At 46.6% G+C, this 123,783-nt stretch overlaps 5 protein-coding genes, 1 long non-coding RNA gene and 1 pseudogene across 7 annotated transcripts; 3 read left to right on the plus strand and 4 right to left on the minus strand.

The window, feature by feature from the left end:
- Positions 1-13,803: 13,803 nt before the first annotated feature.
- LOC123116588 (serine carboxypeptidase-like 15) lies at positions 13,804-17,912 on the plus strand (annotated as a pseudogene).
- A 5,252-nt stretch (positions 17,913-23,164) lies between these two features.
- On the minus strand, positions 23,165-52,117 carry LOC123114917 (2-methylpropanoate--CoA ligase CCL4-like). The gene is made up of 7 exons (XM_044536284.1): positions 51,567-52,117; positions 50,817-51,098; positions 50,532-50,725; positions 47,342-47,347; positions 24,201-24,415; positions 23,460-24,153; positions 23,165-23,354 (listed from the first exon to the last, which is right to left on the minus strand). Exons 1-7 carry the CDS (start codon positions 52,065-52,067, stop codon positions 23,165-23,167), a joined length of 2,082 nt encoding a protein of 693 aa, XP_044392219.1. The 5' UTR covers positions 52,068-52,117.
- Positions 43,239-45,753, minus strand: LOC123112747 (uncharacterized). Its single transcript, XR_006455665.1, has 5 exons — positions 45,310-45,753; positions 44,791-44,904; positions 44,562-44,621; positions 43,786-43,911; positions 43,239-43,518 (listed from the first exon to the last, which is right to left on the minus strand). It is a non-coding gene; the product is annotated as an uncharacterized lncRNA (long non-coding RNA).
- A 5,011-nt stretch (positions 52,118-57,128) lies between the features above and the next one.
- Positions 57,129-57,666, minus strand: LOC123116589 (eukaryotic translation initiation factor 3 subunit G-like). The gene has a single exon (XM_044537526.1). The coding sequence runs from the start codon at positions 57,604-57,606 to the stop codon at positions 57,133-57,135; it is 474 nt and encodes a 157-aa protein (XP_044393461.1). The 5' UTR covers positions 57,607-57,666; the 3' UTR covers positions 57,129-57,132.
- A 185-nt stretch (positions 57,667-57,851) lies between these two features.
- LOC123116590 (eukaryotic translation initiation factor 3 subunit G-like) lies at positions 57,852-59,030 on the plus strand. 2 transcript variants are annotated; one of them, XM_044537528.1, is made up of 3 exons: positions 57,852-58,089; positions 58,173-58,232; positions 58,398-59,030. In XM_044537528.1, exons 1-3 carry the CDS (start codon positions 57,876-57,878, stop codon positions 58,844-58,846), a joined length of 723 nt encoding a protein of 240 aa, XP_044393463.1. In that variant the 5' UTR covers positions 57,852-57,875; the 3' UTR covers positions 58,847-59,030. The 2 variants fall into 2 exon arrangements, with proteins under 2 accessions (XP_044393463.1, XP_044393464.1); XM_044537529.1 differs by having other exon boundaries at positions 57,853-57,990.
- Positions 59,031-63,133: 4,103 nt separating this feature from the next.
- Positions 63,134-64,776, minus strand: LOC123116591 (premnaspirodiene oxygenase-like). The gene is made up of 2 exons (XM_044537530.1): positions 63,880-64,776; positions 63,134-63,754 (listed from the first exon to the last, which is right to left on the minus strand). Exons 1-2 carry the CDS (start codon positions 64,774-64,776, stop codon positions 63,134-63,136), a joined length of 1,518 nt encoding a protein of 505 aa, XP_044393465.1.
- Positions 64,777-77,685: 12,909 nt separating this feature from the next.
- Positions 77,686-99,796, plus strand: LOC123116592 (cytochrome P450 87A3). The gene is made up of 9 exons (XM_044537531.1): positions 77,686-77,924; positions 78,057-78,381; positions 78,490-78,639; positions 78,791-79,045; positions 80,125-80,214; positions 81,692-81,770; positions 85,669-85,775; positions 95,618-95,751; positions 99,571-99,796. The coding sequence occupies exons 1-9, from the start codon at positions 77,713-77,715 to the stop codon at positions 99,659-99,661; spliced, it is 1,443 nt and encodes a 480-aa protein (XP_044393466.1). The 5' UTR covers positions 77,686-77,712; the 3' UTR covers positions 99,662-99,796.
- The last annotated feature ends 23,987 nt before the right edge of the window (positions 99,797-123,783 follow it).

Raw genomic sequence — 123,783 nt, forward strand, 5'->3', positions numbered from 1 at the left:
CTAAATTTTCAATTCACATCTAATCTATGGATTGTTTTGACTAGATAGAATTGTTTCAATCGTGGCAAGAATCATGATGAACACAATGTGCTAGGAATCAGACGGGGATAGCACTGTGATCGAGTCCATACCCTAGCTTGGTGATGAAGTTGCTACGGCGGCAATGGCGGGGTTGAATTCCGTTGACGGCGGCGGAGACCAGCGACTGGAGGCGGTTGGCGACAAAGTCGACGATCCGGAGACCTTGGTGGCAGAGTGAGCTATGCGCGGGTGAAAGGGTTTGGAGAAAGTTTCCAAATTTTTGTCCATGAGTATATATAGCCCGACCCTGTCGGTGTGACCGAGTGGAACAACTCGGTGGCACCGAGATGCATAATTGTTGACAGTTACAGCAACTCGGTGAGACCGGAAAGTTCAAATCGGTTGCACCGAGATTGAAATCCTAGATCGACTTAGTGATCTCGGTATGACCGAAATGGAAGAATCGGTCAGACCGAAACGCACAAAGAAGTTTTGGAAGCTTAAGTCTATGACGAATCGGGGACTCCGAGTGCTCCTCACACAGAGTGGTTCGAATCCGACTTGATCAAATTTTGTGATGTAGCATGAATAGAGTTTGAGACAAGAAAAGCATAGATAGCTAGAGAAGGTTCTTAGGCATTCTTGTTCATCCACTTGGAAAAAGAAAAAGAGGCCAATCAATCAAAGCAACAAGTGGATGTTCTCGAATGAGTTAAATATGCAACCAACATGCTCACACAATAAAATGGCAAATGAAATATGTGGCAAAGCATGCATACCCAATTCTAGCATCTATCAAGCAATTGGCGATGACTAGGTCATCTATATATGAGTATATTGACTTAGGAGTCAAATGAGAACATTTGATCATAGGTCATACTCATCGTTTAAGCTCAAGTGGGGTTACCACTTTTACATAATGCATTGATGTGTTCACACCATTAGAGTTGCTTTGACTCAATTCTTAGAGTTAAGCTCCCCCTAGATGTGAGATCCCCCCTTAGAGGGATGAACTAACCTTGGGTTTTGTCGATGATGACTTCATGTAGGTGTTGAAGATGTGGATGCTCAATGTTGATGAAGATCATTTGGAGCAATCCTTTGGAGTGAGTTGCACTTTCAATACCTACACGGGTTAGTCCCACAAGGAACAAACAAGTATATCCATAGACATAGAGTGATGCACACACAAGATGATGTCCATGAAAGCATTAGGTTACCTTGTCCCTTGCCTTACCAACAAGAGGGTTTGTGACTCCTTGAACTAGTGCAAGATGTGGAAGTTGATTGCACTTGTCCTTGCCATAATGATATGAGTGAAGAATGTTGGCGGAGTCACCCTCAAGAACTCTCTAGTTCTTCTTCTTCGGGATCCACATCATCTTGATGGGAATCCTTGGAGTTGTAGTCGTACTTGATGAAGTAGAACTTGACGTAGTCTTGGGAACCCACTTGACCAAGGCCTTAGGAGCTTCTTCAAATGCATAAATCTCCTCTTGAAGCTTGTCCTTGCCTTTTTGCTTATGGTCTTGTGGTGGAAGATCATCTTGAGCTTGTGTCCCCTTGAAGGAAGTAGGATCATACTTCTCTTGTTGAGGAACAAACTTCGTCTTGGGGTATTGATATTCTTCCCACTCAACTCCATTGGCATTGAACTTTCGTTCAAAACCAACACCTTGGTTCTTCCGGTGCCTTCCTTGCTTGCGTACAATTTCCTCGAATTGCTTACTCTGGGCAAGGCTCTTGTAAATACCTTTCTCTATAATTCCCTTCAATAAGCTATTTTCTTGCTCAAGTGTAACTTGGCTAAGAGAATAATTAGTGGAATTAAGAGAACTACTAGAAGCAACAATATTGAATTTAGCATGATCATTGTTACTACTAGAGGAAGAATCCTTTTTGTTTTTGTTACTAGACTTGACTTGAGGCATGTAAGTAGATAAGAGTAAACGCTTGGCAATGTAAGAAGAACTTTTCTTGTGAAGATCATCATTGATTGCCTTTAAGAACTCATGCTCTTGCTCAAGGTTGAGCTTTTCAAAGCGTAAATTCTCATGAGTCCTTAAAAGTTCTCGATGATCTTCTAAGATAGTTTCATGAGCTAACTTAAGAGTGTTTAGTTCTTTAGTAAGAAGCTCAATCTTCTCCTTATCATTGTCATTCGTTTTATCTTGATTAGCATGATTAGTTGATGTTTCATCATAGTATTCATCACTAGAGTTGTCAATAAGTAAATCATCATCACCTAACAAGTCATCTTCATCACTATTGAAATCAACATACTCGGGATGTGTTACCTTAGGGCCTTTAGCCATGAAGCATCTTCCAAGTCCTTCATTTGGTGAGTCAAATATGTCGTAGGAGTTGGTTGACACAAGTGCTAGACCGGCAACACCTTCATCTTGAGTATGTTTGGAGTCGGAGTGCTAGCTTCTCCCGGAGTGATGTTCAGAGTCGGAACCGGATACCCATTCACCAACATGAGCTTGATGTCTTTGTTTTGTGTAGCTCTTTGATGACTTGTCCTTCCTTTCCGAATCATTGCTTCTCCGGAATGTTCTTCGTTCATAACGATCATCTCTACTCCTCCTCTCTCTTGGCGGTGATTCTTCTTTTCTACCTCTTCTCTTGGGAGAATCTTCTGTTCTTTTGTAGGGTGATGTACACTCATTGGAATAGTGTCTGGGTCTCCCACAATTGTAGCAATTGCGCTCTCGACTGGAAGATCTTTTGTCATTGTAGGACCTTGACTTGGAGCTTCTCTCTTTGCTTCTACTCTTGTAGAATTTGTTGAAGTTCTTCACCATTAAGCTCAATTCTTCATTGAAGGTTTGTTTCTCACTTGATGATGTAGGGGCTTCACATGAGGCTTTGTAAGCACAACTTGACTTGTTGTGAAGTTCCTCCTTATCCTTGAGTGACATCTCATGAGCAACAATTCTTCCAATGACTTCCGTTGGCTTGAGATTCTTGTAATTGGGCATCATTTGGATCAATGTGCACACGGTATCATATTTTCCATACAATGCTCTTAGGATCTTCTTGATGATGAATTTGTCGGTCATCTCTTCACTTCCTAAGCCCGCAATCTCATTTGTGATAAGATCAAGCCTAGAGTACATTTCAGCGACACCTTCACCATCCTACATTTTGAACTTGTCAAGTTGACTTTGGAGCACATCCAATTTGGATTCCTTGACGGAGTCGGTACCTTCATGCATATCAATCAAAGTATCCCAAATTTCCTTTGCATTCTCAATACGGTTGATTTTGTTGAATTCTTCGGGGCACAATCCGTTGAAGAGGATATCACAAGCTTGAGCGTTGTATTGCAGCATCTTCAGTTCTTCAGCACTAGCTTCATGATTCGGTTCTCTCCCATCAAAGAATTCACCTTGCAAGCCAATACACACAATAGCCCAAACGACGAGGTTATGTCCGAGAATATGCATTTTCATCTTATGCTTCCAAATAGCAAAATTAGTACCATCAAAGTAAGGACCTCTACGGTGATAGTTTCCCTCGCTAGACGCCATACTCTCCTAGGTTGTGAAACCAAGGCTATGACCACCAAAAGCTATGGAAATCAAAGCAAATGGAGACCAAAGCTCTGATACCACTTGTAGGATCTTAAAGTATGTCTAGAGGGGGGTGATTAGACTACTTGACCAATTAAAAACTTAACCTTTTCCCAATTTTAGTCTTTGGTAGATTTTAGCAATATTAGTACAAGTCAAGAAATCTTCACACAATTCAAGCAAGCATGCACAGAGTATATGAGCAGCGGAAAGTAAAGCATGCAACTTGCAAGAATGTGAAGGGGAAGGGTTTGGAGAATTCAAACGCAATTGGAGACACGGATGTTTTTGTCGTGGTTCCGATAGGTGGTGCTATCGTACATCCACGTTGATGGAGACTTCAACCCATGAAGGGTAACAGTTGCGCGAGTCCACGGAGGGCTCCACCCACGAAGGGTCCACGAAGAAGAAACCTTGCCTATCCCACCATGGTCGTCGCCCACGAAGGACTCACCTCACTAGTGGTAGATCTTCGCGAAGTAGGCGATCTCATTGCCCTTACAAACTCCTTGGTTCAACTCCACAATCTTGTCGGAGGCTCCCAAGTGACACCTAGCCAATCTAGGAGACACCACTCTCCAAGAAGTAACAAATGGTGTGTTGATGATGAACTCCTTGCTATTGTGCTTCAAATGATTGTCTCCCCAACACTCAACTCTCTCTCACAGGATTTGGATCCGGTGGAAAGAAGACTTGAGTGGAAAGCAACTTGGGGAAGGCTAGAGATCAAGATTCATATGGTAGGAATGGAATATCTTGGCCTCAACACATGACTAGGTGGTTCTCTCTCAGAAATGGTAAGTTGGAAGCGTAGGTTTGTTTTGATGGCTCTCTCCACGAATGAAGAGGAGGTGGAGGGGTATATATAGCCTGCACACAAAATCTAACCGTTACACACAATCTACCAATCTTGGTGGGACCGAATCAACAAACTCGGTCAGGCCGATTTAGTAAACCTAGTGACCGTTAGGTTTTTCGGTGGGACCGACATGCAACTCGGTAGGACCGATATGGTTAGGGTTAGGGCATAACGTAATCTCGGTGAGACCGATTACACAAACTCGGTGAGACCGATTTTGGTAATAGGCTAACCAGAGAGTTGGTCAGGTAAACTCGGTGGGATCGGTTCGCTCATTTCGGTGAGACCGAAATGTTACGAAAAGGAAACAGGGAGTTTACATTGCAATCTCGGTGGGACCGATCGCTCACTTCGGTTAGACCGAAACATTAGAAAGGGAAACAGAGAGATTACAATCCCATCTCGGTGAGACCGAGATCCCTATCGGTGAGACCGATTTGCCTAGGGTTTGTGGCAGTGGCTATGACTTCTAAACTTGGTGGCGCCGGATAGAAAGAATCGGTGGGGCCGAGTTTGACTTTTGGTTTGGGTCATATGTGGATGTGAGAAAGTAGTTGAGGGTTTTGTGAGCATATCACTAAGCACTGTGGAGCAAGAAACTCATTAGGCAACACCTCATCCCTCCTTGATAGTATTGGCTTTTCCTATAGACTCAATGTGATCTTGGATCACTAAAATGTAAAATGTAGAGTCTTGAACTTTTGAGCTTGAGCCAATCCTTTTATCCTTAGTATTTTGAGGGATCCACTTTCCTCATCCATGCCATGCCAGTCATTGAGCTTTCCTTAATATTTGTCTTGGAATAATATTAGCCCAATGAACTATATGTTGTTAGGAATTACCAAAACCACCTAGGGATAGTTGCACTTTCAGCTCCTGTCGATGTACAAAAGTAGGGGCCTAGCTTTTGACCCCTTTACTTGTGCACGGGCAGTCAGAACCACCTGCCACGACCACACGAGAGCAAGGCAACAGAGGGAAGCCGGAGGAAAGCCAAAGCCACAAAGACAAGCAAGGCAAATAACGAAGGACCAAGACCGCAAAGGTCGCACGGGCAATGCAGGTTGCTCCGGCAAGGACCCTTGCCGGGGGCAGCCTCAGCAGCCCCGGCAAGATCCTTGCCGGGACAGCTCGCCCTCACCCGCCGAGCGAGCCACCCTCGAGCCCACCAACGCTGCAATCGCGTTGGGACAGGGTTCGGGAGGCACCTCCGTGGTGGCATGCAGATCTTTGTGAAGACAAAGAGCAATCAAGATCAAGAGAGGATAGGAAGGCAACCATCCTCACCAAAGAAACCCACAGGGCTCCCCGGGAAGATCCTTGCCGGGGGAGCTAGTGTGCCACGGCAAGACCCTTGCCGGGCCACCCGACAAGGTCATCACCAAGCGCACCGGCAAGGCCACTGCCAGGCCCGCGCCAGTCAAGTTCCTGCCGCCTTTCATACGCAGCCACCGGCCCAACCAGCTGGGCAGGCACCGGCATGGCAGCATGCAAGCCTTCGAGGAGACTCCACCACCGCGGCACCTCAGCTGCCTGCCTGCCTACATGGCACTACATGTGTTGCTATCCGGGGCGCGTGTCAAAGCCAGGAGGGGCAGCGACAGACGAGACGGGCCTCACCCCCGTTCCCCAATAAAGCGAAGGACACCTAAGCCCCGCATTTAATGCGCCTCATCCTGTAATGCTAGCGATAACCACGCGGCGTTGTAGCGCTTTCCACCTCCTGTGTGCTACTGTGGCAGCCCCTTTCACCTATAAAAGGAGGCCCATGGCATACTGAGAGGGGGATTCGGCTCTTTGGAACCTGGCAGCACCCAGAGCTAGTTCGAGAGCTCAAGAACACTAATACAACCACGAAAGCAGGATCATAGGGTTTTACGCATCTTTGCGGCCCGAACCTGGGAAAATCCCCTTTGTGCCATCCACTAGTCCCGCTCTTCTCACGATTCCGCGCCCCGCAACCGCAGAAGGGATTCTAGTGATCCCATAGGTGTCGTTTCCCACCGACACCTGCCTGTTTTCTTTTTCGGCATGCTCGAAGATAGGCTGATCAGGATTGTATTCCTCTCCGGCGCCATCTGGATTGTTTTCTTCTCCAATGCCGGTGTTGCTGTGGCGGGGCTTAGAGCGGCGCCGATGACGCCCATGCTTTGATTTCTTCCCTGAGGGGTTATCTCCTGTTGCCTCATCGCTATTGTTTTCTTTGGGAGTATCCACCATATATATATCATATGAAGAGGTGGCAGTCCAGCGCCTTGTGGGCGGTGGTTCCTATTCTTCTCCCGCATCATCGTCTATACCATCAATGTCTTCGGAGTCAAAGTTAAGCATGCCGGTCAAATCATCGACCGTGGCTATGAAGTGGGTGGTGGGTGGGTGACGAATTTCTTCGTCGCCTGCTTCCCACGCGAGCCAAACATAGTTCGGCCAGGAATCTCCTGACAGAGAGAGAGACTTTAATGAATTTAGTGCATCACCAAAGGGGGAGTGCTGGAAGATATCCGCGGCGGTGAATTCTATGACTGTAGCCCAATCAGATTCGATGGCAAGGATGCACGCGGTCCGGGACCTACGACCAAAGACAAGTCTGGGGGTCCCGAGACACAGATTTCCTTAGAAGCGGAGTCTGTGTTCGGCTCCAACGCCGATAGGTGTGCAGCCTCCGTGGAGGGGTCCATGCACCCATCCTCGGATGGCATGATCTACTCTGGATCAAAGTCCGGAGCCATGGCGGGGGCGATATCCCGAATACTGTCCGACGGCAGATCTAAGTCATGTGCATGGCGATCGTTCGGCGCTCCTGCCGTGGGCTCGAATCCGTCGAATATCAAGTCTCCATGGACATTGGCAATGTAGTTTAGGTTCCCGAACCTGACCTGATGGCCAGGGGCGTAGCTGTCGATCTGATCTAGATGTCCAAGCGAGTTGGCCCGCAGTGCGAAGCCGCCGAACACGAAGATCTATCCGGGAGAAAAGTCTCACCCTGGACGGCGTTGTTGAAGGTTGGAGAAGCCATCGAGCCTTACAGCGATGACACAGAGGAACTCTCAATGAAAGCACCAATGTCGGTGTCAAAACCGGTGGATCTCGGGTAGGGGGTCCCAAACTGTGCGTCTAAGGCTAATGGTAACAGGAGACTGGGGACACGATGTTTACCCAGGTTCGGGCCCTCTCGATGGAGGTAATACCCTACTTCCTGCTTGATTGATCTTGATGATATGAGTATTACAAGAGTTGATCTACCACGAGATCGTAGAGGCTAAACCCTAGAAGCTAGCCTATGGTATGATTGTTGTTGTGTCCTACGGACTAAACCCTCCGGTTTATATAGACACCGGAGGGGACTAGGGTTACATAGAGTCGGTTACAGAGAAGAAGATCTACATCCGAATCGCCAAGCTTGCCTTCCACGCCAAGGAGAGTCCCATCCGGACACGAGACGAAGTCTTCAATCTTGTATCTTCATAGTCCAACAGTCCGGCCAAAGTACATAGCCCAGCTGTCCGGATACCCCCTTATCCAGGACTCCCTCATACATCATGTCATCTTGCTTAATGCGTTACTCCATTCTTATGAACTTAATACTCTAGATGCATATTGGGTAGTGGTCGATGTGTGGATAATAGTAGTAGATGCAGGAAGGAGTCGGTCTACTTGACACGGACGTGATGCCTATGTTCATGATCATTGCCTTAGATGTCATCATAATTATGCGCTTTTCTATCAATTGCTCGACAGTAATTTGTTCACCCACCGTAATATATGCTATCTCGAGAGAAGCCACTAGTGAAACCTATGGCCCCCGGGTCTTTTTTTCATATTATTGAATCTCGTTTACATCTTGCTAGTTTCCGATCTACTATTTTGCAATCTTTACTTTCCAATCTATACACCCAAAAATACCAAAAATATTTACTTTACCGTTTACCTATCTCTATTAGATCTCACTTTTTTGAGTGACCGTGAAGGGATTGACAACCCTTTTATCGTGTTGCTTGCAAGTTCTTGATTGTTTGTGCAGGTATTCAGTGACTTGTGCGTTGTCTCCTACTGGTTTGATACCTTGGTTCTCAAAACTGAGGGAAATACTTACGCTACTTTGCTGCATCACCCTTTCCTCTTCAAGGGAAAACCAACACAAGCTCAAGAGGTAGCAGGCATCAAGGTCAGCGATCTTCTCTATAAGCCTACCGCACTCACGCTTTGAGTCACTGCCATGGTTGGCTCTCCACACACGTAGGAAGGCCCTCAAGACTGTAGCAGCAACCGACCAACATTCTGCCGGTCCCCTTTGGAGCCCCTGCTGGGCCAGAATCTGCTCCCAACATGCTTGCACCATGGGGATGAAGCCCTCTGCTTCAAACCAGGCCGACTCGAAGAAGAAACGTTTGCTACGCTGAGCTCTCTCTTCCCCTGAAGAGAAAATAAGCGGGACGTGGTCTGATCCAATACGGGTTTCTGCCACCAAGGTACATAGAGGAAAGAGGACCTCCCACTCTGGGGTCAAAAACACCCGATCCAGAATGCTACGAACTGGGGCCAGCTGTTTGTTAGTCCAAGTGAACATGGCCCCCGTTCGAGCCGCTTCATGCAGCGGTGCCGCCGTGATAGCGTTATTGAACATGGACACCCTTGTCCAGTCAATCCGGTCGTTGTTTTTATTCGCACCCGAGCGGATCAAATTAAAGTCGCCACCCACGACCAGAGGCAGGTTTGCGGTGCGCTTGGCCCCAACCAAGGCCGTTACTTCGTCCATCAATGTGGCAGAACGTGCGTGATAGACATGACCATATACACAAACCACCACCCAAATCAGCCCTGAGACACTATATCTAATCATAGCAGCGACAAAAAACGTGCCTTGCTCCCACGAAAGAACCCCACAAATGTCTCAGTTGCAGCCCATCAGGATACCACCCGAGTGACCTGATGAGGGTAACCAGTGCCAATCAAAACGATTAAGGGGATCAAAAGCCAACAAGTCACGCAAATAAAAATCGACTTTGATCGTTTCCTGGAGCGCAACTACATCGATTCGTTCCTTGGCCATGTATTCCCTAAGTTGTGTCCGACGTCCCTTGTGGCCACAACCTCTAATATTCCAAAATAGGTATCGCATTAGATCAGATTCCGCGTGCAGACCCCACAGGAGGTCACTGCCTTGGCCACATGCTTCCAAGCCGTAGCACGGCTCGAAGAAGGAAGCGTAGAAGTTGCCCTCGCTTCGGCTTCCTCATCGGGGCAAGAGGTGGCACGAGCCCCTACTGGTGCCAACTCCGACGAGCTCGCAAGCACACACCAAGCAGTGGTTTCGGCAAGCATCGCTTGGCACTCTTCACGCGCATGCACCAACGAGATAATCTCGCCATTACGGATAGCCAAAACTACGCCACTATCATCCAAAATTCGCGATAGATGCGCATCTGAGAAAGCGTTGAGAATTCTGTAAGAGGGGGGGAGGGTTACCTGTGACCTCCAGGTTCTTGTCTGCGGTACGGAGCTTGGCACTCTCTAGAGAGGATAGGTCTCCCAGCTTGGCCTTGGACCTCGTGCTTGGGGCATGTAGCTGCACAGGAGTCGCCTTGGACCGCTTGGCCTTTGCATCCACACCCACCGCGCTGAGATCACCTCGGTTCTGCTCCACCTCCATCACCGCATTCGCCTTTGCAGCCAGTTTCCTGACCGCTGACTTCTTGGGAGGTCTGCCCGAACCACCCGAGCCCCGATGCCCCGAGGATGGGGTGGGAGAAAAGTCTTCGTTGAGCACACATCCAGTGTCCACGCCACTAGTAGTCACTGGGGAGCGAGGCCCCCCCCCAAGTCACCAGGGAGCACCTTGACCTCCATGGGGGCCAGGGACGACGACCCAAGATGAGACCCATATTCATCAAAGGAAACAACAAGAGTCCGGCCCAGCGGAGGGAGACTGACAACAGTATGCTGCGTAGCCACGACCCTCGAGCCCCCATCCAGCGTCCCAAGCTTGTCCCATGTCTCTGTATCAATAGAGGTGTCATGAATACTTTCATCAAGCTCATCTTCTCGTCCACCCATCTCCACATTATGGGGCATCGCTGACCCGAGCGCCCCGCCCGTCGGCTGCTTTGCCAAATCCTTGCCACCACCACTTGGTTTGGGTCCAATTACCGCATCCCATGGGCGACCAGCATTATCAGAGGAGGGGGGCTGCTTATCGGACGTGCCAGCTCCACTGGAGCCACCCTCACCAGTTCGTTTCGGGAGCCGCTCCACCTCCACCTTAATTTGGTATCCTTCCCCATTGAACCACACCTCCACATAACCATTGAGCTTGTCCGACGATTTGCATGCCAGCTTCGTTCTCACCGGCCCCAACCGGATGAGAGATAGCTCGTCCACCATAATGGGGCGCCCTCGCATCTTTAGTCCTTCCATCAGATGATCCACACAACGATGTTTCCTAGGGATACCATGGAGCCAAACCCACGTCTCCGGCATGACCAATGGTACCACCTCCTCATGCAGGGACTCCCTCACCCACGCAGTTATGTCATTGATAGAGAGGAAGAGTTTGCCACTGGATTTGGCCATGTGAAGCAGGTCAGCCGAGGGAAAGATCACCGAGTAGTCATTGTCCCCCACCTAAGGTAACCCGTCTACACGATGCTATAGTGCAGTCTCGGCGGCGTCGGAAGGCATCCACTTGCCCTTGGTCAGCGACAGGGTCCTCGGCTTGGTCTTGCCGCTCTTCCCTGCGCCGGGGGCCTTTCCGCCCCTCATCGGACGGGGCTGGGCTGGTTTGGGGCCCATGCAACGTTTTGGGTACCGAGCGAAATTTCGTGATCTAGCGCGGTTACCGCGTTTACCGTTCCCCCTCGAGAAACACTCGTACCGAGCAAAATATCTCGAACATTTTAAAATTTTTGAATTCAAACGCTGACTCTCTAGTTAAATAGAAGCAATCTCTTCCTTTAGAACAATACAGGCAGTGGCTTAGTGGCAAAGGCATCCTTTCCTTACCAGCTAGTCGTGGGTTCGAGTCTGGCCTCTTGCATTTTTATTCTTTTTTACGAAGCAAAAGTTCAAAAATGCTGCTGCATCCAGGGGTCGAACTCGCGTCCAGGGGTAAAACATGTATCTATATCGACGTCAAAAATATTTGAATTCAAATTTTGATTTCAAATTTCGTCCGAATTTTTTTCGGAATTTCGCGGTTACCGTGGTAACCGCAAATTCCGGTGACCCACGAGAAAAAAGGTCTGCTTGGGATCCAAAACCTTGGGTCCATGGCGATCGAGGCACGGAGCATGTGGTGGAGTAGCAACAATGGAAGCAAAGGGGGAGAGGAACAAGATGACTACGCGAGGGGAAATGAGAAGAAGTGGTGTTCCCCTTGGCATCTCCTCCTTAAGTTTCCTAGATGGGAGGTGGAATGATGGCAACGAATCTCTACCACGCGGCAGCAAATCCCTTCGATTTCCCACTAACACCGTTAAAGGCATGCGAGAATCAAGGATGTGCTGTTAAGAGGCGCACACCTGCCTGGCTTGATTAAACGTGTCATAGGTGGGGCCTCAACCCACTGACCCGGTTGCCTTGAACAACGGTCATCATGACCATATGGTCTAGTTCGATCGACCGACTGGAGAAGCATCTGGTCCGGCCCGGTGGGACCATGATTGGATCAATTAAGACTCACAAAGTGTTGCGTGGGAATTTCGGGCCACAGAGGCCAGCTTGGTGGGAAGGCCTTCCACTAAAATCAACTTACTTCATCAACAATTCAAGACCGGACGAGGACTTTCTCTCGATAGGTCGGTCGACTTTAGGGAACATACGACCATATCTGGTCGGTGGCAGGACTTCACTTTCAGGAGAGCTTCGAAGAACCAGTTCCAACCTCACCGTGCGGATTGGGGATGACGTTCAAGACCGATATCGACCAGGAAGCAACCAAGCTCGGAGACCGGTTCAGGGGCTACTGACGATGTTACGGACCAGAGGTGCTCACCTTGCTGGTAGTCGACCCAAGTAGGACGCCCCGAGGACCCTTAGGTTGGTTTCTGCCCTAACCATCATGCCATCCATGGGCTCCGTATAAGGACAATTTTGGAAGCCTTGTTGTACAAGAAGGAAGCTGGATCTGTGGAGGACTACCCTCCACCAACATAGCCAATTAGGACCATGTAACCCTAGGGCTTCCAGCATCTTATATAAGCCGGGGCCAAGCTAGTCGGTAGACAGCTTACATTGAGATCAATCCCTCAATTGTACCTTGTACTCCGTACACCCCTCGCAATACAAACACGAGCAGGAGTAGGGTATTACCTCTATCGTGAGGGCCTGAACCTAGATAAATCCGGTGTCTTGTTTCCCCTTCAATCTATTCACCTAGTTGGGATACCATATCGATTGATCTATATGATTCTACTCTGAATGGGTAGATGTTGTGTATGTTGAAATCTGGAGGACGTGGGGATGAGAGATGTAGGATCATTACATAAATCTAATGGCTATTTTTTTTATATGGGCCATCGGATTAATGGTTAAATATTCCTGATTAAAGTAGAATTTTCTAGCTATTTTCTATTTTGATTGGTACTGTACTGCTAGTATTATTATATAATTGATAGAATGCAAAACAAAAATAAAATAAGATATCCGTTCATATATAGGTACATCCTAATATGGACCTTTACTCTTATTTATTCTCTTAAAGGCTCGGAAGAATTCCAAAATCCAATTTTATCATAAATTAGATTAATATAGTACATATTTTGTGTGACTTAAAAATCATATCATTAATAACTTCTTTTGAATACAAATTCTTTTTTTGCGGGTATTTTGAATACAAATTCAACGGTACGTTTAATCTTGTTCACATATAACCACCTTTAGTTGGTCTAATTTACGGTCAATAATTAATTTTGAAATGTATGCACACCTTATTTATTGAAATGGAGGGAGTATTGGCTAAGAATAGAAATAGCATACGCGAGGTTTCAAAATTTATTCCGATAAACATATGTTAATCTGGGAAGTAGGAACATACTGTATCATATAAAGTACTTGACGATAAATCTAGACTAAATTTCTACCGCCCGCCCGTATGTTTGAAAAGACAGCATCGATCATACGTAAACCAGCTGTAGAAATCCCGGCCATCAGCATGTACGTCCGTCTCTCCCGAGCAAAGCTACGTCTACGGACAGATTCTTACTTACCGGTTAAGCTGATGTGGCAGGATTTGATTGGAGAAGGAAAGGAAAGGGGCCCACTCAGTAAAAATCAGGCGTGGTTATTAGTTGAGGTTGGAGAGGCTCGGTAGGTGTAGCATTTTGGGTCTCTCTTTATCTTCGTCTAGTTTCTTGTTCTTTCTTCTTCCTTCCGGTTCCCTTGTGAGGCTGCGAAGCCTCCGCGGGACTAGATACAAAGGGCGAGGCAGCCGCGGAAGGATACTACAAAGAGCTAGCGCGCGAGAGGGAGAGACGACAGTAAGGATATTCACGATGACGACGAGGAAGAGGAGACGAGACGACAGACGCGGCGCCCTCGTTGCCTCCGTCCGCCTCTTCCTCCTCCTTCTCCTACCCTCTGCCGCTTCGTCGTCCTCCTCCTCCTCTAGCTCCCTTCGGCAGCAGAGCAAGATCATCACCCATCTCCCCGGCTTCGACGGCCCGCTCCCCTTCCAGCTCCAAACGGGGTACTACTACCTACCTCTGGCTTTCTGCACTTAACCAATTGATTTATGAATTTCTCGTCTGAGTGACGCATCATGCATGCATCGCATCCCGTCACATCACAGGTACTCCCTCCGTTCCAAATTACTTGTCTTGAATTTGTCTAGATACGAATGTATCTAGACCCATTTTAGTGCTAGATACCTCTGTATCTAGACAAATCTAAGACAAGTAATTCGGAACGGAGGGAGTACGTCGAAGTGGACGAGAGCAATGGCGTCCACCTCTTCTACTACTTCATCAGGTCGGAGAGGAACCCGGCGGAGGACCCCGTCATGATCTGGCTGACCGGCGGGCCAGGGTGCTCCGCCTTCTCCGGCCTTGTCTATGAGATTGGTAGGTAACCGAGCTCTTCAAGTCCAGAACCATCGTCTCGTCTCGATCCGTCTTCCTTTTTCTCTTCCATTTTTGGTGACCGTGCATCTATATCTGTCGCAATCAAACTTTTCCTATGTATCCACGAAAACTGCGACTTTTTTTGAGGGGGACGAAAACAGCAACTAGTACCGCTCGGTGTGGCTTTGTCCACATGCCTCCTGCGGGAAAAATATCAGGTGCTCCCACACTTTAACTGTTTTCATCATGCTTCAAACTTTAAAAAATAAATTAGGATGTTTGAAAAAATAAAATAATTTTTTCGCGGGTGAATAAAATATTGTTTTTGAATGTTCACAAGACATTTTTATATAATCCCTAAAAAGTTCAGACGCAAATTCGAAATACACAAGGAGAAACAAAGAAGACAAATCTGCATGAATAGTGTCACAGACAAAAGCAAAAAATGACACTATTCGCACCCATATTTCTCTTTTTTGTTTCTTCATTTGTATTTCAAATTTAGATTTGAAATTTTTAGGGAATGTGAACACATGTCTTATGAACATGCACAATGTTTTTATTTTTGGGGAAAATGCTAGCATGGGAACATTTGAGTTTTGGGAGCACTGGATATGCACTTACCTTCTAGGTGCCTCGAAGCAAATCCACTTCTACTACTGCTTGAATGGAGAGTTGAACATTTTGCAAAGACAATGCGCTCATGTAGCACTAGCCAAAAATGTGCAAGACATGCATACACCTTTTATATATTAAGGTCTCAACAATCAAGTATATATGTGCAGGCCCTCTGAGTTTTGATCGTCGCACCGACGTCAATGGCTTTCCCAAGTTGCTCTACAAACCAGACTCATGGACCAAGGCAGGTTTCAGTCTCAAACTCTTCTTCATTCTTACTATTTTCATGATTCTGAGTCGCACATGGATCCCTCCGTCTCCCAGGTGAGCAATATCATCTTCATCGATTCCCCCGTTTGAACCGGCTTCTCGTACTCCAAAACAGAGCAAGGATACAAATCAAGTGATACCCAAGTCGTCACCCAAATTGTCATCTTCATCAGAAAGGTCCCACTTCCTCCTCAATTCACCCAACCACCACTAGTACTAATTAATTGCAAATGCTTATTGTTCTTGCATGTACGCGTTGCAGTGGTTTGATGAGCACCCAGAGTTCATGTCGAATCCTTTCTACGTTGCCGGTGATTCCTACTGTGGTATTACTGTGCCAGGCATCACCCTTGGAATAGCTAAAGGTAACTTTTATACATGCACAAGTCTTCTCTCCTCTATAAATATTTCATTTTCTTGTCCGAATAACTGGCTGTATAACTTCTAGGGATAGAAGATGGCAGTGGATCAGCTCTCAATCTAAAGGTTTGAAGCCAAAAAAAAATCTGCATGAGTACCATGTTATGTATATGGATTTTTTTCCCGTCCCGCCTGTAGTACACAATTTTCAAATTTAGATTAGCTTGAACTTTTTCTCTCAATTTGGAGATGGTCCAGGGCGGCATTTGCCTGCCGTAGTTCCTAAAAAAGCTAGACTATTTTGAACTATTTTCCTCTCAATTTTGAAATGGCCCAGGCCAGCGTTTGCCCACCGTAGTTCCCTGCCGTAGTTTGAACTTTTTTCCTCTCAAATCGGAAATGGTTCTGGTGGCATTTGCCTGCCGTAGTTCCCTTGAAAAAAGTTTGATTAGTTTCTTACTTGCCTGCTAATTTGGCATGTTATGACCAGGGCTACCTTGTGGGGAATCCAGTCACAGCTTATTGGTACTACGATAATCCAGCTAAAATTCCATTTGCACACGGGAAGGGTCTCATATCTGACGAAATGTACCAGGTACCATTTTTTTTTTGAAAGGGAACTTGCTACTTGCATCCATGTGTGATCCCTCATCTATTAAGTCAGTTTTTTTTTATAGAAAATCTACCGCAAAAAAGTTGTAGCTTTATGTTTGTCTTTGCAGTTTACTTTATTACTATTTCACGTGTTGATTATTTCCAGGAGTACAAGGAGAGCTGCAGTGCATGGGAATTCAGCCCGGAGTGCACAAAAAGTCATGCTGCCATCGACGAGGTATCCAATTATTTTGCAAAGCAACGTTTTGCCTTTCATTTCTCCCAATTAGCGAGTCAGCATGAGTCAAGTTGTGTGTTTGTGAAGTGTGTCAAGGATATATGCCCAAACCACATCCTGGAGCGCCTGTGCGCTTTCGCGAGCCCGCACCCATACAATCTGAAACTGAATTCAAGCGCACGAGAGATGCTCCAGCTGCAGGAGGACTACACTGCCAGGGCCGGGCTTCAGCTGTCTGAGATTTCTACAGAGTGTAGAGTTAGTAACAAATCAAACAGTGCTTCCAAATTTGCAGCACAATGTTTTCTTATCTGAGAGTACTTCATATTTCATCGCAGACCGCGGAATATGCGATGTCCATGATATGGGCGAACAATGACACTGTCAGAGAGGCTCTTGGTGTCCACAAAGTAATTGACGTCTGAATACGCATTGCTACTTCCTGCTTGGTATGGTGGTATGGTTGATCATGATATTCTTAAGTACATTGCAGGGAACGGTTTCTTCATGGCTAAGATGCAACTTCGACATACGGTACACCAACGATATTTTCAGCTCGGTGGAGCACCATCTGGATGTGACCACCAGAGGCTACAGGAGCCTGATCTACAGCGGCGATCATGACATGATTGTACCTTCCATCGGCACGCAGGCCTGGATCAGGTCTCTGAACTTCTCCGTTGTGGATGAGTGGAGACCGTGGTATGTCGATGCACAAGTTGCAGGGTGAGGACTGGTTTGCTTGTCCGTCATATGGGTGTTGCAACTGAAAGGGTCTAGACTTGTTCTGATGGATTCTCACAAGCAACTTTTTCTCATGTGCAGATATACAAGGTCATACTCAAATAACCTCACCTTCGCAACTGTCAAGGTATGCCCTTGGTGTCTTCTCTTTGCTACGCCAAATAAATGTATAATAGTAATATTTTTGTTTGTGAAATAGGGCGGTGGACATACTGCTCCGGAGTACATGCCAAAGCAATGCCTTGCTATGTTTGCAAGGTGGCTTTCTGGTGAGCCTCTTTGATGGTGTACATGCAGCCTCCGGTGGTGGTTACTTTGTGTTTGTGCCTTGGAGCTACAACAATAGTTGTTAAAGCTTGATTCACAGATGCAAATGAATGTTATGTTCAATGTATAACAATGGGGGGATATGACTGTGTGCATCGCTTGATGCAGAGGCCGAGGATAATCCTCCTTTAAAAAAAATAACAATGGGGGGATGTTCACTGGTTGAAAGAAAAAAGCAGAAAAATGTTGGTGGGCGTGCTTCGGTACACCCCCTATATGATGATATTATATAGCAGTACATACATAAATCTATAGACCGGTATCTATCTGCCTCCGTAGATAAGACTCCATCCAACGACCGCAATCCATTTGCATCCCATTTATTAAGTAATAAAAGATACCATTGCATTAATAATAATATTCCTTTCACCCTGCAGTCATTATGAGGACAACAAGTTATCAATAATTTATCTTTGGTGAGGTAGATTCATCTAAGTTATCTCTCTCCTACAGATACAGTCATCGAAAGTATTTCACCAATAAGTATCTAGTAAATGGGCACTCTAGAGATCTCGACAAAGATATATAAGGATACTAAAATAGACACAACCATACACATATACCTAGATATCACAATTAAGACAAAATAATCTTTAAGTCATGTGATTTTTCTTTCTTTCATAATTTATAGGAAAATTTAGTTTTACCAAATTTCTTTGAGGTGTAGTGCCTTAAAATAAAAAACAACTGCCTTCACTTTGCATTAAAATATTATCTTAATTGTGTACAAGTCTTTTGTCATTATTAACATTAGCAACATTATTATGCAGTTAATTTTGCCAAGTGTAATACATACATGTACATTATTTAAGATCTTATATTAAAAGAATGAATTACATGACTGATATGTACTATATTAGAAATAAAATAATAATTACAATTCTCTAATTTAAAGAGTAAAGTTCTTGGGTTGGTTAATGTGATATATTACCCATCTAATAATATAATCTAATATCGGTTGGGAATCATGACTAACAAGGTTGTCGGTTCACTTTATAAGCTAAACTTGTTATACTCCGTGAAAAAACATGATCTTGGATCTTGAGTTGGGACAAGGTCCAAAGGGAAAAATGTTGGAGAGCGAGCACCACTGAAAAAGTGTGTTTTAAGTTGAAATATAGATTTTTTGTATAATGTGTCTTGCATTTTCTTTGTTTTTTCTAATATTTAATGTGATGCAATACATTTTGGAAATCTAATATTTGAATGAAATTTTAAACTGATAGCAGTTGCTCTTTGTTCGGTGATTATAATTTAAGACATCAAATTGCAGTTGTTTGTCATAGCACTTGGCCACATGCAAGTGCCAACACAATGTATGTTCAATGTCCATATTTCACTGATTTATGTGGAGAGTAGAACTGTTGTGTCATCTAATCCACGCACAAGGCTTTGGCCACATTGAACAAGTTGCTGCTCTGTTTTCAAAAAAAAAAAAAATCTCATGGATTGGCGGTCTTGCAAGTAATGGTTGTGCAGGCAAGGCCCTTGCACTTGTAGTCGAGATGTTGACACACCGGGTACTTTTGCGTTTTGTGCTTCATGCTTGCGCTACTTCAGCGTCTCGGAAATTGGAAGGGTGATTCATGGTTGTGAGTCCTACAAGTGTATGCCCAACACTTTAAATTTGATTACCTAATCGTCCGTGCGTTGCAGCAGGGGCATACATATTCTAGTGATCCTTCCGTTCAACTTGGATGATACTTTCAAAAATTAATGTGATCCTCCCGTCCAAGACTTGATCCTCCCCTCCAATGATACCCTTCATAATTAATGTGATCCTCTGGTCTAATGCTTGATTGCTCGATGATATTTTTCATAAATTATGTCATGACTTATTGACATGTGTAAGCAACTGCTTGACTAATTAATAGCATGCGGTTGTGATGAGGCAAAGTTGGTAAAAGATAACTGGGCTGATTTTTGCTTATTAATGACTGTGTCAACCGAACAAAATGACTATGAACTCTCCTTTAATAGTAGAGATGGATACGCATCTAAAGTGTGGTGACGTTACGGGCTTCTTCATAGTCTGAAGATGTTGGACCAATACTATGCGGTATTAGAGCACCTTAATAAGAGTATCTCTAACCGATTTATCAGAGGAGAATACGGCCGAGTATACTCTAGAAGAATACATTTTGAGAGAATATGCGGTGTTTGCAGGCCCTCCCCTCGCCTAGGGTTTCTGCGCCGCCGCCGGCGGCTCCCCCGCGCGGAGCCGCCGCTGCGGCCGAAGCCCGTCGTCGCCGCTCCCTTCTCCTGCTCCCCCGCTCCTCCCTCCTCCTCCTCCCGTCCCTGTACCCCCCGCGTCGCCTCCCCGGGCGAGGCGACCGGGGGGCCCCAACGCCGTTCCCCTCCCGCGCGCCCCCAAGCTCCTCCCCCTGCCGCCGCCAGCGCGCCGCCGGGCCTTGCTCGCGTGGTGCCGGCGTCGGCGGGCCTGCCTGTCCCCGCGCGCGGCTTCCTCTGCTCGGGCGATGGTGGTTGGCGGCGGTGTTCCTCGGCTGGCGATGGTGCGTCCTGGTGGCGGGGTCCGCGGGTCACGGGCGTGTCTGATGCGGTGGCGTGGCCGTTGGCCGCGGGGCGCGCGGCGGTGCGGCTAGCCGCCGGCCCTCGCTCCGCCCAGATCTGGGCTCTTCTGGGCTCCAGCTGGGTTGGGGCGGGCCGGCGTTCCGGCGTGCGGCAGCGTGGCTCCCTGGCGGTGGTGGCGCGGCGTCGAGGGATGCGGGTGGTGGCGGCTTCGTCGGCCGAGGTGCTGCAGCATGGCGGCAGGGGTTGCCCGGATCTCTGGGGTCCGGCCGGGCCTGTGCGGGCCTGGTAAGCTCCTGTCGTCACGTTCGGTCGGCTCCGCGTCGGCGGTGGTGGTAGTTCCCTCCCATCGGCTGAGTTGCGGCTTCCCCCGAGCCCGTTGGCCCCTCGTCCCTCCTCGAGGTCTCGTGTCGGTGGCTCAGCGAGACGGCATTGATGGTTCAGTGACTGTGGTAGCACATGTTGGTGGGCGACAGTTCTGGTGGAGCGCTTTCGATCGTCCGGGGTGGTGGTGGTTGTTTGGGTTGGGAGAAATCCCTGGTGGCTTGTCCATCACCGACATGGTGACGCCTGCGGGCGCCGCCGGACCTTCCTGAAGGGCGTCGGATCTGCCCCTTCCCCACTGCCCTCTACGTACCGGGGGAAACCCTTGGACTTGTCTGGGCAGCAGCGTCGTCGTCGTCGCATTCCTTCCTGAAGGTGCTGCTCGGTACGCGACGCCTCGGAGTGCTACAAGCGCGGTGGTACTTCTCCGGTGGGTGCAGCGGTCACTGGCCATCTTTGTTTCGTCAACCTGCCATTGTCGGCATTTGTTTCTTTTTTTTTTCTTTTCTTTTGGGCGTGCTTGTGCTGCTTCCGCCCCAGCACCTATCGTGGATTGTATCGGATGGTTGCTTTGTAATACAAAGCGGAGGGAAACCCTTTTTCTTCAGAAGAATACATTTTTTCTTTTAAAAATGATCGTTTCTAACCGATCCTCAATACTTAGCAGAGTAAAAAAAAGTAGTGACACATAAACACAAATTCAGTCCTAATTTGGTTCAAAGTACCACATAAAACTTACTAAAATGCAATTCGGTGCAAATTAATAATATTTTAGATAATTTAACCAATATATAGACTAGAACTTACTAAAACTACTTGTTATCCGACTGTTCGAGTCTCTTCCAATCCGATCTGCTCAACCCTTCGATCATAGGGTCAGTGTCGCTGGAGAGGTCGATGACCTTCGTCCTCCCTGCAGTGTACTCCTCCTACGGACGCTGCTCCGCCTCGATGCATGATGTAGGTCCCGCTGCCTTGCTCCGCCGCGAGGCGCTCGTCGGCCTCCCGGTATTCCCGCATCTCCCATGGGGTGGCCACCTGGAGGTTGGCCGACTCCAATGGCGGCAGGCCTTTGGAGAAGTTGTGCCGGTCGGCGGCAACATAGAGATGCACCGAGTTGATGATGTATGCACACACTTGTCATGTCGTCGTCGTATATCCACCCACGTCACCCACCAGTGCTGCTGCACGTCAATATAATTTGGCTCTGGCGGCTGCAGAGGCAGCAGGTCGGGGATGGGGGATGCGCCGACGCGGGAGGATGCAATCCGGTTTAGTGATCCCGTTTAGCAATCAAGTCTCAGTCAATGCTCCCTCGTCAATTTGATGAAATCTCAATCGATTTAGAGCATCTCCAACAGCTGCGCCAAAAGACGCGCGTGCGGGGTAAACCAAAATTTTAGCGCGCGCGGAACGTTTTCGCGTGCTCCAGCGGTGGTGGGAAACTAGCGCGGGGAAAAGCGGCAGCTCCCACGCTAGATTTGACGCACCGCGTCCGGCGCGTCTATAAAATTGTAGCGCCCTCTGCGCTCTCTCGTCGCTCCCTCCACAACTTTCTCTCCTCTCCACTGATCTATAAAATTGTAGCGCCCTCTGCGCTCTCTCGTCGCTCCCTCCACAACTTTCTCTCCTCTCCACTGACACCACCACCGCGCCACCATGCCGCCGCGCCGCCGGGGAGCTTCGGACTCCCGCGGCGTCCGCGTGCGTCCGTCCGGCACCTACTCTGCCGAGATTCGGTCGGGCGACGTGCGCCTCGGCTTCGGAACCTTTGACTCCGACCAGGAGGGCTCCCGCGCGTACGACGCTGCGGCGTGGCGCCTCCGGCGGTCCCGTTGGGACATGAACTTCCAGAACGTGGCGACGCAGGAGCGGGCGCAAGAGTTGGCGCCTCCCCCGCGGCTTTTCTCACCGACGAGGATCATCGTGAGAATCGGAGGCGGAAGCGCCGTCTCAGCCTGGCCGAGATGGACGAGGAAGCCATGGCGTTGTGGCGCCAACGCTTCCCGCAAGACGTCATCAACGAGCAACAGTTTTTCTCGGAGAGGAGGGCGGAGAGGGAGGAGAGGAGGCAGGAGCGAGCCGCCTATCGCGTGGACAAGCAAACGCGGAAGACGGTCGCCAAATTGAACATCGCGCTAGGAGATGCGTCGTCCTGGGACTCCAATGACGAGCGGTTTCTTGACGCCTATGCTCAGACGTCGGAGGAGGACATCACCGAGGCAGAGTCCGAGTCGGAGAATGACGAGTAGTAGTAGTTTTTCTATCTATTGTACAAGAAGACTATTTGCACTATTTTGTATCGTAGAAGAAATATATGTGTGCACATTTGTACTATCGGAGCCAAATGTGTGTCGAATCGTAGTTAAAAAAAGATGCAATATAGCGCGCCTGCTGGAGCGACTCGGACGCGCTTTATTTTACGGCGACCGCTGAAGCCAGCAAAAGCTGATGACTCCGGCGCTGCAAACTGATTTTTAACGCGCCGCGTGGTGAAGATGCTCTTAGATTTAGCAATCCCGTTTGTCTTATTTAAACGTAATCAACAAGGGCCGATCATCACGCACTAAGCGGAAATAGAATCTTCATTGAAGGAAGGCCATGCATGCCGGACTGTTTGATCCCGGGATGGATGCATGCATAGCCCCTACATCTTGCTGCTGACGCCCCTGCTGGTGGGCCCCAACTCCTTGGCGATGTTCCGGAGCACGTACTTCTGGATCTTGCCCGTGGACGTCTTGGGCAGCTCGTCCCGGAACACGACGGTCTTCGGCACCATGTAGCGCGGCATGCGCTCCCGGCACCATGCCACGAGCTCCGCCTCCGTCAGCTCGCCCCTACCGTTGTCCACCTTGAGGCTCACGAACGCGCAAGGCGTCTCGCCCCAGAACTCGTCCGGCCGGGCCACCACCGCCGCCTCGTTCACGGCCGGGTGGCCGTACAGCACGGACTCCACCTCCACGCTGCTGATGTTCTCCCCGCCGCTTATGATCACGTCCTTGGAGCGGTCGCGTATCTCCAGGTACCCGTCCGGGTGCATCACCCCGACGTCCCCCGTGTAGAACCAGCCGTCTGGCCTGATCGACGCCCGTGTCGCCGCCTCGTCGTTGAAGTAACCCAGCATGACGCACCCTCCTCGGATCACTACCTCGCCTGCCGTGGAGCCATCACGGGGCACGCTGCGGCCGCTCTTATCGTCGACGACGTCGACCTCGGCCGTAGCCGGCGTGCGCACGCCCTGCCTCGCCTTGAGCCGCGCGCGCTCCGAGGCGGGCAGCTTGTCCCACTCCGCGTTCCAGACGCACGACGTCGCCAGCCCCGCCGTCTCGCATAGCCCGTACCCGTGCCTGACTTTGAAGCCGATGGCCTCGGTGCGGTGCAGCACGGCAGCGGGCGGCGGTGCGCCGCCCGTGAGTATCTCCACCTTGCCGGGCAGCGTCTTCCGCACGGCCTCGGGTGCATTGGCCAGCATGTTCAGCACGACCGGCGCGCCGCAGAGGTGCGTCACCCCGTGGCGAGAGATGGCGGCGTAGACATCGGCGGCGTCTACGCGGCGAAGGCAGACGTTGCTGCCGCCCACCACGGCTACCCCCCACGGAAAGCTCCAGCCGTTGACGTGGAACATAAGATAAGCAGCTCATATTAGGTCAACTTATGTGAATTAACCTCCTGTAATCGCAAACTTGAGCACGTTAATCTTCTTACGACATCCCGGCGGGCGATCCCAATCGAGGCGAGGGCAGAGGCGAGGCGGAGGCAGCGGCGGAAGGTCTGGCTCCAGGTGTAGACGGTGTCGTGGTAGACGACGGAGGGGCAATCGCGGTACGCGGTGGCCGCACGTTCCAGGAATCCTAGCGGCGTCAGGGGGCAGGAGTTAGCCGGGTTCGGCCCGAGCTTAGTCATGGCCGTCGAGCCGCCGGATCTGGACGAGAAGAGGGTTTGGCTTTCCATTGTACGGGACGACTTCGCGAGTGAGCTCACCTTCTGTTGGTGGGGAAGATGAGGGCAACTACTGAGCAAGGAGAGCTGCGTTTCTCCGATGAACTGATGAGTACGACCTCTATATACTGCAGGCATGCAGCATATGCTAATTCACGGGCTGGAACAGGAAAAACGTGTTAGCCAACAATTTTCGATATAATCCGAAAAAGGCTTTCCCCCGCTTTAGATTATAAAGCAACCAACATCCACAACCAAGCCATCGATACAAACGCACACCACACACACCCAAGACGAGATACAAGGATGCCGGGCACCGACACACACCCTCAACGACTACCACGCCCCCACAGGATGCCCGATGAACCGGGAAGAAGTGTGACGGACCACGCCGGACCGAGGGCTCCAAGACAATGCCTCCAAGAAGGGGTACGACCACGGAATGTCGCCACCGTCCGATCCGAAGATCAAGCTTTCACCCGGAGCTAGAAGGAAGGAGAAGGAGCACCACGACGAAGCCTGCAGGGAGGAACACGACGTCCGCGGACGTCATCATCGTCGGCCAGAGCGCGTACTGGGCAAGTGATGTACTCCGGTGCTTCAACTCTTCCGTCGCCTCCCCGGTCCGACAGCCACCCGCAGCTATGCCACCCGAGCGGCCATAGATGCCCGCCCGCATCCGAGCCGCGCAGTCCGTCCACGACCGCCGCGTCTCCCACCGCCAGGGCCGCCGCCCTGCCACCAGACCACCGCGAGAACTCCCAAAGGACACGACTTTGACCAGATCCACGCCCCCAACCGCCTCCTGGAGTCGCCGGCGGGCGCTGCCTCGAGACGAACCGCGACATGACGCTGCCCGGGGGAAGGGGGAGGTGGGGAAACGGCCAATGGCCAAAGACGCTCATCCCCCAACCAGCCTCCCCCCCGAAACCACCTGTTTCGCCCCCGAAGCCGAAGGTCCGGACCCGCCGGAGAGCAGCCACCGCCACCCGAAGTCGAGGAAGACGGATGAGATGGCAGATCTGCCGCCGCCGGAGCCATGGGAGGCCATCAGGGAGGTCTTCCCGCGCCGAGCTCCGCCGTCCAGCCGCAAGGGCCCGACTGGACGGGGGCGCCCACCACCACCGCTGCCGCGCCGCCCCTCCACCAGAGAGCCGCGGTGAGAGGTGCCGCCCGCGACCCGGTCGCACACGACCCGCAGCGCCAGGGGGGGCTCGCCGGAGCTGCCGAGAAGCAACCGCCGCCTAAACCCGCCCGCCGGCCTGCACCACCCCGCGCCTTGCCGCCCATCACACAGCCGCCACGCCACCGTCGTCGGCCCCCGCCGGAGCGCCGCTGCGCCGCCGCGCCCGACAACCAGCGCCGCGTCCCGGCACACGAGATCCGGCCCGCGCCGAGATCCCCGCGCGAGGAGATGAGGGGGACCCCGCCGCCGCCGGCGACGACCGGGCTTCGCCCGCTCGCGCCCCTCGGCGGCGGCGAGGGGGGGGGGAGAGGAGGAGGGGAGGAGAGGCGGCGGCGCTAGGGTTTCCTCCCGGACGCTCGCGGGAGCGTCGCGGGAGGAGGGGGAGGAAGTTCCGTCCTTTCGATATAAAAAAACAAAAAAAACAAAAAAAACGTGAATACATATATATTGCGTCTCGTCTCAGTTTTTCGACAGTTGTGTTGATCATATCATAACCTAACATTTGAGCGTAACGTGATCAATCAGCTGACAGAATGACAGATGATAGGAAGTGGGACTTCTGTATCTCCAGAAATCAACACAATAAAATGTAGTAGAGATTACTGTGAACCAACCCATAGTTAGATGGGTAGCATTGGTGAGTGTATGAGCGTATGCGTCTGTACTAAACCCGGGCATGGACAGCCTGGCACGACGACCCGGCTCAGGCCCGGCATGAAAAACCCGTGCCGGGCTCGGGCGTTGTTTTGCAGCCCGGAAGATAGATCGGGCTGGGCTCGGGCTTCCGTTTTTCTGTATTTCGAGTGGGGCTTTTGGGCTTTGGGCCGGGCTTGCCTGTATGTATACTAAAAAACAGCATTCGGGCTGGGCTTTCGCCGTTCGGGCTTGATTTCGGGTTGGGCTTGGGCTTAAAAACAGGGAGTATTTCAGGCTTTAGGCCGGGCTCGGGCTTGTAAAATGAAGCTCGGCCTTTTACAAGCCCGGTCCGACGTTTGCCCGGATTTAGTTTGTATTGTGTTCAAAACAAAAATGTAGACATTATTCATGAACTAAATTTAACTCTCTTTTAAAAAAGACAAAGCAAGTTTGCTCATGGTGTTGGACGATCTCTAATTTCCAATTTGTATTTTTGTTTGATTGACTTTCAGTGTTTGCTACTCTTTGTCATAGTCATAAGAGTTGGCAAGACCAGTGGCGGATTCAGCGGGGTGTCGTGGATGCCCCAACACCTTCTAAAAAATGCAAATGTCTTTTGTGGCGTGTTACGCATCCGTCGGCTAATCTTTTTATAATATCCGTTGGGCCGTGAGCCATCGGATCTGCGCCACCAAATGGTCGAGCGGCGCTCTCCACCTTTGCAAGAAGGTTTAAGTTGTAGAAACTTTTGCAACAGAGTCCGTGTTGCGAAAAACTTTGCAACGGGGGTTATGTTTCAAAAAACTTTTGCATGCTATGTTTCAATTTTTTTTGCAACATAGGTCATGTTGCAGAAAAATCGCCGCACTCACATTGCCACACCGTCGTATTTCCACTGTAATATTCCCCATGTTTCAGAAACATGGACGATGTTGCAATCCGAGTCTTGCATCGATCGGCTCTTTTGTAGCAGTGGAGCTCCTAGCATCTGTGTTGGAGGAGGCCACCGCCGTTGTTTCACCACCGCCATCCACCCCCCGAGCCCCCTGCAGTCAGCGACGAGCATGTTGGCCCTAAAACAACAGGCTTTGGTTTGTACGAGCGCGGTTTCCATATTTAGGCAACATATGGTTTCTCGCTGGAGGAGCAACCGTATGCTATGGCTGGGAGCTTGAGATGGATATCATGTGGTGGGGAAAAGGAGAAAGGCTAAGCAGTTGGGTCTTGTTAGGATAAGGATGCACTGTTGCTTGTGGATGTCTCCAGATAGAAAGAGAGGGTGTGGGACCGAGAGAGAAGGAGGCAACCATGTGATCGGATCTGATCTGACGGCAGCGCGTCTGGTGGATGTCCAGCACGGATCGGCCGGCTAAGGGGAAGGATTTATTACCATATATTTTTCTCTATAAGACCTATTACTAGTTTGTCTAATCTATGCGTATTATAGAATTAAAGTGCTAAACATGACATCTTTTTTATACTAGTAAGTATGTAAAGTTCATCTATTAAAAGCATGTTTAGTAATCCACTGGCTTGAGGAAATCCTACGCTCCGGCTCCTCCAAGCGAGCTCCAGCTCGCGATTTCCATCTACAGATCGCTCTGCTCCATTCTGTCGACTCCAGGGAGTTGCAGCGTTCGGGCCGGCTCCACCGGCTCCCAGAGCAGAGTTGTGGAGTGGAGTGGATCCGAATAGGCCCTAAGCCGGCATTTGCCTTTTTGATGACAGGTCACCACTGATGGTATTAGGAGTTCGTGTTACAATATGAGTTTGGTCTTGTGACCTCTTCTAAGATGGCTGTCCAAAATCACACGATGTAAGTGTTCACTGTTGTGCTCATCACTTTCATATTTCTACTTCTCACCGTATCATCATTCAATTCCTAGTCCACTAAAATGGTAAATAATTTTGTACTGAAGTGTGTCCTATGTTCCTGCCAAATATGTAGTACTCCAAATTACCGAAAATATAGTAATCAGAATTAATTGTAAAAGAATAGTCCTATATGCTTTTGCCAAGTATTAATCGGAATTAGTAGTCCACAAAGAACAATGGTGGCAATTCTGAGTGAAATATACATGCTCAAAATAGTCAAATGAAATATTCCTATCCATAAACCCCAATACAATCCACCTATGTGATTACAAAATTTTGATTAGACATTTTAATTTGATCAGATGAAAGATAAATAAACATGAATAATTAAATAGCTTTATGGTGTTTCAGCTGAAACACTACAGAGCAGTGCTATCCAGACGACATTATTTGGACGATTTGCAGCCGACGATTGAATCCAGCCGTGCAATCTTGTTCACGGCAGAGCAACGGCCGGTGGATTCTTTAATCGTGCACAGATCGTCCAAAAGTTTATCGTGTGTGAAGCAGTTTCGAACACCACACATGGTGGGCAGCCTGACCGGAACTGACACTCACTATACCAATGCCCAATTCCATTCACGTTCCGTTCCTGCTCTGTGCAGTGGTCTCCAACCCTAGCGAGCTTGCTGCCATAGTCATCGCTCTCCTGCGAGCAAATTACTGAAGATATGAGATTTCATGAAAATTTAGTTATTTCTGACTAAATGATAAAGTATTATTTCCACTGCTTCTATAGATCATAACAAACGCAGATGTCAAATACTCATGCATCTAGACATTCTATTGACAATCAATTGGCAATAACTACTCTTTAGAAGGCAAAATATATATGGAGAAATAAAGATGTGGGGTTTTGAGCTAGGTCCATCGATATTCTCACTGGCCGCCACAACTTTCTCTTGCTAGCGGGATATGTATTCCTTCTTTAGATATTCTACTTTCTTCTTATCAGATGGTCATGGCATATCAGTATATCATCCCAGGTCAAATTGCGTTTCTGTGAATTGATGGTTAGTAATTGCTCCGTTTGCGGCTCCAGATTTTAGCCTAGCAATGGAGGCAATGAAGTTAGTTATGAGTATTAGATGGTTGGGACAAATAGCAGCACTACAAGGTTAGACCCTGTAAATTGACTGACCTTCTACCCTGTGTTTATACATTTACATATCCTAGCTCTGGATAATACTAAAGAACTTGGGTTACTTTTATACTACCAAAATTACATAAACCCTTTCTAAAAAAATTTAGCACCAGGACATGTGTGCGGTCCCCTTTTAAGAAATTAATGTAAACCAATCTATTAACCAACAATGCTCATGTTTAAAAAATTATAGAACATATAGAAGTTTATTGGATTTTCAAATTGATTGGGATTAACAGTACACGGGAAGTTCAGAGATCATAAAAAATTACATGATATCTGAAGTGCAAATAATAAGTTCATTTATTATGATGGATAGTGTAAAACCCAAAAATCACAAACCACTTTATTGTATAATTTATCCAGTAAATCAAGATCAGTGCGAAAGACACGATTCAACCAAAAATAAATTTAACTACAACCATAGTAAATTAGAGCAGAAGTTCCTATCCAACCTATCTATCACCCTATACGTACTACAAACTTCGTTCAAAATACACACTCCTGAATCATAACCATCCAATACTCCTAGTCTTATACATACTGCATATACTATCACTTGATTTTGTGAGGGATAACTAACCAGATAACGATGAGAAAATCAAGTAATCTCCAATTATACATATAACTTACTAAAAGGGTCCACCCCCTAGCCCATTGAGCATTTTTCAATAGAAAGTAATGGAAGCACTAACAAAAAAAGTAAGATTGCGATCAGAAGACTGTATCTTACCAAGTTTAATCTTTTTTTCCGGCCTACAGTGGGGTCCTGAACTTCTGATTATCACGGCTGCAGTACAGACGGCAGAGAAGCTTACACTTAATTAGATTTAGAAATTAGAACCAATTGCCATTAGTCCCCCTGCGTTGTAGGTACCATGGTACCTTGAAGGTAATATGAACAAAATAAATGTCTTACTCTAAAGTCTCGATGAACATAATAAAGATATATGTAGGGAATATAGAGTAACCAAAGAAGGAGAACTGAACCAATTGAAAGGGGTCATGTGAGGAATGAAATAACTCCATTAACATGTCAGACTAAGATGAACCAATCTAACAACAGTCAAATAAATAGAGGAAAGGGTATACCTGAATTCCACTACAGAAACAACACGTGATTACTTTTCATTCTTATTCCCCAATAGTTATTTTTATCAGATGGATCAAATGAACTCCGTTTTATTAATCATTGCTCACTACTGGGGCAGTTTAGTTCTTAGTGTTTCAGGCCAAAAGATGAGCTCGAAAGAGTTTATTAAATCTGTCTAGCACTCTAGCTAGCTAGCATGGGATTACACCACCCATCATTCTTCACATGGTTTGTGGAACAGGATGGCACTGTCACACTACTGCAATTGACATGTGGTTAAAGCATGACCAGCAGCTGCATTCACCTCAAAAGACAAACAATAATTGGCAGAGACCTAGAGGAAATGGGGTGAGAAATAGCTCAGATTAAGCATCCATATTTGATTTTGCAATAATAATAACATAGTTAGAACATAAATTACCTAAGACTCTGTTGTATGGATTTTTTCTAACTCCATCGACGAATTGGATCTGGGGCAAGTGTCTCCTAATGCAGGAAGTCTGCCACAAGACTGAATACAATTAAGAAAAAAAGTAGTACACCAATTTTGCGTTTAAATAGAGAGTCCTGCAAGTGATGTTCCAATGGGTAGCCAATGGATCAATCTACACCCATGAGGGCACCTCGTGTGCCAGACTTACGTCAGAAAACGCAAACAATTTCAAAAATCGAGTGAAGGATAGACCAAGGGTGCAGCATCTGAAATAAAATGTGGGAAAAGAAAATTCGTTAGACGGCATAAGAACTGCAAAAACACGACACCATCATGTTTCTAATAGAATTTCAGATTCAAACAAAGGAGGTGCATGACAGCTGCATTTGGTCTTGATGCAATTATCAAATTCGGTTGTACTTTCTACAATACTAATAGGTGGCATGTAATGACTTGCAGAAGTGTGAGCCGTTGAGGCAGCAGACAAATTATATTGCTAGGGGCAGGACAGGTAGCAGTACAAGCAGACTTTGCACAACTGGAATCAGACATGTCATGTCTCACGTGTTCACCAGCTCGTCACGGATGGGACTTATGGTGGTAGCGTGGTGGAATGCCTACCATGCCTCCAGGAACAACATGTTCTTCTCCATTAGCACGAACCCTGCTTGGTTGGGGTCTGCAAACCACAAACCAACGAGAATTGAAGAGCAGGTCGGTCTGAACAATTTTTCGAGCGTTGGATAATTACATGGGGGCGGGGAGCAGCAATAGCCGGCGCTTACAGGGACATGCTGAGCGTCATCCGCACAATCGCGCGACGGCCGAGACTGGCAGCGTCCAGCGCCACCAGGCTGGCCCGCGCCACCGTCGAGACACGGTTGACCTGCCCGAATTGGAGCTCGGATTGGCCGCACCCATGGCAGTTCACCGTGGCTGCCGCCGCAGCTTGCCGGAATCCAAGGGAGGAGATGTGTGGGTGGACGACAAGGCAAGACCGGCCTGCCGGGCGCGTCGTGCTGGGCTACTGGCGCATCGGGTGGAACATGGGGGCGGCGGCAGAGCGATGGTGGGAGGGGGAGCAGGTCAGATGGCGAACGAAGGTACGGAGCAGTGCGGCGGCGCCCTAACCCTAACTTTCTTGCGCGTTCGGATTGTGTTTTCCTTCGAGAAGGAATGTTTTTTTTAGGTAAGGGAAGCGATGTATTGGATGGGTGCGGGCCGCGGGGTGCGGGACGTTTTGTCGGCAGAGTTTTCGTCCGTGAATATGTTTTCTTCTTTAATCTCTACTCCTAATGGACGAATTGGTTGAATAGTCCCCCCCACTTTCAACCGGTTTATTTTCAACCGATTTATTTTCAACCGGTTTTTCTTCGTCCCACCTCCCACCAGCCCCTCCCACCGATTTTTCTCTTTTCTCGTCTGACCGGCAATACCCAACGTATTTATGGTAATCAATCATAATTAATCCACGTATATTAATTATCAATCCAGGTATGGTAAGGTCATAACTCAGGAAATTTTGAATATGGCAATTATATGGTAATAAATTTAAATTACCCCAAAGGCTATCAATCCAGATATGGTAAGGCCATAACTCGGGAAATATCGAATATGGTAATAAATTTAAATTACCACCAGGTATGGTAAGGCTATCCACGTATAGTAATAAATCATATAGTAATAAATCATAATTAATCCACGTATAGTAATAAATCAATCCAGGTATGGTAAGGTCATAACTCAGGAAATTTTGAATATGGTAATAAATTTAAATTACCCCAAAGGCTATCAATCCAGGTATGGTAAGGCCAAAAATCGGGAAATATCGAATATGGTAATAAATTTAAATTACCCCAAAGGCTACCAATCCAGGTATGGTAAGGCCATAACTCGGGAAATATCGAATATGGTAATAAATTTAAATTACCACTAGGTATGGTAAGGCTATCCACGTATAGTAATAAATCATATAGTAATAAATCATAATTAATCCACGTATAGTAATAAATCAATCCAGGTATGGTAAGGCCATAACTCAGGAAATATCGAATATGGTAATAAATCAGCGATCCGTCCGCATTACTAGCTCATCCGATAAATCAGCGATCGAGTAATTAAACCGTGCAGTAATTAGTACTCCCTCCGTATATGGAAGGAACCACCGGAGTATTCCATAGATTAGCCACAGGATTTTGGCAATCTCGCTGTGGCATCTCGGATTTCGGAAATCACGCGCCCGCAGACGCCGCCGTGCCCCCCCCCTGCAACCACCGCCGGAGTCGGAGGCGAACGCGATCGCAATCGCGACGTGTATATATATACAAGGACGTACTACGTGCACAAGGGCCTGCAAGCAAACCCCAGTGCTCCTGATCACCATGCATTTCTTCCAGGTCGTCATGGCGTGGATGTTCCCGTGCGCCGTGTGGGCGGCGATGGCGCCGGCCGTGGCGACGGCAGCGACCACGGACGGCGCTTCGAGCGTTGAGCAGGGCAGCTCCTCGTCGCCGGCGTTCGGCCCTGGCGACGCTAAGGTGGCCTCCGACCCGGGCTCCTCCCCGGCGTCGAGGTCGTCCACCTCCTCCTCCTTGCTCGGCGCCCGAAGCAGCTCGTCGAACAGCGCGCGCTCACCGGTGAGGGAGGGCGGTGACACGGCCGCACGGAAGGGCCACGCGCTAAGGCGGTGCCTGCACAGGTTCGCCAGAAATCTGCAGCGCGCCGGTGCTGCGGACGAGCGGTCAGACGGGCGCGGGAGACGGAAGGGCCGGGCGACGAAGCCGGACGGGAGGGTCGCCGCCGGCGAGGACGGCACCGCCCGGGCGAGGGAGGAGGCCGTCGCGAGCGCGATCGCCTACTGCAAGGAGTCGAGCCGGCAGCGCTGCAGGCCGCCGTTGGCTCCCTCGCCCAGCTTGGACGGCTGGCTCCTCGTTCGTCCGGAGGAGGAGATCGGCACCAGCGCCACGAGCGCCGTCTCGCCCTGCGAATGCGAGGCGCAGGGCACCTCGAGCGCCGCCGCCCCCCACCACGGCCACGCGGCCTGCGACGGTACGTGTTGTCAACCGATCCGTCGGTCGATCTGCTCTGCTGCACCCGTGCACGTCTAAACCGTCGTTGATCTCCTTCGTGCAGCAGAATGCGGCGGCGGCAGGCCGTCGACGGTGGAAACTCGGCGAGGTCCAGCCGGGGAGATGGAAAAGGGTGACGCTGTCGACGGGCTTGACGGGGACGTCCTTAGGATAACGAGTTACTTCGCCGCCAAATATGTGCGCGCGGTGCGCCATTGAAGAATAGCTCGGGGTCCGTCTCACATGAGGCGAAGCAAACAGTTTTTCGTAATCTAGAGGACCTTGTCTTACGTACCTTCGATCTTGTATGATCTGTCCATATCAGTGTGCGAGTAGTAGTAATATGATTGTAGTAAGATCTGTCCATATCAATTGTCGATCTTATTCTTATATGATATGATGGCTTGCAGCGTTCCTAAGATCTAACGAGAATCTCCTGGAGTTAACGACACAATCGTTCGATTGTTTCTGAATCAGACTGCAATTTTGAAGCTTAATTGGCAAAGGAGTTAAGATATAGACAATCCTATTTATTCGAACTAGCTTTGCTGAATCGAAAGAAAAGAGACAACTTGGATTCAATCAAAAGAAATTAGAAGATTTTAGTACTGGCATGTATTCACCTCAATCACTATATGCTCTGTTTGTACTCTACACATGAGGAATATATTCACCTTTAACTTCTTTTTTTGCGGAAATAAGACTTTCATTCATCAACCACGGTCATTACACTCCAGATTTTACATAGAGCGTGAATTCCATCCGGTGCATGCCCATGCACGTTGAATTATCAAATGAGTATAAAGTTGGTCTTTTTTTAACTACTACACTCCAGATTCTCGAGCATGGAGATAGGCGAGTTGTAGACCAAGAGCTGGTACAGATATAGGCGAGTTGTAGACAAGAGCTGGTGGGCAGCAAGAAACGCATGCACACCAAAGAACAAATCTGAGTCACATGCCTACTTCTATTGGTTTCTACAAAGAGCGGCTAGCTTATATCTTAGACCAGTCGGTCACTGTCGAGGTCGCCAAGGTGATCTTACAGCACCGCCGTGGGGATTTCTCATATGATTTTATGTAGGCAAGCCGCAAGCGGTGGTGGTGATTGGCTGGGTGGTGTCGCTGCCTTGGGAAGAGACGAAGTGATGGTAAAAGTAAGCAGGATCCGATGATTCTTCCGTGGGGATAGCCAAAGTCAAGATGTCGACTACAGACTCGTCGCAGACTTGCAGTGAACCTGGATGCGGCGAGCCTGATTTGTGGATCGATGGCGGGTCTTGACTTTGTTAGGCTGGGATTGGATGGTTGCGGAGGGTGGTGTGCTTGGTTGGGTTCCCATGGAAGAATGTGGCCTCCTCGTGGATCTGGTCATGCCCATCCTAGAGAACATTGTGTCCCTAGCTCCCTCGAGGAGCAAGGACAGTGCAAGCGGCAGCAGGGGGTAGGGGTAGATGTGGGGAGGGATGTCGGCGGCTGCTCGAGGTCATCATGATGAAACCCTTGACGTCCCATCTTTATCAATGGAAGTGGAAGAGCACGAAGTCGAGATTGGATAGGAGTTTGAGTTCTTTTTGGCACCGATCGGTTCCCCACTTTAGAGATGTATTTTTTTTGCGTGCGAGCAAACAGTGGGTTGATTCTAAAAGGGATAGGCACTTTTCAACAGAAGTGCATGACGGACCAAAAATATGACCTCATTTTATTCGTTTGATAGATATCGTATTATTCGTTGTTGTTCGTTCGGTGAAATTTACTAATATTTGATTGTTGTGTTTCTAATTAGAGCACCCCATAATCACCCAATATGAGGGGATGATAAATGAAAAATATTGATTATAAATTTTGAAGAGCCTGTGGCAACGCACGTGCGTTATACTAGTAGTAGTATAGATATTTACCTTATAAAGCCTGAAGAAGAGCTAGGCAGGACGAAGGCCTCCACGTCGCCCCAATTCGCCATGAACAGTACTTGTGCCACCGCCTGTATATTCTGTGCCCCGCCAGGGGCATTTTAGTCTTTTCGCGTGCAGGGGTATAAATCACAGCCGCCCATGCTGAGAAACCCTCGCCGCCGCCTCCCGTCCCACTCGCCTCCCCCTCCTCGTCGTCCCCCTCCTTCTCCTCCCATCGCCGCCCCCTCCTCCTCCGCCCCTCCCCCCGCATCTCGTCCGCCCCGGGTGCGGAGGTGAGCTTCCCGGCGATGGTGGCGGCGCTCGTGGGCATCCCGGCGCTCGGAGATGCAGTAGATCCCCACCAGGGGTGGACTGGCACTTGGGGTACTCCCCGGCGATGACGGCCCAGCGGTGGATGGTGCGAGGGAGGCCGGCCACCGCGACGAGTTCCTCTTTCTCTAGGTCAGATCCCGTTTAACCCCCCCCCCCCTCGCCCGCCCTGATTGCTTCTGCCATGATTTGCTCTGTGTTTGGATGAGGAAGTAGACCAGCAGGAGGAAGAGAGGATCTCGGCCCACGCTCCTTATTGGACTATTGAAATATGAAGCAATAAGAGATTAAACGTGTTTAGAAGAGAGAGACACTTTCTAGCTGATAGTAGATAGAGAGAAAGCAAGACACAATCAGTTCTAGAGATGATAAACCATAAGTTGTAGCCTTGTACAGACAAGGAGAAGTACAAGAACATGAGATGATGCAGAGAAGAGAGTGATATAGTGAGAATACATAAGTAAAGAGCTAAAATAAAACATACTTACAGCTTCAAAGAAATAGCATAATAAGTAGAACTTGAGATCTATGAAATAGAAATTGTTTGCATTGATCTGTTTTATATAGATGTCTAATTAGTTGCGCAATCATACATGGTCTGGTTAGTAGTTTGTTTGTCTTGATCATCTTGATGTTGAGTTTTGGGTTTACCTGAGAATGTTTATATGTGTGTGCAGTTGTTTTTTAATAGACTATTATTTTGTTTTAGTGTTTTAGTTTACAAATCTCTCATGAGGATCTTGCTATCCAACTGTATTTTCCCTTGGGAATCTACATATCCAGTGAAGTTGGGATAGGCTATGTTTATTTAGCTCTAACCGGTTTATTTCTTTTTTGTTTCGTAGTTTCTATGATTTCCAAGGGTGCTGCTCGGGTCAATGGATAATGAAGAAGTATATGACCAACTTTCCCCAGCTCCTACATCGGCTACTAACAATCTACCTGAGCAGGTATTTCTCAAATCTATAACGATCCAGATCTGCAGTTGTTCTCCCTTCATTGGTAATAGTAAATGATTGATTTTGCTTTTAGATAGCCTACCACGGAGGTGACTCGTTAACCCATGAACCGTTGTTGATTTTTTCCTTTAATGCAACGCTCGTCGTTTCAATTTGATTCTACAGGCTGCAAAATAACTAATAAAGGGACCCCATGGTTGTTCGCTTATTTGGATTGCGAATTCTTTGAAAAGAAGAGGGTGAGTCTTTCCCTTGTTCGCTTAATGTCGTGTGCTTGTGTTGTTGCTTTGCGGGCTACGACTACCACTTATGCTGCTAGATGCCTAGATGTGTGTGCTGCTTGTTATACATGTGTTCAATCTTTAGTGCTCTTTTGTTCTGGTTCTGCTGCTGCTTGTGCTGCCGCGATGTGCTACTGGCTGTTGCTGTTGCTTGTGCTGCTGCCATGTGCTACTACCTGCTGCTGGTTGCTTCCTTATTCAGTTATTTTTGAAACTGAGTACTCTTTGTGAGAGGAGCCAATGAGATGAGCTTCATTTTTTATTTTTTATTTAAGAAGCGGTGAAAAGAGTTCGGATTTTAGTTCTGATCTGTTTGCAAATAGCGGATTTCTGGAAAGACGCACAGATCCTCGACTCATTTCACCAGCCAAATGTAGTTTCATTTTATGGTGTTGTTCGTGGTGATCCTAACAGTAAGAATTCATTTGGTTGTTGAAGACCGGAAATTCCCGGTGAGATCATCATATAGAGCAACAACCAAAGATCCTGTTGTTCGTGGTGATCCTGACAGTACAACAACAACCAAAGATAATCAAGCAATAGAAGATCTCCAGTAATTAGTGGATGTAGATTTGACTAAAGATAAGGAGACCTGTAGAGGAATTTATATGTTTGGGAATGGTTTTGATGGAAATCAGTGGATGGTAACCATGTCGTAGTGTGATGTAAGTGCCATTTGAATCTTGATGGTGGTGACCTGCTATTTTTTTCCTCTTTATTGCTGACATTTTGGTCTCTCGGAATATTTTAATGTCATTTGAATTTAGATAATTTTGTTACTCATGCATAGAGCCTTTGCATCTGAAAGGTGGTTTGCGCGATCGCAACCAATCTTACATGTGTTTGTATTTTTGTTTCAACAGGAACTTCTCATCAAAGGAACTGCAAGGGCCAACTCTCTTGTGACCGGTGACCTGACGGAGCCCTTTTTGGCGTGAACCGGTAACCTTATGGTGCTAACTAGGATGCATGCTTTGCTGCCTCTTTTACAGAGGTTGTTCATGTTATCTTATATGCCACCGAGATGTACCGTTGTGCTTTCATGAAAGAAAATGCAGATGGGAACGAGGGTGCGCGGTGGTGAGGCATCAGCACCGGAGACGCAGGTCCGCGGCGGAGCGGGATAGGTGACAAGGACGACCTGTGACTCCTCATGGCAAAGGTAGTTTCTCGCATCCCCTCCCTGGCTCCCTTCCTTTGCTTCGCTGCTGCCGTAACCCCACCATCCGGCTCATGGAGAAGTCTCGGTTGAGGAGAGAGTGGCGCTGCCGTATCCATTCTCCTCAGACGTTGTGTTTCCCTTTCCCCTTCCTCAATCTGCCTTTTCTCAGTTGTTCTCGCTTCTTTGAGCATGGGCTGATGTGTAGGCTTGATCTATTATTTTGCAGGTCTTGCTCGCTGTTGGTTGTAACATCATGGGCGGTGGTGAGGCATCAGCACCGGAGACGCAGGTCCGCGGCGGAGCGGGATAGGTGACAAGGACGACCTGTGACTCCTCATGGCAAAGGTAGTTTCTCACATCCCCTCCCTGGCTCCCTTCCTCTGCTTCGCTGCTGTCGTAACCCCACCATCCGGCTCATGGAGAAGTCTCAGTTGAGGAGAGGATGGCGCTCCCGTATCCATTCTCCTCAGACGTTGTGTTTCCCTTTCCCCTTCCTCAATCTGCCTTTTCCCAGTTGTTCTCGCTTCTTTGAGCATGGGCTGATGTGTAGGCTTGATCTATTATTTTGCAGGTCTTGCTCGCTGTTGGTTCTAACATCATCGTCTACCAGACAGGTTTGTCTGATTCAAGATTCAATTTTTTTTGCCCGCCCATGCATCTTTGGTTCTATCTGCTAGGCAGTTCTTTTCTTTGAATGGCTACATGTACTTCTATAGCTTGTTAATTCCTTCTCAGCTTGTTTTATTTTATATGCGTGTGTATGGACAAACTAATGTGTCTTTGTGTTGGTCGTTCCTTCCTTGCCGATATGGCAATTATTTTAGATGATGGCTAGTTAAGGTTTGTTGCAAATAATAGTGGATGTTGGGCTGCCTCCACACCGCAAGAGATGGAGATGGTTGACGTCGGAACCGGTGGTTGAGGTCGAGTACGCCTCGTTGTTGTCGCCGTCTACATCCGTTACGGTGCTGCTGCAGTGGCTTTTCCTCTTCCTGTTGCTTTTGTTCTCTCCTGTTATCCCTTGGTGTTCGTAATCTCAGGACGACACTTGATTTCAGTGTGAGGAACTTGCTGATGCCGGCACCAGATTCAGCAGGGAGGATATCTATGAGGCCTTTCATTCTTGTGGAATTCCCACACATCTTGCAAGTTCAAGGGGGTGAGCTCAGCTGAATGCGCGGCGACGTTTTTTTTTGTTTACTTTTGCATATTGCTGCTTTGATTAATATTCCACCCAAAGAATAATGTTTTTATATCTCTAATTTCTACTTTGGAGCAATGGATAGTTGTGCTTTAGTTCCTCTAGCTTTTTTTTTTGAAGATGTAGTTCCTCTAGCCTTTTGTAGAAACTAGGTACCTCCTGTACTTAGGTATATATAAGTCTTTTGTAGAAACTATTGTTAATATCTCAAAAATAAGAATGTTACCTTTTCCTTTACTTGTGTACTTGGAACCAAATTGTTCCTTACCAGTTGTATCGGGACACTATTTTATAAAAGATACAGCTTACTGTGCATTGAAACAATAGCCATGAAGTTTGGTCTTTGTATTATCTCTATATATTTGATTTGGATTTGTCCTGATTTAAGTAGAGAAGCCTCCATTAATATTGAACTGTTTTGTGTTCATTCTGTTGTTGTCTCTAGACATTTGTATTTTTGATAATCATTCTGAAACCAGGGTTCAAAGCGCTGAGAAAATATGGTTCTATTTCTCAATCTTGTGCTAATGCTTCAAAGGGAGATGTACAAAAAGAATCATAACTGTTGACGCATATCTACTAGCAGACTAAAAGGATTGGTTGCTACTCCATTCAATGACTATGTGATTAGCAAAGTGGCTCGCATCTTTCACTGGACATTTTGTTTATTAGTGTGTTTGCACAGGAACACTGGAATGCCCAGTAAGGTACTAAGGTGTTATGTAACTATCTGAACTCTTCTGCAGGCGTTGCTTCTCTATTGTTTTTTTAGATCTGAACCATACCCTATCATAGATAAGATATGTTGGAGATTATCTTGACGATACAACTTTACAATCATAGGACATTCTATAGGAAATAAATAAGTATTATTGAGGAGGACGATGGTATGGAACGCATTTGTGCTTTGGGCAATGACAGTCCACCAAACAAACCCACCATTAAGTGCTGCTTAGATGATAAAGTCATCTTCAATGTACATTCTTTCAATACATGGCTTGCTCTCGGCCTTTGCACCATCCATTTATGCTAATATAGCCTGTCTTTTAATGCCAATGTATGCTATTACCAAGTGATCTGATTATTTCTTTTAAGCATCAAGCTTTCATGTAATGGAATATAAGTATCCTTAAGTTGATTCAAAATCAATCTCATACACATGCTTTGAATGCTTGGCTCGCTCTTGCTTTTTACGCCATGGTCAAACGTGCAGCGATGACTCTGTCTAATGTTTATCACTTTAATATGTGCCGGAATAATATTAATATATACTCTTTCAATACATGACTTGCTCTCGGCCTTTGCGCCATTGGCGCAACTGGTCATCTAGTGCGCATAAAGGTTGGCGCCCCCATGGGTCAAGGTGTTGGTCCGCCACAGGGCAAGACCTCATGTACTACGCGTTATTGGAGTTGCACTATGTTAAACAAAAATTTCATATTTTGTCCGCAGGTTGTTTTGTTTATCTCAAAATTTTGCTAATTATTCGGTTGCATGTAGAGCTTGATCTTATTGTTTAGGTTGACCATGTTTTCAACACCATCAATAAGCAGGGGCGGACCTGCACCCAGGACAGCCTGGGCTTTAGTCCGTTGCTTCGGCCCAAAACTACAACATATGCTCTTTAAAATCTAGAAAAAATAAATAAAAGAAAGTAATAGCCCAAAACCCATTTACATGGCTCAGCACGGGGCCCTGCCAAATTCTGGGTCCGCCCCTGTCAATAATCATAACTGTCTATCGTATGTCTAAAAACAATTGTCTGTCGTTTTTCTCAACAACAAAAAAACGGCATTTCCTATTTGGCGCCGGTTATAGCTCTTTCCGCAAACCGGCGCCTGCAGCGGCGCCTCCTTTCAATCTTTTTATACCTTTTTTTCCTGCATTTGTTCCCTTTCTTTTCTTGTTTCCTTTTTTTCTTAAATGCGTGAAAAATGTTTACAAATAGACGATTTCTAATTTGTCAACTTTTTCTGTATACCGATGAGCTTCTTTCAATTTGATGAACTATTTTTCAAACTCGATTAACTTTTCTTGAAAGTGAATGAACTTTTAAACATTTTTCTGAACTTATTCAAAAAATTGATGAACTTTTCCAAATTCCGGTGAACTTTTTTCAATCCGACGAACTTTTTTTCAAATCGAATGAACTTTTTTCGATTCGATGAACTTTTTTTTTCCAAATCCAGTGAACTATTTTTAATTTGATGAACTTTTTATAATCTGATGAACTTTTTTCAAATTCTATGAACTTTTTCAAAATTGATGAACTTTTTTCAGATTTCTGAACTTCATTGTTCAAAATCGATGAACTTTTCCTAATAATATACGGCCCTTTTTTTCACACACATATTCAAAATTGTAAAAAAACGAAGGCCGGTCTTTTCCCTGAAGAAGAAGCGTAGCACGGACCAAAAAAAGCCAACGATGCGAGTTAGTTTTTCTTCAGCGAGCGAGCGAGCGAACCGAAGGGGGAGCGAGGGAGCGATCTTCTCTTAACGGGCCACGGCCCATGGCTGGTCGCTGTAGGCGCCAGTTCTCCTACGGCCGCCTACACCGCGCAATAGGAGCTCCCCAAAAAAACCCGTCGATTGTTCTGTGTATTCGGGTCGACGAAGTCTGGAGTATATCTCATTAAAAAATGGGGCCACCTTTTGCCTATGAAGTGGTATGAGGTAACAATTTCTGATTATGCCTCCGCACCACACGCCTTCAAAATTCAGTCATGTCTTATCGCTTCCGTTGTCGTGGAGTTAGCTTGCGTTTGGTCCATTCGAGCGTGGTCGAGCAAGTCCTCCTGGTCCAACACCCAGCTTATAATTTCAATCTACACACAGCTACTTGTAATTCTACATGTGCAATGATTTGAAATATATCCATGGACTTGCAAGTTTAATCTTGATGAGATGTACCACTTCACAAACTTGCCTAAATCATAATATTTCTCTCTTACATGTATCACGTCAGCATTTTAGGCATCTTACCTACTACTGTCTCATGCAAATATATGAGCTCTCGAATTTTAGCATTTCAATGCAACCAAATGTATCACAACATTTGTTTCCCCTTTTAAAGAGAAGTATAATATGGATGATTTTTAACACAAGGATAATGAATCATAAATGAAGGGGAGCCTTGGCGCAGTGGTAAAGCTGCTGCCTTGTGACCATGAGGTCATGGGTTCAAGTCCTGGAAACAGCCTCTTACAGAAATGTAGGGGAAGGCTGCGTACTATAGACCCAAAGTGGTCGGACCCTTCCCTGGACCCTGCGCAAGCGGGAGCTACATGCACCAGGTTGCCCTTTATAATGAATCATAAATGTGGATCGATATTTGTATGCACATCGGTTACTTCATCATATCTAATACTAGATGATTCCCCGCGCCTTGTTGCGGGAAATGTTGTCTAAAATTAGTGTTTTACTCTTAAAATTGACTCCTAAAAGGATGAGAATCTGTAGGAAAAAAGAAGAGAAAACAATTAATAAATTATTGTTATTTGGCAACAATACTTTAAAACGATGCATGGCTATAATGGTACACGGGTAAGTAAGATCTATCCTCCTACTTTATCATCCAAATTTTGGAAAGCAAACACAATCAGAATAAATGATTATATGGTCATTTTCATGTGGAACCAACTGATTTAAAGCTCCAATATATAGGCTACCACCTCCGCTTCTTCTGCAAGGGAAAAAACTTCAAAGATACAGCTAAAACATCACCACAAAACTATAACCCAGGTCTTGACTATGTGTAATTTCCATCAGAACTTCCAAGTACATTTACTTTGATCCATCCTACAACATGAAGTAAGCAAATGTCACTAGTCTGATAGAATCATAATGCTTCACTTTCTAAATGTCTATACTGTTTAGTTGTATCTTACATGTTTTATCTGAAAGCTCCTCCTGTGACTAATATTATGGATTGGATAAAATAATTCTGCAGACAAATTAAGAAACTAACCCACTGATCGGTGCATTACCTTTACAAAAATGGCATCAAATGGTGGTGCCAAGCTAAATCAGTTAGTTACCATGTATATAGGTGTGGTATAGGTTTACCTTGCTCCATTTTCCTCATAGTAGGTAACCCTGAATAGAGTCCGTAGCAGTATGCGTACATGTTGAAGTAACGCCAAATATCCATACATGTTGAAGTAACGTCGAATATTTAATACATAAAAATCGCTGAAAGGAAACTAAAAATCAAGACAAAAGCAACCTGTAAATAAGATATTTATGTTGTTCAGAGAAGATACATTTATTTCGCATTAGCATTAAGTAATATAAGAAGACATGGGGAACGGCAAAGAAGATTATGGATGGCATGCCCTCAAAGCAAACTTCTGCACTTTTACAAAGTAATTGCATTGGACATCTCAAGCAATACACAACACAATATATAGTAAGATATTGCCAAATGTGTTCCTAAAAAAGAAAAGGAAGAACATGAGTTGCATCCAGTGGATAATAGTATTTCCCTCCCTAATGGTTCAGTAACAGGGTTGATGGAATATTAGGACAATATATACACCTTAATTGATTATTTTGGGGATTCCGGAGTGCACCTAGATGGTGAGATAGTCATTACAAACTCGCATCTTTGTCATAATTTGAGAAGCTTGTGACACCAGTAAACTCTTCAGGGCAAAAATAGCACATGAATAGTCAACAAAGCTAAATCCTTATCTTAAGAGACTATAGTGTTCATAATTTTTATCCCTGTAAAAAAAGTTCATAATTTCTAGAACACTATTCAGTTTTGGTCATCTGCTATCAACCAAGCAAAAGAAACTCCAGAATATTCTATTTATGCATCCATATTATATGCTCTTTACCTTTGTGGAATGTCTTCAGTACGAAAATATATCAAATCCAGAATAGTCAGTTTTGGTGATCTGCCATCGACCAAACAAAAGAAACTCTTCAGTGTGATATGCTATGGAACACTTACATAGATGGAAGTATAGAGGGACTATTGTGGAATTTCAATTAGAAAGGAAGCGAGCCAATATGATATGTAGTAAAACATGTACATCAACTCAGAAATATAAAATTTGCATATACCTTCAGATTGTAGCGTGTGTGGGAATTAACCTTCAGTAAGAAAATAAAAAGTAAAAAAGTGTTCAGAGTTGGACTGCACCACCACGTAGGACGTAATGCTTATAATCAGTCAATCTGAAGAATGAAAGATGACAGTGATCAGAAGCAGGAAAGAAGACGGTCTTGAGTACGCTTTCAGAAAGCAGCAAGATAACTTATACTATGCCTTGTGTATACATCCAGGAAGATATTTAATAAAAAAATAGATTGAGAGAGCCTACTTGCAGATGGTGGCACATAGAGCTATTCAACAGGAACAAATTACTTATTATGAATGTAATACTTGAACAATGAATATGTGCTCATGCATAAATTCCATTGGAAAAACTCAAATCAGACAAATGCCAACAGCCGAGATGATACCCCTGCCAGTATGTAAGGATCATGTACCAATCTGCTGTTTGTTGAATATTACTACCAAACAATCATCAAGGACATCAATTGTTAAACTCACTCACAGAAACAGGATGGAAGGTTCACCTGCTTAATTGCAAAAAGAGAAGTCCAAATCTGGCCACTCCCACCTTCCACGCCGGCAATGCGAGAAGATAGCACCACCGGCGACCTCTCTAGACAGGGCGGGGCCGCTCTCCCAGGATTTGAATCGTGCAGGGCAGATGGCCAGGACGCAGCTTCTCCGCAATGGCAAGTCGACGACTCGGCGCGTCGGTAGGTCGTGGGTAACCAACGTAACAGCAAGGCGCAACAGAAGGAGATGACTAGATGAGGGCAGAGGCGTGGCGCACCATGAGGCAATCAATGGCTTGAGCAGAGAAAGACGGGAGAGATCGGGATGGAGGGATGGAGGATAATGATGCATGCGGTGACCAGATGCGGCTAGTGGTGCGTTTTTATGGATGGGGAGGCGTTTCACCATGGAAGAGGGAAACTGCTAGATTGGATCGTCTCTCGGTTACGGAAGCGGAAGAGAATAGCTCTGTTTTGTGGCCGCTCTGTTCGTTTGGAGTACAAAAGAAAAATTAAATCACACAATTTGTTGATTTCTTCCTTTACAGAGCAAAATTGATGTGCGGACGTGAATTGCTGGGGTTAGGATCCTCTGCAGCATTGTACGGTGCTGTACAGTCACTGCCATGTGAGACCTGGCCCCACATGTCATCCACACTACAGCACCATACGGTACTGTAGAGGATCTCAACCCGAATTACTGACGTGGATAGCCTGCTGACGTGGATAGCTTGCATGCGTAGAGAAATCATATAATGGGGATGAACTATTTAGGTATTATAGATGATAACTTTAGAGCAAAACTTTGTAGCAACATGCTAATGTCATATATCCCATTCAATGCGCTTCTCGACTATCATAAATTCATCAAGTAGAACTGAAGCTATGTAAAAAAGACCATTTACTTTATTTGGCTCAATAACAGTTTTAGAAATCAGATTAAACCGTCTAAAAAACAGATTTAGCAAAGTTTCGATTTGTGCCTACCCCCGTACATCAACATCACTTGAAAAATAATGGTTTTCACTTATCTTGTAAACATTTTAGATACACATCCTCTTCAACATCACAGTATGTTAGTATTGCACTCACTCTCAACAACTACAATTGGCGCACCGTATTCATATCTATAAACAAACAACAAATAATAGATGGCAATAGGAAAATCAAGTGTTAATAACATTTCATATGAAATAAGCGGAGAGAGATGTGTGAGTAGTCGCTTCCATCTTGGCCTACACTACACCAAGCGGCGGCCTTTCTCACTTATCTGGCATGGCAAAGCACACACTGATAATCACTGAAGCAATATGTTAATGTAGATTACAAATAATTTCCAATTTAATTGAATATAGTGTGCACAACATTACTCCATAGCTATTATGAAATGAACAAGTGAAAAGAGCCATTGACTATATCACCCCCGTTCTGGACATGAAGGTCACGCAGATTGGACTTACTTATTTTGTTTCCGAAACCAGAATATGTGAGTAAACTTCATAACCTCTTCCATTCACAAAGTTCTGCTCTTAAACAAAAATCATCCAGGAGTTAATCATTATAAGGAAAAGGCAATTTAGGATTTACGTTGAAGAGTGAAACTAAGCTTTTAATATGGTGACCTTTTGTGTAACATTATTACACAGCCAGCAGCCCGTGGCACTACTAGACTTCAAATCAAGAAATTATCATTCGAACAGAGGGAAGAGCCCAATAACTGCTTGTCGGCACCGAGATCATCATAATTAGTACCAATGCCAAGGAACAAAAAACGTAAGCATAGGACTACCTGATGGCTTGGGCAGATGATGCCTCCCACTTTATCCTCGGCAACTCAATGATCACTGCAACCTAATGTCTAACCACAGTTATATATAATTACTTCCTGATTGGCTAAAAAATAGAAGAAACTGGAGTTGGTACTATCATTAGAATTCATGATAAACTAAAAATTATTCATGCAAAATAAGTGTTCTACGACACATGGACATAATTAGTTTGTCAACTCTTATTTTGAAGTTTACAGAAACCGAGCAATTCAGATGAGCACCTTATAGTCTAGCTTATTAATTCACTAATTTATAAAAATATTTTGATCATGTATTGGGCATTCTTTATGTCAAGATTGAAAATGATATAAACACATAGATTTTTCTATAGATGGGAAGTTCCACGTATGTCCATGGGACATGGCACATATACATACTTGTGTAGTAGTTTTGTAAATTGAAATGTCAGAAAGCAACAGAAATCATGACCAATGTAGCAAGAAAACTGGAGAAAGAGGAACAGAACAACACCAATTTTTACAATATTAACTAGACGTACACACTTATCTAAATAAAAATATGCCCTGAGATTACTATGAAAGAATGATTCATCTTGTAAAATATTGTAGTTACACCAAAAAAATCCATATAGAAGAACAATTGTTGTCTAATCCTTAGTTGAAATGTCATATCATGATGAATCAATCTAACAACATCAAGATAAAGAGAGATGAGGGGTCATACCTGGCAGAGGAGGCCGCGATTTACCTTGTTGTGTGGGTGTCAGGGAGGGTGCTAGCGGTTGCCAACGGGATTGGCTGCAACACTATGTAAGAAAATAAAAGGTATATTAGCTTCATAGATAAGATGCACTTGCAATAATAAAAAGTTTATCTTCTAATCCTTGAGCATCCTCGACACTATGTAATGCAATAAATTAATCGTTCAAAAGTTTAGAAACTGGTCCAAATAATTAGAGAATGAGGAAATGGGGATGTGACTGCATACATCTGTCAAGTTGATAAGCTGAAACCCGCCATATGGATCACAAATAGCATTGACTCGGCCTGACCCTAGAAAATAAGAAGCAAGGTGCTGCTATCAGCCTTGAAGCATGCACCTCAGACCTTGGTATTCTCGACCTAGATATTTACCTGGAGAATGGGGAGGACAATGGCAATATTTACAGCAAAGGAAGATTTTTGCAACAGGCAACACTTAGACAGGTTCAGACAGCAGGTATGCAAGAATCAACTTGCATATGTTAATGTAATAAAGCACGAACACACATCGAGTCATCAACAAGCATGATCTTTCACTTATCTGCCTATCTCTACTTTTTTTTCAAACCACACAAAGATAACAACTAATGAATGGTAGAACTATGCTGTTCGGACAGAAGTAAAACACAAAATTTATCTATACCATTACTACAAGATTGGTGGATCAACATCCATCCAGAATATAAACTTGAATTGTGTGGAACTGTGGATGCATGCATATAATGGCCAGGTCGCCAAGAGCAGCACACAGAAACGTTGTCAGCAAGTATATCTCCCATATGTATGCTAATAAGTTACTAACTTTAGTTTGTATTAGCAAATGTTCATTCTAGCTGAGAATTGGATGTAGCAGTAGTTGGTAGGAGCTCAAAATTCAACGAATTACGTGAATGATATTGTAACAAAAAACTGAACGTTTAATTCCAAACACTTCAGACTAAATTGCCAAAGGTTAAACTTGAATCACTAATACACTGGTAACCCTTTTAGAATATAATTTATGAATGAACAAGGAGCAACTGTTTCATTGTTGCATCATGGCAGCAGACTACTTACCAAGGTACAGAGCAAGAAACTTGTAGCCGAGGGAACAGTTGGCATCTTGCGTGGAGACATGATGTAACCGAGGAAGACTTCTGCATGGCCTGCTTAAACTTGTCTTCCACCGATCTGTCACGCTATTCACATAAGTAGCCACCAGCCGGCAACTACTGCAAACTGTCAACACGCTTCCAGTTCTGCAAACTGTCAACATGCTTCTAATTCTGCAAACTATTCCAAATGTGACCAACTATAGCTAATTATCACATGAAAAACAAAACCAATTGACTAAACTTTTCATCACTAAATTTTCTCGAAACAAATATCTACTTAATTGGTGGCGGAAGGAGAGGGGAGGGGAACAGGGAGGCACTCACAGATGAAGTAGTGGGGGAAGAAGGCGCGCGCCCCTCCGGCGGCGCGATGCAGAGCCACCTTATCGCCGCCACCCCGCCAGTGCCCGAGTTGGAGTCGCCGAAGTTGAACACCACCACCTCCATTGGCTTCGTCAACACCTTCGCGGCCGCCTTCGCCGGCGCCGGCGCCATACTCTTCCTCTTCCTGTGCTCGCCCGCCACGACTCCGGCAGGTGCCGGCGCGATGGCGAGGGCGGAGGTGGTGGAGAGGGCCGCGCCGCTGCCGACGGCCAGCATGTAGCGGAGCGTGGCGAACAAGATGGCCCCGGCCAACGCACACAGCACGCAGTAGTACTACAGCCGCAGCAGGCTCATGTTCATCATCAGCCCGCCGCCGCCACCTCCATTGCCTCACGTACTCCTCTCGGGCGCTAGAGATTTTGCCATTGAAGGATTGTGTTGGGACAGGGAGCGGGAGCGCGGCAGGTGGGGGAGGAGCGATGCAGTGAGCGCGAGTAAGACGGCTACCGTGGGCGCCGCGGGGGGAAGGGGCCGAGCAGGTGCAGCGGTGGGAAGGGGTCGAGCGGCAACGAGCAGGCGCGGCGGCGAGGCCGAGCGTATGGACAGAAGGGCGTGGGAGGAGGAGGAGGGGGCGAGAAGTCGTGCGGTAGAGGAGGACGGGGCGAGGGGTCGTGCGGCTGGGGAGGCTCCCGGCGACCCGCGGCCGCTTCCCGTGGCTCCGGCGACGCGAGGAGGAGGAGGAGGGCGCGGCTGCGGGAGGCGAACGGCGCGGCTGCAGGAGGAGGAGGAGGTCGTGCGAGCGGCGGTTTCCTTTCTTTTTTACTGCGGGGCATCGATAAACTGTGGCTTATTGCGTGGTTGATAGCGTTAGTAGATGTTAACCCAATGGTATGATGGATAATTAATTAACGTAATGGTATGATGGGTAATTAAAGCGTAAAACACGTTTAGTATGCTGGAAGGATGTAGACCATCAGATTGCAGGTTTTGATGGATAGGATGATCTGGTTCTTCGTCCTCTCTTGCCTTTATAGTGGCAGTAGATGAAGTGGTATGAGGTAACAATATCTGATTATGCCTCCGCACCGCACGCCTTCAAAATTCAGTCATGTCCTTATCAGTTCCGTTGTCGTGGAGTTAGCTTGCGTTTGGTCCATTCGAGCGTGGTCGAGCAAGCCTTCCTGCTCCAACACCCAGTAGGGAAGAGCCCTCGCAACTCGGCTGCGATCTTGTCGACGACCGACGCGGCTGTAGCGTCGTGAAACCCGAGAGATATCCTCTCGATCGACGGCGGCACGGTCCCAAGCAGAACCTGGACGAGGTTGCACTCCTCGCCGTCCGTTCCCCTTAGCCCGTGGACAACGATCTCTCGGAGAGACTCCAGCTGGCCACCGCTACCCCTTTCGTCCACGACGCAACGACCCCACCGGCACTCTCCTCGCGGCACGACTGCGCCCCCCTGCTTACACGAGATGGAAAGAATATCACAAATCATGCATACGTGGCATATACTACATATACCATATTTATTAAATTGAATTTTCACGTACCAAGACGGTGAGACAGTACGGGGCTGGTTCCACGTGAATCGTTGCCACGCTCGGGACACGCGACAGGACGGAGGCCAGGCACGGCCCGATGTCGCCACCACTCACCCCCCACCGAACCTTGAGCGAGAGCACGGTGACGCGAGGCAATGGCGGGACGTATCTCATCAGGTCCTCGCACGAGCCCCGCTCCTCCGGGCCTAGCCAGTTGTCGAGGGTCATCTCGTCCGGCAGCACCAGGTCCAGCTCCAGGTGTTGGGTGGTGAGCGAGCAGGCCTGCAGCAGCTGCATCGTGTAAGGGAAGTCGAACATGTCGCTCCGGCCCAGCGTCGCGAGCTTGAGGCCGGAGAGCCGGCGGACGCGCGCCAGGCTGCCGTCGGGGGTGGCGAGCCGCTTCGGGTAGCTGCGGTACCAGCAGACGGAGTCCATCCTCGGCGCCGAGACAACCACCTCGGTGTCTTCGTCGACGTCGTTGCTCCTTGGGAAACGGAAGCAGGAGCGCACGCTCAGCGACTGCAGGTTGGGGGCCGCCACGTCCAGCCTCTCCATGCCGTCCACATTGTTGAGGTCGAGCTCCACGAGGGGGTCCGAGCGGAGGACCAGCGCGCGCACGGCCTCGCCACCTCTCACGCAGGACAGGCGAAGCCTCCGCAGCCGCGGGCAGGACGACGACAGGAACTCGTGCAACGGAGGCGAGCCGGCGGGCAGCTGCATCGTGGCGAGGACCAGCTCCGTCAGCCTGCCGAAGTGCACCGGGTCGTCCCCGGCCGCCGGGAGCTCCAGATCGATTCTGTGGGTCAGAGTCAGGGACAGGGCCTCCGCCTGCGTGAACCGCGGGAGTGCCAGCGTGAATGCCCCCCGTAGCAATGTGACGCTCACGGACCCCGCCGCGCGCTCCATGGCCTCGGCGTACCATGCTTGGGCCTTGCCGACACCGATCTGGTCGCGCGTGCAAAACTCGAGGGAGATGGAGGGGATGGAGAAGATCGGGAACCGCGCGAGGGCACGCGCGCAGAGGTCGGGGAACCGGACCCCCACGCCACGGTTCTTGCAGTCCTGGACGGATAGGTTGAGGGCGAGCACGTGCGCCGGCCACAGCCGCCGCCAACGCCGCGATAGCTGGGTCGCGCGCACGGCCAGCGGGGTGGGTAGGAAGCCCAGGATGCGCCCGAGCACGTCGTCGGGAAGGCCACTAAGCCGATCGACTCCCGGCGAATCGCACTTTATGCTCCCGTTTGCCAGGCGCTTCTTCATGGCGAGCGCGTGCGCCTAGCCCCAACTTTGCCGCTTGTTTGTATCTGGAATTTCAGATATCTGTGCAAAACGAGATACATATGTTGTCCTCATTATTAGCCTCGAGGTCGAGTACGTATAGGATACAAACTCGGAGGACAAAAGGCCCCATACTCTCTTCGTTTTTACTTACTCTGCATATCAGATTTGACTAAAATCAAACTTTGTAGAGTTTGATCAAGTTTCTAAAAAATATATAAACATTTATCATAACAAATCTATATTATATGAGTACATACAATAATGAATCTAACGGTATTGATTTGTTATTGTATATGTTAATATTTTTGTTTATAAACTTTGTCAAAGTTTACAAAGCTTGACTTTGACCAAATCTAATACACGGACTAAGTAAAAAACAAAAGGAGTAGAAGGTAAGTTTAAATCCGTCTTGGAATAGGTCTCAATCCAAATTTACTATGCATATGTCTAGATGTGCCTTATTTATTGCATATCTAAGTAACACAATCAAATTATAAAGAAAAGGATAAAAGACAAAAGAAAATGCTTGGACGAATCTTAGGTAAAATCAATAACGTATCACTTAGACGTACAATATTTAAAGCACATCTTTATTTACTATTTTATCTGTCAAAAAAATCTTTTATGATGCAAATCTATTAATACAAGGAATTGACTATCGTATTTAACATAAGGAGTATTTAAAAAGTACCTTTTTCCATGTGGTAAGCAATTCAAAAAATACCTTTATAGAATGTGTTCTGCTTCAGTACACCCTCTTAATTAAATCAACGGTGAAAATTGAAACAGACCCTTTCAGACGAGAGGGGATGATAGCCAATTTTAAAACTAAATAAATTTAGTAAACTTATTTCAAGGAATATTCATTAATTAACATTAACATAGATCGATTGGAGCCAAGAGTTTTTTAGGGATTCAGACGCACATATATTGTGTCATTGAAATAGTTTATGCTAGTTGAGAACATCATTTATCTTTCCAGCGGCGTTCCACCGAGAAGATACAATAGAAGCCAAGATGAATGTAATTATTGCTTCTGACCGTCCGTTATAAAGTACTGCAGTAAACACCCTCGATTTTCAGGCAATCAACTCGCAATACAAGTTTCAGTGAATGTAAAAACTCGTGGAAATAAAGGTAGGGCTCCGCCCGGCTGAACTCCTAAAAATAAAGAAAGGTCTCCGCTGGGCTAGCCGCCATTGCAGGGGTTTGACTTGGGCCCCTGGCCGCGGGCTGGTTGCTCTCCTGCGCATGTCTCGTCCTTCTCTGTCCAGGTCGAGGTGGAGGCTTGGGGCTTGGTTGGAGAGGCGGCCTCGTGTTTGGCGTTTGTATTGAGTTGTCAGAGGATGCCGGGGGGGGGGGCGAACCTGGATGGCAGGATCCATGGTGAACTTTCTAGCAGGCCTCGTGGTGACGGTGGTGCCTACACCTCTTGGCCGTGTGGGCGGCATGTGTGTAGGGGTGGAAGGCTCTAGGATGCTCCGTTCGTGTTCGGATTTGGCGGGGTTGGCCTGACTCTCGCTTCGGGGGTGGCAGGGGTGCCTCCTGGTGGTATTAGCGAGTTCCCGAGCAAAAGCTTCGCGCTTAGTGCCGGCGACTGCAGCGCCGGTGGGTGTCGTTCCCTTCTTGAAGGCGCAGTCGTGGGTCTCGTTCATGTGTCAGGGCTATGGGTGAAAACCCTTGTCCGTGCTCAGACTCGGCAGAGGCGACGCTTAGCGCCGTCACCCTCCTGGGGGCGTTGTCGTGGAATTTTGGTGTCATTGGTTGGTCCTAGGCAAGTTGGTAGGCTAGCCCTAAGTTTTTTGTTGTATCTTTTGATCCGCTTTGTAAGAGTGTTTTCTCTCCACTTTGTATCGTTCGGTCTGTTCGGTGTTGTTGCTTTATATATAAAGCGGGGCAAAAATCGGTTTCAAGGAAGAAAGGGCTCCGCCATGCCGAGTCATTGTAGAGTTGGGCCTCTCTCGGGCCTGCTTCTCCATGTAGAAGTTCACAAAAAAGTGAGAACCGAACTCACACCCTTTTCATCTTGTAATGCTCCACATAACCATCTGAGCTAGGTGGACTTTATGAAAATATACAAGTCGTTCTTTTATAGCTTACCTCGGCATGGAAGATGAACAAATCCTATATATGTGCCTAAGTAGTTCATTCCCACTAGCTTTATTATCTTAACATGTACACATGCCACATCTTCAAAGAGCCAACACAACATGCATGAGATTTTTCTTTCATTATTAGTTTTTTCCCATTAATCTACCTATATTCAATAAATTTTGCAACAATACAATAATCAAATATCATATATAATATTTTTAATACTATTTATTACTCAGGGTGCAGAATAAGTTATTCTTCACCCGAGGTAATCATACAATCGTTTCATAGATAATTTACATTTGGTATACAAATAGTTACATTCGTATTAATTCACATAAAGTTTGGCATAAGAAATCCACATGTTTCATACGACCAAATCATATTGAAATTTGCAACATATTCCCACCGCAACGAGTGGGGTATCACCTAGAAATCCAAATGTTTCATACGACCAAATCTTATTGAAGCCCGATTTATTGCTTCCTCCGTTTGTCTGATGCTCTTTATTCTGGGTGATTCAGTTTGCAGGTAATTGTGGCTCTAAATGCAATACAAATTCAAACATGTTGCATTGGTTGGTGAATTTCCCACGTCAGAAGTGAGATTACTAGTTATATGGAGCAGTAACACTACGATTGCAAATCATGGGATAATAGTTAACTGCAAAATGTTGGGTACTTGGTTCAGTTTATCTTTTATGTTGATAGTTCAACATTGAGTATTAGTTCTTGGGGATCAATGAGAAACTGAACATCAGATTTTAATTCCATATGCTCTATTTTTTCTCCAAAAGTTAGTTCAGCGTTGAGTTTTGTTCTTGGGGATAAATGTAAAACTGAACATCAGATTTTAATTCCATATGCTCCCTTTCTCCTTCCAAAATTCTGTAGATTATTGTTACAACAAACTTCATTTTAATGGAAGCATAAATATAGTACCGTATCATAATGATAAAAGTGTTTGTTTTGGCACCTTTTTTCACTATTTTCCTTATACGACTAAAAGGTTGTAGTGGTGCAAGAAAATTTTGCCATCTCATTGGGAGCAAACGATGGAAGGTTCCAAGCCTATCTCTGGACAGGGAAGAAAGACCAGCAATTACGTTTTGTTGATCCCTCCTACAGCGTCAAGAATCTCATCTATGCCATCTATTCCTTCCATCCACGAATAAGTGTATATCTAGCTTTTGTCCCAAGTCAAGGCTTTAAAATTTCAACCAACTTTATAGAAAAGAATAATAGCATATATGACATCAAATTGGTAAATTATGAAATTACATTTGAAAACGAATCTAGTGATACTAATTTAGTGCCGTAAGTGCTGCTATTTTTCCCTATAAAATTTGTCAAAGTTTTAAAACTTTGACTTAGAACAAAAACTAGATGTACACTTATTTGGATCATACCTACCATACTACCACTCCAAACAATGGAATGGTTAAAACTTTGATCTAAATGCGTTTTAACCATCACCTTGAGCTTTGCCATGTTCAAACGCATTTGGATCATATGGACATCGTGCTCACCGTCGTCACCGAGGATGGAAAAGAGGATAAGCAACGACATAGGTAAAGTGGCATGTGTGGTGGTGGTGGTGGTGGTGGTGGGGGGGGGGGGGGGTTGAGCCATGCTTGCTGGGCTCGAGAGTATAGACCGTGGTGTTTTTTCCTCTCCCGTTGCAGCACACGGGTATGTTTGCTATACAATAAGGGCATTTCTAACTGATCCCCTATAACCGGTCAGTGGAGTATATTTAGCCGATCCCCAATCCGGCCTAATGGAGTATAATGGAGTAAAAAGGGGGACCGACCAATATCGAGTGGAGTAAAATTATACTCCATTATAATTGGGGAGTAAAATTGGGGGTCTGCGGCTGCTGTCGCCGCCGCCATATTTGGCATTTCCGGCCACCGGCGGCTGTGCCTTGGCATGGCTTGGCCGGGAAGAGGCCCACACAACCCCGGAAAAGCCTCTGCGCCGCATGCAGGTACCGGCTCTTCCTCTAGCCACTCTAATCGCTCCCGGTGTCGGTTCGCTGGCAAATACACGACCGACCGTCGTCCGGGCTCGGTGCTCGCGCATCAGTTCACCAGCTTGCAGCTACCGGTCATAGAATGCGAGACTGCACACGTCAAGTGGTGCGCCAAGTTTCTACCATGCCAAATCCTGGATGGGTGTTCTTCAAATGCACAAGCGATGGGTTATGTGCTTGTTTTGATTCAGTTTTTCACCGGATCCGGTTCAATTTCGGTAGCTCATTGATGCTCATCGATGTGTGTAGGATGATGTATGCTCGTTTTGGTATTGGGAAAAAGAATACATCGGTCTATTGATAGCACAAAAATTAGTAGATGTCCGTGCACTTGTTGCTAGAATTGAGGCTAAACATGAGACTAGATGTGAGATTATAGAAGAAATTCGAGGGGAAGCAATGTCTACTTCTTTAGAATCAAAAAAGAAGAATGAAGTATGCAAAATCGAGAATCCGCAAATCAACAATGAAGGCATCGAGAAGATATTAGTCCAACTAGTTAGAGCAGTTATGGAAATTGGATATCTTCTAAAATGTCTAATTGTGGTTCTTATTTTCTTTGGTGTTGCTCTTCTAGCAAATAATTTGTAAATTATTATGTAATCTAATGTCGTTGAATGAAATAAAGAAGCAAGAAAATGTGTTTCGGTGGCCAAAATTGTAATGCAAATGAAAAAAAATTACTCCACTAAGTTTAGGGGATTGGCTAGGTCCGGTCAAAACTCAGTGAAGTATATAACTACACTAAGCCTTTTACTTCATTAACTTTCAGGGGATCGGTTAGAATTGGCCTAAAATAAGTATAATGGAGTTCACACCCATCATTTGCATAACAAGATGTAGACAAACATATAAGCCTTTCATTGGTCAAAATAGGTTTGTAATCTCACTGATTTCATAAAACGAGTACAAAGCTTTAGGCGCCGGGATAAAACCAGTCTATTCGTAAGCTATGGCCGTGAAGGCAATAGCAGTTGAGCTCGTCAATGGCCTTCTCGGCATCCTCCCGGCGCTCGAAGACCACGCATGCGAAGCCCTTGCACACCGCGGGGGCGTCCATTGCGACGTGCCACATCCTCAGGGGCCCGAACCGGGCCAAGAGCTCCGCTATGCGAGCCGGGCGCGGGCAGCGCTCCGGCAGGTTGGTGACGCGCACGAAGCGGCGCAGGAACGCGCGGTGGCCGGACGGCGCGTCCCTGTCGTCCCTCGAGGCGGCGAGCCTCGCCCTGCAGGGCACGTACCCGGCTGAGGACACCAGGTAGTCGTAGGGGCAGGAGAGCTCGCCGTGCTTCTCCCCCGCGTCCTCTTCCCCGCAGATGCAGCACGACTCGGCGTTCGGGTCCTTCCAGAAGTTGATGGCCGCAGCGCGCGCTCTCGCGTCGTGTGCCATGTATGCAGCTTTTTTGGGCGCCGCGGAGTGGGGAGCGAGGAAGGAGGAGGAGATCGGTACGGCGGGCCTCTCTATGTTACGTGGTAGTACGTACGCGGTGTTGCTTTTAGATTAGAAAGTAACAAAAACATCCGATCCGAGTCACGGTCGAATTAGGTGTCCAAACCTTCCAAGTCTCATTGACAGTTAGTATAATTATAAACCACAAGGTTAATAAGCGGGGTAAGAAAAACGATAGACAAGAAATCAACCGCCGGAAAGTGGAGGAGATGGCCAGCCGTAGACAGCGGAGGAAGATCGGCGAGAAGAAGAAGAGGAGAAAGACCAGAGCGGCTACGATAAAGAAGAAGATCGTCAACAAGTCCTCTGCGCCAGCGCCGCAAGGTTTGTGCGCTTCTCTCTCTCTCTTTCTTACGCAGGTTTTGCTTACTAACTGGAGTACAAGGTTAATAAAGAAGAAGAGGACAAACAATACGTACGCAGGTTTTGCTTACTAACTGGAGTACCTCTATCTCTATGGTAAACACACGGACACTAAGACGCGTTATTCTCTGCCGCGCGCACAGGACGCAGAAACCGGCGGCAGGAGGGAACGGCGCCGGCCAAGGAGCAGCACGACAAGAAACGTGCGTACGCATATGATATGACTTGTCTATTCTTGCTACTTCCTTCGCCCTAAAATAAGTATCGCTAATTCAGTATAAAGTTAATACAAAATTGTAATAAATCAGCGACACTTCACTATTCTATAATCGACTTGTGTACTGACGGCATCCCTCGTTTTCTCCTAGACGCTGAGCGCCGCTGCCGTGAGAAGAGGACATGCGACTTTTGCGGAGTAGGCAGAATCCACGACAACGATCACTTCTGCCCCTACAACTACATCCACGGGCCTTTCAGCCTCACAACATGCAGAGAGCGGTGCCCTCCGGGGAGGCACCCGCTCTTGCTGGCCTCCGCCTCCGGCTCAGCTGGGAGCCAACACCAGCTGCGCCGAGTCGTGCGCGTGACCAACGTGCCGCTGAGCATGATCCCCGGCGAGCATGAATTGCACGGGCTCTTCAAGCGGTTCGGGCCGCTTGTCATGTGCGACTTAACGAGCTCGAGGAGCCATGACCCCGTGGGATTCGGGTGGGTCGCGTTCGAGAGCCGTGAGCACGCGGAGGAGGCCATCGGCAAGCTCAAGGGCCACCTCGTCGGTGACCTCAGGCTCCGAGTTGACTGGGTATACCCACGCTGAGATGTTTGAGAAATACTAGCAAAAGGGCCCGTGTGTTGCAACGGGAGATTTTTTTTTTATAATCTCCAATGGCCATGACCACATTTTGCTGCATCAGCAAGATACAGTATCACTCTCAATTTCGAGAAATCATGACATTTTCTTAAACTCATGCACATATTTGAAATAGTAAATATTTTTTAAATTTGTGAACACTTTTACAAATTTTCAAACATTTTCTAAAATCAAGAAGATTATTTGATTCATGAACATTTTATACTATTTTAAAACTTTTTAAGAAAGTGTCAAGATCTTTTTAAACAATTTTCTTGAATCGGTGAACATTTCTAGAATCGACGAACATTATGTTGTAAATTGGTGGAAGTATTTCATGAACAAAAATGGAATGATGGCATGCATCCAATATACTTGATTAGAAAATCACTATGTTTTCCATTGCATAAAAATACATGAGCACATGAGCAGAAGGTAAGAAAACTTGACACTCTTTCAGTGCAACATCAGTCCATAAACTTTTGGGCATACCCGAGCACTAGCCGGGGTACTCGCGCTCGGCATCACCCACCCACGCGTAGGCGTACCCGGCGCCGAGAAGTGGTGAAGGCCGTGGCGAGCGCTGCAGAAGTGCTTGACGACCATGTTCTGGTCAGGAATCACCACCAGGATGGCGCCTTTCTTGGGAGTGCACGGGACGCGAGTTGGAAGATCACGACCAGTGCCGGCTGATTTGCGAGTAGTGCTCATCGGAGATCTGACCGGCCAGAAGGGCACGGGTTATCGCATTCGAGTCGGCGACGCCACTCGACATGGTGTTCGACTACGGATGTGAACAAACCAGGGGCATACACAATCAAGTACTATGGCAGCATGTGTGCTTGTTTGTTGAAGGCTAAATACTACCCAAGGGGGAATTTATTGGACACGGTATTCTCTGCTAGTTCTTCGGCGGTGTGGAAAGGTATTATTCACGGACTTGATCTTGTGAAGAAAGGCATTATTTGGCGAGTAGGCAATGGTACTCTAATTAAAACATGGAGAGATGCTTGGATCCCTAGAGGACATAATTTTCGGCCAGTAACTCCCAAGGGGAATTGTTGATACAATTGGGTGGCGGACTTCTTGGATGAGCATGGAGCATGGAATGTACAGCGGCTCAGGGAACACTTTTGGGACTTGGATGTGCGGGAGATTTTGAAGATTCGCACATCTCCTAGGAATGAGCAGGATTTCATTGCGTGGTTCCCTGAAAAAAGTGGACAGTTTACTGTCCGTAATGCTTACCATCTCGCAACGGATGTTCAGTATTGGGTACATTTGAGTTCTTCCAGTGGCAACCCTTCCGGACGGAGGCCTATCTGGCAGCGTATTTGAAGTTCCCAAGTTCCGTTGAAAATGAAGATTATGGCTTGAAAGGCTGTTTCGGGTGCCCTTGCTACAAATGAGTGCAAGAAATATAGACACATCTCAATTAGAGATGGATGTCCGTTATGTGGAAGAGAGAAGGAGAAGAGCTTCCATGCTCTTGTATCATGTGATCATGCGAGCAGAATTTGGACACACATGAGGCTGGTATGGCGTCTTCCTAGCAATGATGTCTTACATGACACAGGACATGACTGGTTGTTAAATGTTCTTGCAAACTGCGATGATCAAATGAGAGATTGCACGATCATGCTGATATGGCGAATTTGGTCTTTGCGATCAAACCTCACTCATGGTAAAGAGGTTCCCCCGTTGTCGGCGACATCTGACTACCTACAGAGTTACATGAATTCTCTCAACCTATATGGCAGATTTTCAACGGAAGAAATTCTTAAGGGGAAGATGCCGACGGTACAGGAGGCTCCACAAGTGGTTCCAAGGGCGGGCGCCCCTTTGGCTTGGCCGCGGCCGTCGGCCGAATTCGCTGCCCTCTCGGTAGACGGTGCTTTCATGCAGGATGACGGGTCTGCTACAGCAGGTATGATTCTTCGGCGTCATGATGGGAGTGTAATATTTGCAGCATACAGGTGTATATTCAATTGCAACGACGCGTTGGAAGCGAAACTGCATGCAATCATGCAAGGCATGGCTTTGGCCGTGCAGCATTGTTCCATGCCAATTGTTGTGCAGTCAGACTCTGCATCGGCGTTGGCTGCATTGACTGGGAAGAGTTTAACCAGGTCAGCATATGGACACTTGGTGAAGGAGATCAAGCATCATATGGAGACTCGGGAGTTTTTTCCATCAAAAATCAAGCGTGAGCAAAATAGGGTAGCACATCAGTTGGCTTTGTATAGTCGTATGGAATTCACTACTGCTGTATGGCTAGGAAGAAGCCCTCCTTGTATCGAGGATTTGGTGCCTTTTGATTGTAACCCTATGCACATGGAATAAAACTCTCTTTCTATCGCAAAAAGAAAATATTATGACAGCGGCACAATGTAGAGAGGCTGGTAGAGATAGATATGGAAGAATCGGTTGGGATTTTTGTAGGGAACCGTGGGGATTTATTCCTTCAGGAAGACGAAGGAACCTAGTCGTCGGAGTATTAATTCTCATTAGTCAAAGCAATTTCCTTATTCACGTCCTTATGTACTACAGAGTACATAGTTAGCAGTTTCCTATTATTGGCTATATCTGTGGAACCGACGCATGCAAGTTTTGATTACTGTTTATTATGCATGGCAAGCAAGGGACGCATGGACGCTTGCGTTCAGTTTTGTGCTAATTATCTGTCGCACTTATGCTCGCGATAGTTAAGATGAAATAGGCTAGGAAAATCAGGAGAATTGTTGACATGGCTAGATGATGATGTGGACAGGCTGCATGTTGAGAGAATAGGAAAAAGTGAGGAGCAACTTCTTAGAGCAAATCTAGCAGACCCCACAAAAACGTCAAACCTGTAAAAAATCCGGCGAGTTTACGGTTTGAGACCAATTTGTGTCCAGAACAGACCCCATAAAAGTTCACTCGCGGAACTGTAAAGTTTTACAAGCCATTGAAAACGCGAGCCTCCGACCCCTGGTTCTACAGGTCCGAGCCTCTGAAGACAGTATACAAGCCACAAACCGGATCCTTCCGCCGCCTCTTCCCGTGCGCCGCCGTCAGTACCATCCGTCTCCAGTCGTCGATTTCTCCCTGCACCAATAAAATTCTGCACTGCAAAAGGATCGAGAGCGTGCCTGCAGCCATGGCTGATCCCATTCGGAGACTCCGTGAACGAGATGCGGCGGCTCCGTGACACCAGCGGCTCCGTATATGACAGCTACGGCGAGGGAAGCTAGTTAGCTAGCTAGCTAGCTAGCTTGTGGATCGATTGACCACGGCGACGGGAGCTAGCTCCTGGGTCGACCGATTAGCCAGCTAGCTAGCTAGCTTTGGATCGATTCGACGCCGGCGCTAGCCAGCTTCTGGAGCGATTCAAGCAGCAACGGCGACAATGACGCTGGGGCGCTCCGTGCGAGTCGTGCTGGATGCCGGCGGCACCGTATTTGGTCGCTTCGTGCACTGTCCGTCCGATTCGTAGGAGCGAGCTAGCTAACCGTGGACACGGGCGAGAGGAAGAAGAAGATCGTTAGGAAGAATATACGAGAATATTTGATTTTACAGTCTAGTTTTAGGGGGGTCTACTCGGCCGTAGCCCAAACCAACCCTCAAAATGTGTTTTCCGCGAACTGAAAATTTCGCGTTTTGAGGGGTCCGCTAGAGATGCTCTTAAGAATGGTATATTTTATTGAATATCCTATACAATTCTATAGAAAGATGACGCTAACAGTTGCTCATAACCAGCTACACCAACGACACGTGGAAAGTGATCAGTAACCTGGTCTCGGAAAGCAATGACCCTCCACCGACCCGGCGACAACACAGAAGAGGTGCCCGGCGCACCCGAGCAGAATGGCTAACCAACAAACCAATTGTGTGTATCCGGGCTGCAAGTACTACCAAATTTGTGGCACAATGTTTTCTTATCTGAGAGTATTTCGTATTCATTGCAGACGATGAAATATGTGTTGTCCCTGATATGGGCGAAAAATGACACTGTCAGAGAGGCTCTTGGTATCCACAAGGTAATTGGCGACTCAATACAACATTGTTGCTTCCTGCTTGGTATGGTATGGTTGATCATCATATTCTATGTACCAATTCAATGCTATTGGATTACGGTGCAATATATTATTTTCATACCATGTATATTTGGTATTGTAAGTTGTTGTAAAAGTTGATAAAAAATAATAAAATTTGACTTCGGACAAACTAATATGCACTATAACTTTGTGATTAAAAGAGTACTATCAATGACATTTACTGCTTCGTGGGCACCGGGACACGGGGGACGGCGAGAACGGTAAGATCAGACCGCAGCCTTGCTGAGATCCCGAATGCCTCCGTCATGTCCAGATCCTTGCCCGGCAGCTTCCAGTCGAAGTGAAACAGCAACCCTGCGAGCGCGAGCTCGACATGCGCCAGCCCGAATGACATGCCAGGGCACACCCGCCTCCCAGCACCAAACGGCAGGAACTCGTGGTTCGTCCCCTTGAAGTCCCGCTTATCCTGCTCAAACCTTTCAGGCGCGAACACGCCCGGGTTGTCCCAGTGCGCCGGGTCCCTGCCGATCGCCCACGCGTTCACGATCACCATGGCCCCCCTTGGTACGTCGAAGCCCAGGACTTGACACGGCTTCTCGCATTCGCGAGGGAGCAGTAGCGGTACCGGAGGGTGCAGCCTGAGCGTCTCCTTGATGACTAGCCGCAGGTAGTGCAGATTTGGCAGGTCGGCTTCTGTCACAGTGTTACGGCCAGCGAGTGCTGCTGCTTGCCTGACACGGTCTTGCACCTTCCCCATGATCGCTGGGTTCCGCAGCAGCTCGGCCATCGCCCACTCCAGCGTGGTAGCTGACGTCTCGCTGCCCGCGCCAAACATGTCCTAATAGAGACAACATAACAGAAATGGTCAAAAAAAAGAGAGGATATGTTAAGAGTACAATGTGCATGACATGCGCGGGTGATTCATGAATAATTCGATGGAGCCATGGTTACCAGTCCACTTACCAGCAGGACTGTCTTGATGTTTTCTGTGGTGAGTGGATACTGGGAATCCATTTCCGCCTGAAGCCTCAGAAGCACATCGAGGAAGTCTTCCTCTTTGGCTTGGCCGGCAGCTCTGTCCTCCTGGCGCTCTCGAATGATGATGTCCATCATCTGTTTCATGTCTTCGCTATGGCGCCTTATGCGGCCGGGGACGCTGCTGAGGAGCAGGACGAGCCGCCAGGAGGGGAAGAGGTCAGGGAGGGTCATCCCGGGCACGATCCTCAGCAAGTCCTGCAGCACGCGCAGGTACCTGTCCCGTTGTCTGAACCGGCTGCCGATGACGGCGCGCACCGTTGAGTCCGCGAGGTACGCCGATATACCTTTGGTCAGGTTCACCGGCGAGCCGGACGCCGAGGCCTCCGCCACCGAGCGCAGGAGCCGGCCGAGCTCCTGCTCACGGACGTGCCGGAAGGACTGGACGCTGCGGGAGCTGAGGAGCTCGTTGGTGCAAATCTTGCGGAGCTGCCGCCAGCCGTCACCGTAGGGCGCGAAGACCAGGCCCTCGTTGCCCTGGAACGCGAGCCTCTGCATGGAGGTCAGCGGCCTCGACGCAAAGTTGGCGTCGTGGACCTTCATGATCTCTCGCGCAGCATCCGAGGACGACGCTACCACCACCACCAGCTCGCCGAGACGGAGCTTCATCAGCGGGCCGTAGCGCCGGGCGAGGCTGCTCAAGGCACGGTGCGGGACAGTGCCCGCGAGGTGGTGCAGGTGGCCGACGATGGGCAGCGCGCACGGCCCCGGCGGATGCCGACTAGCGCTCCTGTCTCGAGCGACCGAGCATCGGGGCCTCAAGAACAGAACCAGGATAGCCACGAGAAGCACGAGAAACAAGTGCAGCTGGAGGCAGGCATCCATGGCAGATTACAATTCGATTGAGATTGCTCAAAATGCCTGACTTGTGTACTAGACTGGTAATTGGAATCTATGTTAGCTCTCTCTCACAATTAACACAAGGTGTTCTTTCTGGAAGAAGATTGGATTCTACAAATAGCAAAACCTGCATTGATCTCACCTCGTATTCTCATCTTACAAGCTGAAAGACATTGTGAGTCAATTTCGGTGTAGAGTCCGTACCCTTTTATAGCCCGGTGCGCCTTTTTTATTGTATAAACATTCACTGGCATGTCCCTCGTATTTACATCAGTTTGCACTCTCCACTCTATGTATTCGGCGTTGATGGATACGTCGTACACGTACGGGTCAGGTTTCGGTCAAAACAGCTATATATGTCATCTCAAACTACCGTTAAAGATCAAAGTATTCCTCCAGTTAAGTGTAAATGGCATGGGGGCACATGCTGTAATTTTCGTTACGAGCAAGAAACTTCATATCATCTTCTTGTTTATTGCAGTTTGGCATGTGTAATGCATTGCCCATTGTGTACAGGGTTAAAACTGTAAACGAAATTTTGCATATTTCAGTGGGGTCCGAAATATTTTTAACCCCGAAATTTTGAGAAAGATTCAAAACGATTTCGAAATAAGTTTAAATCATGTTAGAATGCATTAAAAATAAGTGAAATTTGAAATCTCGAAATCGAAAATAGTTTCTGAAATATGCAAAAATTTCTGAAATTTCGTATATTTCGGCGACGTCCAAAATTTTGTTTCCGAAATAAAAAACTGTGATTGCGTACTTAGTCTTTTTTTGCGAAAAGGATTAGATCTATTACAAAGATTCACCAGAAGTACAAAGCACATGAAACATAATAAAAGTTACATCGAGGTCCATGGACCACCGAGCAACCACTATTGCCGCCAGAATGAGCCGTTGACGCGCCACTATCGCTGCTCTCATACCGGAGCCGACCTGACCTCGTCGACAACAACTGAGAAGTCTTCATGCACGTGTCCCTATGAACCAGCGCCATGGAGTTGCATTCATTGCCGTTGGATCCTTGAATTGGTCTGAAGAATCTGACACCAAATCTCCTTGTTACGTACGCACGACGAGAAACCCTAACCTCGCCGCCCTAAGAGCTGGCAGAAATCTACGTCGGAGCTCCATCTAATTAATTTGTCCTGACGGACGAATTCGAGGAGGATTTGAGCCCGAAAGACTGACCCAAAGAAATAACACCCCCATCCATCCGAGCGTCGCCCCTGCAAGGACTAAAACACTAGCTATGCTCCCTAATTTTGAAGGTCTCACAATCAACTGAGGTCTCCAATTTGAAATTGGGTCATCCAATTTTGACCTTGTCAACAATTTCTCAAAGAGCTATCTCATTCAATTATTTTAAAACACTATGCTCCCTAATTTATAAGGTCTCGCAATCAATTGAAGTCTAAAGTTTGGAGTTGGGTCATCCGATTTTGACAGGTTAACAATTTCTCATGGAGCCATCTCATTCAATTCTTTCAATTCACTATGTTCCTTAATTTTGGAGCTCTTTCATTTGATTGAGGTATTTAATTTTTGTTTTGTTTCATGATTTGGACCGGACCGATGCAGAAATTTCCCGACATAAACATAGATTAATTAGTAGATAATAGCGAATCACACCACGAAAGACCCACCAAAATATCACATTATATAAATAAAAATAAAACACACTCCACCATCTCTCTCACTTGCCAAACTAAATATTCACTTGGTTTCAAAACAAAATGTGTATTACTTTTTCGGAAAGTCAAATTTCTGTAACTTTGACCATGTTCAGAGCAAAAAATATCAGCATTCACAATACTAAATAAATAAAATATGAAAATTCATTTCATGATGAATCTAATGATACCGATTTGATATTATGGATTTTGATATATTTCTCTACAAACTCGATCAAACTCAAAGAGGTTTGACTATTTTAAAAAAACTAATACATCATATATTTTGAAACATAGTGAGTAAAAGTTATGATAATCCAATAACACCAACATCGCAGCAAAGCGCGCCCAACCTTTCTAGTCTATCACCATGCTCCCTAATTTTTAAGGCCTCGCCATTAATTGAGGTCTCAGATTTGGAATTGGGGCACACAATTTTGACTAGGTCAACAATTCTTTTGTCAAGGAGCTCCCTCGTTCAATTCTTTTAATTCATTGTGCTCCCTAATTTTAAAGCCCTCCCATTCGATTGAGGTATTTAATTTTAAAGCCCTCCCATTCGAATCAACGTTTTTAAACCAATCGACAACAACTGGCCTATAAAACATATCAATTCAGCACACCCTCTCACTATCAAGAAAAAACAACAATATGTGATACTCTAGCACCAATCTAGTGCATGCAGTCACCAACACAGAAATACACTATACTTCCTAATTTGTAAGGTCTCACATTTGGAATTGGGTCACCCAATTTTGACCGGGCCAACAATATTTTTTTCTCAAGGAGCTCTCTTGTTCAATTCTTTTAATTCACAATGATCCCTAATTTTGGTGCTCCCTCACTCGATTGAGGTATTTAATTTTAGATTTTATTCACGATTTTGACTGAATAAATGATTTTTTAAACCAATCGACAACAACCGGCCTATAAAAACATATCAATTAGCATATCCTCTCATCACCTGAAAAAATAAACACCAATGTGTGATACTGTAGCACCACTATAGTACATGTTGTCATTGACGTAGAAATTTTTCTCATATAAGTATGGGTTGATTATCAGATAACACATAATCACACCGGGTAAAGCTTACCAAAACTTCACATTATAAATAAAAAAACACTCCATGATGTTCCCACTCACCAAACGAAATACACCATCAGTTTTAAAAATATAAGGTGTATAAGTTTTTGAGCAATCAAATTTTTTTAAGTTTGGCCAAGTTTAGAGCCAAAAACATTAGAAGATGAATCCACACTTAATCCTTACTTCAGCATATGGGAATGCATGTGCATATGTCGCCTGGGTGCAACTCAAAAGAGACGGCAGCGTATGATACATTCAAGCAGTTTGGATGGTCGTCCCATAATAGACTATGTATAGGCATATTTTCATATTTATGTTATACTGTATGATGCTGCTGGTACCTTTTAACTAATATGACTATGCATCACAAGGATGAACAAGCCGGGAGTTATATCCTCTTTTTTTTCTTCTTAGAAATAAGGTGCGTTCCTCTTCTTGCCAAATAGGTGTGAACGGCTAGGGAATTCTGTACACCTAACATTCTCTACTTATTTAGGCACAGAAGTCACCTGCTCCATCAGCTTGGTTTCTGCGACGTGGAGCTTAGAAGCTTGTTTGACACGGTGCTCGCCTTCTGCATCAAAGTGTCATGCCATAAAATCCACCATCGCCAACATGGAGCGAGAATTTGGGGTACACAAGTGCGCAGTAATGGTAAACATACAAAGAGTTACACACAATTACACGCTGACTAGGATTTTTTTCATCTATTAACCAATCACAAACTTGCCCCCCCCCCCACTGATTTTCAGGGGGGTGGACCGCCTCCCCATCTATTGACCAATCAAATTAACTTTATTTGTAAAACCTTGTAACTCGTTTGTACGTGTAGCATTACTCCACAAGTGCGGGGTACACATGTCCCTAATGTCCGCCTTTTATTTTGGCTTTGATCTTCAAAACATTTATATCTTTTAAAGGAAATTTCAAATTAAGTTCTGTTTTCATATTCGTGCTTCTCATGACCAGCGCTTTTAAATAAAATTCATTTTGAATATATTTTGACGACTTTTAAAAGTTTCGGTGTTGAAACTTAGTACGAGCGACTGATAAAAATCAAATTTTTTTGTATCTACAACCGACAAAAAAAAAGATTAAAATTATATCTTTGAAACTGGTTGAAACTCGGCAGTTTTAGATGCAAAAACCATAAGTTCCAACATTGAAACTTAAACTTATTGTACCCAACTGCAGGTAGATTTTTAACGTATTTTTTGCTGGTCATTTTGATCCGGTTGTTTTCCCACTATGCTGGCTATTATTTTTCTTAATGATCATCACATCTAAGAAGTTCTTTGGGTGTCTTTTTTCCAAAATATATTCATTATATAACTTTATTAATAATTGATAGTACTATTTCCTTCCTTAAAAGAGTATACTTTCAACTTTGTTGAAGGGTCAAATTCGATAATTCATCCTGGAGCCCGGGCTCATCTGCTCAGCAAAAAATTCAAAAACAATACTAGAAAATTTCAAAAAATTCCAATTTTTTTTGTGGTGGTAGATAATTTGACGCGTGAGGTGCGCCCCAAAATTCAACTTATTTGGACATCTGAGTAGCTCCCGGCAAAAAAGACAAATCAGGTCAAAACAGTGCGTGAACAGTAAACATTTTTACAGACCCTGATTTTGTCTTTTTTGCCGAGAGCTGCTTAGATGCTCAAATGAGTTGAATTTTGGGGCGCACCTCACGCATAAAATTATCTACCACCACAAAAAAATTGGAATTTTTTAAATTTTTCTAGTATTTTTTTTGAATTTTTTTCTAATCGTGGGTGCAGCTGAGCCCGGATGCAGATTAGCCGCACTCGGTCAAATTATCTTAAAGTTTGACCGAATTTGTGTAAAGATATATCAATGTTTGTGAAACAAAATAAGTATATGATGAAAATATATTTGATCATGAATCTAATACTACTAATTTAATGGCGTAAATATTGGTGTATTATTATATAAATATGATTAAATATAAAAAGTTTGACTTTCCAACAAAATTGAAAATATCACTTTTTTCAAGGACAGAGGGGTATCGGTGGCTTGAGCTAACATGCACGGCTCTGCATGCAATCGACTGGACTAACCAACCATTGCTCCTACGACAGCGCGCCGCCGCGGATCGATTCATTAAAAAAAAAAGGATAGGTTAATCTGCAGGCATGTGTGCACGCGTTTGGGTGTAGCCGTAACCTCCGTTTCAGTTGATTTCATGTGCATAGATCCAGAAGAGATCAGCTGTGATAGCTATTTCAAGCAAAGGAAGTATGCTGATTGGACAATAAAAATAAGATCAATTGTGAGGATATTTTATTTTAGACAAAGTTGCCATGTGAGAGCATCTCCAGCCCACCCCCCCCCCCCCCCCCGGCCCTCGGCTTGGTTTTAGGTTCGGACGACACTTTTCGCATTAAACGGCCCAGCCACGCCCCCAGCACCCCCCAGGACGTCAAAATAGCACCAACAAACCCAGGCGAAACCTGGCGCGCTGGGGGGCTCTTGGGGGCGCCGGCGAAAGTTTCGGCGGATCGTGTCTCACCACATGTCCTTTTTCTTGGCCCACTTAATCATTCTTCTCATAAACTTTTGTTTAGGGTGGGGTGTGACTGGGAAGATGCCCTTTTTATTTCGCCGAATTTCGCCGGATGACTCTCAAGACACCAATTTTTTTGGTTCGGTGGTGTTCTTGGGGTGCCAACGGCTGGAGATGCTCTAAGACTCCATGTGCGTGTGCCGGTACTCATTACCGACAATGACAGACCTAGGGTCTAATTACTGGGGCCCGGGTGCCAAACATCAATACATGGTTAAAAGTTTTAGAAAAAATACGCAAAAGTAGTACGATTGTGCCTAAACGTCATAGTAAATTCAACAAATAGTTCAACAAAAAATTAAATGTACCATGTTAAACTATTTTTCATTTTTATAGGGGGTGCCATGGCACCCACGGCACCCCCTAGATCCGCCCCTGGTTACTGATTTGCCAGATCACGGCGCAAGGTGATCCTTGATGCCTCCATACCACGGTACACCAAATGGTCTTGCGATAGATAGAAATAATGAAGGATCAACCCAATAACTTAATCAGGAAGAAATAAAATAACCAAGTAAGCCTCCTTGTTTGCATGAATGCAAACTGCATGCGCCGATTAATCAGGAGATATAAAAAGAATTAGTTACGTGCATGTAACTGCCGCGGATATGAATCTGCTGAAGTTGACCAGTGTCGAGGAACAAAATAGGAAAGATCTTATAGAATAGTTTGAGCCTATAGGAAGACGAAATCAAATTGAAAACTTGAGTCAATCATGTGAGGGGATTTGTGGCACGCAGGGGCACGGGCACTGACCCCATTTTTCTTTTGGCTTTCGCATATATATATTTTTGTATCTTTTGAACCCAAAATCCAAATTAAGTTTCATTGGCACATTCGTGTTTATTGTGAAGAGGGCTTTGAAAATAAGACTCATTTTGAAAACATTTTGATGAGGTTTTAAAACTTTGCTAAGTTTCACCTGCTAAACCTTAGAAGGAATAGACAATGAAATTACCAAGTTTCATAAAATAAAAACTAAAGCATGTCGGGAATCTCACGAGTTTGCGGATCATGTAACAATCATGTGGTCGTGCAGCAGTGTGGTCCCGTACCTGCATGCCCCTGCAAATTTTTTAGACAACCGTTGGATAACCCTCTTTGAAAAGGTTGGAATGAATAATATGAGGATAGCTTGAACTGAAACTTAGACAAAAAGTTAAGAATTGTGATTGGCATAGAATTCTGACTTACACGGAATCACCCTCAAAATGACTTCAAAATGGAAAAGGATTCAACATGAAAGTTATGTGCTTCGTCGAAACAAACTTTTTTTCGAGTCATCTCAATCCAAGATCATAGACAACCTATAGAACCAAAGCAAGAGTCAAAAAAGAAGGTTGCATAGACACCTCGAGGCCAACTCGAGCTCATAGGTTCAAAGAGGATATTCGCAGGTTGGGGGGAGCGGTGCAAGACCAGACCCCGCAAAGCCGACCCGTAAAAGAGGGCCCAATGCCAGCGTGGGCTATCAATATCATCAACCGGCGCTGCAGGGGGTTCATATGGAAGGGAGAAGAGGAGATCAACGGAGGTCATTGCCTGCTGCCATGGTCAAGAGTATGTTTGCTGATGGAGTTTGGTGGGCTCGGCATTATTAATCTTAGGTGGTTTGGGTTGGCCCTGCGATGCAAATGGCCCTGGCTAAAGTGGGACACTGAAGAGAGGCCGTGGAAATTACTTCCTGACACCACGGAAAGGGAGGTGCAGGCGATGTTCAGTGCGGCCTGTCACATTAGATTGGGCGACGGTGAGTCCGCTAAGTTCTGGACGGACAACTGGCTTCCGGATGGGCGTTCAATCGCGACCATGGCACCAGCACTATTCTCGTTCGTCAAGGACAAAGGACGTTCAGTCAGGGAAGCCTTGCAAAGCCGTGCTTGGATCAGAGACATATCAGGCGGGGTCTCGCTTATCGCCATGGCCCAATACCTCAAAGTCTGGGACATTGTGCGGGCCACTACTCTCGTAGCGGGAACGAGGGACGAGCCAATCTGGAAGCTGGCGAAGGATAATCAGTTCTCTGTCAACAGTGCATATCAGATGTTCTTTCTAGGCAACACGCGGTTTGCCTGCCACAAGCCAATTTGGAAATCAAAAGCGCCACCTCGCTGCAAATTCTTCATGTGGCTGGCAGTTCACAGGAGATGCCTGACGGCTGATAACTTGGAGCGCAGGAATTGGCCCTCCAATGGTGTTTGCCCCTTGTGCCTCTCTGAACCAGAAACCTGTACTCATTTGTTTGTGCACTGCAACTTTACCAAGCAGGTCTGGACGCGCTTCAAGGCATGGACAGGAGCTGATTTTCAAATTCCAGACAACAGCTTCAGCACAACGGAAGATTGGTGGCTGATTGCTAGGGCGGATATCCCCAAACAAATGAGGCGGAATTTTGACACGATGGCAATCTTATTGCACTGGAGGGTCTGGAAGGAAAGAAATGCGAGGATATTCGACAATGTCGCCAGCCCAGTGGAGAGAGTCTTGGACCTGACCAAAGAAGATATCAGCATGTGGAGGGCTGCGGGATGCATCAGCGATCTGGCAGCCTAGATATAATTCTTGTAACGGACTGATTGTAGTGCTCTGTGACTCCCCTTGCGTTCACGAGCCTGAGTTCTTTTTGGGTTTCAGCTCTAGTTCTCCTAGGCTGTTTCCTTGCTGTACTCTTTTCCCTCAATCTAATAAAGTACGGCCATTGGCCCTTCGAGATAAAAGAGGATATTCACGGAAGATACCATTTTACTGGTTGGTTTTGCGGGGTCTGCCTCTGCGGCAGTTCGCGCTGGCCTGCAAACCCGTCTTTCCGTGAACTGCAAACGCCCTTTGCGGGTCGGCGGGATGCAGGGTCTACTAAAGATACTCTTATAAGCGTGGGGTTCCGTATCTTCAAGAGATCTCATCGACGTATCTTGCGTATTGCACTCTTGGCCTCGACACCTGGAGGCACACATTTTCATGTGCGAACAGTTTCCATAAAAAGATATTATTGGGTATCCCGTGGCCAGCCGTGAACGTGTTTGGGTGTATCCGTAACCTGCATTGAGTTGATTTCACGTACATACATCCAAAAGAGATCAGTCGTGAGGATACTTATTTCAAGCAAAGGAGGTAGAAATAATCGGAAAATCAAAATGAGATCATCTGTGCTGAAGCTTATTTCAACCAAATGATAAGTCAATCGAAACTTGCCATGCCCCATGCGCGTCGCCTTGTACACACGTGCTGGCAATTCTTTATATGTCTGATCAGCAGGAAACATCACCTTCTGTGTTCGTAGATGTGTCCAAAACCAGAGTCTCTACTTCTAATGGAACAGTAGGTAGTCTCGCTTCCAGGGTTTTTTTCGTCCCACCACTTTCGTCCGGGTTTTTTTCATAGGTTAACCGTCGTAGATTTTTTTTGTCGCCTCCCCCACTTCATCGGTTTATTTTCACTTCACCCTCTCACACAACGAAAAAAACTGAACGGATCAGAACTTTCCATACTGACGCAAATTATTTAGTAATGTCTTTATGTAAAAGAATCAATCACAATCAATCTCTAAAGATCAAATCTAAATTAATTAATCTTCATAACGTTTGTTTCCTTCCGAATCACGTCCATAACTTTCCTTCCTTGTTTGGGCAAAAATTGTTTGGTAGCAGAGATTAGGAAGCTTCCTATGAGTGTAGTAATAGGAAGTATTCTTTTTCTTGATGATTCGTTTCCATGCATGATGATAATAAATTAGGCAACATTCACCACTATTTATCAACGTCATCAATCGTATCCATTCCTACCAATTTTAAGGGAATCTGCTCGCTATGTCTTTTTTAAGGGGATCCGCTCGCTAAGTCGTCGTCCCAAGCAATTCCCCTAAAAAAAAAGCGTGGGTATTGGTAGTTGAACGCCCGCTAGGTTTTCCGCCTGTCCCATCCTCGCGTTGTGCCGCCGCCACTAGCCAAATTTCCAGCCGCCCGAGCCCGTTAACTTTGCCAGCCATCGGGTCGACTGCCCCCGCCCCAAACCCCCATCCCCGAGCACTAGCTATCGCCGCGTTGCCGCCCCAAGCTCCATGCCACCGGGAACGAATCAAGTGCCGTCCCGACACCGCCGTCGCCGGCCCAGCACCTCCAGCCTTGCATGGACAGCTTCAATGTGCAGTCTCCCTTGCTGCCTCACCTTCTGCCAGCGCATGCAGCGGCGGGGTTGGACGCGTGCGTGCGTGCTTACTAGCTTGCTCTCCGTGCGTACGTACTTGCTCTGCGTGCGTCGCACCGGCCAATGCGCATGATGCGTGTGTGTCTGCTTTTCTGTATGTGTATGCCAGCGTGATGCGTGTGTGCGTTGCTGTGTGTGTATGATATAGATGGCTCGAATGTGTGCATGTTGTGCTCTGCTCTCTGCTGATCTATGTGTTGGTGCTCCTGCTATATGTTCATGCCATACAAATGAAATTTCTGTTAATTTTCTGACATGTTGAGTTGGTTCTCTCTGTCTTTTGAGGGGGTGAATGCAAAGCAGTCTATTAAGCCAGGCACTATTGCTGAGCTAAATTGACAAAAAAATATTGGTAGCCATAGTTGTAGTTTAAGTAGTAGCGAGTTGTCTGATATGTATAAAGAGCCCGTTGCAACTGAGCCCGTTGCTAAATTGACAAAAAAGGTCGCCAGTGTCACTTGATATGTATGAGAATATTAAATGTATTATTAACATGATTAATATTGAACTCTTAAAGTTAATGTGGCCCCGTTGCAACGCACGGACGTTCTTCTAGTAACCATTAACATCTAAACATAATATTCAGATGATTCGGAAGGATAGAAAGATACGATCCAGCCGTTAGACGAATCAAAATGTATTTCAAATACCATAAAAAAAGTCATTTCAAATAATTGACGATAAGTGCATGTTGTTAGAGCATCTACCGCCGGACCTAGCTAATCCGGGCCTCTAAACGTCCGCGGATGCACCCGGGCGCGTCGGCGGATAGTGAATGAATGCCAATTGGTTTTCAATTGAGTGTGAAACAGATATTCCCTGATGATTACCGAAACCTTTGCCCTTTGTAAATCTAAATTGAGCCATTGATGTTGCATTGTTTTTTGGGTCTGATTGTTCTCACAAACCGATAACATGCTAGGAGAAGATTCATGTAGGCGGATGATGTAAATTATAAAGCATCTTAGCACCGCTTTTGTATTCATTAATGTCCCAGAAAGTTTTTGGTTTGCGTTAATTGTTGCATATGACATCCTCTCAAAGTAAGGGGTTACCGACGTGATTTTAGGACCTAACAAACAACGCCAATTCAGGTAAATATATCACCAACTCTTGCCTACATCATGGATGAAAATACTAAAGATGTTTGGCTGCATGAGAAAGGACAGCTCCAAAATAACTAAAGAGACAAAGGAAAGATATGCATTAAACAGAGATGAGATATTAAAAAGGAGTCATGAAGCCCAAAATCATAAGTAAGCTACGTCTGCACTTCACAATGGAGAGGAAACTTCATCTAATACATAAGCAGACATATTGCCAGGTAAGTCCATTTTTTCTAGTCCGCTCATTATGATGCACCAATAAACCGCTCATACGTATAATGCATTCTTTCTGAAAGGATTACAAGATTCGGAAATGACCACCAGAAAATCTGCTGTCACCCAACTAAGATACACACCAACTATGGAAGGTGATAGTTTCTAGCCATAATATGTGAAACATCATTGTATGAACACCAGAGGTTGCACAAATAACTGCAATTTAGGCATAACTGTTGTTCTATATCATATGGAATACACTCAGTCCCATTTTAAACTTATATCTAATTTTATATTTTAACTCTTCTACATTTCAGTACATTATTGTAAAGCATCTTCAATTTTTTCCGAAGTCGTTGTAGTCACAGATAATCTTCTATTTCCTATTATACATAATAGGAGGCTATTTTATGTTGATCTGAATTAGTACAAAATGCTGGTCCATAAAACAAAAATCCATTTAACCTCTCTTTGTCACGTGCTGACAAATTATATATATGCTTAGATGGAAAATTGGCTTTTGTATAAGAAAAAGAAGACTCGAGAAGTAGGCAGGCACCCTTAGCAGAGCAATTGTGCATTTTCTTTTTCCTGGATACACTAGAAGTAAAGACTACACTAACTGCCTAACCAGTCAATTTTATTTGATATTGCTACATCTATACTTCCAAGTCAGATTACCATGCGCACTTGAGAAAATACCATACTTGTACAGAGGAGAAAATGATCAAGTATTGAATAGTCATTGGTAAAGTTAAGCAGTGTTGCATAACTTCAAATTTTTTGCTTGCATGTGCCCAGAACTAACATGTTGATCATGTATAAATTCATCTCGAAAATGAGTTTGTTCAAAAAAGCTCGGTGATCGAGACAAGAAACTTGATTCTTCATTTGGTTGTGCCTCACTTTTCAAAATACAATTTGGGTGACATGCTATTTTTATCCATTGCATTTATATTTTCTTGCAAGAATTATTTTAACTTTATAATATGTGAACTCACTTCATCAACGTTTTAGATGTGCATTGCACGTGCATGCTTACTAGTACATCAAAAAAAATGATTTAGTAAGGATAGTTATTTCAGACAAGCAGTCACGAGATTCTCTCCAGCCACGGGTTCCCTAGTGCTACGTCCAGGGATAAGAGTACGACCGAAATAAACTACTACGAGGGTCAAAATAAGTACTAATGCCATGTAGAATACTTTTCCCGGAGCGATGCAGTCAAATGATAATCCAGGCAAAAAATACACTTGGTTTACACTGATATAAGCCGAGCGGCCAACAATTTACACTTGTTTTAAGGCGAAAACAAGGCAAAGAAAATGTTTTTTTTGTTTGAACATCAGTACAGACACAAGCGCTCATATACACGCGCATACACTCATCCCTATGAAAGCACACACGCACACCCTACCCCTATGAGTGTCTCCGAAAGACTGAGCCGACATATCATCTTGAGATTTACGAAGTTATCATAGGCGCCTCGTCGTCGACAGGAACATCTCCTTCCACTGAATGCGCATCGCAGAAAATCCTGAAATAAATCCAGAAATAAATGCGAGCACCAGTTCCAGTGCTACGTCGGGGGATACGAATACAACTTGAATAAACTATTACAAGGATTATGAGAAGTGCTAAGGCTCTCTATAATACTTTTCCCCGGGTTTGGCAGGGTAATCAGGAAAAAAATACAGATAGTCTCTTCTTATTTATTGCAAAAAAGCACAGGGCTTATACCATTCCAATTTTTGTTTACCTAATTATATTTGCTTTCTTAAGCTAGCTAATTATCTTTACCGACTCCTGCAAAAAAAAACAATCTTTACCAAACCCCGTAAAAAAGATACTATATGTAAAATATTTTAACTTTCAGAGGTGTAAGATATTTTCAAATATGCCTGCTTCGTTACCTAACTTCAGAGGCGCAGCAAAAATCGGCAGTTGTGGTACAATCGCGTCTATATATACGACATGAGGAAGACTATCTAGCATATTGCAAGCAGAGCAGCAAATGGAGGGTAGTGACCGATGGGCTTCGCCCATGCCTGGCTCCGTTCTCCTGGGAGCGGCTGCGGTGTTAGCTTCGTTATTAATCCTTTTGTTATTCAGATGGTACTGCGGTAGCTCAATCACGGCAAAAGGGAGGCTGCCGCCGGGGTCTAGGGGTCTCCCCGTCCTCGGGGAGACCCTCCAGTTCTTCGCCGGGAGCCCATCTCTGGAGCTGCACCCGTTCTTCAAGCGACGCCTTGAAAGGTAATCTTCCAAACAGGATTGCAGAGTACAATAAAATCGTGACGCAAACAGAGCATGAACCGTATAACTCCGTTTGCAACTATTTTAATGGATTACTGTGAGTATATATGAAACAAATGGTTCAAATTTCAGGTACGGCCCGATTTTCAGGACGAATTTGATCGGTGTAGACCTCATCGTCTCCCTCGACGCGGAGCTGAACAACCTGGTGTTCCAGCAAGACGAGAGGCTCTTCGAGAACTGGTGGCCGGAGTCGGTGATGAGGATCTTCGGCGCCGAGAGCATCATCCCATCCATGGGGTCCTTCCACAAGCACGCCAAGAACCTCATCCTTCGGATCTTCGGCCCCGAGAACCTCAGGCTGGTCCTGCTCCAGGACGTGCAGAGGACGGCTCAGGCGAGCCTGCTCTCGTGGCTTGACCTGCCAAGCGTCGAGCTCAAGGAGGCGACCTCCAGTGTATGCATGTCTCACTCAGTCGATCGATACTGTCTTCAAACTAAATAAGCAAATTTATCTGTCTGTGTCCCAGCCGATCTGACTCTCCCCAACTTTACCCTCTTCCAGATGATATTCAGCGTGACGGCCAAGAGACTCATCAGCTACGACTCCTCAAGCTCAGACGGGAAGCTGTGGAAACAGTTCGACGCGTTCATTCGGGGGCTCCTAGCGTTTCCACTTTACATTCCTGGGACAGCCTTCTACCAGTGTATGCAGGTAAACCTGAATAATATGCACGGTTTTAGTAGAATTCTTATTAAAGGCTAATCCACAATTAGCAATAAGCTCCCAGCTACTGTTAGCAACATGTCTGCAGATTCAGAATCATCTACCACAGTTGCTAATTCAAAACTCCGTTCTTTCCCAGGGGCGAAAGGAAGTCATGAAGATACTGCGTAAACTTTTCGATGAAAGGAAAAAGGCGCCTTCTCGACGGGAAAAAGTTGATTTTATTGATCTCTTGATCGACACTATCGAGGAGGACAAGCTTGCAATGAGCGACAATTTTGCACTGAATTTGATCTTCCTACTGCTCTTCGCTGGCTTCGAGACAACGTCGTCCGGGATAACTGCTGTAATCAAGTTTCTGACGGACAATCCCAAGGCCTTGCAAGAACTAACGGTAAGAAAAGACAGAGGCGCACTTCAATAACACTGGTGCATTGATATTTTAGATATATATTATATATAGGGAAAACCCAATATACGGCAAAAATCATAGAGTATGGCGTTGCAGAGGCCGGGCTCCATGGAGCCCGTTTTGCAAAAAAAAAAATCAAAATATATTTAAAAGTTTAAAAAAAGTCAAATATTTTTCTATAAATACATATGTATGTTCTTCAAATATGTATAACATTTCATCAACTAATTTGACTATTTGCATTCTACAAAAAAAAGACAAATATCAGTCTAAAAAACAAAAAGGAAAAGGCCTATTTTACTCCATGTATTTGTCTTTTTTGTATACATCACATATTAACATATATGTTTATGAAATTTTACACATGTATACTACAAGCATATGTCTATGTGTATACTTTTTTCAAACAAAATTGAAGTTTGAAAAAGTATTTCCGTTGAAAGAAAAATAAAGAGCTCTATGGAGCTCGGTTGCTGCTTGCACTTTTCGAAAAATCATACCCCTTTCATCTCAGAATGTAAGTCATGCATATTTTGGATTTTTCTTTGACCAAACTTATATAGAAAAAATGTCGAACAATTTGTATTGTTGATTGATGTTGATTTTTTTTCTATGAACATGGTCAAATATAAAAAGTTTGACATATACTCGTGCTTGCTCATGGCCTTTCTAATATTTGAGTGGGCCTTGGCCTTTCTGACATTTGAGTGGGCCTTGCCATCTTTCCTTTTTCTTTATCTATTAAATCCAGGACGAGATACAAAAGTGAGCCCAACTGGTTTGGTGCAAAAGTGTTTTGTATTACAAACTATTACTACCTCCATTCCTAAATATAAGATGCAGATGCCCCAACGTCTTATAATTAGGAATGGAGGTAGTATAGTATTACTAAAGTGGATATAGACGTTTTCTTCTAGTAACTTCTATGGGATGTTCCCGAAGGGATTTCTAGTAACTTTTGATATATGAATTTTCGGTAAATAAGAGATGCATAACTTACACGTCTAGGCAGACATCCATCTATTCTGTTGAAACTTATGAGATAAAACTGATGCTTGCAGGACGAACATGAGAACATTCGGAAAAGCAGGGCAAGTCCTGATGCTGAAATCACATGGGCGGAATACAAATCCATGAAATTTACATCTTGTGTACGTATAGTGTTTCTGAGATTAACTAGTTCCATATGTATGACATACACCCAGCTAGCTTTTTGCCTATATTTTATATATAGTACTTGCAAACTTTGCAATATAAATGTGTAGATTAAATATTAAAAAACCAGATGATACCCAACACAATGCTGCGGGAATCGGTTGCAATATATTTCAATGAGATTTAATTGTGTGGAATATAAATATTTGGATTAATAGCACGTGAATTAAAATTTAAAATACATACGGATTATTAAATTTGATTATATATAGTTGTAAAATATTTATTGGATATAAGTAGAATATTAAATGATTTTTTTCATGCATGGTTGCATCTGGTGGTTGGTCTTTTCTAATGCATGGTTGCATGTTGAGGTGGGCCGTATCTCATCCATAATTATATGGTGATGTGGCAAGCTTGCATGCTGAGATAAACAAGTCAGTGAGGATCACTCTCTTAGGTATATATAGGATATGGAATAATAATTGAATATAACTTTATTTAGAGAATAATAAGTATTATATAGAAAATGATTGAATATCAATATCAATATGTGATTAACTAGGTTCAAACAAGTCCTCCCTATAAATTAATGAACACTCATAAGTAATATGAAAATTGTTTTTTATCTATATCTTCATCACATGTTCTCCCTATCCCAGGCCTATTGCCTAATCCCATAGTTCGAGCCTTCCAACCATATTATGATGGTTAATTGTGGTTACCTACCTTTTCCAATTCGGCATCAGAGCGAGCTATTGTTACGCCCCGCATACATCATGTGAACCAACACATCTCCATAGTATAGGATTAGGTAATACACAAAATATATATTAAGCATTATTCAAGTAGAGGAGAGTTATTTACGCAAGGAAGAAAAATAATAGAGATAGAGAATGAATAAGTATTCATTGAATATTAGAAGGAAAATTACATATCCATAAGAAATCAAGCGATGAGAAATAAGATTTCCAATCAATTTATTTCTTGCTTTGTCATCCTTCATATACGGTCTTCCCTTAGATATTGTATGCCGTGACGTACTGCAGTTATGTAATTTGCTCCAATATATAATGCAGAGAAACTTTAGCACATAGGAAGAAAATCACATTTATAATATAATTATGCTTGTAATTAATATTTGTTTTCTTCCCCCCAAACTACTCGAGGGATGAGATCAAGCAATTATTAGGAGGTAAATAGTAGTGGTAGAGTATGTATACTTGGGACTAGTGATACCACATATCTACAAGTGAATGTTAGTTTCCAAAGAATTAGCGTGCGGTTTCTGTCGTAGATCTTATATCTAAAGTACACAACAACCCACAATTTTTGTTATGTACAGAAATGGTCCACCACATACATCTGTGATCTATGAATGTCTTAATGACATAAGTTGTTTCTACTACTACTTGTATTTATCTATTTTATCGATGTCAATTCTCATTTGCTTTATTGTTGTTATGCTTGTAGGTCATACATGAGTCATTAAGACTGGCTAATATAGCTCCGTTATTATTTAAGAAAGCAAGAGAGGATGTTCACATAAAAGGTAACAATAATTTATTTAATGTAATCTATAACCACATTGTTACCGTATTGGCTGACTTTTACGTTCTTATACTCTCCCCGTTCCATAATGTAGTGTAAACATTTTTTTTAAGTCAATCCTCACAAATTTTGACCAAGTTTGTGGAGAAAAAAAAATACATCTATATAATGCCAAACATATATCATTAGATTCATCATAAGATGTAGTTTAATATTTTATATTTGGTATTGTAGATATAAATAGTTTTCTCTATAAATTTGGTCAAAGTGTGCAAAGTTTGACTTTTCAAAAAATCTATATGCACTACATTATGGTGTGGAGGGAGTATAATAATTTGGTTGTGTGTATCCTTAAATGATACAAACTGATGTAATCAACCTTTCATTTTCTAAAGAAAAAGATATACCAACAGGCAATGTGAATCATACCTTTTCTTATCAAAGTTCCCAGTCTGGTAGTGGAATACAAATTTGAACCATCTTTAGAGTCCTAATTTAGAAGCAACCTCAAATCAGAATTACAATTACTCATTGCATATAACTATATTTTTGTGAAGCTCCATCATATATAAATTTTGTGATACCCAAACATTCAGCATAACATATTGACGGGTTCCCACCCTGTTATGCTGCCCCAAACCATAATAGGTGGCCTCACTCTATTTCTTGCGTTGGCGCCTCGCTTCTATCTTCACAAGGGAACTACTTCATGAGTTTTTTTTTGAAACACTGTCCCTTAGGGCCCGATTCATTGAAAAGGTAGAAGAGAGTTGCTCAGTTATTAACAGAAACTCTGGCGAAAACTGTTACAACACACCCACAAGTAGGGTACCGGTCGATCTGGCTACCCGCAAGAACCAAACACATAACCGAGGAGAAAACATCGTCGAGGTCACCTGCCATGCCATCAACATCACCTCTTCCCGAGCAAGTAACTCTGACTTCACCACAAGATCCTTCCAAATGAACAATACACGAGACCATGTTGGCTACTACCAAACAATCGGCCACAAGTGTAGAGGACTAGATAGCTCTGACATCGCTGATGAGTCTAGATTTAAAATATAGTATAAATGGATGCAATTCTAAAGTTCGTGGTCGACAAAAAATACATGTTTATTTCCAATGATAAAAAAATAGATCTCACTAGCTTATGTATGCACGAAATTCTAGTTGAAGTACTCCCTTCTTTCCGGTTGACAGGGCTCAAATCTAAAATCTCATCAATCAAGGCAGATGATGAGTGGAGCAATGTATCACGTACTTTACAAAACTACTCAAATTAAACTAATCCATTAATTTGGATTAATTGCAGTGCATGTATGCTTGGCCACTATATGAGTCGGAACATTACATGAATTAGTGCGTTCCTTTTTAATTCTTGCATGCAAAGACTTAATACGTCGAATCTCAATAGGAAATGGAGATGAGCCCTTTTAAATCAAAAAAAAACAAAGAAGTTGATATAAACCCTCTCAACCGGAAAGGAGATAGTATGTCTTTGTTTTGCATATTGAGGCTCGGGTGCTTCTTAATAGTAAGACAATGAACCAAAAAAAGAAAATCATGATATGCAACCTATGTTCTCAATTCTCTTTGGACGGTTGAGGATATTAGGATTTTGTTTGCACAAAACAATTGTACAGTAGTAATGTTTTGTGCAAAATGCAATACTTGCAGCTCAGTATAGCTATGATATTATTTACTAGTCAGATCATTACAACATGATAAACACATGGTTATGTTCAAAATGGACTTTATAAAGTAATTATAAAGAAGACATAGAACAGAGTTTGTGCAATAACTTATTTCAAAGTTGAAATAATCTCATATATCATCATGTAGACCACAATCCCAAGAGAAAAAGTAGAGTCGTCGAGAAGTTTTTTAGAGGACTGCTCGGACAAAACAGAACCCCGCATCCGTGGATTAAAAGGGCACACACAGTTTACCGAGCTATGCTACATTTACGGGGAAGAAATCTAAGGAATTCTCTTACGGCCTTAGGGCATGTACAATGGTTGATAAGATAGCCTTATCTTAAGTCTTGCATGTAATTTAGATATGACAAGAGAAAATGTCTATAATGGGTCGTTTCTTAGCCTTATCTTCAATAATTAGAAATTCCTAAAAACATGGTGAGACAAATTGTGCTAAGAGATCATATCTTGTCTTCTCTTAAATAAGACAAGACAAGGCTTTTCTTATGAGTTCTCTTTCCTCCACCTCATCATTTATCCTACATGGCACACCTAAGATAGCACCATTATACATGCCCTTATGGGGTGACTTGGCATTATTTGGTTGGATATTACGGGATCCCACAGCGCAGTTTAGAGAGGGATAATTGGGTATTAGGGGGATCTCCTCCATAAGCTGAAATCTGTCAGCTGGACGCTCGCTTGCGGTAGTTTTCAGTCATTGCACTGGTTTGGTTCCTTGCGCCAAGCGGCCGACCCGGACTACTGCGATGAATGGAACACGAGACCTCCTGCATCGATGGATGCTGCACTAACCACCGCGCCAACCAGCCCACTCGGACAAGTTACAACTTTTGTTTCCTTTGTTCTTTCATATTTTACTTTTGCATTTCTTTTGTTCCTTTTTACCTTTTTCTATTTTTCTGTTTTTTTCTTTTTTCTCTTCTTCCTTCTTAAAATGGATTACCGTTTTACATTTTTCTATGAACTTTTTCGAAAATCAAAAAAACATTTTTCAAATTTCATAAACTTTTTTCAAAATTGGTGAACTTTTCGTTTATTTGAACTTTTTTTGGAAATTGATGAACATTTTCAAAACCAATGAACTTTTTCCAAATTTGACATTTTTTTTACAAATTCGATGATCTTTTTTGAAAATTGATGAACTGTTTTTCACATTCGATGAACTTTTTCCATTTTTTGATGAACTTTTTTTGGAAATTTATGAACATTTTTCAAATTTGATGAACTTTTTCAAATCCGATCAACTTTTTCTAAAATTCGGTGAACTTTTTTTCTAAATCGGTGAACTTTTTTTTAAATTCGATGAACTTTTTTCAATTTTCTTGAAGTATTTTGTATTTCGTGAACCTTTTCCAGATTTCATGAACTTTTCAAATCCGTGAACCTTTTTCAAATTCGTGAACTTTTCTTATATTAGTGACCTTTTTAAAATTTCATGAACTTTCAAAACCGTGAATTTTTTTTCTCAAATTAGTGAACTTTTTTGAATAGGTGAGCCTTTATTTTTTTAAACAAATTCGTGAAGTTCTTGTTATTGTCCGTGAGCTGTTTTTTTTTTTTTGAAACAGCGTGGATTCATTGGGTTCGGATAAATATTTAGCTGTAATATTGGTTAGTAGAACCTGGTAGCTCCGGTGGTTAGCCTGTGCGTACGACACTGCTTTGCCCCGAGTTCGAATCCCGGCTGGCGCCAATTGGGTTTAGCGGCGCTGAAGCCGCTCTATAGGAGCTCTCAATTATCGGTGTAAGGATTTTCTAAATATATTTTATACTGTGCATAATTTATAGTCGTTCTTTCCTATGAACGGGTATGGTTGTTTCTAAGAACACAGACACAGAACGCTCACAGACACGTACATACACTCACTCTTTTAAACGCACACACGCACACTTACCCCTGTGAGCACCTTCCAGAGACAGAACTGGCAGGTCTTTAGATTTACGAAGTCACGAGAATGTTGCCTCCCACAAGAATACTCTATCTTTATGAGACATCAAAGCGTCAAACCCGAGGTTTAATAATTGGTGGGCTGGGTTGTCACTGCCCTTATAACTATCCAAGCATAAGTTGATTCTCTATGACTATTCATTTCTTGGAGGAGTTTTATAGCTGTTATAAGCCAGCCTGTTGTGTCGATTTGACAATATAACCTTTCCATTGTTTTGTTCGTGCAGCTTACACTATCCCAAAAGGATCAAAGGTCATGGTCTGTCCTTCCATTGTTCACCTTAATCCTACTATTTATGAGGATCCCAATATATTCAATCCTTGGAGGTGGAAGGTTAGTGAATCTAAGTGAATTTTCTCGTCCTTCCTCTAAATTAAACCACACATATCTAAAGGCGTGGAACTAGAAAATGCTAAATACTCGCTAATTCATGTCAAGATAGTGGTGCATTCTTGTACTGCATGCATGCCACCACTTCAGGTATTTTGTGAGATCTGCAATAATAGTTAAAGCTGGGTAGGATCATCTATATGGGCCTCTAAGATGGACCAGGCAGATATATGTAGGTAGTTTGGAGTAGTTCGATAGAGCGAGATGGGAGGTGGTGTCGCCAATGGTGCAGACTGCACTAGAGTTATTATGATTAGGGCAGCCACAATGTGCAAAAACTTGGCCTTAAGGCCTGTGTGGCAAAGCTTAAGGTTAACCTTAAACGTTGTTGGAAAAATAAAGTTGACCTTAAGATTACGGGTGACCTTAGGCTTCATTTTTTTAAAATGTGCACATAGGTGATGCCTAGTGCTCATGATGAACATGCCAGTGAAAACGCACATGGATGTTACGACAGTGGTCAAGACATGGTGACAAAAGGTATGCATTGTGTGATGGGAGAGTGGACATGATGGAGAACGTGGAGGAGGGATACATGACTTTTGGAGGGAAAGAGCATTTAGGGCACCCGCATCCATGCGTCTACAGCCGCGGGCAGCAAATTCAGGCCCTTAAACGCTTCGTTCGGGTGTGTCCGCAGGCAGTGACTGGTCACACCTCAAATTTACTCCTGTGCATCCGGATACTTTATACTTAAAATCTTACTAGTAGAATGCCCGTGCGTTGCCACGGGCTCTTGAAATAGTTTGCAAGAGTTACATGTTAACTTTTTAAGGTCTCGCCCCGCCATAGATCCAGACCCCCACCACTGATTCCACCCCGCTTAGGCCGCCGCCTGCCACTGCGCTGCCCATCGCGTTCGCCTCCGCCCCGACCCCGCCCGCCTCCTCTCAGGCCGCCTCCGCCTCCGGTCCATCCTTCGCCCGGCCCCGCTCCGTCCGCCTCCCCTCTGGCCCTGCTCCGTCCGCCTCCTCTCCGGCCCTGCTCCGTCTGCCTCCTCTCCGGTTCGTCCGCCGCACTGCTCCGTCCGCTTCCGCCCCGCGCCGCACGCTGCCGCCCCGCTCCGTCCGCCTCCGCCCCGCGCCGCACGTTGCCGCCCCGCTCCCTGCTCGGCCGTCGCCCGCTACCCGATGGCGCCGAAGAAGACGCCGAAGGGAAAGTCCGGTTTCTTCGGCATGAGGGCGAAGCCCTCCGGGAACTTTGGACTGGAGTTCTCCGATGCCGGGCAACGTTGGTGGCTCGGCACGTATCCTACCGCCGATGAGGCCTCTCGTGTCTACGACGTGGCAGTGTGGCGTGCCGGATGGCCGAAGACGGATCTAAACTTCCTGGAGGTCGAGTCACAGGCGGTGGCGGAGTGGCTCGTGCTGCAGGGCATCCGGATGGAGGAGATGCCGACTAAGAAGGCGAAGAAGAGACCCGCGGTTGTTGTCGCTCCCGGCGAGAGCGACGAGGCGGCGATAGCTTGGTTTGCGTGATTTGCGTTTTGCTGCAAAGCCATCTCTAATGAAATGCTATTTGCTACATTTTTAAATAGGAAAATTATTCCGATGAGCCAGCCATAACTCAATAGACCAATCTTTAATGAAATGCTATTTGCTACATTTTTTAAATAGAAAAATTATTCCGATCAGCCAGCCATAACTCAACAGACCAATCCGAACCCACATTTTCTAAAGTAAAAAAAAATATTTCCCTTGATGGATCAAGATGCCAAAGTGTCGTTTGCCCGACTGCTATGTTCCTATACACGCAGAGCAAATTATTTTTCAAATCAAGGAATTAAGAAAAGGAAGAATATCATGATGTTCGTAGCACTTGCCAGGTCTGCCATGCTACCATGGCATTGTCTTTTTAGTCTCTACCCACATGCCGAGTTGAGAAATAATCTTCAGATATACCCACAGCTAACACACTCACGTACATAATGGCCCTTGGCTGATTGATTTGGCTGGCTGTTAACACAAGCACACAACACACAAAATCAGTCAACGGCCACACGAGTATGCATTGTTTACTTTATTCCAATTGTGATGCAATCGTGACACTTACAAGCCCCGTCCGCTCGCCCGTCACGGTAATTGCCTACTCGCCGCTGGTGCCAACCTCTCGACCTCGCCACCGCCGCTCTCCACTCAGTCTCCACCGGCTGCCCATTGCCTCTTGCGCCACCCGCGCGCTCACTCAGCCCAATGTTGTTGATTGGAATGCGGGACTGAAGGTAATCTATGGATAGGTTTTAGTTCTGCTTGGCATCAATCTTTGGTACTTGTCAATCCATCTACCGCACAAAAAAATCGACTCTCAGACAGAAAAGTGATCTAACTCTATTGATGAGCACAACAGTACATACCATCCCATCATGATGTTGCCATCTCTAACACTTGATGATTCTTGTTATTTATAACATGTACACCATCGGGCGATTGCTTTATTAGAAATATATTTACACAATATGATCAGAGCAACATCAAGGAGTCGGATGCTGGTGCACAGATTCTCCTCAAATTCCACATGCAACCCTTGTAGAGAAGAACAACATATTTTCCTTAGGTGATTTTTGACCGAGATCCTACAAAAAAAATTCAAAGGAATCATGAGGAGCATGGAGCCAAGCAAACTAATCATAGTAAATCATGAGAGGAGAAGCCTCTCAACCTACTACAGGGAATCGAGTCAACATTAATTCGTGTAAGAATTAAACCGTAATGTAGATCAACAACCCAGTAGTTGATAAAATAACCCTGACACAACCCATTAATACAATATATGGTCACAGGAAGTAGATTGAGATTGTGCAGATATCATGATCTACGAACCGTATCTACGGATATTGATTGCAAAGTCACAAACAGAACCTCCTCACATCACAAAACAAATGTTTCATCAACAGAAACTCTAGCGAATGCCAATTGGATTATATAAGTAAGACAGAGACATCGAAAAAAAGAAATATAATTCAAAGAGTATATATTCTATTTTCTTACTTGACATCACAGAGAATGCAAGTCAAAGATATTGCGATACATCTTACCCTTCTATAAATTGACTGCAAGGCACAATCCCCAGCAAAATATACAAAATGAATTGCTCCTATGATCCAAGTATTGCATAAATAGTTATATACAAACTATTCAACAGTGAGCATAAACATGGCATGTACTACCAAAATCCCTTGGATATGGAGCTTAGTCTGAATGTCTATTCGTTTTGTTTCGATAGTACAATGTCAATACTTGTTTCCCTAGTACAATGCCCGTGCGTTGTCACGGGCCTTTTTTTTTTCTGATTGCAAACATAAGCATAATGCATTTCCAATTTCACATGTATAGAAAAAAAATTACAGTAACAATCAAAAATGTATTTGATGCAATGTATTTTCATTATTCCACTCCACTTGCATCTCCTAGTAGAACGCCCGTGCGTTGCAACGGGCTATATTGACGACTTCTTTTTTTACGTCAAAGCACTCTTCTTTTCTCCCATTCTTCCTTCCCCCAATTAAAAATGTTTCTCAGAGTGATATGTGAATGGATAAATTTACAATGATACTAAAATATGAAGGACTAAAACCATATTTATGGAAGAACATTTCTACAACACATTCGACATGAAACTTATGGTGCTTGATAGATTGGATAAAACATGATGCTGACTTAGCACCAAATCTAATTGATAGTTCAGAACATGGTTGCCATACCATTGTACCTGAAAGATCTGTCTCCCCCTTCCTCGCTCCCTCTCTAGTAGCTGTCTCATGAGCCGGTCGTCATTGTTGATGTTGATGGCGATGACAATAATGAGGAGGAACACCACAAGAGCTAGATGTTCTTGACCTCTTCCCTATGGTAACTGCCGCCTCTGCATTGGGTGTCGTTCATCAACACCACCGCTGCGCCAGCTGCTACTTGTATAGAAAATAAGAAGATAGAAACTTTGTGTGTTGGGTCGCCAGCTGCTCATTTGCTTGTATGATTGTGGAGACTGCGCTAAACAAGCAGGCTGGTAATTGTACTCCAGCTTGAATGGAGATGCACCAAGTTCACTTGATCCACCAATCAACTTTGGACTGTGGATCCCAAGTCCGAGAACAAAAACTCGCTGAAAGTCTGCATGTGTATCCAACAATCATGACATGTACTCCATATGTAAAGAAATATAAGAGCGTTTAGATCACTTCTTTAGTGATCTAAACACTCTTATATTTCTTTGAGGGGGGATTATGGACCAAAAGAAGAAAATAAACATTGCATGCTACAGAAATGGATAATAAAATCTATCTGCATGAGATGCCACATGAATGTCACAAACATAAGCATAGTTTCGATGCACACTATCTCATGTTGCATGTTAAATACATGTTTGTGTACGTTGACTTTTGCTGGTAGATGGAGATACTAAGATGAAAAAATGGTCACACAAAAATTGCTTTTCAAATGTTAATATTACCAAGACTAATCCATGAATAAAATGTATGCAACTATGCACAGTAAAGATACTTAAAATAGTTACTGGACTAAACTCACTGATATAGAGCTATCAAAACCGGAGCCAAGGCTCAAATCTTAACAACGATCAAAGCAGACTTCAGCCTTGTGGTTGCCGCATAGGCTCACCACAGTGACAACACCAACTCTCTTCCGTCTTCTCAGTTTCTTGACAAAAAATGATACTGCTATTTGCACATTAGGGAGTAAATTATGCTTCAAGCATTTCTCAAACCAAATCGGCAATATGTAGGCTTAAAATATCAGCAGGCATCCACACAGATTTCTACAGCTGAAATATAGTGTTGTGATTTGTGTACCCATAATGCAGAATAACCTATTGTTCTATTTGGTGGTTAAATAAATAAACATTATTGTTTTTGGCTAGTGCCTGTAGAGCTACTAAATGATAGTCAGCGTCACTGTATATTTCTAAGAAAGAAAATTATAAGACTTCATTGGTTGTAAATAACGCTAATTGTATTGGTTGCCACCAATGTCGACTTGAACAGAAAATTATGGAGCTTCAGTTCATATGCATCTAGTCATATAAAAAAATAAGAACACATGCTTCAACTCCTGTTAGTTCGGTCACAAAAAAAATCATCACCAAAAATCAGAAGACAAAGTATCATTGTTATATTTGTTGACTTGATTGATTACTATAGGTTAACACACCCAACTGGAATTAACCTGCAATAGGATAAAAGAAATTAAGATTTGAGACGTGTGTTATAGGGTTCATAGAAGAGAGAAGAGGGAGGTACCATATCAAATCATTGGTTGCACAGTTTGACATTCAACTTTCCATTTTCCAATGAGACCTCAGGGATTCATATACATAAACGTTGATTGATATATCAGGTCCAACTCCCTGTAACACTAAAAGTTATTGGGAAGTCAACTAAAAAACAATTCTCAGCAGAAACATACGGCTTACCAATAAGGTGGACCAAAGGCCTTTACAATCCTCTACCATTCTCTTCTCTACAAATTGTAGACAACGTGTGAAAGATGCCCTTGTAATACCTAGTGGTTTTCTGCAGAATTTTATATACATGAAAGTTTAGCTTACTAAAACATGTTCCTTTGGTCTGTAAAGCTGCATTGCATGAAAGCATTAGGTAAAGATGCTCTAAGTTCTAACTGGAAGTTATATTGATTAATTGGTTGGCTTAGTGTTATTCACAAATCACGAAAGGAAGAAAAGCATCACCTGTGTTGTCAGGTGATTTCAAAGAACATCCAATGGGTAAGTTACAGATGCAGGTGTCACTCACGCTAGACCACCACCAAGTAAACATATAGACACTAACATAATTTGGGCCGTCCATTCCGTGAAGCTGCAACTATATTTCGAAATTTATAAACCTATAACAAAAAAACATAGCCGTGAGAAATCTTGCAAGTTAACATACTAAAATTCAGTGCTAAACTTTTTGTACCGCTCATATCAATAGAAGTTGATGACGGAATAAGAAAATCGATGTATAATTTTCACAAGATTGCCTTTCGAATATGCCCAAAACACTTCTTGTCGAACAACCCACGAAGCCATGTGCCATATACTACCCTTCCTTAGACCTGCAACATCTGAATGCATACCTGCCACCTGTCGGATCAGTATGCCACAAGCTCATACAACAAACTTTATCATCAGCATATGGGTTATGTGACAAAAAAATTACTGTATTCAAGAACATTTTCGCGAGATTGCAATTTTGTAGCTATGAACAGCATATGGTACATACAATGAATCCACAACCAAGTTGAAGTTTGGACCATGATTGGACAATACAGCGCAGAGTGTTGTAAATTAACAACAATAATAATAGGCCATGACTGTCAACCATAGATATTATCAGCAATCAATTCAAAGCGAGGGAAGAATATATATCACATTCAGGGAACTTAGTTGATATTATCAGCATCCAATTCCTTTGAAGAATCTATATATGTGCAGTGTGAAAGCAGAAGGAGCACAACAGCACCATGAAATAGAAGACAAATATTCCTTCATGCTCACAATCCGTGCACACGAGAACGCCGGAGATAAAAGAGGGGGCGGAAAGCCTATTACCTGCAAGAGAATGGAGAGTGGCGAGGATTGATATGCAGATCTTGCCGACCATGCCGGTGAGGTGTGCGACGGTGATCCAGCCAAGAGCCGCTGCGCTTGGAAAGGGAAGGCCCCGACGACGCCATGGAAGAGGAGACAGTGGCCGCCGCCAGTCGACGGCAACGGGGACCTGGCGGATATCACCTCCATCATCCCAGACACGCCTTCATGGTGGGCATCCTCACGGCCCCTTGAAACCGCAGCAGCTTCTCCTTGCATCCCCGTCGCCAGATCATAGCAAACTGCACACACGCCCGAATCAGATCAAGACGCGGAAATAACCAAACCAGAAGAAGTGGAGGAGGGATTCGTACCTAGTCGAGGCCATGGACCAGAGGGTGATCTGCGGCGCCAACGCCAGATCGGTCATCATGGCCGCGGGCGAGGGACGCGGTGGCGACCTCGTTCCTCGGTGGCGGCGGCGAATCCTATCGGGGCTGGGGCGTCTCCTCTCGGCGGCGGTGGCGGCTCCTCTCGGGGCTGCCTGGGTCGCTCACCATGAAGAAGAAGATAGGGTGGAGGAATTGAGCGAGGGAGGAGGAATCGAGCGGCTTGTACGGCAGGGGGCCAAACCATGATAAAAATCAGTACAACCCGCGAGGTGGAGAACGAAATGACTTACCTATAGCTCATGATTCGATTGAGATGATAGGGAAGGAAGGAAAATTGTGATTTAGTCAGACAAAGTTTTGGAAAGTTCTGATTCAGCTGAGAAATAGATGGAAATAATGCCTCAGGATGAGGAGGTCACGATTAGGGTATGGCAAGAAGAACTTTTTTGGAAAGCTTTGATTCTGGTGATAATTACCATATTCGAAATTTCCTTAGTTATAGTCTTACCATACATGGATTGATTTATTACTATAATTATCATATTTGAGATTTCTAAGTTTATAGCCTTACCATACGTGGATTAATTATGATTGATTACCATAAATACGTTGGGTATTGCCGGTCAGACGAGAAAAGAGAAAAATCGGTGGGAGGGGCTGGTGGGAGGTGGGAAGAAGAAAAACCGGTTGAAAATAAACCGGTTGAAAATAAACCGGTTGAAAGTGGGGGGGGGGGACTATTCAACCAATTCGTCCATTAGGAGTAGAGAAATCCATACAAAGCATGCAAACAAGGAAATCCACGTACTATGTAGAACAAATAACCTATACTACCCTAATCCTCGTTGAAGACGTCCACTATCTCCATTCCCGACTCCAGGTATACGGGCTGCAGTCGCAACTACGGCTCCTCCGGCTGCTCCGCGTCGGCCTCAGCCTCTGCCTCCGCGTCGAGTTCGGCAAAAAGCACGCTGGTAGCCACCCGTTCCTACCGGATGAACTGTCGGTTGGTCTTCACATAGGCCTTATCATAGATGGACTCCAGGATGGCCTGCTGCTTTGCCATCCCGGCCGCTTGGTTGACCCCGAACTCCGCCTCGGCGTCCTCCATGTTGAAGCCCGCAGTCAGCGCCAGCTCCTCCTCCGGCTGCTCCGCGTCGGCCTCAGCCTCTGCCTCCGCGTCGAGTTCGGCAAAAAGCACGTTGGTAGCCACCCGTTCCTGCCGGATGAACTGTCGGTTGGCCTTCACATAGGCCTTATCATAGATGGACTCCAGGATGGCCTGCTGCTTTTCCATCTCGGCCGCTTGGTTGACCCCGAACTCCGCCTCGGCGTCCTCCATGTTGAAGCCCGCAGTCAGCGCCAGCTCCTCCTCCGGCTGCTCCGCCTCGTTCTTCTCAAGATTTGCGACCTCTATCAGAACCGGTTGTTGCTCCTCTTCGTCCTTCGGCTCCTCCTGCTCCTCCTGCTCCTCCTCCTCCGGCTCCGGCGGGTCCAGAGGCAGGCCGGCTGCGATGCGGGAGGCACGCCTCGCCCGGATCTCCTCCTTAATCTCGAAAAGCGCTCCAGCGTGAGCATAGCATAGGTCGTCTTCTTTTGTCGGGCCGTGGCGGACGGCCATGGAAGAGGAAGAAGGAGATGGAGAGAAATGTGCTCAGGTTGGCGGCACGTAGAGGGCGGAAGAGGTTGTGGCTAGGGTTGGGGACGCAGGCTGACTTAAATAGCGGATTTTGGCCTTGGGCGATGAGTCGGAGCGGCACCACGGGGCGTTCACACCCCAACCGGAGACGCCCATCGGACTGTTGGGTTTTCGGATGATTTCATGTGGGACCCCATCGTCAGTCCGACGTGGCAGACGCGCCCAAACTTCCCCATATCCGCCCCATATTTGGTTTGGATATGAGGGGTGCCGGTCAGCCTGGGCGTTTGAGACCCGTTTGTGGCGCCCGTCTGGGTCGGTTTATTTTTTGACCGGTCAATGACCGGGCCGTCCGCCCAGCCATTTGAGGTGGGTTAGGGAGGCCCAGCTGTATATGCTCTTAGACACTAGACTAGATAAACTTTTAGGAAAAAATAGGTTTCTCCCTCTCTACCAACATATTTAGCAACATCTCTTACCATCACCAATAGATGCTAAGGAGGATAAGCACAACTAAAAAAAGAAACTTAGTTTTGTGTTGGATGCTAAGCTTGGCGGTGGTGCTGACCTTTTGTGTTTTCGCGTACACGCATCTGCCTTAGCACTGATACTATACAATTTTGCCCATATTTAGTGTCTACTGAATTGTTATCTAGGTATGCATATGCTCTCGGTGATCATGTTGGACATGCCCATGTCAGCACTCACTAATGTTATGGTGTGTAGAAGACATGTTAAAGAATGGCGGCATTGGTAATGAGGGAATGGACATGCCGATGGTCTTGGAGAGACATAGGCCACATGCTTTGGAGGAGGAAAAATGACATAAAGGTTGAAAAGGAGAATGGCAGACTAACTAAAATATTATGATGGATTTATTCTTACCAGTAATAAAAGTTCTTGTGTAAATTTATAAGACCTTTATGTACCCAATCAGATGAATGCGTTTCCTCCCTTGGGAGGATGTGACGAAGGAGAAAGAGAGTGGGGGAAGGAGAAGTTGTGATGCTAGCCCTAGTCAAGTTAACTTAAGAAATTCTTTATAAAGAAAAAAACTAGATGAACCGACGCATAAAGATGATAAAGTATCTCACCATTGATACAATTATAACCAATGAAAGTTCATTTAGTGAAGAGTATTTATTTATGCATAAGTTAATTATTATGTTTCAATACAACAAATAGTATTGAGTATTCTATTTATGCAGGAAATCACCGAGCCACTTGGTGGAGCCTCCAAAGACTTCATGGCCTTCGGAGGAGGTTTGCGATTATGTGTTGGTGCTGAGTTTGCTAAGTTGCAAATGACTATGTTCCTCCATTCCTTAGTTACTAAATACAGGTGCAACTATGAAACAAAATGCTCTTTGTCTTCCATGTTAAGTGCTCATTGTTTATTCTTGCAGTATGTGATAATTAACTTCATCCCAGAAAAAATTTAACTTATTTGAAAAGGTTTTCTCTATAAGCACCCAAGTAAGAAATCAATGGCCAATATTGCATTTCAAGAATTTCACAAGTCATAGGTTTTAACATTTATGATCAAAATGTTTTGAAAAAATTCATGCATATCACCATAAAATAGTGTTTGTTTTCTGAATGAGAAATACTTGTGATGTGTACAACTATGAAGCTCTACACCATGATCGCAAATAAGGTGCCATGAAGGTAGGAGTTACAAAATGGAACAAATTATGGCCTGAACCGGAAATTGCTTTTGGTGGCCAAGCTCCATGGAGGCCTCCAAATGTAAAATTCAAAATTCTTATATTTTTACATTTCAAAAGCTTCTAAAAAAATACAGAGATAGATGAAGGCATGGTGCACAAGTGTGTAAATTTTCAAGATGAAATACGTTGAAATGAGGGTTCTGAAAAAAACACAAATCTGGGGCTTTGTAACACATGATACTATTCATCCTCCCAAACCATGAACTTGTCTCTGGCCTGAACACCATATATTTTGGTATGTCTTTATTTTCCACATAGCAACTAATGAGTTTTGGAAACTGCTTACATACATAATGTGATTTATTCGTCTTTAGATAAATCATACAATACTAGCCTTGACATTGGCAATAAGCATAAAATGTTTAGTTTTATAAACTGTAAACACAAGTCAAGCTGTACAACAAACTATGTGAATGGTTAAAATGCAAACTTTTCTGTGTCATACAACATATTGTAGACGATAAACCATGTTGGTACAAAACATGGAAAACATAACGCATCTGGATTTATCCCCTGTAAGACTAAAATAGACCGGAAAACCAATTTTACCTTCTTACAAAGAATACATATACAATTATATTTCTAATTTTAGGTGACTAGGCTAAACAATCCATACAAATATTTATTTCAAAAGAAATTTCATAAATGGACTTGCATGGTGGTAGAAATTAAGTGTTACAGAGCGTCGACATACAAGAAATCTCCAAAATTTCCATGAAAATTGTCTTTCCTTAAAGGAATTCTTTCGGAGTGCTTGTTTAAGCTGAGGTGCTATGGTGGCCTTTGTCTATAAACATGTTTGTGTCTTTTTACTTTTTACTTTTAGCTTACAAGGCCAAAAGATATATTTTGTACTTTTAGCTTTGACGTTTTGGCTTACACCGTCATGTAATCACCACCAATTTGTAGAAAGACTTTCAATATTCTCACTATAGACAGTCCAGAACTACTTTTCCACAATAGACAACACAGCCATAAGGTGCTTTCCAATAGCCAAACAACTCCTAGCCTCTTCATCATGTAAGTGTGACCAACCCACAAAGAGTGGATTATTTAGGTGGGGGGGGGGGGAAGCAAACTACTAATAGAATACAACTGCTCACAAAAGTAAAGGATAAAAAAGCATGATGACTCGCTCGGTCAAAGTTGATTGTTTCTTATATAGCCTAATATTTTATATGAATGCCATGCGTTAGTAGGAAAGAACTTCCAAAAATAATCCCAGACATTTTCACCCAACATCAGCTACTATAATGATGCTGGAAGATAAAGAAGATTAGCCCATCTGAAGATCTTATTAGGAAGAAGCATAGTTTTACAATGATTCTATTATTATTGTAGCAATAACCAAATCTCCCAAAAGGTACCTACCTGCACACTCATCCCCGACCAGTCACCAAAATATGTGAAGTGCCCATATTTTCCCTCCAACAAGTGCCAAAGCATATACAGAACAATTATTGGACTAAATATATTGGAAGGAGTATGTATACAATCTCCAAACAAAGTGTGTCATATGGTAGTCAAATAAGATGTGTTGAAAGGTTTCATCTTTACCACACAAAGATTTGATTTCCTACTAATTCCATTTAATCCATCTAAAGGTCTTCTCGGGATGAGGAATGATTTCTTACTATAATTCTATCGTTGTTATGATAATAACCAAATCGCTTAGCAAGTAGCTAGCCCCATCCACGACCACCCACCACATCTATGAAGTAGCACATGCTTTGCTCTCTAACAAGTGCCAAACCATGTGCGCAACAATGCTACAACTAAATATATTGGAAGTAGTGTGTATGGCCCCAATCAAAGTGTGCCATATGATAGTCAAACAAGAGGTGTTGGATGGTTTCATCTTTATGACACACTATCTCTTTCCCTACCCCTTATTTTTAACAATTTATCATTCAATTATAGCCCCCCCTTTCGATGTACCCATGTAATGGGTTTTAATTGATCTTGCACGATTATTTGTGTGACATTGAACATGTCAATTAATACAATACGAATGCATCGAACTAAGCAAATAATTTTCTGTTCTAAACCAACAACCATAATCAAACATCTTGTTAATTAATTAGCTACAAGCAGTCAAATTACGGTTGATTAGGTCCTTCAAAACTCACCTTTTGGTGGTACTGTAGCCACAAGTTGGACATAATTTATTCTCATTGTATTTTACAAAGTTGGGTACCGGATGACCGAAATCTCGTCCTACCAAAATATCCTACCAACAAAAAAATTGTGACACACCATTATGTAAATTGAAGTGTCCAATTGGGAGAAAAAGTATTTTCCAGTAACCAAAAAGTAGTCTTTAGTAACAATTGCCCTAGCCCAAAATTGGGAGTCCCCACATTGATATATAACTTTAGATTAATAGGAATTATCTAAGTTTTTTTTTTGCAAAGAAGAAGCTATCATCCTAGTTCAGTAACAAAAAAGAGGCATTCGATAAAAGAGATTTGTTTTCTATAGATTATCGATTGTAAGCCACCCTTGGTCCTTTTTTCTACAGATAAGACAATATCCCATTTTTCAAGAATGTACTCTGTTTTGTGGTAGTCTCCTTGCTAGAAAAAGGGACCGATCAAAATCTAATTTCCTATGGACCCCTTTTGGGATCACAAAAAGGGGTACTATTTTCTCCCAAATTGATTTTTTGTTTTTATTGTAAGTTTCTATAAACTGTAAGTACCATCCCCACACCCAAAAGGTTGTACATGTCTCTATGTTCCTCTTCCTTGCCAAAGTAAAATCGATTTTTTTAAACCAAATAAGATTAACAATTGCTCAAAAACCAAAGAATGAGCTTAAGTTCAGAAGTACATTGATTGCATAAAACTATATATTATTCCTAGTGAGGTGGACATTTGTAAGATTTGAAACAAGATTAGATACCTCTAGTGTAGCCCAATGTTGAACACGATTGGGCTTGTTCAATTTGCGATGGTTACATTGCTTTTTTCGTAAAATATTATATAAGTATTGTTTCCTCTGGTTGTTAATTTAAATAAGTCTTACTACTCCCTCCATTCCACAATGGAGTGTGCCCGCGCTTCCCGAGATCTAACTTTGACTGTAAATTTAACCAACGAGACTAACTGCGCCGAAATACGAATTCAGTGGTATAATTTTTGCTCCCGCCGCAATCGGTCTTGTTGGCTAAATTTATGATCAAACTTAGATCTCAGGATGCGTGGGTGCACTACATTGTGGAACGGGGGGAGTATATATGATGTCCATGATATTTCTTAAATTTCCATAAATGATTTACACTACATAAATTTATGATCAAGCTTTATGAGTGTAGGCACAACCTATTTAGCAAGAATTAGTCCAGGTTATATTAGAAGGAAATAGTCCATCCTATATGTAAACATTTACATCAATAATTTATTCTAAATGTTAACTTATATATAATGCAGGTGGAAAGCAATTAAGGGGGGTACCATGGTGCTTTCTCCAGGGCTACGTTTTCCTGATGGTTTTCACATCCAACTTATCCGCAGATCTTGACAAATTTATTATTCAACAAAACAATGCTTCGTAGACATGTATAGTTTTTACATAATTATATGTTCATGTATGTGTGGGTGTGTAATGTGGTCACTGAACATAAGGTTGCCTCGATTAAATTAATATAGACATATGTAAGAGGTAGATGAAAAAAACGTATAATATGTGTAGGTATGGTTAATACCTACACATTGTACATGTTCTACTATGTTTCCTACATTAGTTACAACATGCAAGAATATTTTTTCTACCACTCTACTCACAAATGGTGGGTTACAACTCATTTCATCCTATACAATGATACAAAGCAGTCATTGTTAGCATCACTGCTCCATAATTGTCGTCACAAGTCCTACGAAATAGTTTGATGAAAGCTCTAAATTATGAAGGCCCCATCATCAATAGTTCTCATCATAGTACTACTTTCTACAAAATTAGCCTTGGTCAAGATACCACATCCACAAAAGAAGAACATTCGAACTATAGAGTATGACTATCACTATCAGACATCTAATGCCTATAGGGACCTAACGCAAGATGGACTAGAACTTTAAACCAACTTGATGAGTCCAAATTTTATGATGTTTCTAGCCTTTGTTTTGTGCCTACCACTACAAAAAAATACACTTCCGTGATGATACGTGTTTGTCAGTAGGTCGCGTTTTTTGTCATGCATGTACATCCATGACAAATTTATGACAGAATCAAGATAGTCATACCTGTGTTGTCGTAGAAGTGTTCCATGACATTACCAAAATTATCATCACGGAAGTGTCCACTTCCATGATGATAAATCGCGCATCACAGAAGTGCTTTCGTCAAGGGTGACCGACACGTGGCATCCACCGTAACGAAACGCCGTTAAGCTATCGGGTCGGATTTTGGATCCGATAACCCGTTAACAGCCACGACCAATGCCGATTTTCCACGTGTAAAATTCTCATTGGCTTACGGATCCACGTGTCAGATCTGCGTTGGCACAGGTGTCACTCATCCAACGGTCGAGATGGGACTATGATATGTTGACACGTGGAACGGCCCAAAAGTGGCCCACAAAGTTTAAATGGTCCGGCCCAATCGAAGGCCCATAAGATTTAGCGGACCATAATGGGCCGGCCCAGCTAAAGGCCCACCAAATTTAGCAGACCATAATGGGCCGGCCCAGCTAAAGGCCCACAAGATTTTGTGGACCACAATGGGACGGCCCAGCTAAAGACCCACAAGATTCTGCAGACCATAATGGGCCGACCCAGCTAAAGGCCCAACATTCTTTGTCAAATCGGCTCATCAATGGCCTGGTCTAAACTTGTCATCAATGCGGCCCATGGTCACTTCTGGCCCGTTAACAGTCCGCTAAGTAATTGGGCCGAATTACGACCCGGTGTATTTCCGGCCTGTTAAAGGTCCGGCTTCATTTGGGCCCATTTACAAGCCATCAAAACTTTTGGCCCATAAACGACCGTGAAGGATTTGGGTCATGTCTATCATTCGGCCTGTTAGAGGCCCACTATAGATTTGGCCCACTTTAGGCATGTTGTCATTTTCGGCCCGTTAACGTCGGACGTAAACCATTGGCCATATGTGGCCCAACGTCATATCGGGCCCATTAACGGCCCATATAAAAATGACGATAATCTAGCCCGACCGAAGTTCCGGCCTATTAAAGGCCCGTGTATTAGGTTGGCACATTTACGACCCGTCCGAATTTCGGCCTGTCAAATATCCGCATCATAAATGGGCCACCATTTCGGCCTGCTAAGTCCAGTGGTTTATTTGGCACAATCAAGGCCCAATCTCACTTTCGGTCTATTAAAGGCCCATGTTTTTTATGGGCTCGGCATATTTACACCTGTAAACGGCCTACTTTTACTGAGGGCCCAAATTATGTTTAGGCCTGTTAAAGGCCCACTATGGGCACAGGCCTACCAGAAAAATTTGAAAGCTTATGCTAATTTAAGCCCAGATATTTTTAGTGGGCTACATGCCAATTTCAGCCCATAATCGTTTTTAGCCCAATTGGAATGGGCCCGACGAATGTTGGCATGTTGGGCTCCTACGAAGCTTTCGTCCGAATACATTACTAAGATAAACCTACACTATACAAAAATAGCGTCATAATTACTGTAGCCTGTGGCAGCATCATAAATGTTGTATCGCAACAAAATAAATTCCAATCATACAACAAAAGGCCTGTTGGCATAAAGTTTACAGTCCTTCCAGATAAAAGCACCATCAGATGTATAGAAGCACAGATCATTTGATCTGAGTGCTAATGTTTCAGGCTGTAGAATCTGATGGAGCAGCACGATCTCCACCTTTTTCCGCCATTGCTCTTCAACAACGAAGCGAATGTCTGATAGTCTGGTTTCAAAACCATTCATATCTTGACAGCATTTCTCAACCACTATTCTTGTTTCCGAAACAACGTCCATTAGGGATTGGACTTGTGTCTGGAGCACAGATATATCACTCTGTCTAGCAGGAAGATTTTGTTCAGTAGGCAATTTGGACGAGGTTACCTTGACAACCAACCCAGAATTACACAGGAAGGTGCTTTTTGCACTGTTAGTGGAGAGATACTAACGCACTGCAGCAAGAGGTGACATTGTGCCTGTAGTAGCCTCGTCACCTTCAGGTGGTTGTGGCTGTTCAATCATTTGTTCCATAGTTTCCTGAAAGTTTGAACTTGTAGATTAGTGTACCAGTGAGTTACTAATGAGACAAAAACAAACAGAGTAGGTTAAATGTTTATACATAACTTATTTTGGTGAACTACTATAATACATTAGCATGTATTGTAGTGCCAACTACATAATAAAATCACTTTCGGAACATATGTCCATGTAGCATGCCTACTGTATTGTCTATTTCCTCACATTCGTTGACATCTAAGGATAAAGAGACATGGTCTAAAGTAGGATGAACATAGTATGACATCATTCATATCATGGGCAAACAGATATAAAACAAACAGGCTATTTTATCATTGTGTGCGCACATGAACATAACAACTAGATTACAGATCAAGACCAAAAGAATATCCTTCATCTCTTTTAAGCCATGTAAGGTGAAATGATACGTTAAGCCAAAAGAATATCCTTCATCTCTTTTAAACCATGTAAGGTGAAATGATACGTTAAGACAACCGTGTATAAAAGTGAACAGAGTAACTAACATTGGCTGCAAACCAAGTAGTTAAATGAACACATCACAGTACCAATCAGTTCAAGGGAGGAGGAGTAAGGACTTACAACAGCGGCTTGAATTGGTGTGCTCATGCCCTTCATCTTGCTGGTGTGGCAATCCTTGAAGATTTGCACTGCATTCGGTTCAGGTTCTTTTTGGTCCGCATGGGCTTTCCGCTGTATTTGGAACAAGTCAATATAGATACGATAGTATGGCACAAAAAAGAAGGAAGTAGCAGCTATTTACAAGAGCCTCGCAGTGTGCAATATAGCTACGAGATCCTGTTGTCTGTTGGAATTTCACTTTAGAACGGTTGGTTTTGTTCTTCAAATAGTTAGCCTAGAAGAAGATACACTTGTAAGGTACATACATAAATACAAGTTCAATATGTGGTCTGATCAAATACATATAGCCTACCTGATACTTTGGATCAGACCAGTGTTTAACGAGGGTTGTCCAGTCTTCATCTGTAATATATTCCACTAGAGATGTTTGGGCGATTTCGTTGTTAGCCTTGCCTTCAAAGTGAGATTTTCTAAGGTGGTACCGATACTGTCACAGAGCAGACTGAAAAACATGAGTGCATGCTTGTTTAGTTGCATCATCTTTCGGATCCAACTTGAACCTCATCTGTTGAAAAAAGAATGTGAGTCTTATTAGGAGGAAGCTAGAAAGTATGGGACAGAGCAACACAATATTACTAATTGCGATGAATAACATTACTTACAGATAAATGGTCAAGGAAGGTGTTAAAGTGGGCATTGTCTTTCTCATTCCTGTACTGGATCCATGTTGGGAGGATACGCGCATGACACCTAACGGCAACGGCTGCCTCTGATACTTACTTGGCTGACTCTATAGCATCACGTGGCCGGTCGTGCCTCGTGCTCCTGCCTCCCGTGGCCGGCTGCGATGCGGCGGAGGCCTCACCGCCCCCTACTACTCCCAGCGCTGGCCAGGCCATCCCTCTACTCACCCACACCCCCTGTTATTCTGCGGCGACGGCAGCCTCACACCGCAGCGAACCAGTGAATCCTCGTACTCCTCTACGCGTGGGCATCCACTGCCGCGTCTTCCCCGGCTCCGCGTCGTCCCCTTCCTAGGCCTCGCCGTCGTCCACCGCCCTGGTGCTCTCGGCGTCGTCAAGGAATGGCTTCCATCGGATGTGGACTATACGTGGAGAGACTGATAGCTGGGTCCACGGCCGCAGCAAGGAAGTGCCTCCTTATTACGCGCAAAATAATTATTCCTCCACCTGACAGTGGGGACCCACCAGACGGGCCACCATATTTCACGAAAAAACGCTTCCCCCCTGACTGCTGGGACCCACCAGCTACACCTTCGCACGCAAGGAAGTGCGTCCGGGCAAAAAAAACAATTCGCCCCCCTGACTGATGGGACCCACCAGCTACATCTTCGCACGCAAGGAAGTGCCTGACAATCGGGACCCACTTGGTCGAAGCGTACGTAGCATTGTCATTCTGGTCGCGAACGTGTACGTACATACTGGTCGATGTAGAGGCGCGCACGTGTCGTAGTAGAGACACGCACGTAGCATGTACATGTACGTACAGCGGCGAGGGTGCAAGAAAGAAAATACAGCCACATACGTACATACGGGCAGGGTCCCTAACGCCTATTGTGCATACGTACATGGCTGGGTCGGAACGGAGAAACAGCGTCGTCGTCGTGTTCATGGGGAGCCAACCAGCTGGGTCGGAACGAAATGCGTGGTTGTGTTCATCGGGAGGGCTTGGATGAAACAGGCGATGGAAACGAGGCCCGGCGTACCGCACAACGGAGGAAACAGCCTTGTGTTCGACCGACCACGTTCGAAACGGGGTCATGTTGATCGGGAGGGTCCTGGCGTACCGCAAAACGGAGGAAACGGACCTCCTAAGGTCGAAATGGGGGTCCTGTTGATCGGGAGGGGTGTGGCGTACCGCAAAACAGAGGAAACGGACCTCCTACGGTCGAAACGGGGGTCCTGTTCATCGAGAGGGGTGTGGCGTACCGCAAAACAGACTTGTGTTGGAGCGCTACGGTCAAAACGGGGGGGGGGGGAGGGGTGTGGAGTACCGCAAAACGGGACTCCACGGGATACTGTTCATCTCCACCGTCGACCTCCTCCAGCCTCCACGGGCTACAGTCAACCTCCTCCAGCCTCCACGGGCTCCTGTTCATCCAGCCTCCACCGCGCGCTACTCCACCGGCTACTGTTCAACCATCCCTCCACGGGCACCCCTCCATCGTCTACTGTTCATCCAGCCCTCCACACCACGGGGTCTGTCGGAGTATTGGGCCACGGGTAGGCTAACCCGAGTCCCAGGACCTTTCAAGACATCGGTGCAGGCCGCGCCCCTCAAGCCGAGTCCTAGGAGCGACTCCAAGACAAGCCGAGTCCCAGACGGCGACTCCGAGACAAGCCGACTCCGAGCTGGCGACCTCCAGAGAGGCCGACTATGGAGAGTCGGCCCATGACTCCTCCCTCATCCTGAAGTACGATGTGGGGTACGGTCACGGCGTGGCCATTCCCCCCTGCTTACGAAGGGCCGGCATGGCTACAGTGAGCCATATCACTGGAAGATCTCCGGCGGGGCGCGGCACTGTTGCCATGCCTGCCCTGACCTCAGCCACAGTGCGCCACGCACTGTGCCCACGACACCGGCCTGTACGGCCCAAAGACGGCGGGGCCGCCTGTCAGTGGGTGGGCCGAAGGCGGCCTGGGTGCCCCGAAGACAGATCTGTGGGAGTCGGCCTCCTTGGAGTCAGCCGACTCCTCCCCAGGGCCCCACGAGCCATTAACCAGATAGGATGGGGAATGGCGACAGTGATCGCCCGATAGATGGCGGCACTGTTGTCACGACCCAATGACCGAGCCTGTGTCATCAGGAGTGCCGCTACAGTATCAAGCCTGTCCGCGGGACCCGCCAGTCGGCGGGCCCCAGAAGCCGGCGGCCTAAGAGACAGACGGCTGGGACCCGCGCCCAGCCGGATTACTATTGTACCCCCGGGGGGTAGGCCTATATAAACCCCCGAGGCACCCATGCAAAGGGTTCAGACCTAGATAGAGATAGACCAGATAGCACAGGGAGGAGAGAGCTAGCCTTGCCCTCTCCTGCCTCTCGAAACAGCTCCAGGAGCACCATTGTAGCCACTTTGCCTTAGTGATCATGCGGAGACCCCACAGAGCAGTAGTAGGGGTGTTATCTCCTAGGAGAGCCCTGAAGCTGGGTAAGTTCCGCCGGCGTGCATGTCTTCGCCTCATCCCGCTTCCAGGCACCAGCGACGTTCTACTCGCTCCCACCATGATAAGCCATCCTTTGGCATATGTCGTGCCCAACCCCCGACATTTGGCGCCCACCATGGGGCAAGGTGCACCGTCGTCCGGAGATCTGCTCTGGACGGGAACCCTGTTCCTCCCCGGCGAGCACAGCCAGCTCGGCACGCCGGATGGCGTTTGTGCCGACGCGCTGCATGGCGCTGAGATCGCCTGTGCGGCCAGCTGCCTCGACGATCTTATCGGCGAGGTTCGCCTCTCCGATGAGCCTGCGTCCGATGCAGGCACGAGTGTCCCCGAGAGCCTCCTCGCGGGCCTCCTCGACCAACTCCACGTCGCCGGCGAGCCTGCCGCGGACCTGGAGTCCATAGGATCCACCGACCCGATGCTGGTCGACTCCGACACCGCGTCGCTCGACGCGTTCCCCATCAACGTGGTGGTCTACGACGAGCCGCTCTCTTACGCGGGGAGCGGCGGAAGCACCATCACTGAGGTCCTCGTCCTCGACCACGGCGAGCGCTCCGGCGAAGGAGCGCACGACCCGCTTGACGCGGCCCTGCGAGGCCTTGCAGCGCCGATTCCGGAAGACGCCGACGCCGAGACGCTGGAGGCGCTCCGCCTTCAGCTCGTCGAGGGCGCGAAGAAGCTGGCAAGCATGAGGCGCTTGTCAGAAGCTTACCAACGCGAGATGGATCGCGCCGTAGGCGGCTCGCCGGCTCCGACCGGGCCTAGCCGCCTAGGCGCGGTCCGACAGCGCGGCGCGGCAATCGCCAACCTCTTCGGGGCTGATCGCCCTGTGTATGCCACGCCCGCAGAGAATATCCGTGCCGCCCAGGCGGCGGCAGACGAGCTCGACAACTTCGAAGGCGAAGAGCGCCGCGTAATGACGGAGCGAGTTCAGCAGCTCCTCGACGCGGCTGCCGCGCAGAATGATGCCGGCTGCCGCACCGAGGCGCCGCAGCGCCAAAACGACGACCCACCGCCTCGCCGAGACCAAGGTGCGACGTCTCGGACGCCGACTGGCGGGGCCCGTGGGAAGAAGGACAAGGAGCCGGCTGTCAGCCACAGTCGGACTCACATCACCATCGAGCGCGACCAAGACGGCCGCCCCAAAGCGGTGGAACGGCGGGACGACTACCTGCCTCCCCCTCCTCGCAGAGAAAGGCGAGTCTCCCCGCCGCCCGTGGAACATCCGACTCTCGGCGACCGCCTTGGCCGCCGAGAGGGAGTCGGAGAGAACGACGCCCGCCACCGGATCGACCGACTCCACCGATCCCTGGCGCTGGAAGAAGAAGACGAGTTGGGTCCCCCCTGCTTTGGACCCCGCATCCGAGATGAGCCCTTCCCCAAAGGGTTCACGCTCCCCCGAGACACGCCCAAATATACCGGCACCGTGAAGCCGGAAGATTGGCTGATCGACTACTCCACCGCCGTCAACATAGCGAACGGCAACAAGCGTGTTGCCGTAAGATACGTCCCGCTCATGCTCCAGGGCTCGGCCCGGACGTGGTTGAACAGTCTGAAGCCTCGCAGCATCAACAGCTGGGTCGACTTCACCGAGGCTTTCGTCCGCAACTTCACCAGCACGTACAAGCGACCTCCCAAGCCACGCCAACTCTCCTTGTGCGTGCAAGGCCCTGACGAGTCTACTCGCGACTACCTCACGCGCTGGGGTGAACTCCGAAACTCCTGCGAGGGCGTGCATGAGGTGCAGGCCATCGAGTACTTTACTGCCGGGTGCAGAGAAGGCACCCTCCTCAAGCACAAGCTCCTCTGCGACGAGCCGGAGACCCTCGATGAGCTGCTGATCACAGCGGACAAGTACGCCACGGCCGACTCCTCCATGAAGGCGGAGATTCGGGTCAGCACAACTGGCAAAGTCGCCTCTCAGGCTCCGAGAACTCCGGCTGGAGACACCAGTCAGCGGCAATAGTAGAATGACCAGAAGCGCAAAGCCCCACAGCCGACTTCCAACAGTCGGCAAGTGGCAACAGCAGAAGACCAGCAGTTGGAGGGACCGCCTCCGGCGAAGCGACAGAAGGGCGACAAGTCCAACTGGCTGCCGGCTTTCTCCTATGAGCAGACTCTAGACAGTCCCTGCAAGTTCCACAGCGGCGCGAAGCCGTCAAACCACACCACCAGGAAATGCCACTGGCTGACCAGAATCGCCAAGGAGGACGGCCTGCTCCCCCCCTCCTGCTGGGCCGCCTCCTCCACAGCCGCCCCAGCAGCCGGTCGTCAGGCCAGTCGGCGCGATACAAGACGAGTTCCTGGATGAGCACGGAGCCTACGTGGTGTTCACCAGTGTAGCGGATGACCGACGCAGCAGGCGCCAACAGCAGCAAGAAGTGAATGCGGTTGCGACAAGTACTCCAGAGTTCATGCATTGGTCCGAAAAGCCTATCAGTTGGAGCAGAGCTGATCACCCAGAGGTGATGCCGAGTCCAGGCTCCTACGCCTTGGTCTTAGGCGCCACACTCGCCACAGATAGGCGGGCCACTCGCTTCTCGCAAGTACTGATAGACGGAGGCAGCAGTATCAACATCCTGTACAAGGATACAATGGAGAAATTAGGAATCAAGCGAAGACAGCTTCAGAGCAGCCGGACTGTGTTCCACGGAATCGTCCCTGGCCTTTCCTGCTCACCAATCGGCAAGATCCTGATAGATGTCCTCTTCGGAGACAAGGATCATTTCCGCCGAGAGCCAATTTGGTTTGAGGTGGTGGACCTTGAAAGCCCATATCATGCATTGCTTGGCCGACCCGCCTTGGCCAAGTTCATGGCGGTCCCCCACTACGCCTACCTCAAGATGAAGATGCCGAGTTCCAAGGGAATCCTAACCGTGTCCGGCGACTACAGGAAGTCGTCCGCTTGCGCGGCCGAAAGCAGTCGGCTGGCCGAGTCCTTGGTGATCGCGGCTGAGAAACGGCTTCTTGATCGGGTCGTGGCGATGGCCGGCAAGCAGCCCGAGTTATCGCCCGACCCCAAGGAGTCGGAAGCAGAAGGATCATTCAAGCCGGCCAAAGAAACAAAGAAGATACCGTTGGACCCGGAGCACCCGGAGAGATACGCTGTCATGGGCACAGGCCTTGACAGCAAATAGGAAGGCGAGCTCGTCGATTTCCTCCGTGAGAATCGCGACATCTTCGCATGGTCCCCCAAGGACATGCCTGGTGTCCCGACGGAATTCGCCGAGCACAAATTACACGTCCGATCTGATATGAAGCCCGTCAGGCAGCCCTTGCGCCGCCTGTCAGAAGAAAAAAGAAGAGTTGTTGGAGAAGAAATAGCCCGGCTCCTGGCAGCCGGCTTCATCATGGAAGTGTTTTTTCCAGAGTGGCTGGCAAACCCAGTACTGGTGCTGAAGAAGAACAAGCAGTGGCGGATGTGCATTGATTACACGAGCCTCAACAAAGCTTGCCCCAAGGACCCATTTGCTCTGCCGAGAATCGATCAGGTGATAGACTCCACAGCCGGATGCGAGCTGTTGAGTTTCCTAGACGCATATTCAGGATATCACCAGATCAAGCTGAACCCGGCTGACAGACTGAAGACCGCCTTCATCACGCCGTTTGGAGCCTTCTGCTACCTGACCATGACGTTCGGCTTAAGAAACGCCGGCGCCACCTTTCAGCGTTGCATGCAGAAGTGCCTCCTGAAGCAACTCGGCAGAAATGCCCACGTCTATGTGGATGATGTAGTGGTGAAGACGGAGAAGCGTGGAACCTTGCTGGAGGACCTCAAGGAAACATTTGAGAATCTGCGCCGATTCCAGATCAAGCTCAACCCAGAGAAGTGCGTTTTTGGAGTACCAGCCGGCCAGCTCCTCGGTTTCCTGGTCTCCGAACGCGGCATAGAGTGCAATCCTGTGAAGATCAAGGCCATCGAGAGGATGGAAGCACCCAGACGACTGTTAGATGTGCAGAAGTTCACCGGCTGTTTGGCATCCATCAGCCGATTCATCAGTCGGCTGGGCGAGAAGGCTCTCCCCTTGTATCAGCTCATGAAGAAGACGACCTTCTTTGAGTGGACTCCCAAGGCGGACGAGGCTTTTCTCCAGCTAAAGAAGATGTTGACTACTCCCCCTGTGCTGGCGGCTCCGACTCCCAAAGAGCCCATGCTCCTATACATTGCCGCCACCAGCCGAGTAGTCAGCACAGTCATTGTAGTCGAGCGCAAGGAGGAAGGCAAGGCGCTACCTGTCCAGAGACCGGTATATTACTTGAGCGAGGTGCTGTCGGCCTCCAAGCAGAACTACCCCCATTACCAGAAGATGTGCTACGGCGTGCATTTTGCCGCCAAGAAATTGAAGCCTTACTTCCAGGAGCATCCAATCACTGTGGTCTGCACAGCTCCACTGGCCGAGATCATCGGAAGCCGAGATGCTTCTGGCCGAGTGGCCAAATGGGCCATCGACCTGGCCCCCTACACCATCTACTACGAGCCCCGCACCGCCATCAAGTCGCAAGCACTGGCCGACTTCCTCGTCGACTGGGCCGAGACCCAGTATCTGCCGCCAGCGCCCGACTCCACCCATTGGCGGATGCACTTCGACGGCTCCAAGATGCGCACCGGCTTGGGAGCCGGCGTCGTCCTCACTTCCCCCAAGGGCGACAAGCTCAGATATGCGCTGCAGATCCACTTCGCCGCCTCCAACAACGTGGCCGAGTACGAGGCGCTCATCCACGGGCTCCGGCTTGCCAAAGAACTCGGCATTCGCCGGATCCTGTGTTATGGCGACTCTGACTTGGTGGTCCAGCAATCATCTGGCGATTGGGACGCCAAGGACGCAAATATGGCGAGCTATCGTTTCCTCGTCCAGCAACTCAGCGGATACTTCGAGGGGTGCGAGTTCCTCCACGTGCCAAGGAACGACAACGACCAAGCAGACGCCTTGGCACGAATCGGCTCCACCCGCCAGGCAATACCATCTGGTGTCGCCCTCCGGCGCCTCCTCAAGCCTTCTATCAAGCCGTCACCAGAATCAGATTCAATCTTTGTGCCGGCTCCGCCTGAGGAAGACGGATCCGACTCCAAGAAACACACAGTCGAAGCCGGCCCGGGGACTTCAGAACCCGGCCCGGGGACTGCAGTGGCAAGATCGAAGACTCCAGAGCTCGGCCCGGGGACTGCTCCAGTCGGCCCCGGGACTTTGTCAAATCAGCAAGCGGCTGCGGACTCCAACCCGCCGCCTCCCAGCCCGGCCGCCCTTGTCCAAGTCGCACTAGTGGCAGTTGAAGAAATAGCAGCACCTTCATGGGCCCAGCCCATCCTCAGGTTCTTAGTAAACAGAGAGCTGCCAACCGATGAAATCTTGGCTCGACAAGTGCAACGCCGAGCAGCAGCCTACACCATAGTCAACAGAGAGCTGGTCAGGCGCAGCGTTACCGGCGTCTTCCAACGCTGCGTCGAGGCAGAACAAGGCCAAGCAATCCTCAGAGACATCCATGAAGGCGAGTGCGGTCACCACGCGGCCTCCAGGGCACTCGTCGCCAAAGCCTTCCGGCACGGTTTCTTCTGGCCAACCGCCCTGGAAGAGGCCAAAGAGTTAGTCCAAAAGTGCAAGGGGTGCCAGATTTTCCGTTCCAAGCCACTTCAGCCAGCTTCCGCACTCAAGACTATCCCCATCGCCTGGCCCTTTGCAGTCTGGGGCCTGGACATGGTGGGACCATTCAAGACGGCACGAGGTGGCTTGACTCACCTACTTGTCGCAGTGGACAAGTTCACCAAGTGGGTGGAGGTGAAACCCATCAAGAAGTTGAATGGTCCGACTGCAGTGACCTTCATCGCTGACATCACAACTCGGTACGGCATCCCACACAGCATCATCACCGACAATGGCACGAATTTCGCCAAAGGCGCCTTGGCCCGTTTCTGCGCGACACAGGCATCCGACTGGACTTAGCGTCCGTTTCCCATCCGCAGTCAAACGGCTAGGTGGAGCGAGCGAACGGCCTCATCTTATCCGGCATCAAGCCTCGACTCGTCGTACCGCTGGAGCGATCTGCCGGCTGTTGGCTTGAGGAGCTGCCAGCCGTCCTCTGGAGTCTGCGCACGACTCCAAACAAGTCAACCGGCTTCACACCCTTCTTCCTCGTCTATGGTGCCGAAGCCGTCATCCCAACGGACATAGAGTTCGACTCCCCGCGAGTCACCATGTACACCGAGGAAGAAGCAGAAGAAGCACGTCAAGACGGCGTCGATCTGCTGGAAGAGGGCCGGCTGTTGGCACTCAGCCGGTCCAGCATCTACCAGCAGAGTCTGCGTCGATACTACAACAGGAAGGTCAGGCCAAGATCTTTCCAAGAAGGCGACCTTGTGCTCCGGCTGATCCAGCGAACAGCCGGCCAGCACAAGCTGTCGGCACCTTGGGAAGGCCCCTTTATCATCAGCAAGGTGCTAGGGAACGACGCCTACTATCTGATCGACGCTCAGAAGCCCCGAGCGCGCAAGAGGGACGACTCCGGCAAAGAGACAGAGCGCCCGTGGAATGCAAATCTTCTTCGAAGATTTTACAGTTGATGCAGTATGTATCGCACTACCCCTTTGTATTAAAGTACTAAGACTTTGGGCCCCCCGAGACGAGCTCGGGGACTGCCCTTTTTGTTATCTGTATGATAAGAATTATGCCTTCGAGTACATTACTTTCATTACAAGCCGCTTGGCACCGGGCCAGACTAGTCGGCCCGGGGACTCGCCGCCTTGCGCTATGAGGAGCTTCCCGCAGTCAGACAAGTAGTGCGCGGTGCCCAATCCGCCTCCTGGCAAAGCCGCAGCTCGCAGAGCGACTGTGAGGCAGGCAGGAGTGAGGAAGAACGGGCGCCCACACGAAAAATGGCTAAGGACCTAAAGCACGAACATAGCGTAAGACGGCCTCCAGCATTTCTGAAGCAGAAAGCCGACTCATGAGTAGTCGGCTCGCCGTCTTTATTAGCCTCTATCAAGGACGGCCGACTCTTGGGTAGTCGGCCTGTCGCTTTCTATCCGACTTGCTAAAGAAACTCTAAACGGCCAAGTACTTGCCTTCCCGAAGTAGCCAAGCACTTGACCCAGCGACAGTCCGCAGAGCGGCTGTCCGACTGGCAAGGCAGCGACTAAAGGAAGGCGGCAAAGGGAAAAGCCTAAAGAGCAGTAAGCAAGGAAAGACGGAAATCGGATAAATATTTACATAGGCCCTTGGCCGAATCTTCGAATAGAAGTTCAAGATACACCCCGCGGGTGGAATTGTTCGAATCTAACAAAGTTTTCAAAAGATTACTAAGACAGACAAGCAGAGGCGGAAAAAGCAGCCTAGGAGGCGGCATCTGGGATCGGAGGATCGGAGGAGACGGCGGTGTCAGGCGCCGGGGCAGTCGGCTGGGCGGTCTCGGTTTGATCGCCTCCGGCGGCAGTCGCCTTCTCTCGACGCGGCTCGTTGCTGGAGGCGCGGTCGAGCTGAGGCTGGCCGCCTGCTCCGTCTTCTGGCACCTCCGCCTCGCCTTCGGCCTCCGCCTCGTCCTCCTCCTCGGTGCTGGAGTCGATCACCTCCGCCGAGTCCTCGCCATACTCCGGGTTCATCCCGAACCACTCTGGCGGCACTTCCTCGCCGCCTTCAGCCCGCTCGGGCACGAAGACACTGGTGTCCGTGTACTCGGCGATGGCCGCCGCACGCTCGATAAGGGCGCCCTCCACGGCCTCCAGCTCGGCCTGGGCTTCTGACCGGAACGCGGCCAGACGGTCCAGGTCCAGCCCTGGATACCACGCCTTGACGAACTCCAAGGCCCGGCGCGCTCCGGCCCGGGCCGAGGAGCCCTTCCAAGCTTCAAGACGGCCGGCGGCGACTTCCAGCCAGTCGGCGGTCCGACTGGCGGTGCGCAGAGCCGGCATGTCCGGCCACAAAGCGGCAACCGCCTGGGCGCCGGCACGCTGAAGCCGGCGCATCTGCCGGTGGGCCGGACGAAGACGGGCTTCAATGCTCAGGAGCTGCTCATCGATGGTTCGGGGGGCATTAGCGGCGATCTCCTCACCGTTTGCCCTTCGCGCCTCACGAGCAGCCTCGATGGCCAGAGGGACTGCCTGCGAGTGACCAGGGAAGAAGTCTGCCAAGACAAAAAAGAAGCAAGTCGAAAAATCAGAAGTCGGCCTGACACATAGTCGGAAGCCCGAAGAAACGAAAGAAACTTACCATCAACGATATCCTCGATCTCGTGGAAGCCGGAGGTCAGCATCGCCTCCCTGTCAGTCCAGGAGGAGCGCTCGCTCTCGAACTCGGCCAGGAGAGCGGCCTCCTTCTTCTCGGCCTCGTCCTGCGCCTTCTTGAGCAGCTCCTTCTGCTCGGCCAGCTGCGCCGCCAGCAGGTCGCGCTCCGCGGCAAGCTTGCCACACTCCTCCTCCTTGGCACGCCGGGCGGTATTGGCCTCGCCCAGCTGCTCCTGAAGAACGGCGTTGGCTCCTGAAGAACGAAAGAAGAGACAAATAAGTCGTCAGCAAAGAAGATCGCCGGGAAGATCCGGCCCGACTGCTCAGCAGTCGGCCCGAATCTCGGGGACTACAGCCCGCGGGTGCGCCAGCGCGCCCCCGCGAAGAAGAAGAACTTACTCCGGCTTTCCAACAAGTCGGCAGCCCGCTTGCTCAACTCCTCAACATTGCGGTTGAAGGCAGTGGCGCGGAGGTTGTGATACTCCTGCAATAAGTCATTGAAGACAAAGTTAGTATTTGGAACTCGCCAGAGGGAGTTCCGAACCGCCTGCTCAGCAGCCGGCCCGGAACTCGGGGACTACACCCAGTGGGTGCGCTGGCGCGCCCCCACAGAGAAAAACAAGAATCAAAAAGAAGAAGGAAACGTACTCGGACGGCCGTCCGCGCTGCCAGATGCGCCCTGGTGCAAGTTTGAAGGGCGTCGCCTTCAGCGCGCAGCTTCGCCTGAACGTCCAGAAGCCGTTGATTCAGCGGCCCGGTGCCGCCTCCGCGCACCCACCCGGTGGGCGCGGCACTTGTGGCCTCGGCGTCTAAGGTTGCCGAGCTGGCGGCGCCGGTCTCCCGAGGTCGCGGCGCCGAGGTCGCCCTCTCAAGACGGCGGCGCACCGGCGAGGCGACTTGGAGAAGCAGCCGCGCCTCGGCCTCGTCCGTGACCGGCGGCTCCGACGGACCCACCGGCTGTTTGCCGTGCGGTCTCCCAGACGGCGGTGGAGGCGGCGGTGGCGGCATGAGAGTGTCCGACATGGAAGCCTCGCCGCTCTCCTTCTCCACGACGGGGTTCTCAGTGCCGGCCTCCCCGGTCTGCCCCATGAACTCCGGAGGTGGCGGTGCAGACGACAGTGGGGGGACGAGCATCGCCGATCGGCGACGTGCGGCCTCCTTGGCACGCCGTCTCGCTGCAAGGGCGGCTTCGGCATCCTCCAGCTTCTTTTGGGCGGAGGCGGCCGCCCTGTCGGCCTCTGCCTTCTCCAGACGTTCGGCCTCCTCCTCCTCGCGCTTCTCCCGCGCATTTTGCTCCGTCGCCTCCCGGAGGTCGGCTGCGGGGTCGGCCCGCCTAGTATTGGCGGACGTCTCTGCCGACCCCATGACGGAGGGGACGGCGACTCTCTCAAGGGAAAGAGGGGCACTGAAGAAGAATGGAGGGAGTATAAAAGAGGACTCGTACAAGATTCAACGAAGAAAAATAAAAAAGCGTAAAGACTTACGCAGAGACTAGCGGCGGCCTTCTCACTTCCCTTCGGAAGCGGTTGGCCTTCGCGGCCGCCTCCTCCCGTCTGGTCGCGGCGGCCGCCCCATTGAGCTTCTTCAATTTGCCACCAAGCGCACTCGGCCTGGCGTGACGCCTCTTCGCGCCGCCTTGGCCGGCCAGGCCGGCGGAGGAGCCGGCGCCCGACGAGCCGACCCTCGGCTGGTGGCGCGGAGCGACTTCCCCTTCGGCGTCGTCGTCAGGCCAGTCGGCGAAGGTGGCCGAGGGCCTGAAGTCGCCTTCTGCTCCTTCTCCCCCGCCTTCGGCGTCGGCTTCCATCGCCGCCGCCCCCAAGTCGGGGTCGTCGACGTCGCTGTCCGCACGATCGGGAACATACTCGCGGGGCTGTCTCGTGGCGCCGGCTGCAGGCTGCATAAGGGGATTCTAGCTCAGAAGAAACCGACAAGAGTCAGAAGCCGGAGTCGGCCGCAAAGAAGACAAAACAATAGAGGGACGCGACTTACCACTGGTGGGGGGTTGTCGCGCGAGTACGGCTCCTTGCCGAACTGCCAGTCCTCCCCGAACTCGCAGTTCGCGATATAATTCACCATGTTTGCCACCTCCGCGCGGGGCATCTCCTTGGTGCACATCCGACTCGGGTCTCGGAGGCCGCTCATCTGACAGATCAGGTGAGGCCGACCTTGGAGCGGGAGAACTCGGCGCGCCACGAAGGCGGCCAGCAAGTCGGCCCCGACGAGACCCTCCGACTGCGTCAAGACCCGGAGTCGCGCTACGGCGGCGGCTCCGGCGGGAGTCAGCGTCTTGACTCGGTGAGACCAGCTGGGGAGCCTCCCAGTTAGGGGGGCGGCGTTGTAAGGCGGCAGGTTGACCCAGTCGCCGTCGGAGGCGAGGTTCTTCACGTAGAAGTATGAGCGCTGCCACATCTTCACCGACTTGATCAGCGTGATGGGAGGAAAGGGGTTGTCGGCCGTCGAGCGCCGCATCGCGATGAAGGCGCCGCACTGAGCCGGCACGCCGGTGATGTGCGTGCCGAGCTTAGAAGAGAAGAATTCTCCCCACAGCTCGATGGTGGGGAGAACTCCGAGGAAACCTTCACACAGAGTGGCGAAGGCGGAGAGCAACACCACTGTATTCGGAGTGAGGTGGTGCGGTTGAAGGCTGCGGAACTCCAAGAACGAGCGGAAGAAGCCGCTCGCCGGCAGCCCCAGGCCGCGCATGAGGTGCGAGCGGAAGATGACCCGCCCGCCCTCCTCCGGCGCCGGCCGGATCTCCCCCTCCGGCGCGGCGCAGGCGCGCACGAGGTCCGCACTGGGAAGACGGCATGTCCGGCGGAGGAACTCGATGTGTTCCTCTTCTACCTCCGAGCTGTCCCATATGCCGGAGCGCACGGCGGGAGCCGCGGCAGAGGAGGAGCTCATCGCCGTGGTGTGGAATGCTCTTGCTCAACGGCGGAGGCAGGAAGGAGAGAAGGCAAGACGAAGCGGGGGAGCGGGGAAGAAGGGTGCGCGTGTTGTGCCGCTCCGCTCCCCCCCGCCTACTTATAGCCCTATGGGCTGAGAAGCCGAGGGGGCGGGCGTGGGATTAACTGCGCACGATGCCCCCACGCCGCCCCATGATCTACCCCACGAAGTTACTGCATGCAGTAACGACGTGGGAAAACTAACCGTCCACGACCGCAGCGGATCCGTCCGTATGCCGAGGCACGGTAGTGGCGGGCCCCACCTGACGGCACGTCCCGTCGCGCGCGTGGGCAGGCAGACTGCCCTCTCCACATGGCACCGCGCGATAGGACCGCCCTGATGGCTGCGGGGAAGCGTATCAGGCACGCCGCCTGGTTTCCCGCCGCGACTTTCGAGCTGCGGCTCTTCGCTAAACATCCGACTCTCGACAGTCGGCCCAAGGGAAGACGGCAGCCGAGTTCCAGAGTCCGCTCCTGGAAGGTTGAAACTGTTGAAGCCCCACAATGCAGCGTCCATAGGGCTTCACCAGCTTCGGGGACTACTGTCGGAGTATTGGGCCACGGGTAGGCTAACCCGAGTCCCAGGACCTTTCAAGACATCGGGGCAGGCCGCGCCCCTCAAGCCGAGTCCCAGGAGCGACTCCAAGACAAGCCGAGTCCCAGACGGCGACTCCGAGATAAGCCGACTCCGAGCTGGCGACCTCCAGAGAGGCCGACTATGGAGAGTCGGCCCATGACTCCTCCCTCATCCCGAAGTACGATGTGGGGTACGGTCACGGCGTGGCCGTTCCCCCCTGCTTACGAAGGGCCGGCATGGCTACAGTGAGCCGTATCGCTGGAAGATCTCCGGCGAGGCGCGGCACTGTTGCCATGCCTGCCCTGACCTCAGCCACAGTGCGCCACGCACTGTGCCCACGACGCCGGCCTGTACGGCCCGAAGACGGCGGGGCCGCCTGTCAGTGGGTGGGCCGAAGGCGGCCTGGGCGCCCCGAAGACGGACCTGTGGGAGTCGGCCTCCTTGGAGTCGGCCGACTCCTCCCCAGGGCCCCACGAGCCATTAACCAGATAGGATGGGGAATGGCGACAGTGATCGCCCGATAGATGGCGGCACTGTTGTCACGACCCAATGACCGAGCCTGCGTCATCAGGAGTGCCGCTACAGTATCAAGCCTGTCCGCGGGACCCGCCAGTCGGCGGGCCCCAGAAGCCGGCGGGGAAGACGGCGGCCTGAGAGACAGACGGCTGGGACCCGCGCCCAGCCGGATTACTATTGTACCCCCGGGGGGTAGGCCTATATCAACCCCCCGAGGCACCCGTGCAAAGGGTTCGGACCTAGATAGAGATAGACCAGATAGCATAGGGAGGAGAGAGCTAGCCTTGCCCTCTCCTGCCTCCCGAAACAGCTCCAGGAGCACCATTGTAGCCACTTTGCCTTAGTGATCATGCGGAGACCCCGCAGAGCAGCAGTAGGGGTGTTATCTCCTAGGAGAGCCCTAAAGCTGGGTAAGTTCCGCCGGCGTGCATGTCTTCGCCTCATCCCGCTTCCAGGCACCGGCGACGTTCTACTCGCTCCCACCATGATAAGCCATCCTTTGGCATATGTCGTACCCAACCCCCGTCAGGGTCCTGTTCAACCACTCCTCCACGGGCACCCCTCCACCGTCTACTATTCATCTAGCCCTCCACACCATGGGGTCCTGTTCAACCACCCCTCCACGGCCACCCCTCCACCTTCTACTGTTCATCCAGCCCTCCACACCACGGGGTCCTGTTCAACCATCCCTCCACGGCCACCCTTCCACCGTCTACTGTTAATTCAGCCCTCCACACCACGGCTTCCTGTTCATCCAGAGGCAAACGCCACCACTCACTGTTCATGCAACCCCCCCCCCCCCCCCCCGCAACGCTCACTGTTCATCCCAGAGGAAGCATCGATCGGCTTCAGTTAGCAGCAGTAGCGAAGGAATCGCTCCATCGGGTTCAGTTAACAACCATCGATCGATCGCTCGGGTTCAGTAATGCGTAGCCTGCAGTGAAATCGCTCGGGTTCAGTTAGAGCCGAACGCCTCGCTCGGGTCCAGTTAGAGCCAACGCCTCGCACACACGCGCGTACGTACGAGAGAAACGCACATCGCTCTCCCACCGTAACCGGCAACTCCCCGAAATTTTCCTCCCCCTCGCTTCTACCATGGTTTTTTCCGTCATGGACGGCCCAAAGAATGTCATGCAGCTGCATCTTCGGCCCGCCCAGGATGAAAAGCACATTTTCTGTCATGATTTTTTGTCATGAAGTAGGAGCCCACCACATCTATGATGATACCGGGTTTTGTCACAATTATCGTCATAGAAGTGTCATATGTATGACAGAAAAAAAATTGTTCGGCCCAAAATGTCACGGATGTGTCTTTTTTTGTAGTGTACATAGTAGGCTTTGCTGCATTTTAATGTGCTTGCGCACCTCTTTTTTGCATGTTTCGACCAACAAACCATATCCGGATATGTTTGGGAGTTTAAGAAAGGAACACCGGGATATGGTGATGAAATCACGTCAATAAATGTGATACAAGATTACCATAAAAAATCAATAGAGGGATCTAGAGTGCAAGATGGTGCATGGTACAAGCGCACACACTCGAACCACGTGCCGACACCTTCGTGTCAACTTTTCACCCCCCCCTCCCGCGGTCAGATCAAGAATCAGAGACAGATAGCTACCATAAAATCATCCAGACATACCAAACCCTAGCCGTTGATAGGCATCCAGAGGGGGAATCAGCAAGGAGGAGTCCACCATCAACATCATCTCATGCAAGGAGACGCCAACATCAATCACCTTCACCATCATATTTTTGGTCATCCATCTTCATCTCGTTGTAACCATGCCCTAGTGGATCCCTACGTGTATTACTCAAATTTATCATTCATATTTATAATCACTATTTGTATGATGCCTGCCATTCCCATGTGTGAGTTCTTCCCTTAGTTATCGGGGATATGGATGAACCTTGGTATTTGTAGGAGTTGAATGCCGATAAGGATATCAGATTATCTGTTGATTGGTTTATTAGCCTCCGTGAATGTTGTGAAGGGGGGCCACTCAACATTTCCGCCTTAATGGCCAAGAAGCATATTACTATCGTTGTAAAGGTTAGAATGATGAGGTAATTCGAGGTGAGAGTAAAAGCCTCTCAACCTCGCCTTTGCAATTGATATGGGATAAACGAAGAACCCTTTTGAGGTCGCATATATGGGTAAACTCTTAATTGCCACAGTGAGAACCGGACTAGGGAAACTACGGTAGTGGCGTTTTCATAGGAAGTCTACCTCGGGTAGAACATATTTTGCACCTAGATCCACCCAGTCACAAACATAAAGAGTGGCTCAAGTATCCAACCTAGAACTATGCAATAGTATATGTTACGCTAGACACATACGAATGAGAATTCTAGACTACCTGAGAGTGCTTTAATCCTGTATCGGTTTCAACGTTTATTCACCCCACTGTGGTCTATTAGTTCTTTTGCATTATTTACTTTTGTTTGCATGTTACTCAAAATCATTATAAACTCTTCGCCTTCATTTTTCATTGGTTCTACAACTAACTTGCAGGAGCATTACCATAAGTCTCAAGCAACAAGATTATTCCTTTGCTCCCTATGGGATTGATACTCTTGCTTTGGAAAGGCTACAACTAAACCATGCGCACTTACATGCCATCTCAACTCTCTGGCGATCTAACCTACATCTCACCCCTGAACACACAAATATAGGAACTCGACTATGTTGTGACATGCATATAGTTGATGGATTAAAACTGTGGCCCAGCACATATGCTTTTACCACTACCAAATGTTTATTTCAGTAATGTGGACATCATCAAAGACAAGTCAAGGCCAGCCAGATATATATGATCATCATATTGATGGGTATATTATCAAAACATATATGTAATGTGTTTTAATCGTAACGTATTTGTACATTCACATGTCTTAGACGGTGAGCCTATCACATACAATTTTGCTTCTTCAGTTGTCCATAATGATGTTTCTGGAGGGCATTACAAAAGCTGAATAACATCCCACAAACAAAACAACTTGAGGTTGTTTTCCCTGTTGACTTGCACACTCTTATGCAAACTGCTAATGGAAAACTTATGTACACAATTTTCAATGAATGTCCTGCAAGATATGTTACTTTACCAGTATGAAATGAACATACTCATGGAGCATGTAGATCTAACCATGAAAAACATATATACACATTTTGATGCAAGTCGAGCTGACTAATTAAGGTTACTTGAAGACTCCAACCTTTCAATCAATATGCAAATCTACAAACATAATATATGAAGATCCATCAATCAAGGCTAAATGACTAAAGGAATTGTTAGTTCACCCCACCTTCTGAAAGCACATGTTGATTTGCTAATTTGGTTCTGGGTAATTCTTATCTCTCTCATGAATTGGGGTGTGGGTGGGTATAAAACAAATATAGAAAACTGAGTCAAGTCACACCATCCCTACAATAAGTAAATGCCTCTTTCCTAGAGGTACTAACTTCTGTACAAAAGAAGCCAAAACACACAATGTCTATGATAAGTAAATGTTTTTTCTCCCGAGGTACAGAGTATGCATTGAGATGATAGTTGATTGTTGACCCTTGAAACATGAGAGACTTATGCTCATGAAAGAGTGACACAAACAAGTGATGGAACGAATAGAACACAAACTGCTCGTAGACACCTTATGTACTCTAAAATTTTCGATTTACTCCTTAAAATAAAAAATATCATGCAATATGAGAAGCTCTAACAAAGTATCTGCTAGATGTACACTCAAGATATCTCTACCAAAATATATAAGGATACTAAAATAGGTACAACCATATACATATACCTACAATACATTTAAAGAAAACAAATCAATACTTGAACACATGTATTTTCTCCCTGCCCCCATTTAGAGGGAATATAGTTTGACCAAAGATTTTTACGAGGTGGTGCCTCGAAATGAACAATGACTATCATTAGTTTCCACAGAATACATATGATCCAAGTTTTATGTAAGAATTTTGTAATCGTTTATGCTAAAACTGATAGTACAAAACATTGCATCTTTAGGTTTACATGCACTATTATGTTGTTAATTTTGCTTAATGTAATACAAAAATACTGTTTAAGATCATGTATCGTGAAAATACTTAGAAATAAAATTATTATATCTGATGAATTTATGTCCACACAAGTAACACGAACACTCCTTAAAGACATCATTGACTTGAATCTTGAATAATATTTTATCACTTGATGGACTTATGAGTCTTGTAATAACAAGGATTCTCTCTTCAATTGGTAGTGGTTGCCATCAATGTATTCTCTGTGGGGCAGTTGGGTTAGAAAGGCTTACTCATTGCAATTGCTGGTGTCAATTTCTTCTTTCATGTGGAAACCACAATCCTTATTGGAGAATGTTGTAATGATACCAATAACAAAGGCATTGTTAGAAGTATCAACTAGTATAGCCTTCCGCTAAAGACATGTATGGAGTAAACAATTTGAAGATACGGGTCAGCCTGCAACTCATCTAGGAAAATGTGAATTATAAGTTCTGGCCTATTTTTTCTTATTTTTCATAGCATGTACATTATTTTCTGAGCCAATAATTATTATAGGTCTTAGTATCACATATTATTTCATGGCTTTGTAACTACTTCATATGTAAGAGTGGATTATGGACTCCTGCTCTACATTCCACACCACTCTTGGAATGCACCTTTTAAACAACATTAGACCTTCCAATGGATATTTTCATGACTGAAAGAGTAGAATATTATCTAGTGACATGGGGGTATCCATACTGAAAAGTGTTAAAGGTTTTTTATTCTCCAAAGGACATGAACGATCTAATACCAATTGCATTGCTAAAGGCGAAGATTGTGGATTCACCTTTATCAAAGAAAAGGTGGTATATTATGCAAAGGCACACTAAGAGAGCATGGATCTAGAACTAGAGATAGTAGCCATAACTTTTATTCTTAGTTGAGTGCAACCCTAAGTAAGGTATCCCTAATACCAAGAGAGAGAAAAAAAACAATTATAAAGATGATTGTGAGAAGTACACCCATCCTAGTAAGGTGCTAGAAAAATGATATACATAATTTCATTTCCCAATTTTATTCTAGATGGTTATGTGGTATGAAGTAGTCAATGTTGGTCACTGTATTTGATCGATGAGGATGACCCTTTTGTTTGAGTATTTCGTTAGTTTCGGCCCTTATTGATGCCACTTATATCAATGGTATATAATTTTTCACGGAGTGCTTTTGTAGTCATGATACTAGGAAGATAATTATTCACCTAGGATCTAATCGAATTTGTGTGCACATGTATGTATATACACCGATTTGTCGAAAGATAAAAACATTCTAAAAAGCTAATAAACCACACCTAGATGTTGTGGACTAGATCTGAAAACACTCGTACATATTCATTAATGTTTTATTTATGTTCTTGTAAATTAGTTACTAACTGCGA

Source organism: Triticum aestivum, chromosome 5B, assembly GCF_018294505.1.
Source record: "Triticum aestivum cultivar Chinese Spring chromosome 5B, IWGSC CS RefSeq v2.1, whole genome shotgun sequence".
Classification (NCBI taxonomy): domain Eukaryota; kingdom Viridiplantae; phylum Streptophyta; class Magnoliopsida; order Poales; family Poaceae; genus Triticum; species Triticum aestivum.

Bases quoted from the DNA above. Each gene is read 5' to 3' on its own strand.
- LOC123114917 (XM_044536284.1), bottom strand. From the start codon at position 52,067: ATGAAGAAGCGCCTGGCAAACGGGAGCATAAAGTGCGATTCGCCGGGA. The intron at 51,099-51,566 runs GTGCACTTCGGC...TACACGATGCAG, and splicing joins CGGCGGCCGGGGACGACCCG to CTGCTGCAGGCCTGCTCGCT. The intron at 23,355-23,459 runs GTACGGCCACCC...GGACAACGGTAG, and splicing joins GTGGAGGTGGAGTCCGTGCT to GGGCGAGCTGACGGAGGCGG.
- LOC123116589 (XM_044537526.1), bottom strand. From the start codon at position 57,606: ATGGCACACGACGCGAGAGCGCGCGCTGCGGCCATCAACTTCTGGAAG.
- LOC123116590 (XM_044537528.1), top strand. From the start codon at position 57,876: ATGGCCAGCCGTAGACAGCGGAGGAAGATCGGCGAGAAGAAGAAGAGG. The intron at 58,090-58,172 runs GTTTTGCTTACT...CCGCGCGCACAG, and splicing joins GACAAACAATACGTACGCAG to GACGCAGAAACCGGCGGCAG. The intron at 58,233-58,397 runs GTGCGTACGCAT...GTTTTCTCCTAG, and splicing joins GGAGCAGCACGACAAGAAAC to ACGCTGAGCGCCGCTGCCGT.
- LOC123116591 (XM_044537530.1), bottom strand. From the start codon at position 64,776: ATGGATGCCTGCCTCCAGCTGCACTTGTTTCTCGTGCTTCTCGTGGCT. The intron at 63,755-63,879 runs GTAAGTGGACTG...TGTCTCTATTAG, and splicing joins ACATCAAGACAGTCCTGCTG to GACATGTTTGGCGCGGGCAG.
- LOC123116592 (XM_044537531.1), top strand. From the start codon at position 77,713: ATGCCTGGCTCCGTTCTCCTGGGAGCGGCTGCGGTGTTAGCTTCGTTA. The intron at 81,771-85,668 runs GTAACAATAATT...TTGTTCGTGCAG, and splicing joins AGAGGATGTTCACATAAAAG to CTTACACTATCCCAAAAGGA. The intron at 95,752-99,570 runs GTGCAACTATGA...TATATAATGCAG, and splicing joins TCCTTAGTTACTAAATACAG to GTGGAAAGCAATTAAGGGGG.